Source organism: Eucyclogobius newberryi, unplaced genomic scaffold (genome assembly GCF_026437365.1).
Source record: "Eucyclogobius newberryi isolate DKJ021-1_F unplaced genomic scaffold, fEucNew1.0.hap1 SCAF_14, whole genome shotgun sequence".
Classification (NCBI taxonomy): domain Eukaryota; kingdom Metazoa; phylum Chordata; class Actinopteri; order Gobiiformes; family Gobiidae; genus Eucyclogobius; species Eucyclogobius newberryi.
In genome coordinates this window covers 18,931,730-19,061,729 of record NW_027315768.1, presented here as the reverse complement: position 1 = coordinate 19,061,729, position 130,000 = coordinate 18,931,730, and the positions used below count along the sequence as shown (strand labels likewise).

The 130,000-nt window shown below is 40.4% G+C and overlaps 11 protein-coding genes and 1 long non-coding RNA gene across 20 annotated transcripts in view; 8 read left to right on the top strand and 4 right to left on the bottom strand.

Moving 5' to 3' along the window:
* Positions 1-11,633, bottom strand: part of LOC140359182 (uncharacterized) — a 53,667-nt gene extending 42,034 nt beyond the window's left edge. The window contains exon 1 of the long non-coding RNA XR_011926838.1: positions 11,136-11,633. This is a non-coding gene — a long non-coding RNA (uncharacterized lncRNA). The remainder of the gene's footprint in view (positions 1-11,135) is intronic.
* A 20,162-nt stretch (positions 11,634-31,795) lies between these two features.
* arhgef7a (Rho guanine nucleotide exchange factor (GEF) 7a) lies at positions 31,796-53,854 on the bottom strand. 3 transcript variants are annotated; one of them, XM_072444755.1, is made up of 22 exons: positions 53,395-53,854; positions 48,246-48,329; positions 47,030-47,114; positions 45,891-46,024; positions 45,151-45,352; positions 44,966-45,054; positions 41,903-41,997; positions 41,723-41,818; positions 40,797-40,919; positions 39,804-39,942; positions 39,669-39,728; positions 39,461-39,604; positions 37,557-37,643; positions 37,392-37,470; positions 37,179-37,318; positions 36,238-36,459; positions 35,373-35,466; positions 35,202-35,291; positions 34,720-34,899; positions 32,321-32,420; positions 32,180-32,234; positions 31,796-31,973 (listed from the first exon to the last, which is right to left on the bottom strand). In XM_072444755.1, exons 1-22 carry the CDS (start codon positions 53,557-53,559, stop codon positions 31,851-31,853), a joined length of 2,586 nt encoding a protein of 861 aa, XP_072300856.1. In that variant the 5' UTR covers positions 53,560-53,854; the 3' UTR covers positions 31,796-31,850. The 3 variants fall into 3 exon arrangements, with proteins under 3 accessions (XP_072300856.1, XP_072300854.1, XP_072300855.1); XM_072444753.1 differs by lacking the exon at positions 34,720-34,899 and having other exon boundaries at positions 53,395-53,853; XM_072444754.1 differs by lacking the exons at positions 31,796-31,973; positions 32,180-32,234; positions 32,321-32,420 and having other exon boundaries at positions 34,130-34,899; positions 53,395-53,853.
* Positions 53,855-56,662: 2,808 nt separating this feature from the next.
* On the top strand, positions 56,663-71,830 carry aff3 (AF4/FMR2 family, member 3). Of its 3 annotated transcripts, none has more exons than XM_072444752.1 (20): positions 56,663-56,841; positions 62,719-62,757; positions 63,942-64,056; positions 64,469-64,543; positions 64,613-64,646; positions 64,724-64,784; positions 65,267-65,318; positions 65,493-65,524; positions 65,628-65,811; positions 67,498-69,210; positions 69,291-69,400; positions 69,487-69,628; positions 69,703-69,806; positions 69,894-69,957; positions 70,507-70,643; positions 70,721-70,792; positions 70,860-70,953; positions 71,027-71,076; positions 71,147-71,352; positions 71,450-71,830. In XM_072444752.1, the coding sequence occupies exons 4-20, from the start codon at positions 64,472-64,474 to the stop codon at positions 71,569-71,571; spliced, it is 3,249 nt and encodes a 1,082-aa protein (XP_072300853.1). In that variant the 5' UTR covers positions 56,663-56,841; positions 62,719-62,757; positions 63,942-64,056; positions 64,469-64,471; the 3' UTR covers positions 71,572-71,830. The 3 variants fall into 3 exon arrangements, 2 of the variants coding, with proteins under 2 accessions (XP_072300853.1, XP_072300852.1); XM_072444751.1 differs by having other exon boundaries at positions 64,721-64,784; XR_011926877.1 differs by lacking the exon at positions 71,450-71,830 and having other exon boundaries at positions 64,721-64,784; positions 70,847-70,953; positions 71,147-71,326.
* Positions 71,831-72,968: 1,138 nt separating this feature from the next.
* Positions 72,969-80,522, top strand: rev1 (REV1 DNA directed polymerase). The gene is given in 23 exon segments (XM_072444750.1): positions 72,969-73,235; positions 73,745-73,820; positions 73,924-74,056; positions 74,156-74,324; positions 74,402-74,595; positions 74,598-74,715; positions 74,809-75,482; positions 75,557-75,649; positions 75,736-75,852; positions 75,932-76,055; positions 76,178-76,306; positions 76,375-76,529; positions 76,618-76,737; positions 76,812-77,032; positions 77,100-77,272; positions 77,358-77,578; positions 77,650-77,810; positions 77,885-78,145; positions 78,221-78,317; positions 78,394-78,593; positions 78,665-78,797; positions 78,886-78,988; positions 79,053-80,522. Coding segments are annotated over 22 exon segments (3,774 nt in total). The 5' UTR covers positions 72,969-73,235; positions 73,745-73,754; the 3' UTR covers positions 79,165-80,522.
* Positions 80,523-83,343: 2,821 nt separating this feature from the next.
* Positions 83,344-86,619, top strand: txndc9 (thioredoxin domain containing 9). The gene is made up of 5 exons (XM_072444747.1): positions 83,344-83,416; positions 85,001-85,184; positions 85,332-85,450; positions 85,550-85,804; positions 85,879-86,619. The coding sequence occupies exons 2-5, from the start codon at positions 85,023-85,025 to the stop codon at positions 85,997-85,999; spliced, it is 657 nt and encodes a 218-aa protein (XP_072300848.1). The 5' UTR covers positions 83,344-83,416; positions 85,001-85,022; the 3' UTR covers positions 86,000-86,619.
* Positions 86,368-89,219, bottom strand: mrpl30 (mitochondrial ribosomal protein L30). The gene is made up of 5 exons (XM_072444749.1): positions 89,067-89,219; positions 88,905-88,982; positions 88,683-88,829; positions 86,702-86,775; positions 86,368-86,592 (listed from the first exon to the last, which is right to left on the bottom strand). Exons 1-5 carry the CDS (start codon positions 89,112-89,114, stop codon positions 86,460-86,462), a joined length of 480 nt encoding a protein of 159 aa, XP_072300850.1. The 5' UTR covers positions 89,115-89,219; the 3' UTR covers positions 86,368-86,459.
* A 297-nt stretch (positions 89,220-89,516) lies between these two features.
* mitd1 (MIT, microtubule interacting and transport, domain containing 1) lies at positions 89,517-92,007 on the top strand. 3 transcript variants are annotated; one of them, XM_072444744.1, is made up of 7 exons: positions 89,522-89,770; positions 90,035-90,139; positions 90,286-90,422; positions 90,510-90,596; positions 90,670-90,779; positions 91,434-91,494; positions 91,593-92,007. In XM_072444744.1, the coding sequence occupies exons 1-7, from the start codon at positions 89,632-89,634 to the stop codon at positions 91,686-91,688; spliced, it is 735 nt and encodes a 244-aa protein (XP_072300845.1). In that variant the 5' UTR covers positions 89,522-89,631; the 3' UTR covers positions 91,689-92,007. The 3 variants fall into 3 exon arrangements, with proteins under 3 accessions (XP_072300847.1, XP_072300845.1, XP_072300846.1); XM_072444745.1 differs by having other exon boundaries at positions 89,533-89,770; positions 90,038-90,139; positions 91,593-91,998; XM_072444746.1 differs by lacking the exons at positions 91,434-91,494; positions 91,593-92,007 and adding an exon at positions 90,850-90,955 and having other exon boundaries at positions 89,517-89,770.
* A 941-nt stretch (positions 92,008-92,948) lies between these two features.
* cracdla (cracd like a) lies at positions 92,949-98,560 on the top strand. The gene is made up of 9 exons (XM_072444743.1): positions 92,949-93,359; positions 94,378-94,433; positions 94,514-94,655; positions 94,738-94,873; positions 94,947-95,102; positions 95,544-95,759; positions 95,905-96,877; positions 97,088-97,885; positions 97,956-98,560. The coding sequence occupies exons 2-9, from the start codon at positions 94,385-94,387 to the stop codon at positions 98,144-98,146; spliced, it is 2,661 nt and encodes an 886-aa protein (XP_072300844.1). The 5' UTR covers positions 92,949-93,359; positions 94,378-94,384; the 3' UTR covers positions 98,147-98,560.
* A 695-nt stretch (positions 98,561-99,255) lies between these two features.
* creg2 (cellular repressor of E1A-stimulated genes 2) lies at positions 99,256-101,525 on the top strand. Its single transcript, XM_072444742.1, has 4 exons — positions 99,256-99,744; positions 100,737-100,906; positions 100,993-101,106; positions 101,225-101,525. The coding sequence occupies exons 1-4, from the start codon at positions 99,337-99,339 to the stop codon at positions 101,364-101,366; spliced, it is 834 nt and encodes a 277-aa protein (XP_072300843.1). The 5' UTR covers positions 99,256-99,336; the 3' UTR covers positions 101,367-101,525.
* Positions 101,526-106,493: 4,968 nt separating this feature from the next.
* mgat4a (alpha-1,3-mannosyl-glycoprotein 4-beta-N-acetylglucosaminyltransferase A) lies at positions 106,494-125,753 on the top strand. The gene is made up of 16 exons (XM_072444741.1): positions 106,494-106,761; positions 116,774-116,941; positions 117,027-117,167; positions 119,580-119,713; positions 119,800-119,846; positions 119,919-120,032; positions 120,872-120,947; positions 121,281-121,395; positions 121,685-121,815; positions 121,899-122,006; positions 122,103-122,177; positions 122,267-122,385; positions 122,918-122,996; positions 123,118-123,178; positions 123,705-123,817; positions 123,913-125,753. Exons 1-16 carry the CDS (start codon positions 106,668-106,670, stop codon positions 123,937-123,939), a joined length of 1,602 nt encoding a protein of 533 aa, XP_072300842.1. The 5' UTR covers positions 106,494-106,667; the 3' UTR covers positions 123,940-125,753.
* A 344-nt stretch (positions 125,754-126,097) lies between these two features.
* Positions 126,098-130,000, top strand: part of coa5 (cytochrome C oxidase assembly factor 5) — an 11,832-nt gene continuing 7,929 nt past the window's right edge. The window contains exons 1-5 of one of the 2 annotated variants that reach the window (XM_072444740.1): positions 126,098-126,368; positions 126,489-126,572; positions 127,029-127,191; positions 127,225-127,250; positions 127,361-127,486. In XM_072444740.1, the coding sequence (XP_072300841.1) occupies positions 126,267-126,368; positions 126,489-126,572; positions 127,029-127,070 (228 nt within the window). In that variant the 5' untranslated portion in view covers positions 126,098-126,266 and the 3' untranslated portion in view covers positions 127,071-127,191; positions 127,225-127,250; positions 127,361-127,486. Of the gene's footprint in view, positions 126,369-126,488; positions 126,573-127,028; positions 127,192-127,224; positions 127,251-127,360; positions 127,487-130,000 lie in introns of those variants that run through there. The other variant, XM_072444739.1, reaches the window with a different exon arrangement.
* Positions 127,249-130,000, bottom strand: part of LOC140359667 (inosine-uridine preferring nucleoside hydrolase-like) — a 9,346-nt gene continuing 6,594 nt past the window's right edge. The window contains exons 5-8 of one of the 2 annotated variants that reach the window (XM_072444735.1): positions 129,611-129,790; positions 129,435-129,546; positions 129,233-129,369; positions 127,249-127,608 (exon numbers count right to left, since the gene is read on the bottom strand). In XM_072444735.1, the coding sequence (XP_072300836.1) occupies positions 127,273-127,608; positions 129,233-129,369; positions 129,435-129,546; positions 129,611-129,790 (765 nt within the window). In that variant the 3' untranslated portion in view covers positions 127,249-127,272. The remainder of the gene's footprint in view (positions 127,609-129,232; positions 129,370-129,434; positions 129,547-129,610; positions 129,791-130,000) is intronic. The other variant, XM_072444737.1, reaches the window with a different exon arrangement.

Sequence of the window (130,000 nt, the reverse complement as noted above, 5' to 3'; positions counted from 1 at the left end):
TGCCTGTTGTTAAATCCAGTTGGAGAAAAGCACGGCTTCCACTGTTGTAACGCTTCAAGCTTCAAATATACGGCATGACGTTACGCCCCGACTGGTTTTGACTTTACAGATTGAAAAATATGTTGAATGAAGTTCTGCGTCTTTGAACAGGAAGTCAATGGCCCCCTTTTTAAAAATTGATGCATTTACAATGAACAACATGTTAAAAAATCTTCTCATATTATAGTTCAATACCAAGTAACTTAAATAAACCATATTATTTTTTAACATGAAATGTATCTTCCCACTGCTCGGATTAATATGGCCCGTTTCTGACTTTTCTGAACTTCAAAATGACAAAAAGTTATGAGCTGGACAAGGCACACAGGACACAGAAAATGAGCCTGTAGGTTGTGATAAAGGGTCCCAAACCTACGGAATCATTACAATTCTGACGGAAACTGAGGAGGGTGGGAAAAGGAAGAGGTGAAGGAGAGACACAAGGCAGAGGGGGTTAAAACATTTCACCCATTATGCTCCCACACTGAGAAATTAATCCGAGAAATTAGCAAAGCAATTACCACTTTTATAATTGGAATAATTCTTCTGGCCTTGTCACAGCTGCATCCGGAGGTTGACGGCGAACCCCTGCACATGTACACTTCGCTTTCACCATTTCACAAACTCTATTATTAATCGCACAAATTTCCGTAGACCTCTTTTAGCCTTTGACACCCAAGCTATCTAAGGGTGAACTGCTGTCAGCCTCAGATAGATTATTATCTGCTGTTAGGATCTCTCTGCCCTTATACAGCCACGCAGTGCATCTCTATCACTTCTCTTCTCCTATTCTTAAGGCAGGGAAACAATGGGACAGCCATTTGTGACAGGGGAAATGGTTGCAATTAACTAATGAGCTTTAATACTGCGAGCAAGATCTGAAGCTCCTTTTTTACATATTAGATTTAACCATGAGCATTTTAGTAGGGATTTCCATAGCTTTACACAGTATGTAGACTTAAAGTGTGAGAAATAGATCTTCTATAATTGATTTTCCAAAACAGGATAGTTCCTTGGCAAAATAACATTTTAGGCACCCATTTTAATGTTCATGTGTGGATTCCACCTACATGTTTTATTATTTTGAATTATACAAGTATCAATTGCATTCCGTGTTAGATCCACAGCCACATTTTTAGCCACATGATTGTAATGTAAATATAATCAAAGTATTGTATCTCCTTGCAGATTCTCCATTGTAAGACAGAAGATGTATTTCATCTGATTTAATTATGGTAACAAGACTTGTATATACTCCGCAGTCTCAAATACTGTTGCAACTGGTCCAACCTTAAAGATTCATTGATCATATTGATCCGTGTGTGTTTCACTGGTGAGGCAGTCAAACTGTATTTTCGCAGAGAGGAGAGAGACGGCAGCATCTGTTGACCCTGATAGCTTTGACTTATTTGACTTTTCCTGACACAGAAAGATGGGAGCCTGGGTTGAGGCCTTTCAGATACGTTTAGTTACAATACGTTAACACTGGTTTGTAGCAGTGATTCCCTCTGGGGCCACTCACAAGAATGTCCTGCCCTGATGGGCTGATGGGAATCAGAGCAGATCAATAAGCAATGATAGACTTCTGCTGTCCACTCAGCTAATCCTGTTAGTGATAGCTGTGGATTTAATCGAATGGTTGCACACACCACGGACACTCAGACAAGTGTATGGCAGCTCACACTCCAGAGTCACCCTCCAACATTCTTCTGGATAAGATCTGAGCACTCTTCTGTCATTTTGTTGAAACAAGCCACTCATGATCCCTTCTGCGGTTAGAGGAGATCCAGTCTTCGTAATGCTTATAGTCCAAGTTGGACCATTTTCATTGCAGCTAAAGAGACTTGATTTGTCCCTATAATCATTCGATAAAGAATCTCGTTTTTGATATGGAGATCAGTACAACGCAGAGCAGTGTATGGGAAGCCGAGCCGAAATGGACTTCCTTTGAAAGGCTCATCTCTCACATGGCGTATACATATCAAAGTGACATAAACCCTGATAACTACACTCAATACAGAAGCACACATATGTTGTGGAGTATGTCTGGGTTAATACTGTAACCCGCTCCTCCTATGAGTGAATAGATATTATAAAAGGCAGCCCCAGTGGCACATGTTTAAAGGTACATTAAGGGAGCACATCAATTGTAGATGACATAATCCCCAGCCCTCTTTTCAGTCGCTTTCTCACTTCCTTAATCTCTGCGTTCTTTAACCCTCATCTTCTAAGAGGCTGAAAGCTCCCTTCATCTTGTCCTCAAGCTAGCACAGAAACCGCGAGCTGCCTGGGGAGAGCACAAGAAGAGGTATTACTCAAGTCTGATTAAATTAACGCAGTGATGCCGTTTTTTCCCTTTTTTGTGTGCCTTTTACACTTTCTCCTCCTTATCCAACTGTGTGCAGTCTTTGAAAATTAGAGGAACTTGTTACACGAGGAAACTATATTTGCATTTGCATAAGATTTAATTAATTGGCAAAGCGTGTGGTGTTAACAGCGCCCGTGCGCGGAGATTCTTGAGGGTTGTTGATAAATAAATAATTGAAGATAGTTGATAAAAGACTAAAGTGTAACCTCTGTGTAACCCTGGACTGCTCACATTGAAGCACACAGAGGAACCATCCCCTGTAGAAGGCTGTAATTACCAGGTTCTACTTCCTAATAACAAGAGGTTTACATAACTCCCAACTAAACGTCCTATTATTCACAAACTATTCTCTCCATCTCGGTGTTCCCTTTAATGGCAGAATGTGAGCTAGCAAGTCCCACATTCATTCACTTAGGGAAAGTTCACTTTTAAAGCTAACGTTCTCTTTTAACTCATCATAAGGATCCCTGTACAGACGCTGATTGAGTTAAATCTATCTAAGCTAATTAATCATTTCCATGGTGCCTATTATTGTTGTATAAAAGGTGCTTAGTTGACACTAATTCATTCAGTGTAGCACCTCTCATTTTGTTCGATCAGTACAATATGCCAACATTAGCAAGACAGAGAATATAGCTCTTTAAAGAATATTAACTTCATTGAAATTGGACATTAACCAAGACATTGCCGTATATAAATGGTAGAACAGGAGCCAGATGAGAGCGACTCATTCAGTTTTCATGCAGCAGTTCTCTGGTCTTAAACCAGATCAGTTAAAGTTTAGAATCAGTCCAATCCACAAATACATGCACCCTGTTTCTGTCAGCTGCTTATATCACATTCGATTATAAAAATGACCACCATATGGAAATTGTGCAATTTTAATACTTTTAGCTATTCAGTAGCTGAACCATTGCCATTGTCCTGCCTCTTCTTCATTGACCCCATCCTGCCTCCTCCCATCTGCTCCAACAAGGTGATGTTTATCTGCAGCAGGAGGAAATTAAAGCCTTGCTTCATGAGCTGCAGATATGCAAATTTTACACTGTGCAAATAGATTGCAGAGCTCCTCAGCGGACACTGTATAAGGGACCACCCATTAAATTCCCCTGATTTGAAATCCAAATCATGACATGGAGAGCTACAGGACAACACTAAAGCTCAAAACCATAAAAGCAGAAAGATATAATTAAAAATAACCAGAAGTATACAAATAAATAATGCCTGTTATGTTTACTGCATGGAGAGCATCATGTGGTTTGATAAGACTTGTTTCAGTGGGGCGCATCTGTTGAACCACAGGTGAACGCTTATCTGTCCGACAAACAGTGTGAAAATAAGTTCTCTGTTATCACCTCGACATGGGGTGCACATTTTCTTGAACCCACAAAATTGGAAAGTAATAGTGGCCATGCAAAGCTGCTTGCATTTGTGGAGTATGTAATTTTGATATGCATTAGTGTTATTGTGGGCGCGGTGTATGGGATGTTTCTGGTGTGATTGCAGAGCTGACTTGTATTGTGAGAGAAAGGCAGACTGAGGGAGATAGTATTAAACCTGTCCTTGCCATTCCAATCTGTCTGCATGTTTCTCTTTATCATTCTGCAGTTTCTATCCACTTACGCTATAATTAAGTTTCCTGACCCCTGCCTTGCAGCCTTAACTAGACATTGGAAAATATACAGCCACTGCAGATCTGTTAGCCTGATGTGCTCACACCCTCCCGCCTCACTCTCTTGTCTCCTTCCCATTTGAGAAAATCTCTCTGCTGGTGTCCCTTTCTTTCACTGTCTCTATGGTGCTGTAATGAAATAAGAATTATTAATAGAGTAATTGTGTGGAACACATTAGTTTGCATTGAAATTCTCACTCTCATTTTCGATGGTTGATTATGTGGCTATTGGGCAGACGCCTCTGCCTCCCTTTTCCTCTCACACCTACCACAACACTCCAAGCACATGCCCACACAAGGCTCCATCTCACTCATCTAAACAGCGTAGTCTTTACCTCTGAGCGTGTTGTTAGCATCAGTCCAGATGATTGGACCCACAGTGGTGAGGGCATACTTTTCCCTTTACCTGTTTGATGAAAAGGCCTAGCAGACAGAAAGTAACCCCTAGCCTGCCTTTCAAAACACCAGGAACGCTATTCATCATGCAGAACACGCTTCAATCATAATTAGTCTAATTAATTTCAATCAGCATTGGATGTCTATCTAAATACAGTGACCACACAAAATGAACATCCAGCCCGGAGCACAGACCAGACCATATACGTTCCCATAGTGAAACACACCCTCGTAGGATTAGAGCGGAAGAATAGGGGGATTATTATTTCATGACCTTTCAATCCACTGCCTGTCAGGTTGAACTAAAGCCATATATGCTGCTGGAGGACTAATCTTCTCCTCCTTTTGTGTCCGCAAGGGATGTGTCATTTCTTTATCCCCTCTATCCAGATTTACTCCATAAAATAAACTTCCTAGAATGATCTGATAAGAAGCCATCTCCTTACCAGGATAAGGCAGCAGCGGAGCCTTGCCTCCCTGCTCCCCCCATAGCCGTATTTTTGAGGTGTCAGATAACTCAGACGAGGATGGGAACAGTCAGGAAATGCCACTTTGTCTGTCTGGAAGCAGGTGACAACAGAAAAACGACAGTGACTTGATTAGAAAACACCCTCCATACCCCTATTCAACACACTTTCTTTCTCCCTTTAAAAAAAAGTCACAGAATCACACATATTTTCAAAACTGGTCAGACAGTGTGGGAAACATCTGAACAAGCCAATGGACTAAACTTGTACCATGGGATTGTTGGCATCATATCCTAATTACTGGTAAGTCATCACTGATTTGGGATCATAACTGATGCATTCTGCTCCTGTTTGTCAATTTATTTTAATGAACAAACAGTATTTACAGGCTAAAGAGGAACAAGTAGGGATGTTAATAAAAACCTAAAACTATTAAATTCTCATTTTTATATAAAACAGTCTCCCGCTGGTGTTACCTAAATGTCGCAGTCTACAGGTGGCAGAAAGGAGATCAACAAAGCAGGAGTTTCCAAGCAAGAAGTAAAAAAAGAGTTGGGGGGAAACACAATTGATCTTTCACCTGAAAAGAAAAATAACATCCACAAAACGCCTGCCGCCACATGTGACCGCGTGATTTTGTGATGCAAACAACAACAAAATCGAAGTCACAAACAGGGGAGAGCCTGCCTAATTGCAGCCAGGGTCACTATTAGCCACACTCCACACTGCCTAGTATTCCAGCTCAAATGCTCTCGAGAATACAGTCAGACGCACGCACGTGGGCAAAAACATTAAATAAAATATCAGAGAAATGCTCGCAGACAAAGAGTGTCACGCTGTGAAACAATCAGCGCCAGAGTCATTTGGAGCAATTAAATGGGTATAAGGAAATGCAGGAAAAAACATGGAACTAAAGAGAGTGTAAAAATATATATTGTATTTCACAGTCTGAAAAGGCAATTGAAATGAAATGACGAGAGTAAAACCGACACCGACACCGACACCGACACCGACACACACACACACACACACACATACACACATACACAAAGAATACATATATAAATAAATAAAATAACTTGCTCAATATTTTACTATTACCATTTATTTATAGCTGGGAAAAAACACTACGCAGTTACGATCGGGCATTTGAAAGTGCTGCTTCTTTAAAATATTCAAGTTTATTTTCATATTGACGCGCATTTGTCCCGGTTTGAGGACGTTAGCGCGGCCCTTCTTCTGCTTCAAAGCGCGCACTGCTTTTCCTTCTGCGTCTTTGATTGGAGCCGCGTGTTTCCTCCTCGTGGCCTGCTCCGAACTCTCCGCGCTTTTCATTGCACTGAATGGCCCGACGCAACATTTGTCTCCACAACAGGCCCCTTCACAAACAGCGACGTCAGGCATTTTCCTCCCCCCCTCACCCCCTTCAGTCTTTTACCGTCTGCGACAATTGAGAGACAGGTGCATTTTCGGGGAAACGCGGGCTATTTACAACCACTGTGTCATCAATTTGTTTTAAAAAAAAATAAAAAAAAAAATAGCTGTGCAACACAATGTGATCGGGAAAGATATTTATCCTATTAAGGAAAAACGACATGCTCGCTCTCTCTCTCTATTTTTTTTTTTTTTTTTAAATGTCAGTGTAATGGCGATATGAATCTGAGGATGCAGGGAGGACTTGGGAGAGAACTGACTAATTACCCCGTGGACCGTCCTGATAGTGAAGAATAATTAGATTTACACAAAAGACCCGAACTTGCATCTGAATAACAAGAGCAACAATTTCAATAGAATGTTTAATTTGATTTCAGTTTATAAATAGAGACAAATGAAGAGGGGAAAATAACATACACCTGTTTTGAAAAAAAAAATAAGGAGGAAAAACTGCAGCAACTTAATGGTTTCGATTTGGCCTGCAGAAAAAAAGAGTTGTGAAATAAAAAGAAAAACACCACAAAGATAGTCAAAAGTCAAAGTCATATTAGCAGGTGAAATATATAGGCCCAGTTCATTATAATTCAAGCAAATTCATTTAGTCTTATCGAGTAGGCTGCAATATTAAATAAACTGTGAGATCAATAAAAAACTACAATAAACAGTAACATATGAAGCTTGTATTTAAATTATTGTGTTGACAGCGAAGCTCTTTAACATTAAAGCCATATTATAACATTAAAGCCATATTATAACATTAAAACCATATTATAAATGTTACAATATCTAGTTCTTCAATGAAATAACCAGTTCTGCAGGGAAAAAGTTAAGATGCGCTGCTGCTTATAGACGGGATATTCTGAGTATGTAGGACAGACTACATGCAAATACCCAGTGCTTTAGAAGATTAGGAGATAGACACAGAACCCATAGTGGGCTGAGAGGAGTGGGCTCTCCTCCAAGACTGTGTCCTATCTCCTCAGGACTGGAAAAAGCATCCTAATCCGTTACCTTTCATAGTGATCTAAAGCCGATTTAAAACTGTCACTAGCCTAGTTTGTGTTTATTTCATGTTCATCTCAGCTCAAGGCGATGCGCTGCACACCCACTTATGACATTTGTGAGAGCGGAAAACAGAGCACTTGGTTGAATAAAGGAGGAAGGGAAGAGGTGTTGACGCATCCGACTGACCATCACCGTGTTTCTGAGCTTATGAGAGGCCTGACAGTGATCACTACAATTGTCCTTGAATGTTTCAGTACACGGGCTCCGGTTTGGAGCGCACACCTCTTATTCGCGCATACTCCTCCCGAAGTACACGCTCCCATTCAAACCAACGGATGAGCAAACAGCCTCACCCCGACACTGAAACACACAAGCGCACACGCACAAGCAGACACTGACCGCTGAGCCAGCAGGCCTCTCTGCAAACCACCTTTCTCTCTTTTCCTTCTGCTTCTCAAGGCCTTACTGTATTATTCTGTAAGCAGCAAGAGCCCAGCATTGACAGAGCTAATCACTGGCGGCAAGGGCTCTCTCTCACACACATATACAGACACAGAATGATTGACACACAATGGCAGCAAATCTATGCAGTGCCCCCCTGTCTCGCTTTATGCTCTCTCTCGGGGCTGAAAAGACAAGGGGGGAGGTTGGTGTGTGCGTGCGCTGTATAAGTCCACATGGAGACTACGGGGGGTTATACCAAGAAGTGATGTCCAACAAATCGAGGCAGAGCAAGAAGTGGAGACAGTAAAGCTGAGCTTGTGACTAACGCTGTTGCTAACCCGTCTGCTAATCCCCCGCTCTGTCAGGTGCAGCAGCCAATCTGGAGAGCGTCGCAGACCCTCTCATTCGAATATGATCCCTTGGCTGGCTCTGGCCCAGACATCCACTGATCCTGTTATCATCTCGCTGAAGACACAGAGGAGAACGAGCGGCAAAGGCAGCCACAAACACACCATGTCAGCTCCTCAGTGCATTCCTCCAGAACCATAAGCCTGAGGGCCCGCAATAAGGTCAGTTATATCAATGCATCTGAATCCAGGTCATGGATCAGTCGCATGTAATTACAATAGTGTTTAACATCTCTCTAAACTAACATGCAAATCGTCTTTATTATAGATGGGCGTAAGCCATATTTCACTCATAAATAGAACTTGTGCAAACAATTTAATTCAAGAAGTAAAGTAAAAAGCTAAGGCAGAACATTTCAATGTAAGACAAACATAGGAATCGTGTCGAATTGCGTCCAAATTTGAATGTTGATTACTAAAATAGTCAAACTTATTTCCATCTCACGTACGTCATTTCTATTTCAGGCATTTAATAAACACTAGAAACCCATATTCAAACTTCCTACAACAGCGGTTTTCCTGGTGAGATGCGCTGGTTGCTTAGGGGACAAAAAGCCGTGTGGTTAATTAAAGAGTGGACAGCTTTCCAAAGTGCACTTACACACTCCTGGTATTGTCAGAAGCACCACTTTCCTGCAGCACAGCCCCTCAAGAGTCATTTTCCTGTGTTTCTTAGGACATGGGGCCAGGCCCAGAAGCACGCTCTTGTTGTTTGTGGACATGTGTAGATGCTGCATAGACTCATCCCGATAGCTCACAGATAACACTTTCAATTCACTTTGATGTTATCCTTTGGTCCTTTCTCAGAGAAATATGAACCTGTCACACAGGGCACGCAACAGATTTGTTACATAGTTCTACAGTAGATAAAAGCAACAATAGGAGCTGTGGCCTTGTGCTCTCTGTATGCAGAGTTAGCAGGACTGCCACACTAATCAGGAAGGAGCACATCTGGCCTGACAGCAGCTGCATCACTGTTTAGAGGAGCTGCCAGTGTGAGAAACACACAGGTCGATTTCCCTTTCTCCCAAGACAGAGTGGGTGTTTTTCTCATTCATTTCTTCTTTCTCTGGGCTTTTCTTTGAGCTAGCCAATTAACCTGGGAGCAGGGCACTAATGAGTTCCCTCTGGTGGCTCTGCACCTCTCAATGGACAAGAGGAAAGAAAAGCAAGGGCGGAGGAAGAGGAGCGGGTCAGGCCTGGATTGCAGTGGGCTGCAGGGGGGAGCAGGCCAGACATGGCAAAAGTAGAGCTAAGAGACTGTTGAGCGGGGTGAATGAGGAAAGAGGGGTGACGACACCAGGTTTGGGAGCACAGGAATATGGGACAGGTTGATGCAGGAGGAGAAGGGCCAGCTCAGTATCCAGCGGGCCACAACGGGCCTATCACCAAGACATTGTCAGCCAGACAATGGGCTTATCAGCCTCCTTTTCACACCAGTCTGATTAACTGGGAGGAATGGGAGGAAGAGGAGGGGAAGAATAAGGGCATGTCCTTGTACCAGCTCAGTAAATGTCAGGGAATGAGCGAGCCACTGGGAACAGCCACGTGAAATAAGCATACATCCTTGTGGGGCACTTTAAAGCCATACTTGCTCACTTTGTGTGCAACAGAAGGCGGATCAGCTGTAATAAATCTACAAGCAGTGTAAATGTATCTCACACACCAGATTAGCAGGGCTGCGATAAGCACCTTTAAGCATCATTACCTAAACCTGCGTGTCTCATCCGTCACATAACCACAACAAGGTGCAGAGCACAACCATTGTGACCCGACTCAAGATAAAGCAAATCAAGGCGACAGCGAATATTTACCTTGATATTGTATAATTAATCCAGGCTGTTAGTGTGTTCCTGAAAAAAAAGATTTGACTTATTGAAGCTATTAAATCCACAGTCTAAAGTGGTAAACGTTGTATAATCTCACATTTTGATCAGGGTGTTGAATTAATGCATTATCAACTTGCCTGAGAGGCTTCTGACAGTGTCTTTAGTGTGATCTTGCACTGCCATTTTGTGTGTGCCTCCCCACACACACTCATGAGAACAGTATCTAGATGTGATCTTTTAATACTGATACATTTGGCAATTCAAAGCTTGGCAAATGAAAGGACTTACAAATGACTAAGGGTCTTTAGCTAAAATGGTTCGTGTCATTCTCCAATTAGTCTCCCACATTGATCCTGGTATGTTTGTTTACATGCTCCCTGCATCCCACTTCTGCTGCCTTGACAGCCATCTGTCACACAGAGGCAGGAGGTGACTGTGCACAGACGGATGCACAATGTGTGCGTCGAGATAAAGGTGCATGGAAAACTTCCCATTAGTAACAAATAGGGCTAAAATTAGAAGCATAACATCTTTCATAATGTTGTGCTCAAAATATTAAAGGTTGAACCTTTTATAAAGAAGGAAAAAAGAATCCAATGGCGCTATGAAAGCATACATTCTTGTCACATTTTAAAGAGTGTTGTACAAAATTGCTCACAGCAACAAGAGGGTGTCCTCTTCTTGCTATTCATTTGCTCTCTTTTTTTCCTCCCAATTCTAGCAAAAAATGATTCAGTAATTAGAAGCTAGACCAGGTGGAAGTACACAGCTCAAGAGGCCAACACTAGCTCACCCTCTCATCCACAGGAAGATGTGATGAGGAGCAGAAGAGAATGGCTCAAGAGGAGAAAGGCCCAGAAGAATACTTGGAGGAAGAAATGGGGGACAGGGGGAGCAGGGCCAGGCTTGGGAGCATATTGGGTCAAAGAAAATAAAATGTGTCATTTAGCCAAAGAAAGAACATGAGAGCGGCATGCATGACGTGGGGAGGAGGGGGTTGAGGTGATGGAGAGGTAGAGGCTAGGTTAGCTGTTAAATAAGGAGCGGGTCAGGAGAGAGGGGGAGGATGCCCACCGTGATACAAATGAGGTCTGCGAGCAGGGGGGCCACCCTCAGGACAACTCGGCCAACAAAGCTGCTTCTGTCTTGGGCTCCCTCCTCCACAGACCTCCTTGAGTGGGCAGGATTCCATTAGCGGTCTGTAGAACCTGGGGTCTATTCAGAGCCCGGCCGGGCTGCACTGCTACTGTGGACACATAGACAGAGACAGGAAAGCACACACTCAAAAACACACATCACTCCTAATTAATCCTCAGATTACCCAGCCAATTACTACCACACTTGAACTAATGAGAAATTATTTAAAGCATTTCCCAATTAGGGTTTACATGCTCAGTTGGGCAAGAGTCTACTGGTGTAAAAATCCATAATCTCAAATCAGACATTTCAACCCTATTTTATACATATATTTATCTTCACAAACAATCTTTAGTCTAATCAGGTAGCGGGAGCCAGGCCCCCAGTTAGAACGAGGGGGGATGAAGACTGACAAGAGCAGGAAAGAAATAAAACCACAAAAGACATGCTCCTTCAGAGCCACAGCAGTACTGTAGGTCGCTCTTGTTAAGGCTGGGGACAGTGATTAGAACAGGCCACAATACAACCTGCCAGGAAACGCATGCCAATTAGGTTACCAGGAGAACCACAGGCCCTCATTGCTATGGGAAACCCGCTAACCCTAGTCCCGCACACATTCAAACAGGCGACATGTGTAGTATCCTCTGCTTACAAGCCCTTGATTATCACACAAGGGACAAGAAGTCAGATCAAGAATAGGGCAAAAGGTTATGGCAAAGGCTAATCAACCTAACTCTTGGATCAAAAGTTGGATGTTATGGTGGATTAACTTTAACTCTTGCTGTGGATTACAAGTGTGCCTAGTACTGGGCCTTTCAGAGACAATGACAGAGGGCGGGAGGCAGGAGCACAGACAGGCTGGGTAGGATAACAGAGGCGGGACTCAGGGGGGCATTATTAGTGCAGGGAATTACAAGCTCATCCATGGGTGACATGTAAGCCTGCGCAGCACACTCAAATGTTTACAACAGTGATATTTGCTCATCTCTGATCTTATCACACCTCTATGTAATACTCAAGCTTTTGTTCTGATTTGCAAGGGAACTCTCACCATGTATACAGATGCAATAACCCAGAGGCAGATAGCAGCAGCACAATGTTCCAGCCATGTTGTCCTGAGGAGCGGTGACACGACCCAGCCAGAGAGAATATTTGCCATGATGTGATGGCTACGATGTTGATTAATGTGCACGCTCTCTGTTATTAAATAAACAGGGTGAATACACAAAATATATTGAATAAATTAAAGCCATATCCTCTGCAACATCCAGCTCATTAGAATGCATGAGGAAATGATGTTCTGATTGCGACAAGAGTCACTCATTAAGCTGTGTTTGTCCCCTGCCAGAGCACCACTCCCCCCTCACTACCCCCCTATGCCCCAAAACACTTACCCAAATGCCTGCCACGCACTCCACACCAAGTCCCTCCCTTCTGCACTACTCTCCTGTTAAAAGCCCCCTGACTTAACATCACCCCTTCCCAGCGGGCACCACCAAAATGCCTAACACTCCTTTTCACCTTGCAGCCCCTTCTGAACACACATGCATCTCCCTTCCCTTCCTCTGCCTCCTCCTCCCTCTCCTCTACTGGGATCTGTGTCATCATTTTAATTAATTTCTAATCAGGCGAGAGTAAACTAATCAGGGGAGGCGTTAAACAATGACAGCGCTGGCTGCTCAGACTCACACTGGGGCCGCCAGGCTGTTATGCATACCGAGAGGAACTGCACATTGATAAACAAGACTGCGTGGACTGGGCTATCGCTGCCAATCTCCTCTGCCATACATGTTAATATGGCTTGTCGTGCCACGCATATGCATCCTATTTGCATCAGATTCTGCAAAACGGACATGAACCGGGTTGTTGATTTGGCTGAGATTAAGCCTCCATTTTATAAACACAGCTTACGTTATGTATGATCACTTATATTTGCATCTAAGGCATAAAACTATGCAGATTTGTGACGGAAAGAAGATCAGTGTTCAGGGTGGAGTGATGGAAATGCATGTAAATGATCAGAATGGACAAATAAATAACCCAAACCTCTGAATAGTACAGTATCTGTCTGGTTCGAATGGGCTACACAAAGACTGCAGTTATCTGTAGGCGGCCAGATCCCACCAAGGCTAACGCTTTGTGAAAAAACAGACAGACAGAAGAAGAGGGAGAGAGGGAAGGAGAGGGCACTTTTAGGCAATGTATTAGCTGAGACAATGCAACAAGGGAGCTCTGATTAACCTCTTCCAGACTGTGCCCAAAACAGCCAAAACCAACATGAGTGAACCATAATTGGCAAATTCCTACTATATGATTGCATGACAATGACGCTGATGACAGATGATGATGGAAAATGAGTTTTGACCGCCATTGTGGTGATTGGCAAAGTGAATTTTTAAAGGTAAATTGTATTAGGAGTTATGCAAAAAATACAGTGGATGTCTGCACACTGAGAACGACTTCACCATGGGCGGCGAGAAGACAGCTACAACTCTTCCTGTTAGTCTCAATGTTTGGAAGAAAAGGGCTTTCATGTCTGTCTCATCAAAGCTTTGTAAGTGGACCTGATGTCTTCTCCTGCCAGCGTCATAGCAACCAATGACCATCGTCTTGAGGCCCAAACAGTATTGGCATAGTAACTTGACAAGAAAACAGATGCATTCACACACACTTAGCCCTGGCACAATAACACACTTTGAAGTGCGATTTAGTGCTACCGAATATAAAAGATGTTATTGAAAGTACTTTATACTACAGACACATTAACCCTAAAGATTGATAATCCCAGTAAACCCTTTTCTAAATGTAAAATATCATTAAAGAACAAAATCATAAAAATAAAGAAATAGCGGAGTGAAACATTTAACTGTTTCTGGACCTGTAAAGAGTCATTGGACCGACTTATTCTACCCCACCTAAAGAAAAGTAAACACAATAAATATTGAGCCAGAAATTTTTTGTGACATCTATCATTTATTGAATGATAAATTGAGGCCTACACGGGGAGGTAAGATAAGGTGAAATACAGCCATATATCACAGAAATCCAAGCTGTCAGAAGTAAGTCAAGGCTTAAGTTTACACCCGATTTCTCACTAGAAATAAACATTATATCCGTGTAACAAAAAGTACAGAAGAAGTCTTAAATGTGTTTAAAATGACTTTCTTTTTAAAATACCATCCCCTCCGTCACCACCTCCCTCTTCTTGTCCTCTTTGCCAAGTATTAGATTCCCATGCCAAGCGCTTCCCTGGGATAGAATAAGGATTGCGGAGGTGGGACGCTGAAACCCTTCCATAACATGTCAAACTACGCTGGAATCCAAAATGCGAGAGGGAGAGGAAAAAGGGTTAGCGGCAGATTTTCTATGGGGAGAATGAAACTGTCACATCATCAGATTGGTTTTTCTAAGTGGCGGGATGTGGGCACGGGGGCGCGGGGAGCGGGGTGCGGTGGCAGAGGCTTGGGCTGGCAGGATCTGGCAGCCGCACACCATGGAGGTATTTCCACAAAAATATTCAGCCCCCAGGCAAGCGGAAGGGGGCGGGAGGGGGAGGTGGGCCGGGCGGTGGGGGGCAGTATCGCAGAGATGCACGGAGAGGTTAGGGATTGTAGGGGTGGGTGAGGGACAGGGAGGATATAGGGGAGGGAAATAGCACTAAGGAGAGAAAGAGAAATCTGGGAAGCCAACCAAGGAAATCCTGCTTCTCAGATATGCAGCTGTGGAATTAAAATTGGTATAAAAACAGCAGAACAAAAATATACTTCACACTTCAGAAGCCTATTGAAGGAATGGAAGGGGGGTGGGAGTGGAGCGATGTGCCACTCTATCCTGGCACTGATACCTCAAGCACTAAGAGGGGTAAACAGCTATTCTCCTCACTTTCGATGGGCTGGCTTAAAGGCGGGGGTGAGTCGGGCACCCACAGGGGTCTCATCGGGCTACAGGGCAAGCTCAAGATTGAAGACAAGAGAATCTGGAAAAAAGAGCAAAATGCCCCATGAAACAATTTGTACACTTTGTGTCCCCTTGAGCGCACCAGTGCGAAGAGCGCAGCATTGATTCATGATCAAACGAGCATGATCGTCACTCAAATTCAATAATAACAAGCTTCACAATCAAACAAGCTCCAAATATACAGTAGCTCCACTTAAGGCCAGGATTAGGCCTTTCTGTACACACATCTGTGGCGATGTGCTCCATTACTAAACAAAGACTTATCAGAAGCAAAAACAACCATGCAAACACAGATAAATCACAGACAAATCAATTAATTTAAATGAGGGAAAATTCAAACTGAATCAAGCCCATTATCAGACACATGGTTTGTGAAGGCAATGCAGACCATTTGCAAGAACACAATTTAAAATGTTCCAAACAATACATTGTTGTATTTCTATTATTAAAAATAATGTATTATTATTGATGAAATTCTTAAGACCCACATTTTTACTAATCAATTTGCCATGAGAAATGCATATATGCTACCATTAAAGTTCATGTTCTGCACTATATTGCAATTGCATTTATGCCTTAAAACAGTTATAAAAACATTTAACTGTATTATATTGGCATTCACACATTTCAAAGTTTCCACTTTCTACTTAATAATTAATGAAGTGCAGTTTGATAAGGGAAAACTTTTTTCAACTGGAAAAATGTCTCATGTTGACTTGGAAAGACCCTGCTTAACTAAATAATGATATGTACATTTTACAGAAACTAATAAGAAAACATTAGTTATGTGAGCTCTGAGGATCATATTCTCGAGCATAACCCAGTGGAGTGAAACACTCCTGGAATGCAATCATCAAATGAAATGAGTGAGTTCAGAAGTTTGGTGGTTGCAGCTGAGCATTGTGTCATTTCATCATTGCAGCGACGGATCTTAATACAAATCTCTATGTAATATTGGCCTATTCATGAAGTCTGCGTGTCCCACTAGTTTAATTATCACCATCCTCTTTCGGAAAGATATTCAATTAAAAGGGTTCTTCCTTTGGTTTTATCAAAAAAATACATTTGACAATGTACAATAGTTTTTGAAACTACATGCAGCACAAGCATACTCAATGACACTATTTTTTATGAGATAATAAACTTGCAAATTCAAAAAGAAAAGGTAGCCTATATTTGCTATTCATCATGTATTCGTTTGACTTAAAAATTAAGACAGACTACGACTCTCAATTACGAGATGATTGTCAAAGAGGAATGACAATTAAGTGGCCATGAAATCAGGGAGAAGAAAGGCAAAGCAGATCTGCCATATTCAACAAGAGCAGTTTTTGTTGAAGTATTCTCTACTGAGTTTGAAGCTTTCATTTCATTTCTCTGACATTCTCCGTCTGACCATCCAAGCCCTCTCCTGAGACAGTGGAGAGAAAGCGCAGTTCCAGAGAGAGCTATCAGGATTAGGATAATTAATATCATCTCATTTCACTGTGATCCTCTCTGCGGCCCACTGCACACACAAGGGCAGGATGGAGCGAATATTGTGGCATGACTATCCAAGCGCCTGTCAATCTCAGCTCATGGTCCCTCTCACACAAGCACGCACACACACACACACACACACACACACACACCCTCCTCAGTGGCTAAATTGCAGTTTGAGAGACGACAGGGGAGAGGCAGTGGTGGCCGCGGCGGTGGGGGGGTGCCGGGCCCGAGGGACGCCATACAATGGAGCGTGCGGCTGACCAGCGTTCAGGTGAAATTGAATTGGAAATCTTCCACGGCTGGTTAGCATAACAAAGGGCCTTGTGGCTTTAGACAAAGGCTGCTTCTCTAATGCACAAAATCAATCTCTCTACGGGCTCGGCGCATTGTTCCCTCCCGCCATACAGGTGTTCCTTCAATGGTCCTTAATCAAAAGTGTCAAAACAAAGTTAAGAGTTATCTCTGCTTCTCCCAGCTGCTTCTGCAGAGCAGGAGTGGAAAGAGAGCAGTGACTGAAGATAGCAGACAGCCGACAGACACGTTCACAAACAAGATGCTGTGGTCTATTTGTAAGACAGGCCACGGGGTCATCAAAAAGTCCATACGTTTGTCTCGATGTGAGCAACTTTTACACCTTCAACACTAAATCTTAGTTTATTTTCAAAAATGGCGTTTGTATATTTGTAGTGTATATTAAGAAACAGGGAGCCGATCTGTCAGTCTTTGCACTGATGGTCAGGTTGTTAATATTGGTGGCAGCAGGACAGTCTTTCTCCTTGAAGGTCGTTTTACAATAGTGACACAAATGCATCTCCCACATGTACTCCTGCCTACAGCATGTTCACCTCCTACACTTAAAGCATTGCTTCTATAGGGCTTTGTGGGCCCAGGACCTTGACTTCAGGCTGAATAGCATCAAGGAAATAGGAGTTAAAACACTAAGCAGTTTTTTGTGCGGTGTTTGAGTTAACCATATCTCAAAGTGTAAGAGTTGAGGCTGTAAACTGGGCAAAGCTTTTAAAAAAATGCAAAGCCACTAATTATTATAATCAAGACCATCACGATCATGGTAACTGTTTTGTTTATGGATTTCTAGTGTCCAGTAGCTCTAAATAAACCTTCCATTATTCAGCTCTTATTCCTGGGAGAACTCATACAGACTAGTTGATTAAAAATCACTTAGTGCACAACAAAAAAAGCTGTCAGTGGTTACCATTGGGATTTAAGTGGGGGTAAAAGGAGGGGGCAGTGGACAGAAGAGGAGATCAGAGGGGAGTGGAGGAGGCATAAATGTTTACATTATATTCAACCTGTAACTAGATTTCAAAATTATAAATGTATTTCAAATAAGTGTTATAATATCATAAGAAATAGTAGAATAGAAAAACAAGTCCATCCAAACACTGGTTTAAACAATGAATTAAAGAAAAACGTGTTGTGGTAAATGTTTTCTAGTTGAATACAAATTATTGGTTGTTTTCCCTATTGATTACACTGTTTTCTCATAAGACACATCCAAAAGGAAAATTCACAAATGTTGAAAATTATAATTTCTCTTAGTGACCATAGAATTTTCTATATCACAACAAATCTGCATTTCAACAATATCAATCTTTGCTGCCCTCATCTATATTAAATATTATTGGTCTATAAATGATTGTGATGTCATCTGTGTCAGACACTGTCTCCTCTCATGGCCTTGACCTGTAGAGCCAGATGCTTCTCAACGGTCTGTAGGAACGCTCTTTACTCTAGATGAACGGATCTTCATCTGCCTGGATGAACTGTCCTGCACCCGCTCTCCTCCTGAGTGGTTCTGGCCCCACACTCTATCTGCAAATGGAAGGGCCTCAGTCTGGACCATCTGCAGCCTGATGGTCACTGGGAGAAGGATCTCTCCATCACTGTGGTTCTCCCTGAGAAGGGTTTTGTAGTTTTTCCTCGCTGAGATGAAGAGACTAAGGACAGGGGATGCAGATACATTTATCCATTTGCTAATTTCCCGTGAATTAATCTGCTTCTCTATTTCACTGTCACCCTTCGAGGCAACTGCTGTTATAATTTCAGGCGTTACAATGATAATAATTGCCCAGGAGTGTTCCTTCGTAGAGATTGAGTCTGAGTTCTCGAGCTAGGTCCACAGATTGAAAATTACTTTTGGATGGAAATCGAAACATCTTGGTGGTGAAATGGTGTACACTTCTTTCTCTACTACATGTTGTGAGAGTACTTTATTTGTATAAGATAAGATAAACTAAAATGTACATTTATTCAGTTTTCACTAGGAATACACCTAAAACAGATTTATTACCGATATTTAATTTTGGTTTCTTATTTTGATTGCTATTACAATAAAAAAAATAATTCTTATTCCAGAATCTCAGAATAGAGTTAGCAGACAGAACTCTACAGGTCTATGAATTTGTCAGATTGGACATATTTTGATCTGGTTTATGGATTATCTCTGCAAGTACTTATTCTATCCACATGAACAAAAACTGGCACAAAGTCCAATGTCTTCTCTAGCAGCATAAATAAACCAAAATTATTATTATTGTTGTTTTCTTTTTCAATAGCTTCAGAAAGTGGTGTCAATAATCAGATGCAAAGACAGGACTGTTTTCAGTTGAAAGGACTTCAAACCATTAAATTAATCAGGCAAGTTTGTGGAACCAGTATCTAACAAATAATGATATATTGATGTGATACATTTCTTCCCTACTTACTGCATCTCCCATTGAGTTTTGCTCACGATATGGCTGCAAAGTAACAGTGAAATCACCTCAACATATGTCTAATCTGCTGCTCATGTCCAACCAGAAAGAACAATTATAAAAACCAAAACTGTCAAACTATTGATATGTGTGGATACAAATAATACTAAATACAATGTCACAGACAGATGTCATTAAGGACAATGACATCACCTTTGAAGACACCGGTTTAGAGGCTTACACCTTTTCAAATTTAAAGCAGCAAGATTCTAGCAAAAACAGGGCGACAATGCAATGCGGAAAAACTATATCAGAAGAGTAGAAATAATGCCATTGTCTTTAGATATTGTAAATATGGAAAATGTGTCAAAGGGAGTTCATGAACGTGATTGAATGTTGTTGTTGTCCACAGGAAAGTATGTTCTTAAAACTCTAAAGCTAAATGCAGTACATAGTTAGACACTGATCCAATAAGAGTGAATGCAGACCTGCTCAGATAGGGATGATATAGATGCTCACCGTTAAGGCCAGACCCACATTACACATTCAAACAGCTGCCACTGACAAGGCTCCTGCAGCAGCTCCAACGGCCCCAGCCTTCACCACCAGATGATAGATCCCACTGGTTTTCCGGACAAACAACTAATGCACACACAACTGCATTTCGTCCTCACACCTTCTATGTAAAATAAAGTACACTTTATATTGTTTCATTATGGCAACATAATCCAGAAACTTGAGATACACTGCTGTCCTTAAGCAAGAACGCCATGTGCAAACGTCCTCACACAAAATTTATCACAACAAAATATGACCTCTAGGACTAGTTGACATTAGTGAATGTAAATCGAAGCACTGAATGAATTGACAACAGAAGAGAGTAACACAAGGGAACAATGTCAACAGTGTTATATAAGTATCTTTGGCCAGGGATCAAGGTGAGGGATCCCATAGGAAGAAAGATGAAAGAGAACATAATAAAGAAAAGATGGACAAATTAAGTTTGAAAAGAAGGACGTAGCATTCTGTATTGGGGAAAGGATGGGTGTCTACAAAGTCACCCTATAAAAGGTACCCAGGGGTCTCCGTGGTCAATTGAACCATAATGTTTTTGTCCAGGCGTCTAAAGACGACATTAGTGTCACGGCAATTGTTAGTGACAGCAGATTATTCAAACAGGTATACTGCTGACTCTGTCCTGTGGGCCTGACCCTCTGCCTCTGTTGTGTGCCTCATCTTATTTTGCTGACCTGTGTGCAGAGCAGGCTGACAAAGGTGAGCACACAATCTCCTAACGCCCCAAACAGGGGGAATTGGATCACCCCGTGCTGACCTCCTCAGAGCTCTGTGCCACTGAAGGGGCCAGGCGCTGACCCTGTATGGCCCCTGCAACTGTGGCTACTCTGCTGCGGCTGCTGGCCAACATGACAACCTGTCAAAGACGATTGACAGGGCCCGCCCACAGAGACCAACACTGTCACCCGCCTCAGCAAATTACTCCAAAACCCAGACAGACCCTATATCTTAGCAACCAATTTGCTTCGTGTCCTTGTCCATATGTTTCACCTCAAATGGTTAGGGGTAATAACATTCAAACTGCATTTAAAAACAAATCAATAAATAGATATGTTTTTCCACAAAGATTTTGAAATGTTTTAGAACTGTTATATTTGTACATAATTGTATATGACAACTGACATGATTACACCAGACATTTTAAGGTACACCCTGAAGAGAGAAACAGATAAAAAAAAAAAAAACAGCAAATGTAGTTCACGTCTGTCTGGAATTGAAAGTGACAAAATTGTTATTATCTGTAATCCGTCTCATTTCTACATATCTTGTAATTGCACCAAATATGCACTGTAGCCATTACAGTTGGATTGCTCTGATGTGTGACAAAGTAAAGGGTAAATGAGCCAAGGACACAGGGCCCAACTAAAAAAGGTTACATATGAAAACACTTAAAGTTATTTAGTCACTTGTGCTTTTTCCATCCTATTGTGGTTGATTTTGTTACTGTAGCAAGGCAGTCTGATCACGCACTGCTATTTCACAAACACAATATTGTCCATGCTTTGCCTGAGCCGTGCAGGAGACTGGCGCACACAAACAAATCACAGGCGCACATACAGAAGCCCATATACACAAACACAAAAAGAGGAGCCCCGCTGTGCGAAAAAGAGCTACAGTACTCCCTACATCAACAGTGGCCTAGATAACACAATACGCACAAAAGAGTCACCCCATGGAAATAACCCTCCATCTAAGCATCACTGCACTTATCTACTCATAAACATAGGGATAAATCAATTCACTGAGAAACACATATTTTTTTCTCTCATTTGAAATTACAGCTGCGGTACCAGAGCTAGCATGATAGCATAGGTCAAATTCACTAACCTCTTATTTCCATGGCAACAGACTAATTTTTCAAAACCACAAAAAAATAAAAAAAAGGGTGTTGAAGTCTTTTTTTTCATGACCCGAGTGAGTATGAGTCATGTGTGTCTAGTGTGTTTTTATGAAAGGCTAAGACACGTACAGAATATGTATGTCTGCAAGTGTATATTATGTGTACGACCAACGTGTTATCAGGCAGTGGCTATTAGCATAGCAGCGCCTCACTGCTTTGTTTTACCCTGACCTGTATAATCAGTGTCACATTAGCAACACAACAAATCAAACGTTGTGAGTTTCCCTCCTGTAACCTCACGCATACGTGGCACGTCCCCTTTCAAACACCCAGCTGGCCACCATACTGAGTCAAACACATGCTAATTAATATGAGCAGAAGGTTTACAGCCAGGACCACTCGTTTTGTTTACTATAATAAAAACAATGCCAATAGATTATGGTGAATGACGAAGACCAGCAGACTAATAGTAAACTGTATATGTATATGTCACTATCTATAGATCCTTTAAAATTCAATATCTTCATAATTGGGTCAACAGAAGGCAAAAGTCAAATGCCATAAAACATTTTCAATTATGACCAATAGATCTAAATGTTAATGATGATGCCTTAAAAACAAAACAAATTCAACCATTTTGATTTCCAGGGTTGAAAAGTCTGATTTATTTGACTGTATTTGAGCTTCGCAATTAATATAAAAAAATATGTAGGCTAATATACCTGTAGATAAAATGAAAACATTTTTTAAAAAATCTTGATTTTGCCTTTATCAAAATGTGTCTATCACAATCCCATACAAAATAAAGTCATAATGTAAAATACAATTGTAAATTTCTTTACACCAGGCTGTTATCACGCACATGTTTCTGACTCGTTATCATTTTCATACCCCTGCGCCTTCATTTTTTCACATTATGAGACTGCGGTTAATGGCATTTTCTCCACTGTAATTGTTCATGTTCCACTACAGCTTCCATTCCAATTAGAATTTGTTTTATCCAAACTATATTGTATTGATGGGGTCCAGCTTCCTGATATGCAACATTTTGAGGTAATTTTCCCATTAAAACAATATAATATTTAGTTTGGAATTGTTAAACAATTGCACTTGTCTGTACAGCACTTTGGGCGTTCGAAGTTGTAAAGGTGCTTTAAAATTAAACTTTGACATTGACGCAATGGCAACGGTTTAATTTCTCATCATTCTCAAAGTCTATTTGACACAGTAGACTACACTTTTCAGTAAAACAAAGGGAATATTATTATATTTAAGATTTTACCATTTGAGCCTGTTTTTCTCAATTTGGACATTTTGGTGAGGTTTGTCACTACCTGGTTGTATATAGGCAGAAAATATGACATAGGTAGAGGTAATTCCATAACTGTTACCTAGCAACCAGATTGTAAACAAGGTCCATTTAAAGTCCAAAGTCCATTTAAATCATACAATAGTTATGATTTGACTAGTAATTACACCTGACAACACCTTTGTTTGTTAAATGACTACGTAAACTGTCATAAAAAGATGGAAGTTGCGAGCAAATTGAATGCAGCTTTTTGATGACATCACAGAGGTGGAGGTATTCTGTTGAAGAACTCAGCACTAGTTCCTGTCATTTTCAACTTTAATTGTCAAATTGCCTTCACAAACTGCAACTTGACTGCTGTTAAACTATGACAAATATTTACCACAGGGACTATTCCACCAAAAGAGAAACCAAAATACAGTCTATACTGGTTGATTTTTACCAGTAATGGACTTTCCTTTTATTGCTTAACTTAAATGTTGTAAGTGCAGTACATTCAATAGTTGTCTTGCATTGTGTTTAACCCATTCAATTGCATGGTAGTATTTCAGTGACTTGACAATGTAATTGTAAAAGTTTATCTCAACTTGAGCATTAAAAGCAGTGCACTGATAGATATTCTAGAAATTAAGTTCAATATGAGGGCAAGTATGTGTCTTCTGATCTCCTTCTACTGTAAACCCTGTACTTTTGAAGAGAAAGCCATAGAGAGGAAGGAAGGCAGTGAAGAAAGACAGAGGAAGGAAGGGATAGGAGTCAGACAGCGGCAGATGGGCCAAAAGACAAGTGCGGGAAACATGTGTGTGAGATCCAGCTGACATTAGCCGCTCACTTTATGAGATGTGATGATTAGCCAAATCCTGCTAATCAATGACACATTCACATGGGTTCCTGCTCTGTTGCTAAACACTAATTGGTCTATTCTGCCGCAAATAGGGAGATTCTGTTTCCCACTTCACAACAAGCAATGCAGGCTGACACAGGGCACGTACTATGGGCGCGCACGTGTCAATTGCACTTCCATGCACATACTGTACATCTGTAGCCTGGAGTATGCGGCAGATTCTGCTACATAAAAGGTCAAATTGAGCCTGATTCAATTTGAGAGTGGATGAGGGGCACAGGATCCCGGCTACTCGCTTCAACAATAAGGAGAGAATGGGATCCTAGAGCCAGTTCACCCGGCGGCAGGGGCGGGAGCTGGAAAAAGAGCCCTAAATTCAATTTCACTTTGTTGAGTATTTAGATAATGTCTCCTAATGTAATGCCGGATTGTGAGTGGATCCACTGTAAAACTCCAACGGTTTATTAATCACAGCGCAGCATCAGCGCCACCAAGGTCCAGGAAGGGGCACTGCCTCACCTGCCAGTCTCTGTGAGCAGACCTGGATCATACACGGGAATTAATGTGGACTTTTCACATGTCACATTTACAACTGGGCCGCTGTGTGCGCAATTAAAAAGCTCTTAACAAAAAGCAATTATCAGAGTGGCAGTAAATTCAAACTGACAATTGTTACTCTGCTTCTGATTCCACAGTAACATTTCTCACTTTCCAAAAATACTTTACACAGTATAAGTATAGAATGTAAAATTGATTTGCATTATTTATCAATGTTTTAAGTTATTGACTGTTTTTGCATATATATCAGCATTCCTGATTAAATATAAATAATTAGGCCTGGAAGTTTCCCTGCGTGTTTATTATATACTTGGATAAAATAATAATAACCCTTTGCTATAGAAAGCCTCACCTTGGAGGAGGGCATTGTCATAATATTTTCACATCTTTCACTCTCTGCCTCTCCATCTGTACACACTGCACACCCACAAAGGCAGCGCAGCGCGGTCAATGCGGGTGTGCTCCTCTCGTGGTTAACAGCGCTCGTGCTGAAGAGGAGCACAAGAGCTGGACTACCGGGCTGTCCCTCTGTCTGAGTGCAACGCGGTCTGTGTGTCTATGTATGGAGGTATGAATGTGTCAACGCAATTATGTGCACAGGAGAGGCTGTTTGGGCTAAATAGAGTTGCAATTATTCTTTTAACCTGTTCGATTGGCAGCCCCTCATATACGGGAGGAGACAAGGGGGTGCAGACAGACTAAATAGCATTTATTATGAGATTTATGATTTTTGTTTTGCGTTATATTTGATAAAAGACATGTTTGTTTTGAATTTAAATTGCAGTGTGTTTGGCTTCACATTGATTTAACTAGATAGGAGATTGGTTTGTAGGTGTTAGTTTTGCTGCCAGAAGTGACTGACTAATGTTTGTCAGGACATCATATCACAAAGTTGAATTAATTTGTTTTAAAGACTTCTCTTTGTCTTTTGACAGCTTGAGTGTAATGCTCCATCAGCAGCAAGTGGTGTAAACCATTCACAAGGCAAAGCTTCTACATAAGAGACAAGGAGCCACACTTTATTTTCTCTCAATACTTCCTAAATGGCCTCATAGCAGAAGCGATGATTACCTTTTAAATTATTACTTTCTGAGGAAAGAGTTTTTCTGAAAGGAAAAGTGGCATTTGTGCATAGGCGTTTCTTTTCAATTAGTTGTGTTCAATAAATATCACAAATAAACTTGTGTTAATGCAATATTTGACAACAATGGAGAGATGTTACAGATTGGTTAATATAATACTCTCAAAAATAAAACTGCGCTTTTCACACAAACACAAAACATGCCAATAACGTTATCGTCTCAGATCACCAGCTCAGCAGATCTGAAAGCACATGTCACCTGTGATAACTTAACGGCCGCACACTATCGTCCAAACAAACGCAGAGAGGCAGAGTTCTTGGCCCCTGTCAATAGGACGTAAAGGCTTTTGGCACTAATGACCAGCAGCGCGATAACAGAGAAGAGGTTAATGTGTTGCTGTGGGTGATCAAGATAAGACCGTCTCTTCAGTTCTGGGGACAATGACACAGTGAGAACGAGTTCACAGAATCCATGGGCACAGGAGCACATTTTCATACAGGTGTGCAACCTCTGGGCATTTTAATGTCTGATTTTCCTTATTCTACTAAAACATGTACCGTAATTAGACGGACTGAACAAACACTTTACCAGCCTTGAAAATGTTACCCAGTAGTTCACAATATTAAACTGCCCACACAGCACAGCATTTTAACAAGTATTCTAACAACTAATCCACTACATTGATTCTAAACAACTTTACAGTGCAGAGCTCCTGATCTACATATATATGGATATGTATAGGCACAAATATTCAAGTGACAATCCTTCCCCAGTGTGAATCAAAGTAACAGAAAAAGGCTGGCCCCCTATCTGTGTGGCCGGCTGGGTCGGCTGACATTTGGACACTTGTCAATCATCTCTTTCAATAGCTGAGCGGCAGGAAAAATGGAGTCGGGGGGTCAGCAACTCAGTGTATCGCCATGGCAACAACAGTACTGAAGTTCATAGCCTGCTGGGCCTGTCGTCCTAAGTGTGAGGTGTGTGTGTGAGAGAATGTCCATTTTTGTTCCAGGTCTGAGTGTGTGTCCAATTGTTCCCATCAGCCAGAGGCAAATACCCCTCCCATTTTAGCTCCTCCACCTCTCACCTTGCACCCTCACATGCAGCTTTAGCCTTTTCTCTCTACCTCCTGTTTCGGCCCCTTTTTTACCTCTCGCTTCAAACCAGCGGGTCAAGTAAGTGGGCCCTGCAGGAAGTGGCAAATCTAAAAAAATAAAACGTACTTAACCTTTCAGCACCTCAGCCTCTCCCTTATTTTGGGCTTCTGACTTTCACCATTTTATTCTTTCACATTGTGCCAATCACAACCAGCCAGTCCCCTTCTTAACTAATTATTTTTCCATCTTCCCCAACTCATACTGAGAGGAAATGCCTTTTCCTCTTTGTGACTGAGTTTAATAATGTTTAAAAAGCAAAAATGCATGTCTTATTCCCTACATAGATTAAATGTGCCAAATACAAGATTCTGCGCATACAAACTCAACAGTGTGCACCATTGGTGGTCTGTTGTTGGGATGAATACGGAGGATAATTTGTGTTCTCAACCAGGGAAAATAGCTCAGATTGAGCCTCAGAGGACAATCCACTGACCTGTTTACTAAACACTTATCACAGAGAGGTTCACCGGCACTATTCATCCCCCCAGGGCTCCAGCCGCCACACACTGGCACAAAACTAGTCCCCTCTGTTTACCTAGACGTTAATGACAGCACTATAACAGCAGCATCACAAACTACATTTAAAAGACAGTAACAACCGACATGAAAGTGGCTCTTAAGAATGATAATAAAGAATATTTATTTTATCAGATAAATGCATGTCATTTTTTAAAAGAGATATGTTTATTCGTTTGGCATTCAGAAAATTCAACAAAGACAAAAGAACACAGTTTAACAAACCAGTAAATTAGAAATATTGTTAATGAGAGCAGCGTTCTTTAAAAGTCTGTGGCAAATAGCTGTTTGATCTGGATTACCCATGCTCCATTACCCTGATGGAACAACACAGCCAAAATGAATGCAGACTGAAACACACAAAATACATGCTTCAAGACACAGAAACCAAGGCTGCGTCCAAATCTCCCCCCAACTACATGCACATACTCATGTCCCTGCTATGGTGCTACCCAGTCCCGCCAATGGACAAGGCCTGACTGGAATGGCATAATTCGGGGGGATAATTCATGGATAATTTTGGGATAATCTCCAGAAAACCATTCATGCAACTGCCACCCAGTTTGCCCACAGCCTGATTAGCTGTGGGCTCAGAATGCCAGACACTTGTAGTGACCAGCATCGCCAACAAGCACTTTGCTGCAAAACAAAACAAACCAGGATCTCCAGCAAGACACCCAGCTCTGCACATCTCCACTAAATAACACAGAGGACTAATGTTTAATTACTAACAGATTTAGACCCAATGGAGTCAAACCTTCGGAACAGAATAAGATAAAAACATGTTCCTGATAAAAACCCATGAAAAGCATTCAGATTGAGACCGCTCTAACACACTGCAGGGGCCGCTGATTGGCATACTATGATGTGTGATTGCCACCTTGTGGACAAATGGCAATATTTGATTAAAACCTTCACTGCAAAACGAGTTCTTGTAGGCTAGTTATAATATTTCAATCAACTGAGACCAAACCAGCAAAACTAAATTCCCATGCATCCATGGGTTTCAGAATTATGAGAAATTAGGACCACTGCCAACACAATATTATATTTTTGAATGGGAAAAAGTTCTAAATGTATTGCAAAGGAAACAATCTCTTTAATCCAAGCTATTTAATGAACCGTTTGTTTATTCTGTTATTAGCATATTAGTAAACAGTTTGGAATAGCCTATATTAATTTTCCACACCTTTTTTTATTAATCCATATGATTATTATTAATATTATTATTAATAATAGTATTATTATTATTATTACGATCATCATCGTAATTATATTATATTATATTTAAAATAAAACTTGTTGTCAAAACTAACAATGTATTGTTTAATTATGTTAATTGAGCAGAAATCTGCTCTAAGCCTATATATTATTATATACTGACATCTAGTGGCCAAACAATAAAACTGACAGTCAGCACGATATGCCTCATGGAAACCCATAATGCATTATGCGTTTATCAATATTTTAAATCTATGTACTCACAACATGCCACTTTAAACACTCTCTAATGCATTTTGACTATACCATAATGCTAGCTCAGAACTTACAGCCAACTACAGATGGTTGATAAGTACTGTAACATTCTAACATCACTTCTTGTACTTGTCACGTTTGATAATTAACAAACGTAGCGTTAACAAAAAAAAATGTTGTCGGACCACAGTAGTTCAAATAAGAATAAACTAAAGTTAGGATATTTCTACATTCAATTCATTGTATATATATTCATTTGTTGTCAATATAACAATGAACATTATCATTTAAAATATTAGCATGTAACAACATGTCAAAACAAGTAAAAAGAATAATAGGAAGAGTTAATACCTAAAAACAGTTTAGGTTATACTCACCATGTGCAACCATAACCATGAGGCAGCAACACTTAATGCACTTTTACTCTTCTCCAACCTGTCCCCTCTACTTCCGCTGTCAGAGTCCTCAAGTGTTTACTGTCATTAAAACAGATCAAAATTAGAAATAATCCACAGCAATGTTTTTGGTCCAAAAACATCCCCCAAGAGTTTGTCCCACATCATCTGTCCAAAGAGATGGAGATAAGCACGTCCTTTTGGTCAAGCAGCAAAGCCACTTACATCCAGCACTTTTTAGATCCTTTCCTTGAAACATCTAAAGGGCAGTGTCCTCTTAGAGACGTTACTTGAGGTGAAGATCAGCAGCACTGCACTCCTGAAAAACATAAGTGTAAGAGACAGCCCAGAGAGATGGATGCATCAAAGTGACATTAAAGCTCACCTGTTTCCTGGCGCCGGTGAAAGCCGGCTGTCAGCAGCTATGTCCTCTCTCTCACTCCCTCACTCTTACACTCACCGCTCTGCTCTCTTCACTTGACCAACCCACTTCACCAACTACAAAGTACACAGATCTTTGCACCGTGCAACCTATTCCATTTGATGGCACTCACCTCGTCTCCACTATTGCTGCCACAGCAGACAGCAGAAGGCTCAAGGCTCAAACTATTTCCCAATCTGACACTCTCCTGCCTCATTCTTATCTTGCCCATCTCTCCCATTCCCACCATTTTCACCTCTCTCACCTCTTCCCACTTTAAGTCCTTTCACTTGCTCTAATAAGTCCTCTGCCAGTACTCAACCATTACCAATTTTGTCTGACCCACTATTTGCCATTAGCCCCTTCCCCTTCCGCATCCACTCTCCATCCCTGTCGCTGCCTATCCGCCTTATATATCCTCAGCCTTCGTCTTGCTTTCTCCCCATCTCCAGCGGCATGAATATATTATTATCTACACAATGGGGCCCTGCTTATTGTTTATGAATTACCAGCCTTGCAGCCAAACAAAGCCTATTTTCATAAGAAACCTCCATTTCATTTCAGCTCCAATTAGATTGGGGGCTAAAGAATAGGAGTCCTCAGGCCTCAGCCCCTAAGGATGGCAGGTCCATTCAGCTTCATTCAATGGGGCCTTATTGCTTTCCCATACAAAAGAGCACGTGGACGGGCTTTCAGACTGAAACACCAACCAAAAATGACTGGGAGACAGTACTGTACAATAACAAATCTTTAAAGAAAGGACACAGAGTGCTTATCCTCCCATCCATCAATTCATCCCTCACTCTTGGCTTTCTTCTTCTCTTCTGTTAGTAAATTGTAAGACCTGGACATTAATGACAGACAGTTGAAAGAGAAAGGGAGTGAAAGAAAGAGGAGGAGAAGAAGAAGGCAGAGCAGCTCAGTTTTTCACAATACATGTCAAGTCTAAATGATCACTGCTGCTGAATAGACAGAGCAAAGTGTGTATGTATGTGTGTACAGCTGATTGATTCTCTGCTTTGAAAAGGACAAAAAATAGTGAACGAAGGGAAGAGAGGAAGACCTTGGTGCTTTTTCTGAGAGGCACAATAGTCTGTAGGTTTGAGCCTTATTGTGGTGCCACCACAGTGACAAGCCGTCACTGGCCCAGGCAGTCAGCGGATGGGCCAGATCACAGCCCAGATAATACATTGCTTTTTCAATTGACAAGTTTCTCACCCAATAGACACTTGACAGTGAGACGAAAGCCCTTCAGTCTTCTCAATATGAATATCAATCATGTAAAGTTTGAGCCAAACTTTTACCTCTTCCATTGGAGCAGTACAAGTCTGTAGAATCAACTAGATTTATAGAGACTGGATGACAAACAAGTGCCCAAATCAGGGCACCATCTTCCGGTTTGGTTCTGTTGGCAATGATGAGGCAACCAAGAATTTAGGACAGTGCAGAGCCAGATTAATGATAAAGCAGTTGCTATGGTCAGTCACTAACACAAATGAGTGGACATATTGAGCTCAACTAACTGGCAGGCTGACTATATTAGTCCAAACAACAGAAAGCAGCAAATTTAGACAATCTCTGAGCACTACACCAATGTTTCCTAAACCTTTAGCATCTCTGCAACCTGTCCAAGTGTTAAGCTTGTTCAAAGTCACTTTATACATTCTTAAAACAGTTCTGTGCACAAGAGGAAATATTGAAATAATAGCCAACATATTAATGAGAATGTAAATCAGTTCCACTCACTTTTTTGTAATGTTTTAAATGCAATTAGGCAGTTTGCAACTCTTATTTCTAAATGTTAGAAAACAGTGGACCTGACTTTGTGCAGTCTACCTCAGAGGCCATAGTTTAAGAACCACTGGAAATGGATGTGAAGTTATTGATACTGGCACATTTACCTTCAAAAATGAACAGCTTGCCTTTTTACACAGACTCCATAATTTCTTGGGATACTTTGACAGCTTATATGAAATGTTTTATTTAAAAAAAATGTCTTTCATCACTATTTACAACCAATGGCTAACACAGTGACAGCATCTGTACAATCCCCCTGGTGTACACTGCACAAATACAGCTATGAGTTCCAAACTTCAGCTGAGTTACATTTAAATAAACTAGACATTATGTCATAGGTCAAGTACAACTGGAGAACATGTTGTATACATCAAGAACAAACATCAAGACAAAGTTGACCATCAATGCATATTTATGTTTTTTTTTTAAATAAATAACAGACATCAAGTCACAGTGAGTATTTTTCCATGCGATATTAAAAAACAAAAAACTCTAAATAAGTCCATACTTTTGGCTAAACCGGTTTCACAGGTTGGTCTCATCCCATGTTGGGTCATTAATGCTCTTCAAAACTCTCCTTACAACCTTCTCAATGTCCTTTCGAGCTTTCTGCTCTTCCTCCAGTGACCTTTTCATCTTCTTGGTATCCTGTAAGCAAATAGAGTTACATAGGTTAGACATGATATTTAAAAATACTTTTTTACTTTGACTACTTTTAATAAACCAATTTGGCAGATTAGAAACACTACACCAGAGCTGAAAACCCACTTCAAGATTCATTCCCTTGTGACACTGGCCACACATCGATCCCTTCAGCTGATGATGATCCAACTAAATAATGAATGGGTAATTACCTGTTTTAATTCTTGAACTTCATCTCTTAAGGCATAGACAATGTCTACCAAATTCCTTTAAAATTAAGAGTAACATTTAAATTATCCAGTATTTAAAAATCATTCCATTCACAGATGGCTTTAGAAACTTATGCATCTTACTTTTCCTCCAATCTACTTTGTCCATTGCGACTGGGATCATCTATTAGCACCTTATCTTCAGCGGAGACGATCACGCGTCCTGTTCCAAAACAAAAGCGCACTCATCGATCCAGACAACTGCTCATAGCTAGAGGTGTGTGAACCACATCAGCCTGTACTGGCAAAGTACCAAAATATGTTAGTCATGCAAAGATACAACAGATGAGAAGGAACGGGAAAGAAAAAAGAAGCCATTGACGTAAAGCTCAAGTAAACACCAGCACAATGCCGCCATTAACGAAAAGACAGATTTATTCAAAACTCATAATACATTGGGACTTGAACACTTCAGCCGTGTTGAACAGGACACCGGCGATGTTAGCAGAAGACAGTCACATGTGTCACTTTAATACAGACCACACAAAGGACAATCCTCATATTTTCACCCACCCAAATTTACTATATATTTTTACTACTGAATACACCTGCCACAAAATATAGCACATAGCATAAGGACCATATTATTCTGAGCTCAAATACTAATATAGGAACATACTTTGTTTCAAGACAACTATTATTTACAGAGGGACACAATGTGCTCTTTATATTTCAAGTCCACCGACAGTATTCTGAGGTTGAATGAGTAGTTTACATAAAAGCATCATACACTCTTTAACTCCTCAGTGCTAAAACACTCGAGGAGAAAATTTACTCTATAAATGAGCTTAAACTTTACAGAAACACTAATTACTACCTTTAGAACTAGATCATTCACACTCTATTAGGCAGACGACAAAAAATACTATATAACAGATTCTACCCCGCCCCCGATGGCCCGTTACATGATTGTGCAAAATAATTTAAAAACACTTTTTTTTCCTGTGTAAACCTTTGAAACATATCAACATGTAAAAACAAGCAAATGTTCCAGAGATCCATTTGTAAACACTGGTATATACTAAAATAATAATGAAATGATACAATCTGTAAACTATTTTACTCTAAATCTAAATTTGTAACATGGGTATTGCTTATTGTAGTGTTATATTTGTGAATCCCAACATGTGCTTTCTGTACCATTCCTGTAAAAATAGCTCTTCATAAAAATAGTAATTGATGCAAGAATCAAGAAATTATATATTATAAATTGGAAAATGATGGCATGCTATAGGTACAATGCTAACAAAGGTGTACCAATTATTCTGTGTTGATTCATTTAGGATTGCACTAGGTTTACTTTGAGGACTGAATGAGATGAACTGTAGGATTGAGATGTAAACAAACGTATTTGGGTTTTACAAAACAATGCAAATTAGATGTTGGCATAAAACAAACAGGTGAATCTGACATCCTACTATAAATACAATTACTATATCAGACTGTAATGAATAAATTAAAATAAACAAATTAAATTAAATTGAAAGCCTTTTTCAAAATATTGTTTGGATTAACGTTTCTTTTATATTTGCCAATCTCTTATACATAATCAAATGATTAAAAAAACAAACCCCCCAAAAAAAAACACAACAATCAAGTATATCTAGTATGATGAACACAATTCTCAGCAATGGGTTGTTTGAATAAAATGTGCTGATATTGTGCTCCAAGGATTATCCAGTGCATTGGAGCATTACTAGTGTGTTTAAACAAGCTATTTTAAATGATTAATAAATAAATAATAATAATAATAATAATAATAATAATAATAATAATAATAATAATAATAATAATAATAATAATGTATGCTTGTATGTAGCATCTCAAAAAACCTTATATTTGGGTTTCAAGGAATGGTTTGGTTCAATCAATGCATTTTAAGTAATGTGTATATTTTAGAAAAGTGCTTTACTAAAACTGAAGTCTTTGACCTGCACCTTTGTCCTTTGCTTCAATCAATACATACACTAGCTGTGATCAGTACATTTGTGCACATATATGTGACACCTGTGCCGTGAAGCATTCATGTACAATAAAGTACATGCTGAGTAAAATTTACTAATTCCTGAAGTTCATCTGAATATCAGATAGAAAAAAATTCAGTCCCTAACTTTCTCTCCCCTACATTTTCACCCCTACATCCATGTTCTCTCAATTTGGCGAGACAACGCATCTATAATCAAGGGGAGTGGTCACATTCAAGAAAAAACATGAAGAAATACTAAACACTTACTGTATGACTACAGAAAGACGAGGCACATAAAAGGGAAAGTGGAGAAGGCAACAGGGAGATGCTAATCTTACTTTGTAAAATAAATTAACAAAATAAATAAACAAAAATGAACAGATATAACAGAAAATAAATATACAAATTAAAAAATCTAGTTTCTTTCAATACATTACATAAAAGAGGCGAGCTTGCTGTATATTACACTACAGCATCCTGTACGATCTTCAGTTCTGGTGAGAGATGCAGCTTTTGCGGGGCACTGATCCCATCCTGTAACTGTGAGTGGTCCAGATGGAGTCATAGTCCGAGTCCTCAGAAAGGTCAGAGGACAGCTCTGGCCGTGACACGCTGCTACGGCGACCCGGCGAGTCCACACAGGACCGGTCCACGTCAGCCAACACGTGGTTGTGCATCAGGTCTGTGCCCTGCCAGGCTGCTCAGGCAGCAGCAGGGTGTCAGTGTTGGGCCAATGAAAGAGTGGGAAAAGGAAAGGAGATGTAGATGCAAAAGGAGCAAACATATCGAACACAAAGGACAAATGGCAACAGCACAATACCATGGAGTGGAGAGAAAACGCAAAAAACAAAACAAAAAATGATACCGTAACCAACGTAAATGAGTGAGGGATGAAGGAGACAGAAGAAGAAAGAGGTTAGATAAGATCAGATCCAGGATACCGGTGTTAAAAGACTAGACAAGAAAAGTTATATTCCTGGGATTGTGTAAAAGTCTTACTGGAGTTGAGAGTCTGTCTTGTTTTGGCACTGGTGCAGTATGCTTCAATAACTTTCAAGATCTGGGCATCTTCTTCCAAAGCAGCTGTGCCTTCATAGCATGAAAATCATACAAGTCAGTGTCAAATATCACAGTTGTAGCAAGCTAATCCAAATAAGAAATGATACTTACTTTTCCTCAGAGAAAACTCCTCCTCAGACTGTTTCCTCTCAGGTTTACGCTTTGGAAGAAGCTTCTTCACGCTCTTGGGACTTTTACTTAAATCCTGCTCAAATGAAGAGGATTTTTATTTAAAGAAGTCAAAATTTGCTAACAGAAAAAATAACAAAAAAACATTAGCAGCAGGGCAGCAAGATAAATTTGAATGTGTGCAATTAGCAAATAGCAAAGGCTGCAATAAATAGGGGAATTTGTTGCTTGCAGAGGACAGGCAACAAAAACAATTTAATAAATGAAAAATCATGTAGTTGTTTGACCATGTGCAAATACTCTATTTTGGTTGATTCAAAACAATTCAAAAACAGAGACGATGCTTGCAACCCACTGAAAATGGTCCTGCATGCTACTTTTGGGTCCAACCAATCAGTTGAGAACATAAATCCTCCCAGAGTTTAAAGGAAGTCCATGTAAGATTTAGATTTTAAATATCTGTGTCCCCAGATGGGAGCCAGACATGTTCAACTCAAATATTGCTTTTACTGATAACAATTGTAATGTGGATCTATTCGAAATTATAACAACATTTGGACAATTTGTTAATGTTATAATTTGGCGTTTTGATCTCAAGACGATTATCCAATCAGATGGCACAATGTGGGTTGCCAGTTTCAATATTGAAATCCAATTGGTTTATAGTTTGTTTTTTCTGCTTTGAATGGCCTCAACCTAAATGCGAGCACCTGCATTTAACGGTGCAAGTGCAGCCTCTGCAGTTGTGACTAATTTATAACTGTAAATGGCTAAACTCAGAATCCTGATTTCAAAATATCACTCAAAAGAACAAAAATAGCATTTCCCCCCAAATCATGCAGCTCACCTCCTTGTAACAAAGTGCTGCAGAGGGTCGTAGTGGTGGGGCAGGCCTCAGGCAGCTCAGGCTCCAGGGCTTTGGAGTGTTGGGGGGCTCGAGTGGACCCCACATCATAGTGCTGTGGGTTGACCCATGGGACGAGGGGTGTGGCAGGGTGTGGTAGGTGGGGGCGACAGTCATTGCTCGTCCCTCAGCATGTCGGGATGGAGTGAGGGGGTGGGATGGGAGCTAAGGATGAACAAAACATTTTTATAATGTACTTCTTGTACAGGTTTACATTTTGAGGATTCCATCTTTAATTGCTGAAGATTTAGATACGGCCCTCTGCAGATGGCGAGGCAGATGTGACTTTGGGAAGCAGTCAATACCTCCAAATACTGGCTTGTAATTAAAGGTTGAATGGACGATTTTTCGGTGATTTGAGAACTCAGGTGGAAGTGCGCATGCGCACTCCCCCGTGCGGACTGATACAACACACACGTGCGTTTGTTTATTAGACGGATCGCATCGCATCTCTCGTCTCCCGTAGATTTCCGTCTTCTTCTGCGTCAGCTCGAACTGTCTTTCTCCGTCTTCATTTTGTCCCGTATACTGAGGGAACTATATTATTATAGATCAATGCGCTTAGACACACGGAAACGTGCTGCTCTCGTGGGGACGAGCCGCTCGCGGCTGCAGGTGAGCGGTAGGTGCGTTTTATGATTGATACGTGGCAGGACCAATCGGCAGTCCACGCCAGGAGGAAATAAGACTCGTCCATTCAAAAAAATCGTCCATTCAACCTTTAACATTACAAAAACAACAATGGCAACAAAATCAAAAACTGTAGTTCTTTCTCACAATTTTAGAAGTTGCCCTTTTTACCATTAACATGTGAACTGATATTGAATAGAAGTAATGTATCTAGTTCATTAAATGAATTAGAGACACACAATGAAAAAACTCACCGTATGACACGGAACAGTGAGTGGCTTGTGACTGGGCGCAGTAGCTGCATTGTGTTTAATTTGTCTAGTGAGGTGTTCAATCCAGTCCTGAAGATCCTGCTGGTTCAAGCACACCACTAGAAGACGGTCAAACAGTGTACCTGTACAAGATAATTCATGTTTATAATGGAACAAACAGGAATAAAATAGTAAAGTATGTTAAATTACGTTTACCATTTAGCTCAAATGCATGTTTAAAGGCTTCACAGTTTTCCAATTTACTTACGATCATGCCTGCTAGAGGCAATTTCCCCTGAAAAAAACATACAGTTTAAAGTCAGTAATGAGAAATAACACTTGTTTTAAATAATCCAAGATAACAAATAAGCAATTCCTGACCTGAAATATGAACCCACTCATCCTGGGGCTGGCGGACAACAGCAGGAGCACATGGGGGAAAAGCATGAGGTAACGCTCACTCTTCTCCTGATAAAAGACAAAAAGACATTTTGTGATGAATGAATGATGGATATTTTCAAGCACTAAGCACAACTGATACCAATAACATGATTTCTGATAGTGGACCTGTATTAAGTTGAAGCAAACTCAGCAACTAGCTTGACTAGTTGCTAAAATATAAAATTGCCTGGGTGAGTCTGAACAGTTTTAATGCAGCAGCTTTAAGTGTGTAATTACAGTGTTAACTGAGTGAGTGAGGTATTATGTCTTAATGATAATGGAGGAAATGTCAAGAGAAGATGTGGCATTAAAGAGTTTTTTAAAGAGGGGTACTCTCCAGTCAGACAAGGGCTGATTCATAACATGTTATCATCATTATCACATAATGCACTCGTGTCGTTGAGGCTTTGCTAAAAAAAATCAACTTGCTAGTGCTTTTTGGTACTTGAGATGCCACAATCAAGTGATCATTCCGAGAGGAAAAAAACCAACACACATGAATAAAAAAGTGATACGCACAGAAACTGCCATATTTCAGACTCTTCGTAGGATTTGTTCTTCCACAAGAACATTTTCAGTTAAGACGTCAAAGCGAAAAACATTCCCATGAAGACCGTAAGTACCAAATGAGGCCCATTGTTCACACATAATTTTGATCAGGCATTGTGATGGACAGGATAAATTCCCAGCACATTTAATAATAACAACATTCACTCTCACTATAATGTCATAGTTGTTCCATCCATCCATTCATCTTCTTCCGCTTATCCGGGGCCGGGTCGCGGGGGCAGCATTCTAGCCAAGACTCCCAGACTTCCTTCATTTCCGAGGTGTTCCCAGGCCAGCCGAGAGACATAGTACCTCCAGCGTGTTCATGCCCGAAACACCTCCCTGGGAGGCACCCAGGAGGCATCCGGAACAGAGCCCGAGCCACCTCAGCTAGCTCCACTCGACGTGGAAGAGCAGCGGCTCTACTCCGAGCTCCTACCGTGTGATTGAGCTCCTCCCCCTCATCACTAAGGGAGCGCTCTGTCACCCGGCAGAGGAAACTCATTTCAACCGCTTGTATCCACGATCTTGTCCTTTCGGTCATTACCCAAAGCTCATGACCATAGGTGAGGGCAGGAACGTAGATTGACTGGTAAATCGAGAGCTTTGTCTTTCGACTCAGCTCCTTCTTCACCACAACAGTCCACTGCAGCCGCTGCACCGATCCGCCTGTCAATCTCACGTTCCATCCTTCCCTCACTCATTACCCCGTTACCAGCTCCGTTACCAGCTCCTGCCATACAGGGACCAGACAGCCCTGAGCAAAGGGCCCAGGACCCCGTACTCCCGGAGCACCCCAAAGGACATCATGAGGGACACGGTCGAAAGCCTTCTCCAGATCCACAAAGCACATGTGGACTGGTTGGGCAAACTCCCATGAACACTTGAGCACCCGATGGAGGGTATAGAGCTGGTCCAGTGTTCCTTGTTACAGATGTAAAATAGGAGTTTATTTGTATTTCATCACTTTAAACAAGGCAGTAAAACAGGACAATATTCAGCATTTTTGAGCAATTACGCTTGCTTCTCTGTAGCATGCCCGTCTGGCAGGAAACGCGTTTAGATCATAAACATGGACAGTGTTGTGCGTGCTCATGTGCACCTGGTCAGAACCACCGCGGCACTGAAAGGCTGAGAGGGTAAAAAAGAGAAGCCATGTAGTGGCTGCAGAGGCGGGGCCGCTTTTAGTTCAGGCTTGGGCCAATACTTCCAAGAAGACAGCGGTAAAAGTTGTAATTTTACACTACATTATTTGAAGTTGGTTCAAGTGGATATCCTATGTAAAACAGCATTACCTCAGATCCGCCCTGAATCAGGACTTGACTCATGTAGAGCACAGAGCCAAGAGTCTTGATGTCATCTCCCTCCCACAGTCGGATGCTCTCTGTCAGGATCTGCAGCTCCAGTTCTTTTCTCTTCCTCACCTCCTGGCAATGGCTCTACAACAACAAAACTGCCATTATGGAATGTTTTGAATAGGTTAGTAAAAGGATTATAACTTACAGATAGATTTTTGAACGCCATCATGGCCTTCTGTATGTCTGTCCTATCAGGATGACCTTCCTAAAAGAAAAATGATTAGAGAAAATTGTATTCAAATTTTTTACTAATAAAATCTATATTTCCATTCCAACACACCTCCATGTGCCTTTCCAGCTCTTTGAGTAAGGTTGGGTATTTGTCCAGTCTCATAAAAGGTTTACTGAGGCCTGTGGTAAGAGTGAGAGTGCCAGGGTTGACCGCTCCGTGACCCTCCATAAATTCACCCAAATATTCACTGGGAAAAAAGCAGGAATTAAAACTTAAGAGATTTAACAAAAGCAATGTCTATTCATTAGGTTAGTACTAGTGTTGCCAATCGATTTCAAAAGTGTGTTTAATCTGATGGACATTTGACATGAGATCACCATTATGGCAAGCTTTTTAATATGTAATAATTAAATAGTCCATTTTGAAGTTTTTACATATTTCAATTAAATAAAATGTAATAACTACATTATTTCACAAATCTAAATAAATGATTTAAAAGCTTAACTGCAATTAGTCTAGACATTGTCTTTCAAGTTGAATTTGTGTGGTCACTGATACTCGGGAAAATGCACATGACCAGTCAAAGGCCCTTTAATGCCACTTGCTGGTATAACTCTGATTGTGACAGATGTGAACTTCTGGTGTTCAGTTGTAGTTTGGTGAAATATTTGGCCAAATTCACTAGTTTTAGAGAGTTTAGAGTTTAGAGAGCAGTATTGCGGGGCGGGCCGAGGACGTAGTGCAGATCTGGAATTGAGCAACTGCACTCCGCAACAAAAACAAAACCTGCATCCGTGGTCACACTGATGGATTTTGTCATGTGTAAATATAATCCTGTGACATCAGCTCTACTCCTATTCCTTCCTCCTCCGGTGAACATCACAGCCTAATCTAAGAGCATGTTTGGTCAAATCTGTGCGATTAATATGCCTCAATTTTCTATGAGTAATTGCAGGAGTTAACGCGTTAACTTTGACAGCACTAGTTATGAGAACATCCAAAACTGCATCTTCACAGCGTCCCATAAAAACAGCTACATTAACATGCCAAATATTTTGACTGCTATTGAGTGTTTATATCACCCACTGCATGGTGACTTACCTGTGTTGTGTGAGCACATTAACAGCTGAGGGATGGTTGGAGCAGTAGGCCACATAAAGTGCTTTCATCTGTGGCATGAGGTTCAGAAAAAAGGCACCTACCCTTTGTTGGCTTTCAGGAAGTCTAAAAACAAAAGATACATTTAGACATTGTGCTCAATTATATAGACTGTATGGCAGCAGTGTTAAATGTCCTTGTACTCATATTAAACAGAAACAACAGTGCAATGATACCTTAACTTCTTCAGGGACCAATTGATTTCCATTCTGATTCACTAAAAGAACATCAACAAGTGTACTCAAAATGCACTTTTAGTGAATGAGGCTGAAATGTCATTGGACCCGGAAGTAGACAAAGTAGTTATCTAAATACCATCACTTAACAGTCCCACATAAATATCCCAGAGGTTGCGTTCATGGCTTTCTAGAATTCATAATTTTGGAGGCAGGAGCCTTTGGAACTCTGTAGGTGATTCACTGTTTTTTAAATCCAACTCAGGGCAGTATATATTCTTGCTTCTCAGTTTAGGTCCCTCAGATTGAAAATTATGGTCCAGATGACTACCTCTGAAACCTTTTCGACTAAGGACCACTCCTGGACGAATGAGGGATTACATTGACTTGTGGATTTTCTCTCAGGATATTTCTTTCAACAAACATGTTGAAGCTTGACATTATTTGTTAAGAATTGGGTTCATAAGTCAGCAAAGATTTTCTTATTAATTAAATACCTTTTAACAGACAGTTATTATGTTGCCTGTGTGTTTGAATGGTTCATGTTTGGTTATACTTCATCACATTTGTTTTCATGTCTAGAGTTCCAGTACAGAGTTACCAGGTCAAAACATTTTCAGAGGTAAAAGACAAATGTTTCCACCTACATTTTAAACTATATAGAGTATTATGATGTATTTGGGAAATACTAACTTTGTACTCTCCTCCAGTGATTGCACAAGCATCTGTTGGAACGTGCAAATCTCTTCCAGGTTTCCAAGAATTAAAGCCACATCTGAGCAGCTCAACCTAAATAATAAAAATGATTAGTTCAAAATTGCTCGATAAAACAGGAGAGTTACACAACATTTTAGCCAAACATTTCTTTCTTACCCGTCAGTGGTTTGCAGTGGTCGTAGATAGTTTGTGAGAAGACTCTGAAGGTCCTTGGAATATTCTGTTTCCGTTTCTAAAATGTTTTGCAACACCTAAATAAAAGTGAAAGTTTTGATATCAATTATTAAAATAAACAGCATGTCACAACAGTTATTCATTTGTCATAAGTTAATGTAAACTTTGATTAACTAAACGGGTCAGTTTAAAAATATTTTGTTTTATTTTAGTATACGTAAAATGCAGCTCCTATATTAATATTTAATGACTTTCATTTAGCCTGGAAAGCCCCACAGAGATATAGAATATCTCTTTTAGGGGAGCCTATTGTACATGTTTTAAATGGGACGAGAAACAGGAGCACCCGTAGGAAACCAGCACAAACACAGCACAGGGAGAACATGCAAACTCGTGTGAGGAATACAGGTTAGACTAGAGTCAACTCTTGAGAGTTAGTGCAAAAGCAGAATTCTCTTTCACACAGCCGATGACAGCTTTATATACTGCTTCAAATTGACATTAAAAAAGCAATACAATATTCCAAAACATTTTACAATATAATTAATTACTATTGTAAAAAACTGTTTATTAAAGCTCAAAAGTTCATTAAACGGTTGCGCTGATCTTTAATTTTATTTTTTAGAGATTACATTACATTTTTAGAGATTATTATGCATTAGCAGTATCATGCTCAATAATATCATTTATTGATTTTTGTTCAGTTTACCCTTTTGAGATATAAATTACGAGTCAAAGTGTTTTGTGTGGTTGAAAGTAGTTTTTCTGGGCAGTTAGCGCTTGCTTGAAGTTGGTGTACATTTTATGGCAGGTCTGGAGGTACAAATTGTGCGCACCGTGCCCTCACGTTGATATTGGTAAATCACAAAGAGAGCTTTGTTTTGGTCATATCACAGATATATGCACCAAATGGAAGCTTGTTAAATAATGGGTTTGAATGTATTATTTACTCCTGTAAATCAGGGACTGCAGATGGAAATTAGCTACTTAGCTATAATCTGGTGCAGAACATCTTTGTTTTTGTTTTTTTACAAGCTTAATGTCTCTATACATTGTCCCTTCAAATAAAGACTAAACTAGACTTCATCATTCAACTAAATAAAAGCGTTATATGGTATTACGTTTTTTGTTGAATCAAAACTATAGTGTAATTTATTTGGATTCTGTCCCTTGTTTACAATATGGTTGCTAGGTAACATCCAGGAAAATGGCCAAACTGGGGACAACCAGGCAAAATGTAAAATCTGAAATAGAATTGTATGCACTACATTTTAGTGAAATGTGTAGTCTAACCTGTCATATACGGTCATTTTAGAGCGCTCCTGAATAAATGCTGCAACAAAATTTACAAAGAAAAACGAAAAGCAAGTGCCCATGTTGTAACGTGAGATATTTACACAAAGATGGTCCACGATAGTGAGTTCTCATTTCAGTGCGGGGCGGTTTATAAAATGCAGACCGCTGTATCATATGTCTGCACCTCCAAATTCAGTTCATTAGACATATTTCTCAGTGAATATCAGAATCAGAAAAGGTTTATTGCCATTGTCAATGAACAGAATTCACAAACATGGTGATTCAGTGCAGCATAAAACAATGGACAATGATAAAACAACTTATATCAAATCAAAAAGGGCATGTATTAAAAGAAAAACAATTTAAATCTGCTATTGGATAAAAATAGGCTTACTATTTATTCAAAGTATGAGTTGGATTGTAATAAAACACACAGAATTTGGACGTTTAACATACAGAGAACGAGTCTGTCCCCTCGGTCCTTGATTACCCTCGGAGCTGCTTTACCTGTGTCTGTCTTCACATCTGGTTCATCTGCTCCTGAGCTTGTACTTATCGAGCGAGTGTTGTAGCATGAGATATTTACACAGAAATATGGTCCACAGTAGTGATGCACATGTTGTCTTGACCTGCGGGTCAGATCTGACCAAGAAAGTCTCAGACCGCCGTATATCGCAAGTCTGTGCTTCACATGTGTCTTTGCGTTCAGCTGCGTCTAAATTCACTTCCTCATTCAACTAATTCCTCCATAAATATGAATCTGATTGTAATAAAACACACAGCATTTTGAAGCTTAACATATAGAAAACACGACGTGTCCCCTGGACAGTGACGCCTGTCCACTGACGTCTTCTTCTACAGTGTGTCAAATGCTTGTGCTTCCTGCTAGCCAGTAAAAATCTATAAATTAGACGCACCGTTGTAGGGTTCAATGCGTGCGGAAAAAGTAGCAGCTTAAAGACAGAAAACTACGCTAGACTTAAATCATATTTTCCTTTTTGTAACACAAGATTACAATGACCCAAACAACAGGCGTAATGTTGAAGTCATCGTCTTTTCTATTGATACCACCAGGCTGCCATAAAAGTCATCTTGTAAATTGCTACTTTTTTCTCACGCTTTTCACAGATTATTACGGGCTAACGACCTCTAGGGGCGCTTTAGCAGGAAACACTTCAGAAGCAGATGTGGCGGAAGAGACACTGGTAAAGCAGATCACAACAGGGGACAGTAGGGTCAGATATGTTCTCAGTATCTTAAGCTAAGCTGCATGTTTTATTATAATCCGACTCATATTCACTGAGAAATTAGGACTGAATTTGGACGCATCTAAACACAAAGATACACATGGAACGCGGACATGCAATAATAACCTGCCCCGCAATGAAATTAGATTTTTGGCCCGTCCTTACACATGGATAACCTGTGAGATAACCCGCGCATTACTGTGTACAATCGTTATGTGTAAATATCTCATGTTACAACGTAGATACCTGAGGCTTATAGACAGGTGTGGCATTTATAGGTAAAAAAAAAGTTTTTTTTTTTTGTAAATTCTGTGAATACGGCTTGTATTCATGAGCACTCAATAGTCCAACTTTTAGGGTATATGGTTTTGCTTTTCGTCATTCAGACTCGTTTAAAAAGATAAAATATTTTGTATGGACTTTAGTCTAATAAATTCAATTGTCATTCATAGCACAGCATACGCCATAGAAAGAGTCAAAAGTATAAACTTTCTATAATTACCAGGTTGTAGTAAGTTTTGCTGATAGTAGATGTGTCAAAGCCTTTGGGTGGGCTCTTGAGTGTGCCTGACTTGGGAGACACTTGTTTGTCTGCAACCAGAGTGACATAATGAAATAATGGACTCATAATAAAAATGATTCCAAATACATCAGTAGGTGTCATCGCTGTCCAGAGATTCTACTCACCAGAGCCTTTGATCTCCCGTACATAGTTACTGGGAAACCAGCCAGTCTTTCCATTTAGAGAGCCCTCCCACCAGCCGCCCTCCTCCTGGCGGGTCACGTTGATGATGTCACCCTTATTAAAGGTGAGCTCATCCTCATTATTTTGCTGGAAGTTAAACCGTGCCTTGACCAGCAGTTGTTGTCCACTGTTTTCTGACATGTCCTGTCAAAAAACACACAAAACTCTATTGAAGCGATGCAGTGATAGTTGCGCATCTTCGTGGAGATGCAAGATTGATCCAGTGAAAAGTAATCTTTTGTACATCCCAGAACACACGGAGAATAAATGAACATTTGTTATGCTTGCTCGAATTATATAAATCTTTTGAGGAATTTAATTCATCAAATAACTTCCAATTTATTCATAGCATGCTGTTAATTTCCATTCCATTGTCATTTTGATGCTAAATATTTATTGTGTGATTAAATCAGATTCATGGTGTTGTCAGTCAGGTTTGTTATAAATACTGTGCGGAGCGAAAAAAATATCTAAAAGCCAATATTTTGTAAGGTGCCATTTCGATTTGTTTCATCCATCATCCAACAGTTCCAGAGTCACTCTAATAACGAGCACCTGACACAGCGCTAAGTGGTCTGTTCTACAGGTCTGAAAACAGTGACAACCTGTAGAAAAGACCAGGTTCACTGTTTGCAGTGTTGATTGTGCTTGTGAAGTACTGGCATACAAATATTGGACTTACCAGACTACGAAACTGGTTTTGAATCAGCTTGGAGGAGCGGCCCAGTAAAGCTTGAGAGGAAAGCGACTCGAATGATTTAATGCGGTGAGCTGAGGAGTAACGAGCACAGACTGAATCACTGCCGACTCCAATATCTGTGCAGAGAGATACATCTTAATACAATGCAACGGCCCAGTTTCACAAAGAAGGCTTAACAAATCCTGAGTTTATTTCTTAACACAGAGTGATCCTACTCTACTCGACATAACTGGGTTTCCCCGTTTCAGAAATAAGGTTTGGAGTTTACAACCCTTAAGTGTAGCGGAGAAATAAAGCCATAATTACTGAAGCTGAGATTAGGAGAGGAAAAATACTTCACATGACTCTTTATAGTTCCAGCCATGTAACAATTAAAAATGTGAGGAAGGAGGCCAGTGGTTCCGAACCTGGGGGGCAGAACCCCCTGTGACATTTACAGTCAAATTCAAATGAAAAACAAAAAGGCAGAGATGGCCCGATCCGGCCTTTTCAGTTACAGTCCCAATACACTGACTGGCAATCAACCAGTAGAGACTGAAAATTATGATGAAACTGATCAAATAAAAATTTAAGTTCAAATATTATGAGATAGTCCGAATATTCTTCTTGAATTTATAAGCTGAAACAGGATACTGGAACAGAAACCCAATGCTGCAAAGCAAATACAGACTCTATGTAGTTTTATTTTTCAATTTAAGATGTTAAATCTTAGTTTAATTTTTTGAGTTAATCTAATTATTTTTACAATTATTTAGAGAGAATTTTAAAAATATGTAGAAAGAAGAAAATTTCAAAAAAAAAATAACAATTGGTGCATCCCTATACAAAAGAGCAGAAATATCACATTATAACTGTTTTAATATTACGCTGCAAGTTTTAATTTCTATTTTTAAGCAGCACTTTTATGCAGCCTTTATATATACAAAACAAATCAATTTAAAATATAAAAACAATAACTGTAACATTAGCAATAGCATACTTTTTTCAATACGTCTCCCACCTTTCTTACTGTAGCACATTAGTGTAACCTTTCTATTTTGTTCTTGTTCTTACATTCATACAAGTTAATAATGCGAACCTCCTTCTTGAAACAGAGCTAGAGTGTCCACTGTTTTACTCACCTGCAGTTACTTTATTCAGGGCCACTAGAGTAGTTAAAACCTTGGAAAAATGTTGCCCCAGGAGAAGGTCATTGGTCTCAAATAGCTATATGGAAAGAAAAAAAGAAATACATTATACATAAATGTAATAAGTGTTCACGTTAAGGCATTATCAGGATGTCCCATTGGGTCTGTGTTATACTGTGCTCATTTGGTGTCGTTTGAAAAGCATGTGACTGACAGAATAGTGCCACTTTTATTCTTAAGGCAGTGAGTTGTCTGAATGTGACCGTCGCTAGATTGTTGATCGAGCGTGAATGGCAGCGATTGTATTTGCGCTGGTGAATGCACTGGTCCCCTCTTCTTGAGATTAGGATAATTTGGTAGATGCTCATTCCTTTTACTGTAGTGTTTATGAACCGACTGCAGATGCACAGAGTGATACAGATGTGTGTGAACATCAGAGAAGAAGTGAGAAAGAGGAAGGCTGCCATTTTAATACTATGGTAATCCTGCTCTTTCTAGTTCAAAAGTCTTAATGCACCACAGCTCAGTTTTGTCTTTGAAAACCAAACAAGTTTATTGCCAGGGGACAAACAGAATACTGTATGGCAAATAACAATCTATTTCTCTATCAGAAGATGCAGAAACGCAGAGGCTAGTGAGACTTGTACTTGGAGCAAACAAAGCACTGCTGTATTGTTGGGTGATGGCTCAATGGGGCCACTATGCAAAGACATCTCCTTAAACGGCACGCTGTTCTTGTATGCGTTTTATAGGCTGTAATAGGCAGGAAGAAGTGATGTTTATTTGGGTCACTGTGTGGGGCGAATCGGCAGTAAATATAATCGAATGGCAATAAAGAGAAAGCAAAAGAAATAAAACGATTGTGTGGATGTTGAAGGGTCAGAACTGGCACATCAGCGCGCAAATTAAACATTCACAAGACAAAGTCGCCTACTGTCGTCGCGTGTTGACAGGTATGCGAATAGAAAGTCCACTCGCAGGACAACGATGAGATGGTGATTGTTCTCTGCTCTTCGATCACTCCTCCTCCTCCTCCTCCTCCTCCTCCTCCTCCTCCTCCTCCTCCTCCTCCTCCTCTAGACTGTCAACTTGCCTTTAGCCCATTGTGTTTTGCGCAACAACTTCTTCAAGATTTTTCCCATCTAAAAGACCTCTCTGGTAGAACCCCCCTGTTTCAACAGAAAACAAGCAGAAACATGAACTGGTTTACCTCGATGCGAAATGATAAGCAGCCCTTGAGAAACTCCTTTATGTTGCTCTGGCACTCTCCGTCGTTCTTCGGCTCGTGGTAAATCTGCAAAAAACGGATCAAAAACAAACAGAACTGCGGGTGAGACGCGCCTCCTCCGGGTCGAGTTCGCACCGAGAGTGTCGGGTGTTTGAGGGTTACACGGCGGCTCGCATCTGACACACCCGCCCTGAGAAAGAAGCTCGGTGCTCGGTGTGCATTTTCACTGGGCCTGGCGCAACCTCGGGGCTCAACACAAACCGCGCAGCGCAGCGGGGGGCGGAGCGGTCGGGCGGCGGAAGTGACGTCGACAAACACGCGCACGGATTGTTGTCACTGCTCTGTTTCCGCCATGGATGCGTTATATTATCGTTTTCCACACAACGCTACAAATGAGCTTTAAAGAAGACAAGCGTTTTTTCCCTGGTACTTTTGATAATAATATATTCTGTATCCTGATTGTAATCAATGTTAACCGCAATAGCCTATCGATCTGAAACGACACAGGCCTCATTAAAGAACTGGGACCGTTGACTTCCTGTTCAAAACTGCAGCACTGAAAGGCTCTTCCGACTGGCGTTTCAAATTAGAAGTGCATTTTCATTTGCGTGTTTTTATTTTTAAAGAAAGGATGCGCAACATTTTTGAACACTGTGTAAGAGGAAGGGTCAGAATCTTTTGAATAATCAAGTGGCCAGTGGGCAGGGATAGTGTGTAGGTGAAAACTGACATTTTCTGAGCACTAGATGAAAGCCTTGAATGCAAGACAATAGTACTCAAACATGCATCAATCAAAAATACAACTTAAAATATGTTTATGATGAGGGAAAACCATTTGCCTGCTTAAAAGCCCACTTAATGCATGATCTGCATAACATCTTTGTATCATATGTCTCTTGGAAAAGAGATTCTGAATCTCGATGGGACCTCCTGCTGAGACATAGCTGTCATCATTGCTATCGGAAGACACCACCCTCATCGGGCTCATCTCGAACGGGGATGAGTCTGTCTACAGGAGGGAGGTGGACCGGCTGGTGGTCCTGATGCAGCGGTAACAACCTGGAGTTCAACGCCCAGAAGACAGTGGAGATGATCGAAAGCCAAGCTGCCAGCTACGGTCCATCCAGACACGAACCTCCCGCCACAAGAATAGTTTCTTTCCCTCTGACTCATGAACACTTCTTAAACACTGTCACTTCAATGATAATTTAATCACTCACTGCACTGTTCACTTTCTGCATCACATCTGTAAATCTGTAATTAAGCCTATTTTTTATTCTTATTATTTCTTTTTTATCTGATAGCTTATTGTTATGACTTATTAATTGTTCATCGTTTTATTGTTTTGTGTTGCATCGATCTCCAAGACAAGTTCTCATGTTTGTGAATTGTGTTCATTGACAATGGCAATAAACCTATTCTGATTCTGATTCTGAACTATATTTTGATAATGTAGCCTACTGTGCCTTGACAGTTCATGTTGTTTTTTTTATTTTATGTGTAACAAAAAATTAATTCTTCACATTAAACCATTCAAGTCCTTTTCCTAACCTTAACCATAACAGATTTGTGCCTAATCTTGCAGACACAGGTTCTACAGCAACACACATGGATAAACTAAATGTTTATCATTCCATGTGCTATATTGTATTTACATCATGTCTTGTTTGTGAAAACTTTTGAATTATGTATTTGAAGTGCTTTGCTCTAATAATGTAACCTTGCTTATACATGACTTCTTTTTCGGTGGCCGAGTGGATAGCGGATATGCCAGATTTCATGTGCAGTCAGTCGCAGTGTTGTGAGTTTGATACCACCTGTGGTTAGATATCATTTTTCTTTTTCCTTAAATAGCTTTTAACGATCAGTGGACTAAAGCAACAGATGATAAAAAAAAAAAAAAGTGTTGCTAAATACATCTTAATTTATAATTGTGTGTGAGTGCAGTTTGGGTCAGATGCATTTTAATAATTGTTATTGTTATCTGATCTATACATATTAAATCAAAATCTCAGATCATCAGCAAAACATTTTCTATAGCTAGAAAACTTCAGTCACCATATTTCATCCTTTTTTTGGTTTAAAATGTATTCAAATGTGTGAACTGGTTTCACTGTGGGGTTTTCACTCTATTTAAAATAAACCAAAAAACAAAGAGAGATAAAATCCTGTGAAAGAAAGATCTTTAATCTTTCATAAATGTCTAGTGTAAATATGTAAATGTTTTTATGATTGTGTGTGCCAATGTTCACTATGCCCATGTCACCCTTGAAAAAGAGGTTTCATTCAATATCAAGTGTTTTTTTTTTTACCTGGTTAAATAACAGTTGATAATGAATAAATAAATAAATAAAAAGCCTCAAAGTACAAAATAAATATTCATTTGACTAGTTGACTAATCAAAAAAATAACTGCTGACTAGTCGATTCTGCAATAATCAAGGGCATCAGCCCTATTTAATAGTTTTGTGAGCTTGGGACATGCCTACTTTAGTCACCAATTGAATGCACATTTGAGTGTGTCTTTAGTCGACCAAATATCTCTTCAGCAGACTACTACAGCCCAGCAAAATGTTCAAGCTGAGAACAGAAACAAACTAGCAATAAAAACCCTGGATGTAACGACCGGAGCATCTACAGACATAGTTTCGACTGCAATATCATATCCCCTTTCCTTTTTTATTTAGGTAAATCAATTTATTTTCCCTTTCAAATGTATACATTTTATTCCAGTCTCTATATCTCTGGAACTGAAAAGAATTGGAAAATAAAAGCATCTAGCCTATATTGAAGTGTGGCCATGCATAGGCCTTTTTATGTTGACAGCGTATTATAGATTTATGATCAACGATAAGTGTATTTACAAACAAATTTCATAGAAATTATGATGATTAGTCAGAACTGCTCTTTTATCTGACCCAAAAAGCCATCTTTAGGTGCCTCAAGGGCTCACACTGTTTACTTTTTGACTCTTAACTGACTAACTGAGTGGCTAGAAGATTGTATCTAGGCCTTTCCATGCAGCATTTGCATGTTTCTCCCCACATCTGGGTGGGTTTCCCCCATCAACCCGAAACATAAAAATCCTCCAGCTAAGGTCCTTATCAAGACTTCTCAAAATCTAGAAATGGGTCCCCAAGTGTTGAATGGCAGCAGCCCACTGCTCATGACAGTTGCCCCAACGGCATTGAAGGATGGGTCAAATCCTCAGTAATCTCTAAATTCTATTAAATTAATGTTATGTTTTGTTTTACAGATGGGCTATATGTGTCAACCTGCCTCATTATTGATATTTAAATTTAACATTTAATGATGTGGACACCCTTTTACCCATAGTGTGAGTTTCATTTGTTGGTCTTGATGGGAGCTTGAAAGTGTCTGGTCAGAAATTGTTTAATCTCTGAATTCAAGTAGGTCTAAGCATTTTAAAAATAAATATTATATTATATGTATTATAATGTTATGTACAGATGTTATTATTATATACATTTGAATAAAGTTTTTTAATGTTTCCTTTTTTTTGTTTTGGTTCTCAAACCAATCCTCCAAATAGAGGCTGAATGAGGGATTTAACACGGCTGAATTTGGGTTGGTGGGTTAACCACAGCTGTTGTCCCATGACCAAAGCTTATGACTAACCTTTCAGATCAAAGAAATATGTAGGCCAAGTACACTGCCTGTACCACTTGGATTCAACTATAAAAATACATGTAGAGCCTTCTACTGGATAACTGCTGGGTGATTATCTTTCAACTGCAACACAGTATTCAAACCCAACTGATGCAGTGAGCGGCTTCTCAATTCTGAAACAACCATGTGGAAAGACAAATCCCATGGTCATGGAAAATATGTCAGTATGTTTGAGAAGGGACATCAAACAATCAAGCAGAGAAAACATCTAAGGAGAAGCATTTACTACACATCTGAAACCCAGTGAGAGTGTTTGACGAGCTGGAGAAGGTTTGGTGCAGTGGTCACTCTCACTTCATCAACACAATACAATAATCCACTGGTGAAAAATAATGCAACATTGAAGTTTTTCAATATTTATCAAATCTGTGCTGTAATCAAAGCTAAAGGTGGTCTATATACTAACTAACTTCTGAATTTTTAGAATGAAATTTCTGTAAATTGTCTGGTGATTGATTATTGAATGTCTGCGTTGTTAATAAAATTAGCAATAGGCAATAGAAAGATTATAATTTTGCATTTCTATATTTTATTGGTATCCATTTATTTTTGCAATTAACACCAGGCTGGCAATAAAAAATACCATTAAAATTACTTTTGAAAACAAGATACATACAAAAATAACTTTCTTACATTAGTAATAGTCCTAGAAACACAATAGGCTTGTTGCAAAAGGCCCTGATGCCAGATAGTTATCTTTTTTGTTTATTCTGTAATGTGTGACCAAACCAATCAAATACAACAACCTCAGAATCCCCCAAACTGGCAACAGATTCATGTTAAGTGGACCAAGCATGGGTCAAAGAACGGATGCAACCAAAGATTGGCTTTTAGGCTATGTTTATATTGTGCAGTAGACTAAGCTTATTGTCAATGTGTATGATGGGATTGGGCTACAGAGTAAGCCAAATGTGACATAGCATAATCAATTAACCTGTCAACACCAGTTCAACAGCGTTATTTGAAACATGTCAGTGCGCCTAGTCCACAGTGACGCGCTTTGCTCTGCATACAGTGAAGAGATCCATCCTGGATGATCAGTGTTAAGACTATTGAATTACACTGACATGTAATGACATGACAAGTCCTTGGATTGTGAGAGGTTAGGCTGTAGACCCAGAGATGTTTATAAATGTAGACCCAACGGAAATTAATTACGATGAATTGTTAGCAGTGTTTTTGTTGTTTTGCAGTAGCAAAGGATCATTGGCAGAAGAAGCGGCCTCCCTACTTCTATTTCACATGCCTATGCGGAGCTTATAGAGCTGATGTAGACAATAACACAGGCTGCAGTGACCTACAAATGAAATCGCCTCATGGACCAGTGGACAGCAGGATGTCAGTTTATGGATGTGAGAGCGCACAGACTGGCCGTCAGGGCGGGCTTGTGTGGAGGAAAGCGGGGGTGTATAGGCTCTAGCCTGGTGAAATATATCTCTTACTTTGTCCACGGAGCCCGGGCTGAGACGCTCCAGCAGTCTGCATAAGACCACCCCATCCTTCAATGAAGTCTGCAGGAAGCCCTCGGGGTCCGAAATGGTTTTCTTCGGTGATTCCAGTACCCCAAGCGTGATCAGCCATGTCACCGTCTGCTCTGCCGAATTCATGTTCAGTCACAGTATAGGCCTGGGCCACACGCTTCACTGAGCGCTGGGGTTTGACTGCAGCCTGGTAACTGTATTACCTACTGTGCGTTACAACGGAGACATGGCGGAAAAATGATGCTTGCGATGAAAAAAAAGCCGTCTGCCTCAGTGGCGCTTCGTCTGATGCGGCTCAGAGCCGAGCAGGTTTGCTTCCCTCCACGCGCTATATTTGCGTTGCCTCTCTTTAAACCTGGCAAGCTGTCAAGTGCAGCTCACTGTGATGCGCTGAGGCAGAGGCTGCAAACGAGCGCATCCCTGCCGCCCGCCACCCTGATGACATCACAGCTCGCAGCCAGTGCAGCCTTTGCTCACTTACCATTAGCCCTATGGGTAATTCATATCGGCTATTGCATTTCCACAAACATTTGTTTAACTCCTGAACAGCTCTGCTGAGATAATGAAAGGTCTGTATTTCACAAGAGCTATGTAGGCTATATATAGGCTATATTTGTTTAAAAAAAAATCAAAATAAACTAGTTATCAAACTATTTAACTGTTTTTGTAATAGTCTATGAACAAAAATCTTAATAGACAAAACATCAATAGGCCTATTTTATGACAACTTTATTACTATGGCTAAATATGCGTTTGCCTAATTAGAAGGCTTACCCAAATGATTTCACAATTTATTAATCTTCCAGATCACCATATTATTGACACCGATATGTCAATCCATCAATTGATCATTTTTTGTCAATTAAAGGAGTTAACGCCCTGCAGTGCGGCTTTTGAATCATGTCACTCTTTTACCACTGAGTGGCGCTCTGCCCAAAGGAAACATCTAATCCACCAAAGCGATAAGCAATTCAAAATATAACAGTATATCTTTTGAAAGGGCTCTAAAGGACGTCCTCAAAATGGCGTCTGTAAACAAGAAACTAAAACCAATGAATAGTTTGCTGCATTGTCTTCAAATGTAGTCGTTTAAGACATAATCCTTCGTTTTCACATACTTAATTTAGGCTTTAGAATGTTGTATGCTTACAGAGCATATTACTGGCTGATCTACACATTTCACTCAAATGTAATGAACACGATTAGATTAAGATTTTACTAAAAAGTTTGACTGTTTTCCCCCGTTCGATAATTTTGGTAATTGGTTACTTCCTGTTTGGACATGAGCGGCAGATGTACAGGTACTTAAACCTAGCAACCATCATGTAAACAAGGGTCAAAATCCATAAACATTACACAAATGTTATGATTTGACAAATAATACTATACCTTATTTTGTTAAATAAGATCTTTGTTTAAAATGTCCCTGCATTTTTGATTGAATGTTGTTTACATTGGCATAAGGCTTCGCTATTAGACATTTCATCAATTCATTTTCAGAATTTCTTCATAAACTGACTGATGTAAAACCAGAAAATATTTATATATATATGGCATTTATTTATTCAAGTTTATAATTGTACTTCCTGGTTGGACATAGGTAGGAGGAATTCCACAACAGTTACCTAGCAACCACACGGAAAACAACAGCCCAAATCCATATAAATTACAACATTTTTATGATTTGACAAACAATAATACCATATAACACCTTTATTTTGTTGAATGATCATTTAAACTGTCAGAAAAGTGTGTCAGTTAAGTGTAAATTGTCTGTGTTTTCAATGGCACATTGCATATTGATGACATCACAGAGGGATTCTGTTTTAGACCTCAGCACTAAAAACTATTTACCACAGGTGCTATCCTACCAAACTAAGTCATAATTAGAACAGGAGAAACTGTCATATAGACTTTAATGAGGTATTACACAGACTGAGAGTAATTATATTTTAAAATAATATCGCTCAAGAAGAAGTAGCCTACAAAGTAGTGGTTGAAGAAATTGGCGAAACTACTACTCAAGGAAGATGAACTGGAGGGACTGATGAACTTAACATTCGCTTTCTAATTTTAAGTTATGTAACTGGAGGGACAAAATATTAGTGAAAAACATATCTATGAACCAACTCCTGTATTGTCTTGTAGACCTACATTGAGAAGAGTAACCAAATGTTTGGCTCAAGACAGAACTATGCCTATTACACAGTAAAATTGGTTTGTATTATTCATGGAGTCAAAGTATTGTACCTTGAGCAGCTCAGAGAAGTGCAACTGTTTTAATTTAACTGAGTACCCACTATGTCAAAGTTAAGGACTTTCAACTCAATTAACAGTTATCGTGATGCTAGGTTCCTGTTGGTTCTGTTGTCCATAAAACTGCCACTGGCTGTGTTGTCCATGGGACTGGACATTACGGTTCCAGAAACATAGCCTAATGTTCAGTGTTAATGTGTTGACCTAAAGTAGAGTATTATGTCATGCTTTATTAAGCTGGCATAATTTAAAGTCAACATTTCAGTCATGTTTCTTGCACCACCCGTACAGGGGTTGTAGAGTGTATATTCGTCTTATAACATGAGGAAATCTTGAAAGATTCTTTGAATTGCAGGGAAGGCGTGTTAAAAGTTATTTACACATCTCATGCACCTTGTTTTGCGTGCAATATTGTGTTGTCAGGAAGGCCGACTCCTGGGGCCAGCTGTGTCTGTAGCGCACAGCACCAGGGGATGTGGCTGTGCCTTTGAGGTCCTGTCACCATGGGTTTGTATCTATGCATGTTGTTGACTGCATGGCCCCAGGCATGTCATTGTTTTATTTGTTTCCACTTCCAATTTCTCTGTGAAAGGCAAAATATGTATTTTTTTTTTTAAAGAAGCACGTAGCTATTTGGCTTTTTTAATATACATTTTGCAAACGGTTTTGTTAGGAATAGCTCATTTTATTTGGTCAACATATATTTATTTGGATTATATTTATTTGAAGAATAAAGATGACCCTCATCTTTTGACACATAACATGAATTTTCATTAAACTAACATCAAACTAATAATTTCAGAAGATCATGAAATATAATGTTTAGTAGCCACCCCGCAATGATGAATGCGTTTATTTAACACATCCATGCTTTATTGGCACTCCGTGCATCACGTTGTGATGCACGTAAAATCCTGCGTGTCATGAGTGACGTTAGCGCGCTTCACACGTCGCTCTCTCTCCCTCCCTCAGTGACAGAGGGCCCCTTCCCGGTGGTTCAGTCAGACGTGCACGACGCTGTTCTCAACGGGAGTGAAGGCAGCGTTGGAATGGGGACGGAACTGGACCACTGACCACCGCCGTGAAAACATGCCTGCTGTCCTCTTCGACACAAGGAAACTTTCTGATGCCCGCCGATGCGCCTTTTATTCGGTGAGCTACGATCTAAAACCACTTTGGATTCTTTGTCAGGTTTGCTGTTGGTTATTGTTCATTTGCAAGGACACACACCATCTTGACTTGTTAACGCACACACACACACACTAACGCACGCACGCAGGCACGCGCGCGCGCACCCAAACCCACACACACACACACACACACACACACACGCACACACACACACACACACATATATATATTTATATATATGTATATATATATATATATATATATATATATATATATATATATATATATATATATTAAGAAACTGTATACACATATATATATATATATATATATATATATATATATATATATATATATATATATATATATCATTTTAATAATCTTAATAAATTCCATCCCAAATTGAAAAGTTTATGTTGGTAGTAGGCCTATTATGGTTTGACCAGGTGGAAGCAGCATAACTTCAGTGTTTGATACTTTAAAAATGTAACAGGTGGTACCGTATAGTTGCTGCATGCTGCTTTTTGCAGGTGCTATGGTTGTGGTTTGGTTTGCCCCTGAGGGAGTTTATTCATTAGGGAATGTATTGCATTGCACCAGGACTGTTAATAGTGTGAATCACATGGTGAATGATATAATTTGGCCTATAGTGTTTAACTTGACATTGATATACTTCTTATTAACCTGTAATGAGGTTGTTCAGGGGCCAACTATCTATCCATGGAAAAAATAGTGATAGAAATGAGTTGTAGTAGGCCTACTGCATCTATGATTGCTACAAACCATATATGCAGGAATGAGCTAACTTATTTTATACATACAAAAGGCTGCCAATACGCATTTTGGGATGTAATAATGACACTATTTAGTCTTCAATCATTTTATTCAATCAAATTCAGTCTATTAAATGCACTGGGGGAAACATGTGCAATGACCAATAAACTTACATACGTATATATAACCAAAAATGATGTAATGCATTCATGTATAACAAATGTGCCAGATGTACATGAACTGAAATCTGAAAATGACAACTGACATTAAAAAAACAAACTAACCAAATCGTACTATTCATCATACAGAGGCAAACACAAGAGGGGAGTTGCATTATTGATTTTAAACTGAACAGCTTTTGAACAAAGATTTTAATGTAAAAACAAGAAGGCAGCTATGTACCAGTTAAATAAACTATTAATGGAAAGGTTTTTACTCTATTGAATGTGTATGCTAGCTGAAATCTTTGCATCCAACCTACATTAGATGTGGATAGCTCAAGAGGCACTGGAGGAACAATAAATATGAAGTTGCTACTTAATGAATGATATCTGGAGGGAGATGAACCCTGGTGCCTGCACTATGCACTATACACTGCATTTTTCTAATCCACATACAATCTATTCCAGAATAGACTAGTTCTTTCTCTTCAATAAAGACAGATCCAAATCCCAGAGGCAGATATGGGCACAGTAGACTTAAGTGGCTATGCTTCTATCTACATTACTGTAGACCTGGAGGAAAGACAAAATAACACACTTTGGAGGTTGATTGACCCTTTGTTTATGGAAAAAATGTCAAATGACATTAAGACTTATCTAGAAGAAAATTATACTAGGGAAACTTCCCCTCCCATTTCTGGGATGCTTCTAAAGCAGTTTTGAGAGGAGAAATTATTACCATAGTCTCAGCAAAAAAAGAAACAAAGAGAGAAAAAGCTAAATGATCTGCAAGAAAATCTAATATTGCTGGAGGAAAATCATGCCATGAAGGGAAGTCCTCAAACGCTACAGGAAATTGAAAAGATAAGAGGAGAAATTAATGACCTGACCTCACAGGAAATAATTAAGAAAATGCCCTTTACCAAATAAAGATATTATGAGACTGGATTCACATTTTCTAAATTATTATCCTGGAAACTTAGAAAACACTGACAGAACGATCTTTAAAATATGGGCGAGGAAAAGTTATTGAATTTTAACCAAACAAGACCAATCAGCTTTTGAACCCTTTTATAAAAAAATAAATAAAAATCTCTAAAATGTCAGGAGATAAAGAGGATGCTATATATATACAATAACACTGTTGGAAATACAAGGTGCAATCAAAAGATTGAAGAACAATAAATCTCCGGGGAGGGATGGGTTCACCTCAGAGTGGTTTAAAGCTTTCAACGTTTAACTGGGCACTTTAAAAAACTTAGACTCCTCCTAGCTGGAAAGAAGCCATCATATATCTACTACCTAAAGCAAGGAACCGACTTAATTGTGCCTCTTATAGACCCATTTTTATTCTTAATGTGGATCATATATACACCTCAATAATGTCCAAAATAATGGAACAAATACACCCATATTTAATCCACAATGATCAGACAGGATTTATTATCAGACGACAGACACAAGACATAATGAACCATATACAAAAACAACAAAACAAAGCTGTGATCATTCGTATGGATGCTGTGAAAGCTTTTGATTTATTTAGTGCTAACCACATTTTAAATAGACTTGACTGTAAACAGATATTGAGGCTCTTTATGATGGTCCAACATCAATAATTAAAACCAATGGTCACCTGGCAGATCCACTGACTCTGGAAAGAGGGATGAGACAGGGCTGTGCCAAGTACCCCCTCTTGTTTGCGCTGTATCTGGAACCACAAGCCCAACATGTTAGACATTCAAAAACAATTCATGGTGTTACAATCAATGGGATGGAGCATAAAACTGCCTGCTATGCAGATGATGTTCTATTACGGTACATTTTACCAAACCCAAAATGTCCATCCCTAATGGTGATGCAATTTTTTTCAAAAATGTCTGGTCCAATGTCTGGATACAAACTAAATATACAAAAAACTGAAATTCTCTATTTTGGGGACCCCCTTTGCCATTTAAAAAGACCTTTCCATTTAAGTGGCAAAAGTCACTATTATTGGGGTGTGGTCCTACATAAAAATCTGTCAACAATTATGGAGAAAATTGATATCCCTCTTTTTACTCATATAAAAAAGACCTTGAAAAATGGACTCTTATCCCATACATCAGGCTGTTTGACGAGTGGAATAAAACAATCTCAAGATTTGTAAGGCAAGGTCTGAAAAATTACTTTATTTCAGCTCAAATCAGAGCAATGCTGTGCCGTGTGATCCAGAAAATGAAGCTCATTCAAAAAATATTGAAAATATCGTTGTGAAAATCAATGAAACGTGAAACGTTTTAATATGTTGAAGGAATTCTTTGGCTTGGATAAACAAATGATATTGAATAAAGCAACAATCACCATAATCCTTTTATTAAATTATTTGTTAAAGCTTATACATCTGAGCTTTCAAGGGGAATAATCCATCCATCCATCTTCTACCGCTTTATCCGGGGCCGGGTCGCGGGGGCAGCAGTCTGAGCAGGGACTCCCAGACCTCCTTCTCCCCAGACACTTCCTCCAACTCCTCCGAGGGGATCCCGAGGCGTTCCCAGGCCAGCCGAGAGACATAGTCTCTCCAGCGTGTCCTGGGTCTTCCCCGGGGCCTCTTCCCAGTGGGACATGCCTGAAACACCTCCCGAGGGAGGCGCCCAGGAGGCATCCGGAACAGATGCCCGAGCCACCTCAGCTGGCTCCTCTCGACGTGGAGGAGCAGCGGCTCTACTCCGAGCTCCCCCCGTGTGGCCGAGCTCCTCACCTTATCTCTAAGGGAGCGCCCAGCCACACGGCGGAGGAAACTCATTTCGACCGCTTGTATCCGCGATCTTGTTCTTTCGGTCACTACCCAAAGCTCATGACCATAGGTGAGGGCAGGAACGTAGACCGACCGGTAAATAGAGAGCTTTGCCTTTCGGCTCAGCTCCCTCTTTACCACAACGGTCCGATGCAGCAACTGCATCACTGCAGCCGCTGCACCGATCCGCCTGTCGATCTCACGCTCCATCCTTCCCTCACTCGTGAACAAGACCCCGAGATACTTGAACTCCTCCACTTGGGGCAAGGACACCCCAAGCCACCTTTTTCCGGTCGAGAACCATGGCCTCAGATTTGGAGGTGCTGATTCTCATCCCAGCCGCTTCACACTCTGCTGCAAACCGTCCCAGTGCATGTTGCAGGTCCGGGTTTGATGGAGCCATCAGGACAACATCGTCTGCAAACAGCAGAGATGAGATCCTGTGGTCCCCAAACCGGACACCCTCCGACCCCTGACTGCGCCTAGAAATTCTGTCCATAAAAATTATGAACAGAACTGGTGACAAAGGGCAGCCCTGGCGGAGTCCAACATGCACTGGGAACAGGTCTGACTTACTGCCGGCAATGCGAACACAGCTCCTGCTCCGGTCATACAGGGACCGGACAGCCCTGAGCAAAGGGCCCTGGACCCCGTACTCCCGGAGCACCCCCCAAAGGACACCCCGAGGGACACGGTCGAAAGCCTTCTCCAGATCCACAAAGCACATGTGGACTGGTTGGGCAAACTCCCATGAACCCTCGAGCACCCGATGGAGGGTATAGAACTGGTCCAGTGTTCCACGACCGGGACGAAAACCACTCTGCTCCTCCTGAATCCGAGGTTCGACTATCGGTCGGATTCTCCTCTCCAGTACATTGGAATAGACCTTACCCGGGAGGCTGAGGAGTGTGATCCCTCTGTAGTTGGAACACACCCTCCGGTCCCCCTTCTTGAACAGAGGGACCACCACCCCGGTCTGCCAGTCCAGAGGCACGGTCCCCGAACGCCACGCGATGTTGCAGAGACGTGTCAACCAAGACAGTCCTACAACATCCAGATACTTTAGGTACTCAGGGCGGATCTCATCCACCCCCGGAGCCCTGCCACCGAGGAGTTTGCGAACAACCTCAGTGACTTCAGCTTGGGTGATGGATGAGCCAGCCTCCGAGTCCCCGGTCTCTACTTCCTCTTCGGAAGACGTGACTGAGGGATTAAGGAGATCCTCAAAGTATTCCTTCCACCGTCCGACGACATCCCCAGTCGAGGTCAGGGGAAGGATAAGGGGAATAATATCAACATTATATAAATGTATTGAGGATTCAGGCAGCCACTCTACTAATTATATTACAAATAAATGGGAAAGGTAGGGTCCTTTTAATTTGACTGCTGAAGAAAGGGAAAATATATGTACTTTTGAGAAACACAAAATCACATGTTTGGAGGAATTCTGTTGGAAAAGTGTATCACGTTTTTTTCATAACACAATCAAAAGGCCCATTACTCACAGGAAAATGCTCACTGTTGGAGAAAATGTGGTGGCAATGAGGCAAACCCCTATCACATGTTTTGGGACTGTCACTCAAAAATATTGGACTGAAATTAACAATGCACTGCAGACTGTTTTTGACATTGCCATCCCTCTCAACTTTAGAACTATGTATTTGGGCCTCAAAATTTCAGCCATGGACACAATCAACGAATACCTTTGGAATGTACTTTAGGAAGCAGGAAAAAAGGCCATAACAAAGGAAGTGGATGACACAAACCTCACCAACTTTAAAGGACTGGACTGACATTGTTTGTCTGATGTCTGTGACAAAAGAAAACAAAATATTTAGACTTAATTTGGAAATGTACAAATTCGACATTTCTTTTTTTTCTGTTGATGTTTGTTTGTCTGCTTGTGCTTGTGTCATGATCAGTGTTCTGTGTTTATTCACATTCAACATTAAATATAAAAAGAAAAAAAAGAAAATTACAACTGAAAGTCCCTGGCATCTGATAGACCAACTTACTCTATTTTAACTCTATTTTACAAGCCTGAAACCATTAATAAGTCTCTTAATTAATCCGTGTTTTTCAGGGGAATCTCTGAAGAACCTGTTTATAACAACTTAACAACGCATATGCCAAAGCTAATTTCATGTTACTACAATTTGACAACCCTCTGTTGCTTTTTTTTGATAGAAAACAAGAAGTCAGCTCAATTCCAAAGAGACTCGGGAGGTAAGAGAATAACTGACCCATTGATCATCTTCAACCATCTCCCTATAGGAGTATCAAGTGACACGAGCGCCAGTAACTATAGGCTTTTGGTGGGGTGCTGTAACTAGTTGCAGGGCAAAGGTGTAGATTTTAAATGTTTAATGAAACTTGTAGAAACATGTGTGGCAGTGAATGAGCAAATACTTGAAAACATATAATTGTTTTAGTTGGCAAAATGACCATATGACAGCTTGAAAATAATGCATCACAGGTCTGTGGAAAAAAGATACTTCAGTTAAAGCAATAAAAGTACCAGTAAAAGAAAAAAGGGGAAAAAAGGAAAGAATGAAAGAGAAAAAGTACACTACAATTTTATATGTGCATGTTGTATTACAAGGCCTACTGCTACAAATGTGCTTATTCATATTGTATTACAAACTAGATGATAATGAATGTTTTAGATAGTATATGTAGTACATTGGCTTTCCTATTGTAACATACTTGTTTGCCTGAGTAAATGTATCTAGTCCATCGTTTCCCTTTAAAGGGTGACCTCGGAGTCAAATTTCTTCTTGTATTATGATAAACATACAACCATATAAGTTGTTACTATGCCCCTTCTTAAAATGGCTGCCTGTTTAAGAAGGTAATAGGAAACAGTAATAAGAATAGTAACACATAAAAGGTCTGTCCAAGCAGCTTCGGGTCCAGACTAAACAGGGTTCACTAGAGTTTCTATGTGTCATTATTTAACCGGCCTAAAACGAGGGAGGAAACATTAAATGAGTTTGCAATGCACTCTTTAGCACCCCTGTAGACCCGGGCCTGCGTCTGGGAGACCTTGATGGTAGATGGTACAGCTGTGTCCTTGGTGACTGTGAGAGTTAATGCAAAGCAGAGAGAGGAAACACTCCCCCTTGGGACTTCAGACAGTGGTGAGGGGGAGAGACTGGTCTGACACTGCCTTCTTTCCATTAGTACCTCCTTTGTACAGCTTGGCACTTCTTGTACATGACACTGCACTACTTTACGCAGCACAGGTGTCCAGTTTTGTCTTTGTGATGAGCCAAACACAGAAATGTATTTGAACGCTGAGGGTTGCCACAAATAGTCAACAGCCAATAGTCATCCAGAGCAAAGAATTAGGGTGAAGCAACAAGTTGACTTTAATATATTTAATGTTTTTGTTATGTTTTTGTTTTGACAGTTTCTACTTAGACAGGAAATGAGAAACAAAAAGAGGCAGTGACATGGAGCTAATGGGCTCGAGCTGGGAACCGTTCTTCCTCTACTCAAAATACACAGCACAAGCTTCACCAGGTGAGCAATCTGTCTATAGTCTGTACAATAACATTGTTTTCAATGTTAATAAGTTTTGTGTTTTTTGTGTATTGGTCTATAGAATGAGAAATGAAAAAGATACAAGTTAGATACATGTCTATTTTTTATAGTTAATTATCTTAATTTTTGATTGCACACTTCTATTCTTCTGCTTTTCCTGAAGTGTGCTTTGTGTTGTGGGTCAAATAAAGGTTATATTATCTTATCTTACAGTTTCTTAATCGTGTTCAGGTTAAAGTCTTCCCTCTGGTGGAATAGAGAGGGACATGCAGGTCCTGTAGGAATGTATGTAAATTGGTAAACTGATCAAATAGAAGAACTTTTATTTGTCCCACAATTGTGAAATGTCATAGACAAAATCGCTTCAATAATGTTTTCACGTTTCATACAGGATATGACTCAGTCCTGGGTCTCCAAACAAACTTTGGGGGGTGACAATACACAGAGAATCCTCTATAAACCTAAGGTAACATAAGGTAACTGTATTTACAACGCCTTTCATTTCAGTAATTTATCTTTTTGTCCTTTGTTAAAGGATGTAACACAGCCAACCATACATCCAAGGCAATGTGAGTACTGATATAGGATTATAGCTACACCAGTTTAATTCATAAAAATGTCTTATTATTTATGTTTTTGTCAGCAGGTCATCAGGGGGATGCCCAGCTGCGAATGAGCAGACACCCACACGTGGCCCCTCACAAATCGTAAGTGAAGGATGAAGAAACATGATCCATCAGGAGTCATCAAATCTTAAACCAGCAGCCCAGGACCATAAGTCAACCATAAACTAGCATTCTTAGCCATAAAATAAGATATCCACATGTGTACAGCTTTGAGAAAAAGGGCTCAACCAAGGGAAAAAGGAAATTAGGGTGCTTGAGGCTACAGAGCACAGGGCAGGTCAAAGGTCAGTGAACATTCTTGAGAGCTGTCAGTGGGAAGTAATGTATCCCAGTACCGTAAGTCTTTCTGTTTTTTTATCCAAAAAACATGTTCTTTTATTTACTAATGTAATGTAAATAAGAAATAATTCACTTGTAGCAGTTGTCTTTCAGTATGAAGATACTGTACTAACACAGCTACAAGAATGGAACATTTGAACAAAAACTTACCTATTGGATCAACTGTACTGTTTCACATTCAGGCCCAATTTTGTACTGTAACATAAAGTTTATTTGCATTACAGCATGCTTGCAGATGATCTGAAACTGAGCAGTGATGAAGAGGATTCCCAAATTGTAAGTTTATTTTTTAGTACTAGTTTTGAATGTTTTGTACTTAAATGTGTCTGTTATGATTGACAATAAATCAGCTATCGAAAGTGGTGCAACAATTACTTAAAGAACTCAAAATTCACTCACATAAAACTAGACACAAAAAATGAGAAGCATTTATGCATTTTTGTTTTGTAGGTCAACCATGATCCAGTATGGGACGGCCACAGGTACATACATTTTACTCATGCACATAGATTATGTTTCCTCATACAACAGGATTTTCAGTGGTGTTGGCCAACTCATATTGCTTCTGTTTGTGTTAAATGACAGCCGATCGGCCCAGCGAGTGCGCTCAAATGGCAGAAGGGTGCGACATTCCAGCTCGGACTCCTCTGACACAAACTCCAGCGCCGAGTCAAGCGCCAGTAGTCATCGCTCCCAGAGCTGTAGCCCAAAAGCTTGCCCCAAAAATGTGTCACCCATCATTGCACAAGGTCCCTGCAGCAGCAAAGAGGTACAAAACACACCACTAATTTATTATATTAGACGAAGGAATTAAAATTGAATCGGTATAAAGGACATTTTGGTTTGAATACAGTTTGTTTTGCCAAAGCTTGTACAAGCTTGTACAGTATGTTTTGCCCATTACTTGAAAGTAACCATTGATAGTTACAAACCAAATACAACATAAATATTATACTATAATTAGGGCTGTCAAATTTGCATTAATATATATTAATCACACGTCTGTTTAGACCCAACACTCTTTTAGACTGCGCAGCGAGGCGTACCTGAGCGAAGGTGAAGCAGAGCTGATATCACGTGGGCAAATTTACACACAAAAATCCTATCAGTCTGACAACCGGTACACAAGTTTTATCAGCCACTGAATGACCGGCAGAGATCTGGCGTTGAACAGTGTACGTTCCATGACAAAAATAAAACGTGTGAAAGTGAAATGGACAAAACAATTCACCAAACTACAGCACACCTGTAGGCCAACACCAACAGCTACATTATTTGGTCATGTGCATGTAATTGTAACATGGAAACATGTGACCACACATGTGAAATAATGACATGATTTATAATAAATAACATTTAATGATTAATTACATTTCAAAAGTGAGATTAATCAGAATACCTTTTCGATTGGCAGCACTAACAATAATGTTTACAAAGATAATATCAAACATAATGTGTGTGTTCATCTGCATGAGCATTTATGTAACAAGATACAATTAAATAACAATGTATGGGTGTCATATATCAACAATTTGTGGAAGTGTCTTGAATAAATACACATTTGACAATGACTCACTCAAGTCATAATGACTATATTTATTACCATGTTAGAACATAGTTAGTTTGTAATAAGTGATTTTTGTATTAGGCTTTGAAAGAGACATTGTAGGTATGTTACTTATTGTGGGAGTTGGCCTCAGATATGAGGGCAATGGAAAGGAAACCTCAATGAATAGAAAGCCCTGTACATAGTGGACTGTGAGACCAAATGCAAACTACGCTGGGCCCCTGGAGGTGGGAGTACGTGTTGGAAGGGTGGGGTGTGTAGCATGTGTTTTTCATTTGCGTTTGAGTGTCTCTGAAGAAGGAGTTGGGGGTTGGAGTTTTTGAAGACTGCATATACAGAATTCCAGGTAGCAAGCGAAAGAGGGAGGGACAGATGAGAAGCAGTCTCGATGGTACAAGAGATGCAGTGTCCTCTTAGGAAAGAGAGAAATCAATGTGGGACTTTCTGTTTGACTTGGGAAGTGGAGGTTCAAATTAGCTCTGGTGAGAGGAAAATACATTCAAGACAGAGGCAGTGGAGTAAAACTTTAGGACGTGAGTATTGTACTTTTCTTGTTTTATTTCTTTAGTCGCTGTAGAATGTTAAGTCAACATTACATGAGTCATTTGACTTAATTGGATGGGGGTTGCACAGATGTGAGAGTATGAGTGTGTAACTACGGAATCCTGTCTGGTAAGCTAAAACTAGAAAACACCAGTATTTTTTTATTACACATCCAATTACAGATTATCTCAAATAACTGACAGGAAGAGAGCATTTGACACATACATATATGTGACATTAACATGTGAGTTAAGATGACAACAAAGCAACTTGAATAATCAGAAAAACATAAATTCACAACAGACTTACATGTGTCAGTAATATTCGTTTTGCGTTGTTTTAAAGATTGGTCAACCTTCAGTGGCCCATTGGCAGTTGGATAAGTGGTGGAGGAATGCCAGGAAGAAATCATCCAGCGGTGAACAGGATCCTACTGAGAACATTCCTGGATACCCGCCCTCTCCATACGCCCAACGATCCCCATCGTCAGCCAGGTCCTGGGATAGCAACCAAGAAAACAGCCCGTGCCAAAGTCCTATTTCTATCCCCCACTTCAATTATAGACTAACCAGCAGTCCTCCTGTGCCAAGCCCTGGATTCCCCAGTCCAGTCCCCAATACCAGCCCCGGTTCCAGTCCAAGACAGAGTCCAGTCCCCAGCCCAGTTTTAAGTGTTTGTCCGAGTCCATGTGGAAGTCCTAGTGCTAGTCCTAGTAAACACCTTTATCCACTGCCAAGAGACCCTCCACGGAGCCCCAGTCCTACTTTACCCTCTACACGTCATGAACAACATCCTGGCGGTCATAGCCATCTGCGACCAGCAACTCAGGTGAAAAAAAGTAGAAGTAGAACATGGAATGAACATTTGTCTAATACTGAAAATAAGATCATAAATACAACTAGTAGCACTGAAAAATCTAGGTTAAAATCTAGACACACTCAAGAACAAAACCATAGCAGATCAAAGACTGATACAAATTCAAGCCAGAATCACAAAACTAAGCCTAATTATTTTCCTAACTCAAAAAAGGTTTCTGAAATTCCAAAATCCAAGCAAACCACAATCCACAGTAGCAAAAGTAGCAAAAGTTACCAGCCTTCATTTCAGCATAACATTCATATCAACTTTGACGCTAAGCACTCAGGTTGTGAGCCCAATAACACGACTGGTCACAGCTCCCACAGCAAGAATTTAAACTCCAAACCAAGGCCAACATCTACTCCCACTTTTGTACATGGTTTAAAAAGTTCTTTGAAGATACTAGAGTCCAAGGAGCAGTACAATGAACATGTAGAAATTGAGGGTAGACAACACGAAAGAAACAAGCATAGCGTTGAAGAAAATCCACAGGGCAAAAGGGAAAAAAGAGAAAGCAGGAGGCTGGCGGAGGAGCAGCTTAGACGTCCCTGGATCCAGAGCTCAGAGGAAGACTACGAAGAGGAACCGACAGAGCGAAGGACGAGAAAAGAGAAGGAACATCGCAAGAGGGACCAGCACCAAAAACACGGATGGCACATAACTCCAAACAACCCAAAACCACCCACCAGTCATCATCATCCGGAGAAAACGGACAAGACCAAGAAGGGACAGACCACCATATCGCCACGTGATTCCCCAACACCCCCTAGTCCATCCCCCTCCTCCATCTGGTCCTCGAGTGCAGACTCTGAGTACCAGGCTCCCATCACAAAGGTCCCTGCAGACTCAACCTCCCAAAAACCAGTCCGTGGAAGGGCTCGAGACCCAAGCCACTCGGATGCCAGCAGGTCAAAGTCAGCACCCCTCCAAATAGGTATCCCGTGTGAGAAACAGGGTGAATGCAGACAAAAACTCTATACTTTGGTCCCGTTTGGACGCGGCGAGAAAAGTGCAGCATTCTCTCAGCGTGGACTGGGAAACCTGGTGGTGCACATTGATCTCTGTCTCCTCAAAAGAGTCCCAGACAGCACTATTCCTACTGCCAAAAAGCCTCTGTTGCACGTCGCCTCCGCTACAAAGGACAATCAACGCGAGGCTATGAGACACCTGTATGTCTCTGACGCCAAGAGAAAACGCAAGGTACTCATCATCCATTTCCATATGTACTGTCTGAAGAGATGGTAGTGTTATACTTCTATACACATTCCTTCTGTGATCAGATGGAGAATGGTGTCTCACACAAAGAAAGCAAGAGAGGTATACCCTATGCAAATGAATGTTCAGGTCCTGCAGATGACAATCACATTTTGACTGAAACTACACACAGTGGGTAAGAAAATGAAACAGACACTTGTAAAATGTATATCTATTGTATACTGTAACTATGTTTTCTTTTTTGGAAATGTGTACTCACAGGCCCATAGATGAGTATTTGGACAGTAAAAGGCCATTGTCCCCAGTATCACCCATAGCTGACAGTCCAGAGTTCATTAAGCCTGGCTCTCAAATCAAGACATCTGAGAAGAACAGAGAGAAGAACAGAGATGCTGCTGTCAAAGTAAAACTATTTGCAAGTAGTTGCATGATACAAAAGGGAAGTAGAGCTTAATAATGTCCTTCTTGTGAAATTAGCCAAAGGTGGAGGTGGAATCACACAAATGTTCTCAAAGCACTAAACCAACTGTTGAATCGTGGGGCCCATCAGGACACAGAGGGACTGTCACTCTTCCTGACACGTGAGAGACAAATTCATTACAAATTCAACAAATGTCTTATGTATATGCCTTTGTTAGCCATTGATATTATTCATTTCTGTTCTGCAGACAACACCATGCAGAGTACTATTTACATGAAGCCAAAAGGATGAAGCACCGGGCTGATGCAATGGTTAGTACCTGTAATGTTTGATTGGGATATATTTTATTACAAACATACACGGGTCACATTTTCTCAAATCTTCAGATCTCACAATTAAATATTCAAATCTGGCTCCTGCAAAAGGGTTACGAGAAGCTTGTCAAAACAAAACGTGTAGGACATCTTATGGACAAACAACCTTATCTCGACATCACAACAGCAGCCGCTTTAGGGACTTTACAAAAAGGAAAAGAAAATCAAACAGTACAACAGTCATTGATCAATATAGGACAGTAGATTGCCCAAAATTCACAGAAAATGAGAAAAGACAAAATTGTCCCAGACCCTCTTCTACAACAAAAAACTGTGTCAAAAAAATAAAATTGAGAAGAAGCACAGTGAAGGAGAGATCACTTCTGTGGACGGTAGATCCACGCCATGTCATGTCCAGGACCTGTGAAGTAAACTAAACTATCCATAATTAAACTGCAAATAATTTCAGACATAAAGATGAATGCATAAATAATACAAATTAATTATTAACTATGAGTTTAATAATAGTTATGTCTTCTTTTTCAGGTCGACAAACTTGGAAAGGCAGTGAATTATGTTGATGCCGCATTGTCTTTTATGGAATGCGGAAAGGCAATGGAGCAAGGTCCTCTTGAGGCAAAGTCTCCTTATACAATGTACACAGAGACTGTTGAACTCATAAGGTGAATTTCCCACCATTTTCCCTTCCATGGCACTACAAGATAACATATGTAACAAGGTGTCTTCTTCTTGGTTAAAGGTATGCAATGAGACTGAAGAGCCATTCAGGTCCTGGAGCGAGACAAGAAGACAAACAACTGGCAGTGCTGTGGTGTGTATGTCTACACTGATGCTGTCAAACCAATTATGCATCTCATTTACCTAGTGTGTGCCTGCAGTTTCCGATGCCTTGCCCTTCTGTACTGGCAGATGTTTCGCTTAAAAAAGGACCATGCACTGAAATATTCCAAAGTTCTGCTTGACTATTTTAAGGTATGAATTAAATTAAATTACATATTTGTATAGATTGATAGTTTCCTGAAACATACTGTTGTGGTTCTGGTAGACCTCTTCTAAAGTGCCTGCAAGTGCCCCTTGTTGGAATGGCTCTGGAAAGTAGGTGAACTAAATGTTTTGATTGGGTAATGCAAAGCTACCTTTACATTACAATGTTTTGTTGTCTCAGGAGTCCAGGAGGACACCCAACGTCCCTCTCGCCTAATGCCAAAAACCGCAGCTGGAGTTCACATGGGGGCAACACGTCCTCCTCCTTCATCAACATTCCCCATAGAATCCATCAGATGGCAGCAAACCACTTAAACATTACCAATAGTGTATTGTACAGTTATGAGTACTGGGAGGTAGCAGACAACCTTGCAAAGGAGAATATAGGTATACACTGGACATTTAAATAAATGAAATATGGGGGAATATATCCACCATGTTATTGAAAAGATTGACTTTACATCTACTGTGTTGTTCATTTCAGAGTTCTTCAACTACTTGAACACCTTATCTGGCCCACTGACACTCCACAGCAGCATTGCTCATGCTGTGCAGTACACCAGGCAAGCTCTTCAATGGATACGCATTAGTGCCAAACTGAACTGAAAACGGGAGGATTTGCCACACTCTTTGCTTGATTCTTGGCTCACTTCAAAAAGACACTTCTATGATATATTTCTATGTCAGATAAGTGAGGTGCTGCTGTGCTGTTCAGAGTCAATTGCCTGTCATCCTCATAGGATGTTAGTGTGCTTTGTGCACATGTCATGACTGAACAACTCAAAGACTGAGTTTAATTTTAATTTATCTTTCTTAGCAGCATTTTTTTCTGCATCGAATTCATTTGGTAGATAAAAAATAAATTTAAAAATGTTTTACTTTCATTTTGTCTGTTTTTCCCATTTCATCTTGAAATAATCTTCCTATATCTTTTTATATCACTTGTGGTAAGCTATAGTCTTGAACTTAGTGATTTTATTTATTGCTGTTTTGGATCTGTTAATGGCTATAGACTAATAATTATAAACATATAGATCATATAAATATGTACACATCATTTAAATAATACAAAGACTATAGACATAACTGTGGCTTCATAATAGTATGCTCAAAACCTGGTAAACGTGTCCATTTTTAAATGTATTTTTTGTATCCCTGTAAGCCCCAATTCTTTTGTGATTCTGGATCCTCTTCCTCCTGCATCACCAAAGAGGAAAAAGCTGGAATTGAACACCAGCATCCCACCGTCTGGTACCATAGCAACAGGGAACAACCTGGAGATCTTCGGAATCTGACAAACAAAGGTTCAAACATCTCACGGATGGAGTTGAGCAGGTGGGACTGCCTCACGTCACTCGTGTAACGGGCTGTGGGGGTAATCAAGGATAACTTAAGATAAGATAAGATTCAAGCCTAACTCTGATGCTCGCTGCTTATTGCTCACCACGTGCATGTGCGTCACGGCCCGTGTGCCAGGCCGTCTGAGGACACGTCCAGACAAGAGTCAGACTGTGGATGTGGTTCAGACCATTGACTGTGGTCCGCGCCAGTCGATCAAGGCAAGACGAGGCGCACCCGCCTTTGCGTTGCACACAACTAGCACGTTAGCTGAGCCAGTTCCACACAAAGAGAAACCGTGATAATGGAGAAAAGAAAAGTCATGCCCTGATCCGAAATGACCGTGTCAGTTGAGGCGACGTGCACTTGCTCACCGCATAGTGGCAGCAAACCGAGGGAAACCAGCGGTCCGGAAAGCTCAAGTCAAGCTAAAGGTACACCATGACCGGAAGTACAACTGTTACTACACAATAAGTGTCTCATATGTATGGTCTTTGTTTTTTATAAAATCAATAATATGGACATGCAACAGTGGCGACAGTATCGAAAACAACAACCCGTAGAAACAGTAGTTATAGTGCCTTTATTGATGAACATGTACATTTTATAATCTGATGGAGAGTGTTTTATTTAGAAAATGTCGGAAGTGTTTGGGTTGTGTGCGTTACTTGTGTAGAAAAGGAAAGCAGCAGAACAGGCGGCAGAGCTAAAGGACTGGAAGGTGGACGATAATACTGACATGGCGTTGCAGCGTGACAAAATAAGGGCACTTCGGTTCACTGGAAGTTGTTTTGTTGTAACCAAAACGAGGATTGGGGGATCGAGTTAACAGTGTGGAGGGCTCACGTTGTTTTATCACCGCGCACTTGGATTGTACCTGTGTCTGCAGAAAGAAATCTGTGGCTAACAAGCTGTGATTCACATAATAAAAGGTAAGGTTAGAACAAGTCATTTATGTGACCGAGCTTCTCAACGTGGGGGTTGTTCTGCCTGCTCTCAGCACAAGTGAAGAGTCAGAGTTGAGACCGATGTGTGGCACGTTTGCATTTTGTAACCAGTCAATGCAGCACGCTACAATTGGTATTCCGCCTGCTTCAAGTGACTTGATGTTATTGCAGTGGGGTCGTGGTGGCAGGGGACATGCGGGACATGCGGGACATGGGGGACACGCATGACTCGCCAAGCATCAAGTACTCGGTCTATCAGGCTGATGTTAGCATTTAGCGTTTGTGGTCAAACTAAACTCCTCGTTTATTTGCCCGGGAATGTCTTTGGCTTCAGCTGCTCACATCGTTTATGTCACAACACATCCACAGTAAACATCGCATCATCTAAACTTTGAGATCTCAACTTTGAGTTGGTCTTTTTAAATGTTTTAGAGACATCTGACTATTCACTTATGTCAAAAGTTTCATCGTTGAATCGAGTTTGACTCTTTCAGGAAGCTCATTATGAGTCGAGATGGATGGATGAAAAAGAAGTCTAAAGCAGGTGATGATAATGGCTGGGCTGCGAGGGTGAGTGATCTATTCATGACAATTCTTCAAAGAAGATCATTTACATGCAGTTACTTTTTCCACAATGATGTGCTCATACTTGTGTTTGCTCCTTCACTTGCAGGGTGGCTATATGGCTGCCAAAGTGTCCAAGCTGGATGAACAGTTTAAACTGGCTGCCCCCAGAGAAAAGCAGAAGGAAGGCACTTCTTCAACTATTTTCAGTGGAATTGCAATCTATGTTAATGGTTACACGGGTATACAATTTTAATTTGTATTTAGTCACTCTCTGAATTGCTTTATTTAACTAAATCTGTGGATTTTCACATATGAATGTACTTTTTTTTTAATGACAGATCCGAGTGCAGATGAGTTGCGCAGACTGATGATGCTACATGGTGGTCAATTCCATGTTTACTTCAGTCGCTCCAAAACCACTCATATTATTGCAAATAATTTACCCAACAGCAAGATTCAGGATCTTAAAGGGGAAAAAGTTATCCGGCCAGAGTGGATCACTGACAGGTGTGCTCAGTTTTAGTAATGGGGATATTATAGTATTCTTTTTTTTTAACAAATACTGTATGTTTTTATATTTTCAGTCTCAAGGCTGGGCGACTACTTCCATATCTACAATACCAACTGTATGCTAAAAGCAAAGGTGTTCTTTTCACAGGGATAAATGTTTGTCAAGATGCAAATGTTGTTGATCCCTTCCAAACCCTACCTCAACCAAACGTCAGTCAAAATCATTTTCTGCCACAGTCATTAAATACTTGCCACAAAAATGTTATACCTAAAACTGTGCTTGTTTACAACTGCAGTTTAGTTCCAGTGAACCTCAGGACAAGAGACTTGGTCACCCACAACCTCAGATGAACTCACTCAGATGTCAGAATGGTGTGGAAGCTAAAATGTAAGTTTTTTAATTTGATATTTGCTTTTGCACAATGAGTGAATTCAGTCATTAAATATTAATAGGATTTTTGTCATTGTTTATGAATTGCAGAAATGGACATGACGTTTCTTCACTGTTGAGGGAAGTCCCTCTGACAAATGGACACATTAGCCTCAATAACGGTGCCTTAAGACAGGAGGACCTCTCCCCTGTAACTGAGCCCTCTGACTTGTACTTGTTTGAAAGCAAGACCAGAAGCCCAGGCTACAAACATCATCTAACTTCAATAGGTCCCCATACAAAATTGGATCCTTATGATTTTCCTCATAGTCCTGAAAGTCCTTCTGAAAAGGACTTTAAATCACAGGATCAGCATTGTGTTGATGCTGTAAATAAGAAGGAACCCAAAGCTATAAAAATTACATCTTCATCTTCACAAGACCCTGAGAAAAGTGTCAATGGTGATTCTTGTCAAGAAAATGCATGTGTGCCTCGATTGAATGGGAGTCACCAAAATGTACCTGGCCGGTCTTCAGTTAAGAAAAAACATTCCTTTACTGAGAACACATTGTCAAAGTGCTCCTCTCAGTTGCAGGCTCAAACAGATAATTTGATTTCTGAGTTCTACTCGCGTTCACGTTTACATCAGATCTCAACCTGGAGGACTGCATTTTCTGAATATGTCAATGAGCTTCATTGTAAAAGGAGAACATCAGGTACGCCTTCATTTCCTGCGACGGATCGGCTAAGAAAAATAAAAAGCCAAGGCACTTGTGCCAGCCAAGGTATACACTAATTATTTCATCACTATGTTGTTGTATATTCTTATCACATAAAGATATATTGTATTCATTTTCAGGTTCACCTATAACTGTTAAGTCATGTATATTTCATGTTGACATGGATTGCTTTTTTGTATCGGTTGGCATCCGGCATCGTCCGGAACTAAAAGGCAAGTTCCTCAGAATAAACTAAAGAATACCTATAATTATTATTTTATGTTTTAACAAAAGTAGTGCTGCTATTTTCTTCTTGTAGGCAAGCCAGTAGCTGTGACCAGTAATCTGGGACAGGGCAGAGTGCCCCTGAGGCCTGGCACCAACCCTCAGCTGGAAAAGAAATACTATGAAGGCAAACATAATCACATTCAACACAGTGAGTTGTCCAGAATGTGTTTTATGCCCAACATTCATTACGTGTGTGCCTAAAATAAAGTTTGTTTTTTCTGTCTTAGGAGAGGAAGATGGGGATCTACACAGAACTCCTTCTCTAGAGATGCCTGACAGGCTTACTAATGTTGAACAGGATGCCACTGCTCTCTCTATGGCAGAGATTGCATCCTGTAGTTATGAGGCAAGGTAAACTTCTTTTTTTTTTTTTTTTTTTTTTTTTTAAATTGCAAATACAGCATATATATTTATAAATGCATTCAATTTAAAATGTATATATATATATTTTTTTTGTCTGCTGTGTATAATAGGCAGGCAGGTGTAAAGAACGGGATGTTTTTTGGCAAAGCTAAACAGTTGTGTCCATTATTACAATCTGTTCCTTATGACTTTGATGCCTATAAAGAAGTGGCTCTCACAATGTATGAGACTTTAGCAAGGTAAGAATAAATACAATATTTTTATTGGGGGGGTTAATATATTGGATCAACCTGTTCTTGTTCTCCAGTTATACTCATGACATAGAGGCTTTGAGCTGTGATGAGGTCTTGATAGATGCCACTTCAGTGATTAAAGAGCTGGAACTAAGCCCCCATGATCTTGCCAGTGCCATGAGGGCTGATATCAAGGAGAAAACTGGATGTTGCGCCTCAGTTGGAATGGGTAAGGGTTCACTATTGGAGCAAAATGTTGTTTGTTGTTTTAGTTGGAGCAAAATTTTTATTAATGCAGTCTTTTTGCTTTGTGCAAGGTTCCAACATTCTGCTGGCAAGGTTGTCAACACGTAGAGCCAAGCCTAATGGGCAATATTTTCTGAAACCTGAAGAAGTAGATGATTTCATCAGAGATTTAGCAGTAACTAGCTTACCAGGTATAACTATTTATTTCTATTTTAATGTCCATATACTAGACTTGTTCCAAAAAGGTAAACACATTTTTCTCTAGGTGTTGGGCCTGCTTTGAGCAGGAAACTTGCTGCAATAGGGATCCGGTCTTGTGGAGATCTTCAACAGGTGTCTCTGTCTATACTTCAAAAGAAGTTTGGACCAAGAACAGGCCAAACACTTTTCCGTTTTTGCCGAGGCTTGGATGATAGACCTGTTCGTTTTGAAAAGGAACGCAAGTCAGTCTCTGCTGAAATGAACTACAACATACGCTTCACCAGGGTAAGTCTCCTGCTGTATTATCACCTTAAGCCTAAACATGAATGTTTTCCTTTCATTGTTACTGCAGATTGATGAGGCCGAGTGCTTTCTAACAAATTTATCCATGGAAGTTGAAAAAAGATTGAAGGTAGCTGGGCTACGGGGCCGTAAAATAACTCTTAAAGTCATGATTCGCAAAGTGGGAGCTCCAATGGAGCCTGCTAAATATGGAGGTCATGGCATTTGTGACAATATAGCCAGGCAAGTCTCCACCAGTTAATTGCAAGGATTTTGTCTCCTTGTAGCAATGAAATCAAATGGTTATGCATTTTCTGTTATCTAATAGGAGTGTATTGCTGGCTCAGTCTACTGATAAGGGTCAACTTATTGCAACGGCTATCATTAAGCTTTTCCACGCAATGAAGCTGCAGGTCCAAGATCTGAGAGGAGTTGGAATCCAGGTCCAGCTGCTTGAAGGAAATAACTCTGTGACTCCAGATTATCACACACGCTCCATCAAAGACTTGTTCACACGACAGGGACTCGAAGCACACTGTCCCAAAGCAGGTCTGTTCCATTTGGGAGGCTTTACTATCTGTTTGTATGTAACAAGATACAGTTTGTTATAATTGTTCTAGATGCAGCAGCTACATGTGAAAACACCACGATAATGCCTCAAGAGACATCCTCAGCTCCTGTCTCTTCTGTCGAGCCAGTTCCTGAAACAAGCAAAGGGCAAGCTCTAAATGATCCTCAATCACACCTTAGATTAAGCATTGAAGTTCCCTCTCCTTCTCAAGTAGGCATTCTTCTAGAAATATTCCGACACACAAATTGCCTTTTACTACTTATATTTTCTGTATACTACCCCAGGTGGATCGTTCTGTATTAGAAGCGTTGCCCGCAGAACTTCGTGAACAAGTGGAACAATCTTGGACTTTTCGAGAAGGGAAATTAAATGGTGACATTTCCACAAATAAACAGCCTACTTTTCCAAAGCCCCTTTTCCCTTCTCCTCATAATCCGCCATCTGACCCGGCAAAGTCTTCCCTACCTGCAGGCAAACTAATACTACAAATACCAAATCACCCAGAAAACACGGGCATTGTTTTAGAACTGCCCAACTTCTCACAGGTGGGCAGGTCTTTTCAAAATAATATGTCTTTAACTGAAGTCTTTTTGACAATTACCCTTATATTATCTCTATAGATCGACCCGGAGGTCTTTGAGGCTCTACCCAAGGAGCTGCAGGATGAGATAAAGTCTGCCTATAGCCAAACGACAACCAATCAAAACGATCATGCATGTAAGTTAATAAAAATGTGTTTAATAGGTGTTTGTTAGGTCGTCTTGTTGAGCACATGCCTCTGTGATTTCTGCAGCAGAGGTAAGAAATCCATTGTTGCAGCTGAAGCGGACAGGAGTCGGTCCTGTTCGCGTTAAGAGGCAATACAAGAGGAAGAACAACATAAGTCCAATCAAAAATGGCCCATCTCCCCTTAAGAAGCAGCCTTTGATCATCAGTCCAGCTAAAGTCCTTCCAGCTCCACTTAAGTTGGGGGAACCAGTTGACAGGCTTAAGGTGATTTCATAGAACAGTTGATTTTAATGAACATTGTAGTTTACAGGCTTAAACTCGTGTTGTTCCCTTAGACTGAAAAATGTTCGTCGAAGCAAAACATCACAGAGACTACGGGTGTGTCTCGTGCTCCTCCGACACTGGCTGGAGCCTTTGAATGGACAGACATTAAAACCCTTATGCGGGAATGGGTCACTACAATCACGGGTAAGAAAAAAAAAACGACAACAAAAAACCTGTGGACATTATACCCTGGCAAATGGCATTTCTAATAGTACTTTTGCACGTTTAATAGAACCCATGGAGGAGGACATACTTCAAGTTGTGAAATACTGTACTGATCTAATTGAGGACAAGGATCTGGAGAAGTTGGATTTGGTCATAAAATACATGAAAAGGTATGTACTTTCCACAGAATTGTTCAGTGGTTTTCTCCGTTGATTTAATTGTGACAATTTTCAGGCTCATGAAACTGTCGGTGGAGTCCGTCTGGAGCATGGCTTTTGACTTTATCGTAGACAACGTTCAGGTTGTTCTGCAGCAAACATACGGAAGCACGCTCAAGGTTGTGTAAAAAAAAAGAAGTGGCGGTGAAGCCCACTGGCACCGTATGGACATCCACAGTGCCAGACTGACTTTGGTAAAGTACATTTTGCTCAAAGAGGTGTGCTGCCAGTTTGAGTTACGGGTTCTCCTATTGGCCAACTGCTCATAAACCGAAAACCAGTGATCAAGAAACAAGTGTAAAAGAATAAATGCTGCCAAAGTTAATGATTGTATGGCAACGTTTCCTCCTGCTAAGAATGACAAATGCTGGCAATTCATCTATCAAAATTCTTTTTTTACAGCGTTATACAGATTTAGCACTTTGTAAAATAATGTATCAATTTTCTAAAATATATGAAGTTTTATATGTGCAATCTCTCCCCAAAAGATTTTTACTCTTTTAGTACTCTCCATGACATGCCATTGTTTCTATATTGTTTTTGGCAATTTTGTACTGTGAGGGGTTTTACATTTGTTTGTGTGTTGACTTCTGAAAATTGTAATGCACAGTATTTTAAAATGTATCTCTTTTAATTGGTTTAGTCACTCCATCACTTAGTATGAATAATAAGTGATGTTTTACTACTCTGACAAAAAATAAAAGTAACAAGCCTACAGCTGCTTTAGCAAGTTATTTTTTTTTTTTTTATGAAGTGCCAAACTGTGTGTAAATAGTGTAAAAACTTGTAAATGTTTTAAGTCCTGTATTTCTTTACGTGTAAAGTTGGTAACTTAGTAACAATCTTCTAAAATTGTAAATCTTTTTAATTAAGTTTCTGAATGTTTCCTCTTCTTTCTGTGGAAGTCAGACATTGGCCAAAGCGCTTCATTCACTAAGGTCAAGTAGTCATTTATTAGAACTGTTGAGCTAAAACTGTTTTTTTTCAGGTGCTATGGCAATCAATAATTAGCCTATGCATTTTATTTCAGCAAATAATTAAGATGTCCTTTCAAGACCTATACCGTTTCCTACAGCGTTTATATTGGAGTACATTTTATAAACTTAATATGGAATATATGCCAGATTTACACTACGTTTCCATCTGTATCTCACCTGTGTATAGCACATGTAGAAAGAAATCTTGACTATTTCCTTGTATTTCAACCAAGTTAAAATTGGAGAGGTGATTATTTTTCTTTTGATCAGGTGACAATTCTGTAACAACACTAATGAAACAAATGCTGATCAAATGTTATGCCCGATAAATAATTATGAATGTAATTCAAAGATATTTACTTTCTCTGTTACAATTCTAAAGGGAATGGCCAAAATTAATAGATCTGTGTGTTTCCATTTCCTTACTGGCTGGTGCCTAAAGACCTTAAGCTGTGAACGTTTGTAAGTTTTTAAAGTTTTTGTAAATAAACTGTCAACTGTGTTATCGATTGCATTGTCTAAGTCATTATTATCTATGATGCGGAGAGCACCTTTTTTGTCCTAAACAAAATCAGGTTGTCCTTCCTGTCTACCTGTTCACCTGCACACCCTAGTCTTCTTAGCCATTTCCTATTGTCTCAAGTACTCAAGTAACACTCAAAGTGGGTGTGCCTGTTTGGGGGGACATTAGGCATGGCAGACATTTTGAGCAACAATAAAATGCCCAGTGCCAACACTGGGTTAATCTCTGCCTCTGTGTCCCTCACACAAGTTTGCCCCAGATTTAAAACGAGTCAAGGCTTTGGCTCCTCTATGTGCAATATGTCCTCTGTCCCTCCTCTGTCTCTTTCTGTCTCTCCTCTGTTCATTCTCTGTCTCTCCTCTGTTCCTTCTCTGTCTCTCCTCTGTTCCTTCTCTGTCTCTCCTCTGTTCCTTCTCTGTCTCTCCTCTGTCTCTCCTCTGTTCCTTCTCTGTCTCTCCTCTGTTCCTTCTCTGTCTCTCCTCTGTTCCTTCTCTGTCTCTCCTCTGTTCCTTCTCTGTCTCTCCTCTGTCTCTCCTCTGTTCCTTCTCTGTCTCTCCTCTGTTCCTTCTCTGTCTCTCCTCTGTTCCTTCTCTGTCTCTCCTCTGTCTCTCCTCTGTTCCTTCTCTGTCTCTCCTCTGTTCCTTCTCTGTCTCTCCTCTGTTCCTTCTCTGCTTGGCTTTCCTCAGCTGCCGCAGGAAGTACATCCTCTGCTGGGCCTTCTTGATGAGGGAGCTGATGGTGGGCTCCCACTTGAGGTCCTGGGTGATGGTGGTGCTGAGGAAGCGGAGGGAGTCCACAGTGGTGTTGGCAGAGTCAGTCAGAGTGAGGGGGGGCTGGGAACTGTGATTTCCCTGAAGTCCACGATCATCTCCACTGTCTTCTGGGCGTTGAACTCCAGGTTGTTACCGCTGCACCAGGACACCGGCCGGTCCACCTCCCCCTTGTAGACAGACTCATCCCCGTCCGAGAGGAGCCCGATGAGGGTGGTGTCGTCCGCAAACTTGATCAGTTTTAAAGAGTCATGGCTGGAGGTGCAGCAGTTTGTGTACATGGAGAAGAGCAGAGGAGAAAGTACATAGCCCTGTGGAACTCCTGTGGAGTATCTGAGAAATTCTTCCCTAACCGCACCACTGCCTCCGATCTGTCAGGAAGTCAGTAAGCCACTTGCAGGTGGAGTCAGGCACATTGTCCTAGAGCAGAGCAGCCATTGAGTTCAACTATTGTATTGCTTGCATGTCTTCAGCTGAAAGTAAATTGATGTAGTACAAGCCCGAGCCTTACATAGGCCTTACAGGGCTTTTGACTTCCCCTGTCTCTGCAATGCTGGTTGAAAAGGGAGAAATGCAACTACAGTTCAGGAGGTTAAAGTTTATGTTAGCTTTACTGGGTAAATGTACAGGGACATACGGGCACATATCCAGTGAAGAGAATTCTTAAAGAATGTTGGGAACACAATAAGACTGACTTTCATTGTTTTTGCTAGGTAGGAAATGCAATTGCTCAATTGAGTGATTTTAACTCAAACCCTTCGGTGGGTTTGCCAACCATAGTTCCTTAAAAGTTTATTCCGGCTCCTATTGATATTAGTTTACATCACAAACTTAAATGAAAAACTAAAAAGGCACTGCACTCTGAGGATGTGTTTATTTATACCGATGGATCTAAAGATCCTGAGAGTGACCGAACAGGTGCTGCTTTTTTCATACCTGACCTTGAAATAGCGGTTAAGAAGAGGCTAACGGATCATCTTTCTGTCTTCACCACAGAACTCATAGCAATACAATTAGCAATGGAATGGGCTGAATCTTCTTTGCAGTGTCACAACATTGGCTTCTGACAGCCTCTCTGCGGCAAAGCATATTATCTGGAACATCTGATTAGGGGGATAGTCTATATAGCATCTTCTATTTGATACTCTCTCTGTCCAGGGAAGGTGTGAAGGTCTCCTTCTTTTGGGCCAATTCCTGGCAATTCCTGCCAATTGCTCCTCTTGCGACACAAACCAATACCATCGATCGAAATTGTGCTACAACTGTCAAGCACCACCTAAGTCATGCCAACTGATCTTCCCATGATGATTCACTGCAATATAAAAGGAGGAGAATGTTTTGAAAATGTACTTCACTGAAATGCTGAAAAACACCATTTGTCACCCTAAAGTACTGAAGATTTGTAATCCAATACAACAAATTAACAAACTGATTAAGTTAAGTATGTTTTTAGCGTCCCCAATATTGCTTGTCTAGTTGAGGAATCTACTCCCGGGAGGTCCAAGTCGGCCGTCGGGTCATAAATATTTGCATGGCCTCATTCAAAATGCTTGTTGCTTGCCTAACTGAATGAAATTATACAGGTTGCAACATTTTTTGTGAAAATACATGCCCAGAAAGTTCAGATGTAAGACTGTTACCTCCTTAATTAATACATTTATAACTTGGAATATCAACATTTAATGAAACCCCTTCAATAACGTTTTGACATATAAGACAGAAAATAATATGCTGTGGTTCCCTGCATGTATCCAGTAACACTGTCTCCATGGTGTTCGCACACACACGTGACCCCTGCCACAGCAGCAGTACTGACCACTGCCAGCAGGGGTCAGCGGTCGCAGCTTTTTGGTTGAAATGTGAGGACACATTAAAACCTGAATATCTCCCTTGTTTTTGGGGATAATTGAATTATTATAAAAGTATTACACTCTGGTTACCATGACCTTTCTGACTGTGTAAATCAATTGTATATCTGACCCTTTTGAAAAAAAACGAAATACAAAATTCTCATGTACCTAGCTGTGGCGCATCTTCCGTGTTCGGTCCCCATAGTTCGGTCCCATCGTCGTTGGGCCATTTCCTCACGGATCCGAAGAGTAGCGCACAGGTATGTATCATTTGTTCCCTTGCTTTTGATGAATATTAGTACATATTAGCACTGTTGAATAAAATACATGTCATCGCGCTTTGCGGAAAACTGAACACATTACTCTGTGCTCGAAGCTTTCTGTTTGCTAGCGGTCCAGTAGAAAATGATAGCTAACAGCAAGCTAACCTAGCTAGTGCTAGCAAATGCAGTGACAGGTTAATCAAATATTACCAACAGCCAAATATTATAAAAGTAATATGTCAAGCTAGAATGAAGAATATAGAGACAAGTCTGAATTTATGGCGTTTAGAACGATTCAATATAAGAAGTAGCAGTGTAAGTTAGCATGCTAGGCTAACTGCTTGTCCCGGGGCTTTGTCTGGATATGAAAGGCCTGTGACAGCAGCAGGCTCGTCACTGTCCATAGTAATGACAGGATTTTACCTGCACTCTTCTGTTAAAGTCTATGTTGTAATGATTATTTATGTTTTTATTTGTTTGTATTGGGATTTATTTAATCATTTTCTGTTATGTGAAGCAATTGAACTTGGTGGCTTACTCAGCTGTTCAGTTATAACACTATTGTACTGTAAACTTTTCAGCTCATATTGGTTGATTTGAGAGTTATCTAGTGTCCAATAAATTAATCCCTAGACACACACATAAGATCATTGATTGAGCTTTATGAATAGCCTTTCCAGAAAGTGCCATATTCATAAGAAGTTTACCAAAGAATCTTAGTGTTTTTGCTGACCTCAGTATTTGGGTAAAGCTGAGGTGGACCACCCAAGCCAACCATTAGGAGCAATGCATTCAGCTCTTACTTTCTGTTTAATACTTAATTACTTATTATACAAGGATCACAATGGAAATAAGTGCTTGCGCTTTTTTGTGTTCTCCTGGCTTTTTAAATTGTATTTCCATGTGATATATCTATATATATATATATATATATATATATATATATAGATATATATCGATATATAGATATATATCGATATATATATATATCGATATATATATATCGATATATAGATATCGATATATATATATATATATATATATCGATATATCTATATATATATATATATATCGATATATATATCTATATATATATATATATATAGATATATATATAGATATATATATCGAGATATATATATCGATATATCGATATATATATATCGATATATCGATATATATATCGAGATATCTATATCGATATATCGATATAGATATATCGATATATCGATATATATATCGATATATCTATATCTATATCTATATCGATATATCTATATCTATATCTATATCTATATCTATATATCTATATCTATATCTATATATATATATATATATATATATATATATATATATATCGATATATCGATATATGTGTTTACAACCATTTGTTTATGTTATGTTCATGCACTTTATGGCAAATAAATCAAATCAAATACTAGTCATGCTGCAGTCCTGCTTTCACTATATACCATTTGAGGGAAAATGCAACATTTACTAATTTACATTAAAAAAAAAACTCAGGTACCCCATGTACAGTAATTGACCCAATCTCTCTCCCTTGTGACCTTTTCCTTTCAGATTATATTGAAATCATCCAGCCATGGCCAATCAACCTATCGATGTTATAACAAAAGTTTTGGAAAAAGTAGAGTTGCAAGTAGATGCAGAGCTGAGCAAACTGAATGACTTAGAGGAAGATGAATTAGAAAGGCTTAAAGAAAAACGGCTGGAGACTCTGAAAAAAGCCCAGAAACAAAAGCAGGTGAGTGTCTTAAAGCAATTCTACATGAACAGCAGAAATAAGGACTTTTGACTTTGACGACTGGAATTTTTAAGAAGAAAAAAACCCAATTAGGATGTCATGACTTAACAACCCTATAATCATATTATTATTTCTTTCTATTTTAAGGAATGGTTGTCAAAAGGTCATGGGGAATACAGAGAAATCCCAAGTGAAAGAGACTTTTTCAGTGAGGTTAAAGAAAGTAAAAAAGTTGTCTGCCATTTCTATAGAGACTCTACTTTCAGGTAGGTATTACACATACATGCATATACCTTACTTCATTGTGTTGGTTTGGTATTAAATTGTCTATTACTGAACAACTAAATTCCCTTTTTGAAATACAGATGCAAGATCCTTGACAAACACCTGTCCATCTTGGCTAAGAAGCACATTGAGACCAAATTCCTTAAACTAAATGTGGAGAAGGCGCCGTTTCTGACAGAGAGACTTCGTATCAAGGTCATTCCCTCGTTGGCTCTCCTGATAGATGGAAAAACGAAGGACTATGTGGTTGGTTTTTCTGATCTGGGTAATACAGATGAGTTTCCCACAGAGATGCTTGAGTGGAGACTTGGCTGTGCTGATGTCATCAATTACAGGTAGGATTTGAGTTTGTTTTAGATTTATTAATAAAAGATAATTTTACATTATTGAATTTTTGTTTTTTTAACAGTGGCAACTTGATGGAGCCTCCTACACAGACTAAAAAGTCAGCCACTAAATTTACAAAAGTGGAAAAGAAGACTATCAGAGGACAACAATATGGCTCTGATTCAGACTCTGAAGATGACTAAAGATCTCCCCCTGGTTTGTCTCAAGGCTACCTTATTTAACATTCAAAACATGTAGACTGTTATCCTTCATGTCCCTGACATTTTCTATCATTACACTAAATTGTTTAATGTCCATCTTTAAAAAAATTTTCAATGGATTTTTCCACCCGTAGGCTTTATTAGAGCGTGAAAAAGAATGGAGGACATGGAGTAAATTGTCAGATTAGCTGTGTCGTTTGCCTTTTCTGTACAAATACATAAATGACAACTCCACAGCCTTGTCTCTTATTTAGCAAATCATTTTGAGCTGTTGAATTTGTCAGAACTCCTAGAATACAATTATGGTGTATAGAGCTTCAAAAAACACATTGCTTGCTCCTTTACTCAAAAGTCATGGCACCTTGAAATACAATCCAGTTTATTAATAGCTGATAGCAATCTTTGTCTAAGCATTTACAATTACAGAACAAATTAAAATGTGCTAGGAATCAATAGCTTTGGGCTCCACTGGCTGCAACAGACGCTTCACGATCAGTTCTCCGTTACAGTTGATGTATGTGTCAGCCATGTCTTGCTCAGCAGGAAGTCCAAAAGGGGTCTTCAGTGGTTGTATCCTTCATGAGGATGTTCAATGAAATGTTTGTGTTAGTTTTATAAAGTTCAAATACAACTCCAAACATTTTAAAATTACATTTCAGTTACTCTCCAGTGACAGAATCTTACCTTATAAGGTGCTTGATGTATTTCAACTGGCTATTGACTGCAGGGGTATTTTTATGAATTACCGGGGCATGCATCTACAAGTGAACAAACAGTGAAAATGGAAATAAGTTTGTACAGCTGGAACAAACAACGCAAAATTACAGCAAGAAACATTTTGAAGGGAAGGAGCCAAAAAACAAAGCTGGCCGTGACTTATGGCTCCGTCTTTGTGCTAATGCCATAGCTCAGATTTGGGGCAGGTAGTTTCTAGCCAGACCAGGAACTTTTTAATACAAGGTGCATGTTACACTTATTATTCATCCTCAGACAAACTTTAAAGAATCACAAGATACATTTGACACATTAGTTAAAATTGTGAGTAATAGGTAGTAGTTTTGCACAATTTACAGTGTTAAATAGAGGCTGGTTGAAATATTTAAAAGGAACTGTGTGTACTCTGGGCAATTACGGTTTTAAAAATGGTACTACAATCACAACTGAACCTGCATATTGAAGCTATTCATGTTGTTTTTATCATTAGTATATAGAATAAAACGTTAAATGGTCACATTGATTTAGCGCTTTTCTACCGTCAAGGCACTCGCTATACCTCAAAGAACCAGTCACACACACAATTACACACTCGTTGTTCGCAGACACTGGGGGCGAGTCGGGTTAAGCGTCTTGCCCAAGGACACTGACAGTATTCCATTGAGGCTGCTTTGATCGCACCGCCAACCTGTGGGCCAGTGGATCTGACCGCTCTACAGGAGAGAGCTGACCATAGGATCAGAAGACGCGCACTCTACCACTGAGCTACTTCAGAGACAGGCCAAGCCTCGTGTCAAATCTTCAGAATTCCTTCACTGAGCTACAGCGACTGGGCTTTAGTGAAGTTCAGATCACGTTTAAACAAACTGCATTTCAGTATTGAAACTGGCAACCAAAATGAGACTCCTGTAAAGCTCATTCTGCTTTCTGATTGGATAAATGTCTTGAACCAAAACACATAACTTGACATTAGGCACGTGTTTAGCTGTGCCTTGTCTGGATGAATGACAAGAGTAGAATTTTCCAAGGAGCATAGAAAATACTATGAAGGTTATTTTTTAGTTTTTATTTCCAAAGCTTTTATTTAACTCTGAACTTATGTAAATAAATGTTTTGCATTTTAATTATGTGAACTGAATTTCTTAAACATCCAATCAAGTTAAAAATATGAAACTCTATGGAACATAGTACAATGATTCAATATTAAGTTTGTACTATGTTCCAGTGTTTAAAATTCAGTGTATGAAAATATAGTTGAGTTTTTTTAATTCGGTGCAAAATGTTTCGGCGTAAAGCGTCCTGCAAGTTCTTAACTTCTGCTTTGCTTTTAAAATTAGGAAAATAGAAAATCATATTGAGTATATAGTTCATATTTTTTATTTATATATTCATAATACGTAATGTATGTATGCTGAATGTTTAATTCAAAAGCCGATAGAAGGAGTTATGGTATGCTTTATCCTAGAGCGTACTCTTGTGTCTTTAGAGTTGTCAGGCTGTCAATATGTGACATTTAAACTTCACTCATCACCAACAAGTGACAAGACCGAGAGCATAGACCATCTTACATTTAGTTACACTATTTTATGATAATGGCAGCGGCAGAATTACCTGCTGGCAGATGCTTTTCGAGGCTAAAATTTATTTATTTTTGGTTCTTACAATATTGAGACCTGAATAATCACGGTTTTTGATTAACCTAATAGTCTTGGCATCCCTAATCTGGACTACTACATGCTGGTTTGAACCATCCTGCATGCGCTACTGATCTAAATCACAGGATTATTTGGGGAGTGAATGGAAAGTGTAAAAGGGGATCAGCACAGTACACAAGTATGTTTTTAATTTATGAATTTTGGTCAAGCTTAACCTCAGCTGCTGTACTTCCCCTTCTGTTTAAATTTGAAAAAATATGTATTTATTTATTTTTCTTTTAGTAGAGTTTAAATACCTTGTGCAGTCCAAAACTTTTGACCAGTTCTTTTTCCCAATATGGCCTCCGAATAGCACTTTTGACGCGAGTAACAATATGCAATTTATGAGGTTGTTCTGGGTCACCTCCATATTTTTCGTGTTCTTTAGATCTCTCATCAAAAATCTAGAAGGAGGAAAAGAAAAGTACATTAACTGTATTCTTCTATATTTTGTAGTGAAATTGTAACATCAACATTACATCTTGAGGTATTCTTGATCTGGTGAAATTCCCTCGGGCCAGCACTATACATGGCAACTGAGTGGTACCAGCAACGATCTGAAAACATTAGCGGCCAACAAAAATGTATTCGAACATCTTACTTACATCAATAATACAAAATATGTCCAAAATGATCCTTACCTTTTTGGACATGGACCGTAAACATTGAGAAACCCCAGCCATCGCCATGGCGCAGTTACAGGAAGGTGCCCCAAGGTTATGGCAAACGGAATAAAATAAGATTAGAAGGTATTATAAGACTTCATCTAGAGCAAAATAGCAAAAATACATTTAATCGTGCAACAAACTTAGGCGAAAATAAACGCTTATTTATTCAGTAAGATTACTATTCAATTCCATGTCAGAGGCATGGCTCTATTATATTATCGGAGGAAGTAACGGTGTGTAACACTGAAACAGTACCGATGTGAAGCGTAGACCACAATTAAGTATTCCTATTCGTATATTTCGTATTAAAGTCCTGTTATGTTACTTATACGTGACTAAGATTGTATTATGTTTAATTGACTAAAATTGCCGCATGCATATCTCCCATGACAGTGAGTGTAGGCTACACCTTTTACTTTCCCGGAGTTATTTTTATGTGACACTCCCATTTACTTTGGGAGGAAAGTGTCGGTTGGCCACTTCAGGATGTACGATTTTACAGTTTTATAAAGAGTAATTAAATAAGAATCGATCGAAAATGACGCATGTGTCAGGTATGGAGGCATCTGCTGCGTCTGTTCTGAAACGAGCCGTGGAGCTGGACCAGGGTGGGCGCTTTCAGGAGTCTCTGGTGTGCTACCAGGAAGGAATCCAGCTGCTCATGGACACGTTAAAAGGTAGTCACGAAATCAGAATCAAAATCAGAAAAGGTTTTATTGCCATTTGTCGTTGAACAAAAATTCACAAACATAGGAGCTTGTACTGGTGGTTCGGTGCTACACAGACAACAAACATTGAACACTTTACACAAAAACGGCATGATATGTACATAATAAAGTAAAATATAAAATGATGTAGTGCAATGAGTGCAAGGTAAGGGCAAAACAGTGTACAGCTAAAGTTCTAAAGTGTGTTTTTACTTACATATGTGTCTTTGTCAGCAGCAGTGAGAGAAGACTCAAAAAGGGGACAATACAGAGAGAAAATAAAGGGTTACATGGACAGAGCAGAGCAAATCAAATGTCACGTCAACAAGCTGAAAGAAGGTGAGCATTAACAGTTAAACACATGTCTATTATCACTTTATTTTATGTCTTGGTGCTACATAAATTCAGCAAGATGTTTTAATGACATGACTGAATCTCAAATATACAGCATTTAACTTAATAAGTTTGTTTTATTCTCATTTCAGATGGAAAATATCATGAGCAGATAAAGATAGCAGAAGATGCCACTGGTTACAGCTATGAGACACTTTTCAAACCGTATGTCAGTAGTGCACTAACAGAAGTGTGGGTAGAAGACCCATATATAAGGCACGTACACCAGGTAACACCATGCCATTTCCTTTCAATCAGTTACTTAGAATTATAACATATATTTGTTTGCGTATTTCATTTGTTTTTTTTCCCACAGCTGTATAATTTCCTGAGATTCTGTGAAATGCTCCTTAAAGGGTTGAACAAAGTGAAAAGAATCCACCTCCTCACGTCACAAGATGAAGTAAGGTTATGGATTTTATTTAATGACAATAATGGTAGATTTGTATACACATTTGTATACCCTTTATTTGTAGGCCGATAACCAACAGACAAGTGCCTTGGCTGAAATCAAAGAAAGTCTCATGACTCAAGGAGTCACTCTGGATGTGGAGTTTTCTCCTACCATACATGACAGAGAGATCAGGTAAGTTTATGTTATATGGAAGGATATACGTTTAGTTGAATTAGTCTTATTGACCCTTTTCATTAAACAGACCGGCTAGTTCCAGTTGCCTTAAAAGTGCGGAGCTCCACTTCCTGCTCCATTCATTTCTTATAGGGAATTAGCTGAGTCTCGCTAAAATAAATAAATAATTAACACAAAGTGGAGAACGAGTTATGGAGTGGCTAGCATTCTTGCCTCAATGTTTCTCTCCATGTCTGGGTGGGTTTCCCCCATGAACTCAAAACATGCCCCAGGTAAAATCCTCCAGCGAAAGTCATCCTGACCTGCACGCAGCGACCACTGCTCTAACGCAGAGGTCAAATTTCCCTATGGGGACAATACAGTGTACTTAACCATAACAATGTAAATACTTAACCTGAAATATCATCTATGTTTTTGAAAGTTAGTGGTTTTGTCTCTAAACTAATGTAAACATACAATAAATGTACCGTAATATTGAAATAACACACAAACTAAAGTAACCTGTTTACAAAGAAATACACGTCCGTTTTATATATATATATAACAATCAGCTAATTCCCATAATATCCACACTTTTATGACAACCATAACTAGCCCGGTGCTATTGTGAATTATTTTCTAGATGTGAATTTATTTTAAATACATTTTCAGATTTGACAATGGATGGATCATTAAAATAGGAAGAGGCCTGGATTACTTTAAGAGACCAAAAGTAAGATTAATCGGAGAAGTTATTTTTTTTAATTATTGTTATTTTTTACTGTCTGTTTGTATTGGTATGATTGTAATTTGGCTCTTCTCCTCCTTCAGGGCAGATTTTCCATTGGTTATTGTGACTACGATCTCAGACAATGCCATGAGACCACTGTAGATGTTTTTCACACAAAACACACTAAAACATTATAAAAGTAACAGCGGAATAGGAACAATAACTATGTAATTAATGATTGTTAATCATTGACTGAGGTTCAGGAGGTGAACCTCAGTCAAGGAACCTCCTCCACTCTTCTAATTACCCAGAAGCCCTATTTATACAGGCCTATCCCAGCATCCCTTATTGTCTTGGCTCTCTCGACCCCCCCGTCCCACCCCATGTCTATATCATCTTCACCTTAATGCATCACTTTCTGAAGGAAGGGGGGGGTTCTGAATCAGCTGGGCTGATCACCCGAGACAGAGCCCTCATCCTGATTCTCTACCCAGCCAACTCTAATCGATCTATCATCGATCATCACTATTATCAATAAATATTCTCTCATATTCCATTATTGTGGCGTGGTCCTTGCTACTGACTTGTTATCCATCAAATATCCATAAGGATATTTTAAATGCAACACTTTGTGACAAAATGAGACCGCTGCATGCTGTCTATCGAATAATAAAGATTTTTTATGTTTCTTCAACCTGAAAATAAGAGTTGAAAGCAGTGCGATGATTGACTCATACTTAACATTGTTTTATTACAATAAATATTTACAATGCTGTATTACAACCAGTTATGTATTTGGTGCTCTCAACTCTTCAGTGGTTAAATGGGGGGTATGTTATGTATCGAAATACATAACATTATCACAATGGGTAAAGGATTTTATGCTGAGTTTTAAGAACTACATTGCATATAATCCTGATGTTAGTGGCTGGGTTTAATATTAGGATTTGTGTGATGAGAAGCATGTATATACTCTATATACCCCCCTTCTCCTCCCACCTCTGATTGAGACTGTTGCCCGGTGGCCTAGATTGTGCTTCCATCTCTGGATGCTCCTGTGGGGGGCTTCCTCAGTGACCTGACAGACAATATAATAATGATTTTATATATATATATATATATATATATATATATATGATATATATATATATGATATATATATATGATATATATATATATATATATATATATGATATATATGATATATATATATATATATGATATATATATATATGATATATATGATATATATGATATATATATATATATATATATATATATGATATATATGATATATATATATATATATGATATATATATGATATATATATATCATATATATATATATGATATATATATATATATATCATATATATATATAAATATGATATATATAATCATATATATATATAATATATATGCTCTAAATGTACTTGTAAAATGTAAGTGTATAATTTGTCATTCCTGTATACATCTGTCCCCATTCCAGAGCTTTTTTCCCCTTTCATTTCTGGGACTAAAAATCAGGTTAGCGTTTTATAAGGAGCTTAGCGCAGAGGGCCACAGTGTGCCACTAATGTAATAGAAAATCTCTCTCCCCCTCTCTCTCTCTTCATTCTGTCCTCTTTTCTCTTTGTGCATTTGCTTACTCTTATCATAGAGTGACCTCCCTCTCTTTCCTTCTCAGTGCATGTCTTTCATTCTCCTTGGACGTCCCCTTCTTTGGACTGCTCTGCCTTCGTAGATCAAATGTTGGCCTGAGGTTTCCACATCAGGACTGGGACAGTTTGTGAACAGGACAAACCAGGCATCTATGAAAAGCAGAGGACAAGGACAAGGAGAGGCAGCGCTGCTGCCACAGACACACGGTGAGTTTAAATGCACCATACCTGTGTAAATGTGTATGTTGCCTAAAAGACTATAACTTTCCTTGTGACTTTCAAATAAAGGTAGGCGCTTTTGTGGCTTTTGGAGCCTGTGATCTAGCAGATACTGTGGATTATTGTGCAGTGAAATCTTATGAGGATCTCTCAGCAATGTTAATAATCCACCAGCTTATCCTGTGTTGCTGTTAGGCCTATAGTCTGCCTCTCTAAATTAGATCAAAAATCACACTAAAGCCAGTTTACTGTTTGAATATCAATGTTAAATTTAAAATGACAATGTCATTTGTTAGGCTTACATTTAATAGTTTGAACAAGATGTGCACTCATGGTTAAATACAGTGCATGGTTGTGAAAATGTGGACTTTGCATGTTTATTCATCATCTGACACTACTCTTATCAAGCGACATGCTCCAGATGATATTGTGCTCTGCTGACACCAGTTTCTAGGCTACAGGAAAGTTATACAACTTTCGAGTTAGCCAGCAATGAAGAATGAGCACTTTTTGCTCTTTCAAAGGAACCAAACGTTTGTATTGTTTTGAACATTTGTGTATAAACTGCTTACAATACAAATTCTAATCATGGTTTATTTTGATGATATTATATATCAAAGACATTTCCCCCCCATGTACTGTAGTTGCAGCATATACAAACATTGTATATTACTATACAATGTAAAACAACTGTAATAATTTAACTTTATTATAACTTTTTTCATACCCTACACTCATTGGAGAACACAACACTTCTACATAAAACAATGTATTAATGCTTTTCAAAGTGGGTACAGTAAATGTACTCCTTGTATCAACACTCCCAGCTATAGGCTTCTAACGGCGCTGATAACACCAATAAACCTTTGAGCTCAACCTCAAGCTATCACTCCAGGCTACTTCTACACCAGCGGGCAGGAGTTTGTGCTGCAGCCTTGAACTGACTGTATTTGCTGATCGCACTTGGGAAATTTCTTAGACTTTTTCTCTGTATTTATTGCAGAAGAAGACACATGGAGACCTTTTTGGGCGACACAGAAGAGAGCACTGAGGACTCTTCGGGTGAGATGAATTGTTTACAGGACATTATGTTGTGTGTGTATGAAGATGATCCAAATATACACGTTTTTCCCCATCTTTAGGACGCAAAAGATCCAAGCTAAAGTCATTAAAACTACGTCTCTTTGGTAAAAGCAAGAAAGAGGGGGAAACAAATAGAAAACTGAGCCAGTCTGCCAGTGATATCACAGCTGCAGAGGCACTTGGATCAGATGAAGATCTAGTGTAATAATTTGCTTTTATCAGTTGTTGTTTTGAGAATATTTTTTTTACTTTTACAGCAATGTTTTACCCCTCATATCTCTAGGTGTAATCCAGGAGCCATGAGCTCGCGAGCATGGTCTCATGACAGCATATTTTTGGCTGACCAGGTCTTGACAGAGGCTGAACCAACTAGAGTTTTATCCCAGGAGAATATCTCCATCAATATCAAAGCACTGCAGGTATGAATTTGGGATTAATTGAAATCTGTTTCTTTTATTACTTTTCATAAACACATTTGATATTGACTTTTAGGAGAAGTTACAACAACAAAAGTTTCATTTGGGGCCACCACCTACAATTCTTCTCAGCAAACCTTCAGAAGATCAATCTTGTCTCTCAGATATAAAACACGTCTGTAGACAATCGGTGATGACAGAGAGGCACATAGCACAGGAAAACCCTATTAAGGTACTTATTCAACTAAATCTATAGGTTTAGTACAAGTATTTTCTGTTTTCCTTGTCAATAAAGTTTTGCTTGAGATGCAAGTCCTGCACTGTTCACGTGTGTGTGTACTCTTCTCAACAAGTTAATGTTTTAACAGATTATATTTATGTCATAAAGTAAAGATTAAGGTACCATAACCACCTTTTCAGATTCCACTCAGATTACGTAAATCTTCTTCTAGATGTAGGAAAAGTCTGTTCATGTTTTGTAGGTTTTAAATAAGATCAATTAAATACTGTATCTATGTGGCGGGAGCCTGTCAGTGGAATTTGGGTGTGGGAAAGAAAGAAATATACTTAAAATAATAAAAAATATTAACATGTTTCAGACTTACCAGAATTCTCAAATATACAAATGCCAATGTAAATGTAACACTAGTTGTTTTTATTTGATCTTTTTCAGGCCTTATCCCAAATGTCCACTAATCCCATACTGCCCACTCCTAAACCAGTACCAACTAAACCTCCTCCAAAAGCAATGTCTCCCACTGAGGCGGCTCCACTAGACTTCAGCTCTCCTGCTCAGTTCACCTCTTGCTTAGACACCTCAGCTGCCCGTCACCGCTTGTCTGTTAAACCCCGAAACCAGAGGGCCAGCTCCAAGAAGAAGCCCTCCACTGTAAGTATTTCTTACAATAATAAATCACACAACACTTTACATTTGATCATAGTCTTGGTTTTCTGAACATACATTTTGACATATTAAGTTTGATAAGAAAACAAAGCGCTGTTATTATTATTTAGTTTTATTCTTGTTTGTGCAGGTTGCCTCCACAGCACTGACATCTGACCTAAACAACTCAGAAATCCTTAATGAGGAGAAGGAGCCGCCTGATGTCCAAAAAGAGCCAGAAAGTGAAACTGTGAATGCAAAAATAACTGAAACTACATCAGTGCTATCAGAAACCGCAATGCCTGAGACATCATCCAATTCATCTAGTATGGTTTTGCCCCAAAAAGACATTTCTATTCTTGGGGAAATGCCCACAATGTCTACTCAGATTCTTCGGCCAAAAGGTCAAAGACCTGCAGATGTAAGGCCCCGGCCACACTCATTTTTTATTCCATCAGAAGCAAAGGGAAAGTGTGACAACTCTGGAAATGTTGATGTACAATTTTTCCAAGAAACACAAAACAAGACTTGGGCTGCTAATATGAAGTCTCAAATCATGCCCGCTGAGCAGGCATCTGTGAGGCCAGGAATAGCGTTACAGCCTAAAGTTGAGATAGACAGGACATTAGCAATTAAAAGACCACTCTCAGGCTCTGGTTCCTTTCATTTGTCTGCTTCTAAAAGGAAGGAAGATGAGGAAAGACCACGTTCAGGCAGTTTCACTGGGCTTCGTGAAAATACTTGGATAAAGGCAGGGGAAAAACGACTGGACACCTCTCCAAGCATCAGCCCAAAAGTGGATTTTAAACCTGGAAACCTTGTTATGGGAAGGGAAGAGACATGGATGATAAAGGACAGTCTCAGAAAGGTGGAATCAGTGAGACAGACTCAAAACAAAGTCACAGATGCGGGTGATCATTCTGATTCAGCGAAGGAGGCTGAGGAAGAAGAAGCGAAGACAACATTTGGTGTTAAACTGCGATCCACATCTCTGTCAATGAGGCTGAGGCTGGAAACTGCTTCAGATGAATGTTTAATGCCTGAGGAAAAAAATCATAAACAAGACACAAGTAATAATACTGAACCTCCGTCTACAAAAGCATTAACTGCAGAAACCAAAACAAGTGAGTTTCAGAGGCATTTTTTCTATGCTAGACGTCCTATAGAGCCATTTATTATACAAAGAATATTTTTGCACTGGTAATGTATATTACAGTTTTTCACATGGTTAATAATCACAGAGCAATAACTGACAACAGACCTTTGCACTCGTTAGCATACCTCTGAAGCGCTGTGCTCTCGGGCATGTCTAACAGAGTTTTGTCTCTCCACAGATGTATCTACAGCCTCATGTGCAGCCAAACACACTGCCCCAGCCCCTGTTAACAGCCCACTTGTTTTTGCAGAGGCCCAGCCCTCCCAAGTGAAAGGTCTCCCCCAGGGACCTCAGGGGCCCCAGCCACATGCCACCTCAACAGAAGTGTCCTGGATGAGTATGGCCATGGAAAAGACTAGAAGTATTCAAAATATTTTCACATGTAAATTTCCTAAAGTGCAGGGCAGGCCAGTTTGCTCACACAAAATGCAAGTTGAAAAAACAAATCCAGCACAAATACTGGATGCAAAAAGTATAAATCACCCATTAACCAATGCTGCCAAAACTGAGGCACCAACTGTTGTACTGCCTACAGTACAACAGAACACCTCAGTATGTCCGTTTAGAGAAGCCCAAACAACAAAACCAGCAGTGTCACAGCCAACGCCAGCAGACCCAGTTACCCACTCTGTGCCACAAAGCAATATATGGACCAGCCAGTCTCCTCTGCGCTCTGTTCGACAGGTAGAAAGCACATCACAGAGTGGCACAGGCCTTTCGAGTCCACACAGCACGCCTCTCTGGAGTGCTCGGAGTCTACGCTCCACAGGTCTAGCTGTTACTCAGGATACCACTGCTGATAGTGAAACCAGCACAGCTGATCTGGAGGAGATGGAGGGTCACTCAGTTTGGGGCACATCAATGAGTAAGAAGGTTGCTTTTTTGGAGAAAAAAGCAGAGTGGATATCTGCGACGGTGGAAATGAAAAGTGAGACATTAGTCAGCAAAGAGGCAAAAGAAGAGTTTACGCATACAGGTAAGTTGTGTTAAAGTTGCTGTATATGATGACAAAAGAGCCAATAATAACAACAACAAAAATGTTTCAGTGTCAAATCCTAAAAAGATGCCAGAGAGGCCTAAAGAAGAAATTCGAAAAACTGCTGATCCTTCCTCTTTTCCATCACCTTCTCCTACTCAGCCCTCTGCCCTACAGTCCATGTCTGACTGTGGAGAACTTTCCTGGATAGAGCTTGCAAAAAGGAAATCAATGGCCTGGAGTGATAAGACTATGGATTAATGACACATAAACTAACAGGGATGTTTAGAAGTAACGATATCTTGTTTAATAAAGATTTTAATATATATATATTTTATGACAGGAACATTTTCAAGAGAAAGGGACAAATGTAAGAAACAACTACTTGTGTTTTGTAATGTTGCTATTGTTGTGTCCTATGTACAGTATAATGGAATGATGAAGCTCTACATAATCAGAGCAGAACACCACATTCTGGGCCTGGGTACATTGCATGTTTTCTATATGAAAATGCACATAACAGACTTTGTGAGGGACCCTCCCTGAACTGGGTCCCCCAGTCTGATGCCCCTGAATCACAGCTCCTCCTCATCCCTACACATTACATAATGGTTTTATTTAAATGTAACAACTGTGTTTTTTTTCATATGATGGTGGAAAATAAATGAACTTTAATGTCATTAAACTACTTAATTAGTAAGCCCAATCTATGGATACATTTTGTGGGATTTCGTTTTCATTCATATTGTACTTTTGTTGAATGTACTGTGCATTACTCGTTATCAAAAGTAAAATAAGTCTGAAATGTCTGTAGTTTAATATTGTCTATTTGTTTGACTATTCCAGGGGGTTTATACAGACTCTATCGACATTTCTCTACATTTCTTTTCGTCCACCATCTGATAAAAAATGTAAAAAGAAATTCTGGGAAGAACTACTTTGGTACATTTATAGGCCTTATATGGGAATTCCGCCTAAATGTTTTTACTTTAACCCAAAAAATGTCCAGTCTATTGTGTGTCAGTCCAGACCTTTAACAGCAGCTTTACTCCTTATATGCTGTATTGACCCAAGAAAATCAAGACGGGATTTCAAATCTGGTTTTCCTCTATGCAGTTTGTTTCTACGAACTTAGACCTAGAGTAAATCAGACTGCACAGAATCAACTGAAGCCAAAACTAGTCTCAGCTTCACAAAAAGTCCAATTGTTTATTCTCCAAAGACTTCAGTTTGAATTGGGAGAAGTTTTAGTCAGGCGTTTTAGAGAAAATCAGCCAGAATGATAAGGGCGTTGCATTACTTTAATTCCAGTCCTGTTGTTGTCTTGTCTCTTCCCCGCCAGCAGGGGTCGCTGTCGTGAACTCGCTCACTAAATCTACTTGCGTAACAGACGCTGGCACATGTGAGCATGTAAACAACAGAGTACACACAACGGCCGTCCTGTTCCCTCCATGAAGTCCTCTTACATTTCCCTGGCATTCATTGCCGCTGCGCTGTACGTGTGCCGGGGCTACACCCTGAGGAGCTCGGTGTCCTGGGTGGTCTCTAACGACGTGGTGGAGGCGGAGGACGCGGACTTGTCTGAGGAGGTGGCCCCGCTGCTGGTGGACTCGACAGGGCTGTGGAAGAAGCAGGCTGTGGCTCCTGGAGAGATGGTAAAGTCCAAGGTCGACACTGTTGTCCAGCAATCATCTCGTCTTTTTTCGTATCCCGTTGAAAAGGCGACGATCAGCAGCAGCAGCAGTAGTAGCCCTCCTTCACCTCCTCCTCCTCCTCACCAGGAGACTGCCAGGACCGCCAGATACATTGCTCACAACAGTGACTGGGGGGTGCTGTCCACCATTTCAACTCAAGAGAGGGTAAGAGCGCAACTGGGGCATCCCGTTCATAACATGTTTATTATACATTTATAGACTGGAGCATATCCATTATTGTGGCCTATTTGCTGAAAGACTATTTTGACTCAATTAGATTACTTGATTTGATATAATATATATTTATTGTCTCATTACTAAAACACCTCTGAATGGCCTATTATGGACCTACACCATAATACTGACCAGCCTTTGTCCATCAACAATGTTTAAGGCACTACTCCTGAATAGGAAAAAAATACTTTAGATATAAATGTCAAACTTCCCCCGATTTACCATAAGCATATGAATGTAGGAAGACATTGTATTACTGGTTACTAATTGGTTGGTTTTCATATAGAAATAATCTATTTGGGACATATCCATACCATATATATACATATGGGATATCTGAAAAAGGTCGAGAGGGGATTTTGGGAATATCTTATTAAGTTTTTGAGTAAACTAGATCAGACTAAAATTGGCCTTGAATTTAAATTTTGGCCCAATTTTTAGACATAAAACTTGAATAAATCAGGCTTGGAATTCGATATCAACAAATCCTTCTGTACGTTCTGTCAAAATCTTGTTGAGTACAAGTTTGTAAAGCTTTGTGTGTGTAGGTGCTACTTTAAGGTCTGATCTTTATATCCCTATGGGATTAAAATGCATTATAAGAAAACGACCTTTGAAGTTTCACTGTCTCATGTATGAATGCAAGTTGATTAAATTAAATCAATTTTTAAAAAGTAGGAGCAGATTGGACAATTGTGTTGTTTCCGCATGAAAATGTTGAGAGGGAAAACTGACCAAACGGCCTGTAGTGTCTTGCTTTATTTAATCGGCCTGTAGTGTCTTACTTTATTTCATCTAATTACCATGCCTTTTGCTGTGTATTCTTTTTTTAACTAATGGTTTATATTTGAAGTATGGTTGGATTAGTGATTTAATTCTACATCTGTGAACTTAATAGTTTTTCTGTCATTACTTGTCTCCAGATCAAAGGAATCCCCTTTGGAAATATTTTCTCTGTCAGTGATGGCCCACTGGACAATAGCACTGGCATCATTTACTTCTATATGACTCCTATGGACAACTCTGTCTCGGACTTGAAGATAAACCCATATGCATCTTTGACTTTCTCAGAGGCTGAAGGCGACTTTTGTCGGTGAGCTATTTCAGTGTTGGATTGTATAGAAAAATATTCTGTACAGTTTTAATTAAAGCCTATATAAATCTATATTTGTATTTTAGACAAATGATGTATGATCCTGAAGATCCGAGATGTGCTCGACTGACTCTTACGGGAAAGTTGATGGACGTTCCCCCTGAAGATTTATTGTTTGCGCAGGAAGCAATGTTTTCCAGGTATGTATATTGAAAGCTGATACAAACTTATGTGTAGGCCTAGACTATGTCAAATCTAAAATAAGATGAAAACATACTTACTAAATTAACCATTATTGTTTTAAATGTACTATTACAGACATCCTGTCATGGCCAAGTGGCCAATAGGCCACAAGTGGTTTTTCATGAGGCTGGAACTGATCCAAGTATGGCTGCAGGACTGGATTGGAGGGATATCACTAATACCTTTGGAAGAATACTTTAAAGCTACACCTTTCTGATGTTATTTTCTGTGTTGCTTTATCACATATCAGTACAATCCCACCCCCCAGAACTTGGAAACATTAAGATTGTATGTACTGATCATGTTGATCTACTGTATTATTAGAGAATGTGCAAAACCACCGCATGTGTCCCAAATAAAATGAATCTATAAAGCCTGTGGCGTACGTCATATTAATAGATCCATGGTGGCGCCCAGGACGGTGGAAAAAAAACACTAGATGGTGCACTGACCATGTACTACAAGGTTTATTTCGTTTTGGCCGTTGTCATTCCAATTAATTCCACTGTAATTTTATTACGTGATCTGTTTAGTTGAGAAGTTTGTTTATAATTTAAAGGTTTAGGTTTAGTAGCCGTCCAAATGCAAAACATCATGACAAAATACCAAATGATTGCATTAAAAATAAGCATACTCCATATATACTCCATGCCGAGCGATTTGTGTATTTCATGATTTCTTTTGATAGACCCATTGTTCCGGTTCTCGGAGTGATTATATTCTGTGATTTGTTGTTGTTGTTGTTGTTTTATGGCGGTTGGCATCCAAGTGTTGCATTACCGCCAGACTTTATTCCTTGCGCGTCTCAGACTTTAGACTTTCATTCTGTGATTTGTAAACAAATTTTGCGCCACCATCAGGCCGCAAAAGGCACGTGCATGTCAGGCTCATGGATCTATTGTGACTGACGTGATGTTTTCTTTAGCAGATTCGACAAGAACAAAGCTGACGCGATAAAGATAAATAGGCTCGCAATTTAAAACTGTGAGGAGACCTTGCTCAACACCCGGTCTGGAGAGACGGGAGATGGCGGAGGAGAGTGGATCGGGGATGGAAGACATTCTGGACGGCGTGGAGGAGCAGCCTTTTCTGCCTGCACGTGCCCGGAAACGTAAAAAGTCCCTTAGCTCGTCCGAGGGTTCTGGGAATGAGCAGCAGGATGAGGCTGAAGCTATTGATATCCGGGGTGAGAGCAGAGACTGTAAGGTGATCATAAAGCTTGCACAGGATAGTGCATCCTTTAAGGAGTGGAATTCAGTGGCATTGTCAAAGAGCCTAACTGTAGCTGTGGGAGTGATCAAGAGTGCGAGTGTCCTTAGAGATGGCTCGCTGCTGGTCGTGTGCAAGTACGCGGCTCAGCAACGGAAGGCGATTGGAACTAAACGTCTGGGTGGAAAGGACATTCTTGTGTCTGATGCTGAAAGAAACACGGTCAGAGGAGTTATCGTAGGTGTCCCTACGGCGACGTCTGTGGATGAAGTTAAGGAGAATTTGACTGGAGTTACGGTGGTGGACGCTAGGCGTTTGAAGGTGACCCGGTTTGGGGTAAGATGTGACAGCTTGTCGGTAATGGTAACACTTGAAGGGAGGTGCCTGCCTAGTAAGGTGTTCATTGGGTTCATGTGCCATGACGTTAGGCCATATGTTCCGCCGCCCCTGCGTTGCTTTAAGTGCCAGCGCTTTGGGCATATTGCAGCGGTCTGTAGAGGGAAGCAAAGATGTGGTAAATGTGCAGGAGATCATGAGTATGGGAAGTGTGACGTGGGTGCAAAACTGAAGTGCTGTAACTGTGGGGAAGAACATAGCTCTGCCTACGGGGGATGCAGGTTTAGCAAAAGAGCTGCTGAGGTGCAGAAAATAAAGGTCTCTCAAGATATATCCTATGCAGATGCAGTCAAGAAAGTTTCAAGTAACGAGTTTAGAGTAAATACAGAGAGAGGAGCCAGCGCTGCTCCCAGCCAGGGCGAAATGAGAAAGGCCAGCGTGGCTCCCAAGAAGTGTGAAGGTTTCAAGAGTGGAGGTCCCAAGTGTGCAGGTTCCAGAATTAATGAGAATACCCTGGTTGTGGATAGAGAGGATTTTGTACTCTTTATGGTGGATGTTGTAAACTGTGCTGCTCAGACTCAAAGCAGAACTGAAAGGATCAGGATCATTGCTAAAGCTGCAGGGAGATTCCTTGGAACAAAGGAGCTTGATTGGGCAGATATAGAAAACAGGCTAAAGGCGCTAAATGGGAGTCGGAGTGATGGGGGTCTGCTTTTGGGGAGTCAGAGTGATCAGAGTGACGAGATGGGGGTGGGGGTGGTCTCCTGTCCTCGTCCAGTCTCGTAGACGCACGGCTACCAAACAGCGACATCAGTGGAAATATTAAAGCCGGTGGAAGCACCGAACGTCAAAGAAGGAGAGGAAGATGAAGAAGAGTCTCCCTGGAATAAAGCCGGTTGTTGTCTGAAACAACAACAACTATTCTAGTCACAAAGACATATCATGACCTCATGGGCTTTGTAACACCAAAGCAATGGAAGGAGTACTTTTACGGACTACGACAGAGTCTGAGGACTACGACAAAGTCTGAGGAATAAAGTCTGGCGGTAATGCAACACTTGGATGCCAACTGCCATAAAACAACAACAACAACAACAACTAAAGTAATGATGGGATAAAATTGCACACATGAGTTGTGTCGTTTAATATGACAACACTTTAGACAGGTTAGCCAAAAGAATCCGTGGGTGTAGAACATGTAGAAGCGTGCCGTGCACGTTATTAAAAGTAGCTCGTGTGTGTGAACAAATTTGCTGATGATTATCAATAATGTCACTAAAAAATACATTTGTTGAGTGACACAGCGACATGTGGTCAACTGTGCACGCTGACCATGTTTACATCAGGTGTCACCTCGAGACATGGAAGTGAATTGTTTGTCCAGGTTTGCGCTGTAACTAGGCTGCAGCTATCGATTATTTTTAGTAATCGAATAATCCATATATTCTTTTCTTCGATTAATCGAGTTATCAGTTAATTTTTTGGCCGTGTAGCCCAGCAGTTTCAGCCTACACCACTTCCGTGCTCTTTACGATTACCGTAATTAGCAAACAAATGCACAACAGCTTTCTCGTGCGGGCCACTTTGGTGAAGAAAGGCTGGCCTGGTGAGATAGATTGTGGACGGGAAGGCCCTTTAAAGGGTAGTACCTGCTCTTCGTACGAAGAAGTGTATTTTGTGCAGTTTTGAAAAGTATTAAGATTTTACATTGTAATAAAAAGCTAAATACAAACGTGTGACAAAAGATTTGAAGAATTCCCTGATGGGATCTTAGGGAAGGTAATACAATAACAGAAAACTACCGTAACAACAGCGAAAAGAACCAACCAGAAGAATTAAAACACTTGAAAAATGGCAAACAATAATAGCAAATGAATGCGTTTTTGGAGATCTTGGGGGGTCCGCCAACAAAACAACCCAGATGGTAAATCAACGTTCCTTCCTGCTGCTGTCAGACTTTATAACAAAAACTGTTAGTACTAAACACTCGCAATACTGACCTAACCTAATACTGATGTGCAACTCTGTCATATGTGCAATTGCTGTTGGAATTCATGTGCAATTCATGTGAAATTCATGTGCAATCTATGTGCTGTCGTGACACATATTCATGTGCAATTACTGTCGTGATCACATGCAATGGTATTTATGTATTTATTTATTTATTTATTTGTCTATGGGAGTTTTTATTTATTTATAGGAGATCTTCTACTGAAAGTGTTTTTCAGACTTCCTATAAGTGATCTGTTCTTCTGTATCTATCTCTGTATCTACCTGCGTTGCACCAATGAAATTTCCCCATGTGGGACAATAAAGGAATATCTTATCTTATCTTGATGTTCTGTCAGGCTTTTCTGTTGAATCAACGCACATGTTGCTCGTGCTGATCAGCTTTGAAATGGCGTTGATAACAATATGGCACCACGATGCGCACTGCACACAGCAGGTGGCGCAGGCGGGCCGCAGCATAGCTTCACGCTGACGTCATCATCCTTCATCCTTCCACTTCACCTACTAACGCGCACCGCCATTGTGCGAGGGGAAAACAACATCTTGACTACCGAGTGTCATCCAAGGCTTGCCCAGCGTTGCTTACTAACCACGATGTCTGTGATACGGTTACACAGAGCATTTGGAGCCATCAGAGAAGCATCGTTATGAGCTGAAGATATGACACGCTAAAATGTTGTCCTTAATACCAAGGTTTGTGGGCAAACGATGCTGCAAGCTGGCCAAATCTGTATAGACCTCCTAATCTAGTTTGATAATAAACAATATTATTCTAACTAGGCCTATATGAACTAACCGTTTATAAAATGACGACTGCAATCGTAGGCCCACTTTGATTTTGGGCTCCATGTCTTGCCATCTTCGACTTGTTTGAGCGCTTGTAGCCACTGAGTTTGTTTTTACTTTTTACTGTTGGTATCCTGTAGAAGGAAATATTTTCTTCTTGCCAAGCGTGATTTGAACATCCAAAACGGAGAAACGTTTTGGCATCAATACTAATTTAGTGTCCGAGATCGATCAGAATGACAGCTAGTTTACTTGGTAGTCAAGGTGTTGTTTCCCCCTCGCAAATGGCGACGCGCGTTACAAGCTCAAGTGACCCGGATGTTGTGACGTCACGTGAATTTATGCGGTAGCAGCAGCCGGTGAGCTTCTTCTTCTTCGGTGTTTTATGGCGGCTGGTACCCCAAGTGTTATATTACCGCCAGACTTTGTCCTTTAGACTTTATTCTTTGGACTTCATTTAGACCGCCTATTCTTCAGACTTTATTCTTCAGACGTTATTATTTCAGTGGTTGGTTTTTACAAGTTGGTTTTGTTTAAACATCCATGGAATCGCGCCCTCTGCTACTTAATGTAACGTTAGCGTTGTTGCTAACTTGGTTGCTAAGTTAAATGAGCTAGTTTGCGGCAGGACCATGGGCAGGACCGATAATAGAATAGATCCAGGGGCAGGACCAGTCAGCTGACGTGTGTATTGACAAAGAGAGGCTCATCTGTTGCCTGCTTGGGCTGAATCTTTAGTAATTCGGGGCGTTGCTTTTGAACGTCGTCAGAGATCGTCCAGCCTATCCCGTGAATCTGTCCGTCACAAACTCAAATTCCATATTTTTGTAACTTGTAGCTCACGTCTGCTTTGAACATTTCATCTTTGATCTGCGCGAGTCTGTTTTTTTCCTTCTCCGTTTATGACGTGGAGCCCTCTTTTGAGAAACCCTCTTAACTCGTGACCCACCGCTGTATGGTCGACGCACGGACTTTCACTATAAAGAAACGTGCCGTCATAACCCGCGTGAGGACCGAGGACTCTGCCGTCGGCCCGTCCGCGTCTTCGTCCTTCCCCTCGGGCACTGGCATGGCTCTGTCTACGCCCATTTGAAGAGCCACAGAAGAAGCGACAGGCGGAGGGCGGCAGCGGCACCAGAGAGAGGCATCGTAGAGGCATCGCTGACATGAAAATGAGATGAGGCTCAGAAATGGTACTGTGGCCACGGCTATTATCTTCTTCACATCCTTCCTCAGCCTGTCCTGGTACACAGCCTGGCAGAATGGCAAAGGTAAGTCTGCTGCACGCGTTATCCTAACCACTTTGGGCCTTTTCTAATGACCAGCTTTAAGCATGTAGCCTAATAGCCTCACAGCCTCACAGCAGGTGCGCTGCACATCACCGTGTTACAGATCCAGTGTGTCATCCTCTGTTTTTGATAAACAGACACTCCTTTATTTCATAATGTTCATAATACCGTGGACTAATTTGGCATGTTATTGGTAAATCTGACGCTCTGCCATCCTGCATAACACAAGAATCACTATTTTGATGACTTTTCTACCTGACTTGATCAGATGGACTGCCACTTGGGACGCAATGCGAGTGACTCGGGACTTGAAACAGTCAATTGATGCTTCCCAAAAAAATAAATGTTGACTGGACGTTTGCTGGTCCCAACTCTGATTAATACTTGGATAATTGCATCATTCCATTCCCAAGTGCTCAGTCATGAAACCTACTTTTACCAAAAATAAAAGGACATTTTCTCATTCAAAAGGATCTTAAATGGAGCCTTAAACCGTTGAGTGCCTGTTTGTAGTACGCACCTCAACATAATGGGAAATAATAACTTAATAACTTGGGAAATGTATGATTTATTGCAGGATTAGTACTGCCATCTTTATGACTGCAAAAGTTCAAACTTTCTGTACACTTGACTTTCAGTTCACTTTTCAAGAAAACAAAAGGCCAAAATCTATTGTCATAATTTCTACACCATATGTGGAGTATTTGTTTTCCATCTTGTTTCCTTTTGCTGGGAAATGTTGCTGAGGGCCTACTTAGTTATCATTATCAAGTGTAAATATAATTGCTGCCATTTGATAAATTCCAAGCCAAAGCTTCATGTTGTTCTGTGTTTCTTATCAGTTTGATTAAATAGTGCCAACCAGTGCCTCAACACGTAATTGAAAGGCACATTGAAAAGTTGGAAGAAAAGAACGCTTATGAATATCAAACTCAAATTGCAGAAAGCTTTTGAAGATTATAATGAAAAACATGCACACTTTTAGTGTGCATATATACAATTCTTATACATTAGAGTGTATAAGAATTTTATAAAATTTAGTCATTTTAAAAATATACTATATTTAAATGTAATTAGAATCTGACATGCCAGATCTATTTTTACACAAAAAATAAAAATGCAATGGCATGCTAGCTGTAGACTCCAGTGTATATTTATATTTTAGTACCCCTTGTGGAAAATGTTACTAAAACATGTGACTTAAAATGTAATTTGAAAAACATTAATGCTGGTAAATGTTTTATTATTGAAAATATAAAACATTTGAAATGACAAAACAATTATAAGCATCTGCTTGGTGGTCAAAATACATTGTTGATAAATTTCACAGAAACTTCAAACTTTTATCCTGTGTCTATGAGTCTCACTGTTTTACCGTACATTATGACAAATCAATTTTTCCGTTTGACACTTTCATTTCATTGGAAACTGGCATAAACTTATCAACTCACCTGTAAACAGCTTTGAGCAATTTATCCATCCATCCATCCATCTTCTGCCGCTTTATCCGGGGCCGGGTCGCGGGGGCAGCAGTCTGAGCAGGGACTCCCAGACTTCCTTCTCCCCAGACACTTCCTCTAACTCCTCCGAGGGGATCCCGAGGCGTTCCCAGGCCAGCCGAGAGACATAGTCTCTCCAGCGTGTCCTGGGTCTTCCCCGGGACCTCTTCCCGGTGGGACATGCCTGAAACACCTCCCGAGGGAGGCGCCCAGGAGGCATCCGGAACAGATGCCCGAGCCACCTCAGCTGGCTCCTCTCGACGTGGAGGAGCAGCGGCTCTACTCCAAGCTCCTCACCTTATCTCTAAGGGAGCGCCCATCCACACGGCGGAGGAAACTCATTTCGACCGCTTGTATCCGCGATCTTGTTCTTTCGGTCACTACCCAAAGCTCATGACCATAGGTGAGGGTAGGAATGTAGACCGACCGGTAAATAGAGAGCTTTGCCTTTCGGCTCAGCTCCCTCTTTACCACAACAGTCCGGTGCAGCGACTGCATCACTGCAGCCGCTGCGCCGATCCGCCTGTCGATCTCACGCTCCATCCTTCCCTCACTCGTGAACAAGACCCCGAGATACTTGAACTCCTCCACTTGGGGCAAGGACACCCCACCCACCTGGAGAGGGCAAGCCACCTTTTTCCGGTCGAGAACCATGGCCTCGGATTTGGAGGTGCTGATTCTCATCCCAGCCGCTTCACACTCGGCTGCAAACCGTCCCAGTGCATGTTGCAGGTCCGGGTTTGATGGAGCCATCAGGACAACATCGTCTGCAAACAGCAGAGATGTAATCCTGTGGTCCCCAAACCGGACACCCCCCGACCCCTGACTGCGCCTAGAAATTCTGTCCATAAAAATTATGAACAGAACCGGTGACAAAGGGCAGCCCTGGTGGAGTCCAACATGCACTGGGAACAGGTCTGACTTACTGCCGGCAATGCGAACACAGCTCCTGCTCTGGTCATACAGGGACCGGACAGCCCTGAGCAAAGGGCCCCGGACCCCGTACTCCCGGAGCACCCCCCAAAGGACACCCCGAGGGACACGGTCGAAAGCCTTCTCCAGATCCACAAAGCACATGTGGACTGGTTGGGCAAACTCCCATGAACCCTCGAGCACCCGATGGAGGGTTTAGAGCTGGTCCAGTGTTCCACGACCGGGACGAAAACCACTCTGCTCCTCCTGAATCCGAGGTTCGACTATCGGTCGGATTCTCCTCTCCAGTACCTTGGAATAGACCTTACCCGGGAGGCTGAGGAGTGTGATCCCTCTGGAGTTGGAACACACCCTCTGGTCCCCCTTCTTGAACAGAGGGACCACCACCCCGGTCTGCCAGTCCAGAGGCACGGTCCCCGAACACCACGCGATGTTGCAGAGACATGTCAATCAAGACAGTCCTACAACATCCAGATACTTTAGGTACTCAGGGCGTATCTCATCCACCCCCGGAGCCCTGCCACCAAGGAGTTTGCGAACAACCTCAGTGACTTCAGCTTGGGTGATGGATGAGCCAGCCTCAGAGTCCCCGGTCTCTACTTCCTCTTCGGAAGACGTGACTGAGGGATTAAGGAGATCCTCAAAGTATTCCTTCCACCGTCCGACGACATCCCCAGTCGAGGTCAGCAGGCCTCCACCCGCACCGTAAACGGTGTTGGTGAGACACTGCTTCCCCCTCCTGAGGCGCAGGACGGTTTGCCAGAATTTCTTTGGTGCCGACCGATAGTCCTCCTCCATGGCCTCCCCGAACTCCTCCCAGGCCCGGGTTTTTGCCTCTGCGACAGCACAAGCTGCGGCTCGCTTGTCCTGCCGATACCCGTCGATGACCTCCGGAGACCTACAAGCCAGAGTGGCCTGTTAGGCCTCCTTCTTCAGTCTGACGGCATCCCTTACTTCCGTTGTCCACCACCGGGTTCTTGGGTTGCCGCCACGACAGGCACCGGAGACCTTGCGACCACAGCTCCGAGCAGCCGCATCAACAATGGAGGTGGAGAACATGGTCCACTCGGACTCAATGTCCCCAGCCTCCCCCGGGACATGGGAGAAGCTCTCCCGGAGGTGCGAGTTGAAAACCCTACTGACAGAGGGCTCCACTAGACGTTCCCAACAGACCCTCACAATGCGCTTGGGTCTGCCAAGTCTGTCCGGCTTCCTCCTCCGCCAGCGGATCCAACTCACCACCAGGTGGTGATCGGTTGACAACTCTGCCCCTCTCTTCACCCGAGTGTCCAAGACACGCGGCCGGAGGTCTGATGACACGACAACAAAGTCGATCATTGACCTCCGGCCTAGGGTGTCCTGGTGCCATGTGCACTGATGGACACCCTTGTGCTTGAACATGGTGTCCGTTATGGACAATCCGTGGCTAGCACAGAAGTCCAATAACTGAACACCGCTCGGGTTCAGATCGGGGAAGCCGTTCTTCCCGATCACCCCTCTCCAGGTGTCACTGTCATTGCCCACGTGGGCGTTGAAATCCCCCAGTAGAATAACGGAGTCCCCGGTCGGTGCACTGTCCAGTACCCCTCCCAAGGACTCCAAGAAGGCCGGGTACTCTGCACTGCTGTTCGGCCCGTAGGCCGCCACAACAGTGAGAGACATGTCCCCCACCCGAAGGCGGAGGGACGCAAGCTCAGGCTCTTTCCCCCCCAGCGAGGTGACATTCCATGTCCCCAGAGTTAGTCTCTGTGTCTGGAGATCTGGTCGCCGAGGCCCCTGCCGTCGACTGCCGCCCAGATCTTTCTGCACCGGCCCCTTATGGATCCTCCTGCGGGTGGTGGGCCCACGGGAGGGCGGCCCCACGTCGCTCTTTCGGGCTGTGTCCGGCCGGGTCCCGTGGGGTAAGACCCGGCCACCAGGCGCTCGCCATGGAGCACCCATCCCAGGCCTGGCTCCAGGATGGGGCCCCGGTGACGCCGATCCGGGCGACGTAAACTGCCTTGTTCGTGTTGTCATCATAGAGGGCTTCTGAACCGATCTTTGTCTGACCCGTCACCTAGGACCTGTTTGCCTTCGGAGACCCTACCAGGGGCATGAAGCCCCCGTCAACATAGCTCCCGGGATCATTCGGGCACTCAAACCCCTCCACCACATTAAGGTGTCGGTTCAAGGAGAGGGCAATTTATCCACTCAGGGAAATATGTTGAGTTTCTGTTAATCTTGATTACGCAATTTCAATTGAGCAATATTCATAATTGAAATTTGATGGAAGTGAACAGTCTTTCTTTGTACTTCTCTTGTAGAAGTGTCACCAACTAATATTGAGACATTAAATATGAAAGTGGAGAGTGTCCTCCATCACGTGGCACATGAGGGGACATGGCACATGAGGGGACATGGCACATGAGGGGACATGGCACATGAGGGGACATGGCACATGAGGGGACATGGCACATGAGGGGACATGGCACATGAGGGGACATGGCACATGAGGGGACATGGCACATGAGGAAGACTTGAGATTATGCTTCCATTATTGTCATTTCATTTTGTTTTGCTAATATATATTACCACAAAATAAATTACATTTTATATTATAAAACGTGTGTCCTGTATACATGCACCTTTTTCATATACCGGTACATAATACTGGGTAGTTTGTGGGAAAATCAGTGGCTAGATAGAAAATCAGTATTGGAAAAAACGGGTTTGGCATGTCAGACCTCCTTTTAAAAACCAGAAATCGGCCAAGAATTTTGCAATCTCTAGTTCTGCGCTTGCGTCATTTTTAGCAGTTCTAGAATTGTGGCTTCCTTCTTTCATGTGGGTGTCTAAAACGTACCAACATGAAGTCTTTCCGTGTGTGAGTCATGCTGAATGAATGAATGCACATGACTTTACTGAGGATATTGTGCTGTTCTTTAAGCGGTGAAATAATTGAGTTGTATTTTTGCTGTAAATTTCCTGTCCATTTCTGGTCACTTGACTGCTGCAAACAAGAGCTGTGCCTGTCAGCTGTCTAAACACTCCCTCGATGTGCACTTCTGTCAGAGAGGAGCTCCGTGCTGTCTGGCTTTATGGTCCATGAGATCGAGGCTGATGCAAAGAAAAGTTTTGGCATAAGACATTTGCCTTACTGAGCTAATGAAGAAGGATTGTTCAGTATGGTTTTATTTTTTCCGACGATGAAGACATCCAATATTCTTGTTACTGTGGCTGATGATGATGTATATGAAAACTGCAATCTCTATTATTGATATTAGCAGCGATGTATTGGTCGGCCGATGTATTGGGACAATAATTGCACTTTTGAACTTATCGACCTTCAGTCACGAGCATAAGCCAATCGTTTTTGGGGGCTGACCACCTGTTCAAACAAAATAAATAATTGTTTGTTTGAACACTAAAACCGGGTTGTAGACGTCTAAAAACATTTCCATGGATTATTTGTCCTTATTGTACTATTTTTATGTCGAGCAGTACAATGTATAGTAATTTAGTCTTTTTTAATCCTAATTTCTATTTGATTACAATTAACTAAATGAAATCATTTCTAATAACAATTGTGATTACATTTATTTTTTTTGCATATAAAGAAATATTTTTGCCTTTATATTTCCTGCATGTGTGTCATTTGTGAGATCTTTGGAAATGGTTGACTCCAGAGGAACCATTGGTAGGTTCAACAATACACTTTGGTTCAGCTGGAATGATCCAGGCATGTGACTTCCTGTCTGCCTTCCCTGAACGGCCGAACCCATGAGTTGTGTTTCCTTATTGTTTAAGGTTTGGGTGTCTTCCATCATCAAATCATCTCTAAAACAACAATCTAAAAATAGTCAAGTGGCCACTCAGAGCAGTAACTGTAAGCAGGAACTCCGGATGGATCTGGACCAGATTAATCTGTCTGATCTGTTTAGGTGTAGCATGCTATACATTTTTCACGTGTGCACCCAGGCAAAATAAAATTAAAACATGCAATCCAACATGCATTTATTCAACAAAAAAATACATCATACAAAAGTACAGCTGCATTTTAAAACGTAAATGTGTCTTTGTTGCATCCAGTTATGCAGAAAATGCTGGAAAATAATTGAACTGAAATATGGCCTGTAAGTGTCTGAAACTTTCCCTGTGTGTCATATTGATGTCTCACTAAATATCAATTACATTTGATTTTTGACTTACTTTTAACTGATAGTTAAAAGTCAGTGTAAATAAAAAGTTGTTATTCAAAAGCCCTGTGAGACATTAGTTGGTAAAAAAACATCACATTTTAAGGCGGCATTTGTTAACCAATTTTGCTTTTATTATAAGGCAAATTACAAAAAGTAACACTCGTTCTCATAGAAACAATATGTCTACAACTGGCCACAATATAAAATGTCATTCAATAGTGATGATTTGAATATAAACAGACTTTTAATTTGTGCCAAGTGATTTAAAAGGTTCAGAGTTCTGCTCCAAACATGCTTTTGCAGACAGAGAAATAGCTGTAGAGCTCAAAATTGTTTAAAAAGCCCCTAGTCCATAATTGACTCTTATAAAATATCTACTCCATCAATATTTAATACAAAGCACAACAAACCTGTGTTTTAAAGATAAATTTGACATTCTAAACAGAGAATGAGGCGTCTTGACTGGGGATAAATGACAGAAAATAGGAAATAGTGTGCATTTTTGTGATTTGGACAGCATTGAGGGAGTATCAGTCACACACTGAAGGATTATGTTTGCATTTCTTTCAGAACTATACCCCAAAAAATCAATACTACTACTCGGCACCTTGTGCATGATCGTTGTGTGAGTGTGTCCTTCCCAGGCTTTACTTTATGATTCTGTTAAAACTGCTACGCTCCTAAAGTGCATAACTCCCAACACTTTCATAGGATGTCCTTTCCCTCTGCACATCTCCAGTTAAAAAGACACTGTCTGTCCTGGCTACTGAAATATAGGTATGAATGGCTAGTTTTTACTAGACCAAGGGTTGGCAACCTTTACCACTCACAGAGCCTTTTGGACCTATTTTCACACAGTAAAGGACACAGCGAGAGCCACTAAATCCTTTTAAGTTAAATAAAACCGCATATAAATGTTTTTGATGAGCTAAACTGTGTTGCATTTATTAAAATCATATTGATTTAATAATTAAATCAATGAACGACTGCAGAGGAAACAAAATAGCATTTCTGCATCCAATAAAAATATTTTTTGACTCTGAAAAAAACATGTTGGGTTGAAGGTTACTTTCAAGTAAAATTCTCTATTTGAGTCCTTCGTGTATGTCTGAAAAAAAAAGAATGCAGAAATGAATGTATCTACCGGCAGCAAACCAAAAAGAAAACTGCATACAGCTGTCATCCTGAAAAATGGACCATCTCACTGAACAATGATAAAATATGAAATATATATATACAAAATAATAAGCAACTAAAATATTTATCGTACTTGTTTAATGTGATTTCTGCTCCAGAATATCAGCGCACAACGTCTGCACATCAGGGCTGTATAATGTGACCTTCATCTTTACACGGGATCGTAAAGCTGTCATCCGTGAGGCGTGTGCGATGTGTGTTTTTAATAAAGTCCAGTTTACATACATATGTCATATGTACTACAAACGCATACCTCTTCATGTTCACATAAACATTATGGATAGTTTTTTTTCATGTTTTTAAAAAAAAAAAATTAATACACATAAAAAAAGCACAAAACAGGACCCGAGAGAAAATAGACAAAAGAAAATCAAACCAAGACATCAAAATTAAAACTAAAGCACACAAACTCCAAAGCAAAGTCGATTCAATTTGTCCAATTTTACAGTGTGGGAGTGTGGGAGTGTGGGAGTGTGGGAGTGTGGGAGTGTGGGAGTGTGGGAGTGTGGGAGTGTGGGAGTGTGGGAGTGTGGGAGTGTGGGAGTGTGGGAGTGTGGGAGTACTTGCTGTAACAGAGGACAGAGCAGGTGGAGACAAGAGGAGGAGAGCATCGCGTCAGGTGGATGTATTATCACAAGACACGTTGACCATGTGAGTAGAAACTTTATCCATGATGCAGAGCGAAATGCGGGAAGCGTGACCTCGGTGTGGTCTGTGAACGAGCTTTTTGTTGTCAAACTTTTCTCTCTCTAAACAATTTCAGTGGGATTTGTTCAGTTCAGTGTATTTACTTCTAGACAGTCCCGTGCAGGTCTCAAGCTCAGATCTTCGCGTACTTTCTCATTGCAGTAATATGATCGGGACCGGGCCATAGCACTCAAATACTATTTGAAGCTGTGCTCTGTGTTCTGTATGTTAAAGTTGGTTTGAAGCCGTGGTTCTCAAACAGAGTAGGCTATAGGCCCACAGAACATTAGGCTCCTCGGTTGAAATTAGGCATTTTTGATTTGACGTTTGATGTTTAAAAGTGCACTGTAAGTTTTCTAGTTGAGGATCCTTCATCTTATTTTCTCATAATAGTGTTCTTGCTTTGCCTGGAAGGTTCCACTGTATGATACATACATGCTGTACTAAAGAATGGATGCTGTGTGCTGACCATGAAATTAATACAAAAATCTAAATAAACCAATATTCAATATTTGCTCTGTTTACATAACAAACCTATTGAATCAAGCTGACATTATATAGTATATCATACAACTCTGGAGTCTATAAAATGTTTTTTTTTTACCCCTATTTTTATTTTTTAAATTTTCCTGTGGGACACTACATGTTTCTAAGCACAGAACAGGTGCCTGTGTTGGGTGAATTGGAGCAGCTTTGGCCACCCTTCCCCCATACAGCTTCTGCTGTAGAGGAATCATGAGATTGTATAGATAATGCAGGCCTGGAGACATGAGTGCTACATGTTATGCAGTGATCCAGACACTTTCAACCAGCAGCACATGTTAAATGTTAAGTGCTTGTTAGGGATACTTGTTTGTGTCGTTTTCTGCTGAGCTCCATAGAAAAGCAATGGGAAACTTTAGCCAATCACATTCCGAGAAGACTTTTAAATAATATTTTTAAGTGCCTCAGCTTCTTTCAAATTTGTATGCCGTTTTGGCTTTTTTTTTTACGCATAATTGTATAACATCAGTCATGTCTTCGTGTTGTCTGCGCTGAAATGGAGCAGATTCCCACTGTTTTAGCTGCTGCTGCTGAAATATAATTAATATTCAAGCAAAGGAGCTTGTAATGCGATTTATTGCGACAGCCCACGATATTGTGAGACGTTTGACAATAATGGAAATCCCCTTGTGTCTCATTTTCAAGGGGCCAAGAGCATGTGACATATAAATAGTTATATCGGAGAAGCCACAGGATGCTCGATGCACGTTATATTTTGTGCCTCAGCCCACCAACTGTCCCCAGCACCTCCTTTTCACAGAAATGAACGGTGCTCTTCAGCTCAGACCTAACTGCCTCCTGATAAGAGTTCACTAAGAAGTAAACTTCTACTGCTACTACTACCCTCATATCAATTGTAGCTGCCTCATGGACATTCTGCATACTCTTATTGTAATTACAAAACTACTAAACCTGTTTCAGAATGAAGGTGCTAATTAGCCGTTTCTGTTTTTATAGAAAAGCTGATAGCATATCAGAGGGAGTTTCATGCCTTGAAAGAGCGCCTTCGTGTGGCCGAGCACAGGACACTGCAGCGCTCGTCTGAACTCAATAGCATCCTGGAGCAGTTCAGACGAGCCATAGCTGAGACCAACAACAGCAAAGATGCCTTCAACAACTTCTCTGGTAGAACTGGAGGCTATGTCTGGTGCATGTCATGCTTTAGCTCTTTTGTGTCCAGTTCATGCTCATTCTGTTTTTCTCCCATTAGATGAAACCCAGAAACTACTGAAGGAACTTGCAAATCGAAAACCATTGCAAGTCCCAAATATTTACCATCATCTGCCTCATCTCCTGGACAATGAAGGCAGCTTGCACCCTGCAGTGCAGGTTGGTCTTGGACGCACTGGAGGTGAGTTCATGATTGATAAAGGAAACATCACTGGGACTGGTCACTGGTAACTATTGATGTATTACAAAGTAAACTCTTCCTGATTTTGGACATCAAATCACATACCACAATGTTTTGGCCTAAAAACACCTTTTCCCTCTTCGAGGGGCCCCAGAAATGTACAGAAATTGTGTTGGTTGCTTGATACCATTGAATTAGGTAAACACAAAAGCATTTGCATAACGCAAAGTATTAAGTTTACAAAACTAGGTTTCGATGAAATATATTCTAAGGCCCAAAGTCACAGGGATAGGCTCCAGTCACCCGCGACCCCGAAAGGGAACAAGCGGTAGAAAGTGAATGAATGAATATTCTAATCTTGCACTTGTTCTTTGTTATATAAAATAGCATCTTGTGTGCTGATCTGATCTGAGTCATTTCATAAACTGCATTTTAGGGATGGAATATCAGATAGCAAGATATCATTATCGGTGAGATATTTAAAATGTATCTGACACTGATCTTATATATTTCTTTCATTTCATGTCTATATGACTGTATGTTGGTACAATCATGCAGCAGATGATTTTATCGAAAAGAAAGAAAAAAAAATATTTTTGCAAAAGTGAAAAGTTAATTTGTGAAATTTACTATAACCCAGTGGCGTGCGGTCAGGGCAATCAAGGCAAGCGGTGATTGACCAATCATCTCAAATTACCGTGTGTCACAACTATAAACTATAAATTCCAGTGTTGCAGCACAGATTATGCACAGAAGTATAATAATAACATCCGATAACTTAGAAAAACCTGTTATAATCTTAATAATAATAACACTCGTATTTACAGCTGTTTTATGGACAAACAATATTGCACCAGGGATGATTGACATTATGTCACAGTATTGCACATGAGTATAACAGTATTGCACATGATTATGAAAGCCTGAGTGTTAACAAGGGTCTGGTGTTGTAGATATAATGTTTGGTTTACATGTGACACATGTTCAGGACAAACGGTGGGAAGTTTGATTCTGCTTTTGCCACAGCAGCTCAGTCTGTAGCCGTGTTCAAAGCCCGTTCATGCTCCGCTCTCTAACATGAGCTTTTAGAACCAGAGCGGACAGCAGCTTCTTTTAGAGGCCTGCACATGCTCTCTGTTTGCAGTTTCAACAAACTGGCTTAAAAAGGATCTTTTTAGAGACAAGTCTGTTTGTAGCTAAGGCTCTGTTCACGTTTCCAATGATTGGACATTAGTTAGAAATAGAGGAATATGTTGTCATTCGACAACATAGTGCTAATTTTTGTAATGAATTGGTCAGGGTAGTGAGTTTGCCCTTCATGTGCCCTTTTCCCCCCCCTTTTTGTGTTGCGCTGTAAATATTGGAACACCCCAAGTTTGCTTGCCCATCCATAAAAGTTACCGCACACTACTGCATGCTTAAACATTTGTTTCTATTAATATCGTAGAAGATGTCAAATGTCAGATATCTGCTTTTTTTTAAAATCCATATGTGACCATCCCTGCTCTATATTTTGTTGTTGGAAATGACTTCCCTGCAAGGGTTTCAGTTGTGAGTCGAAGACAAAACTGAATAGTCCAGCAGTTCTGCTCCACTCATGCGCTTTAGGCCTTCACTCTGAGGGTGCCAATGCCTCTCTCTCTCTCTCTCTGATGTTGCCTTTCTGTCTCCTTTCTTTCCTCCCACTTTCTCCTTTCATCCTCGACCTACTTTTTGCGCTGATGGTGGCTGCGGCTGTACGCCTCAGCGTAAAAAACACAAAGCAAAAGTGGGACAGATTTTCCACGCCACACAGATCACCCACTCTCCTGTCCACTGAACTCCTCCCTTGGTCTGGACCATGCGTTTTACAATCAGAGCTTTACAATCAATAAAAGTTTCCTTTTTAAAAAGTACATCCACTATGACGGGCTCAGTATTAATCATGCTTGGCCATTTCCGTAAAGCTAATAGTGTCTAAATCCTGAGGAAAAGAATATTTTTACTGCTGATATTTAAAACTATTGATTTACTATCAGTAGCAGCTTTGATGTCTTATTTGTAGACATTTTACACCCAGAAGGCTTGACTGTGTGTGTGTCAAGTCTCTCATTTCTCCCCTCAGACAGTAAAGACTTAATGAAAGTGATCTTTGTATGTCTGTAATTGAAATGGAGCTTTATTGTATCTAAAGCAGTGTGGTGTTTCTTAGTCTGGTGTTCTGTTCCCCTCTAAAGACTGGTCTGTTCAGGCCTCTGAGGCCTGGACATTCACCGCCTGCACAGATGACAAGAGCGCTCTCTTCTCTTATCATTGCACATCTCCACTTCTCACTTCATCAGTTGACCTTAAGTGTGTAGGGCTTGTTTTCAGCTTGGAAAGATTTATTTTAAACTGTATGTTGTAATTGTCTTATGTTGTGCTTTTTCCTAGTTACCATGGTAATGGGAATCCCTACAGTTAAAAGGAAAGTAAAATCGTATCTGTCAGAGACACTGCGTTCCCTTATAGACAAGTTGTCCCCAGAAGAGAAACTTGACTGTGTCATAATTGTGTACGTTGGTGAGGTGAGTGCTTGTAATTATGTAATTGTGTATGGTAAACCTTAAAATCTAAATTATTTGGTTAAACAAATGTGTTTATACTCTTGCAGACTGATGTTGATTGTGTTAACAGCGTTGTTGCTGGCCTTGAGAAAGAGTAAGTGAAGTCTTGAAACACAGTTTGATTCAAAGTAATTTCTTTGTTAGAACTTAATTGTTCTTTTAACAGGTTTTCTACAGAGTTGAGTTCAGGTTTGCTGGAGGTGATTTCTCCTCCAGCTGCCTATTACCCTGACCTCACTAACGTCAAAGAAACCTTTGGAGACTCCAAAGAGCGCGTCAAGTAAGACAAGGCATGATATCTGTATGTTTCGGAACCGTGATAAAGCAGACTTTGCAGCTTAAATCACGTTATCATTATGATTAGAGGCATGTGGAAATGTGATGAGTGATGAGGCTGCAGAAGAGGTACAGACATGACTCGGGCAGGGAAACAAGCTTTTAGGGAGACTGCCTGAGTACTTAGTATTCGCCTGGCATTTCTCAAAGTCACACCAAGGTCATTAGCTGCTGAACTCTTTCTACAGTTGTGCGGTGAATACTATGTATGTTTATAATAGACATACTCTACTATAGATTGTCGGTGTAATCCCTCATTCGTCCAGGCGTGTTCCATAGTAGAAAAAGCTTCAGTTGTAGTCATCTGGACTCAGTTTGAAAAATTAAATTAAATTAATTTTTCAAACTGAGTCCAGATGACTACAACTGAAGCTTTTTCTTCTACTATAGATTCAGAACCTGGCGAGAGTTTAAATGCACAAGTCATGGGTCTATTTAAATATTAAGGCTTTGTTGTTGTTTTTTGGACCTATATACAAATCCATTCTGTCCAATTCAAATCTGTCCAAATAATATGTTGCTTTAAAGATTTAAATAGTCCGAGAGGATGTTGACTTTGTGGTATGTGCTTGCTCTAAATTTGATAAATGTCTTTGCCTTGAATATAATCAGTTCTCACCTCATCCCCCTCTTTTCTATGTGCTAATTTAACAGCAGTGAGTCACTATCTCCAGTATATGCTATCTCGAGTGCTTTCCTTCGTTTGAATGCAATGGTAAAACGGTGTGTATTTATGTAACGCTGTTTTAGAATTTCATGCAACATTATTGGTGTTTGGAGCAGATGGAGAACCAAGCAGAATCTGGACTATTCTTTCCTTATGATGTATGCTGTGAGCAAAGGAGTTTACTATGTCCAGGTATGTCTAATCGGTGTTCTTCATCTCTATAAAATAAGAGTTTTTCTTGATGTATAGTCTAAAGTGCTTCAATAACATTATGAAAAAAGAACCGTTCATTCATTATCTATTGTTCTGCCTGATTCATTGTGTGTCCTTGTTTCTATTCTCTGTTTTCACGTGGAGGGAAGAGGTATTTTCTACTTGTAGCAGTTTAGCAGAGCCACTCATAGCTGTGTCCCTCTGTAAACATAGGCTTCTTCCTTTCATTCCTTACATGCTTCCTCTGCACTTTTCACACGCATGCTTCAGCGGCGCACATTGTTCACCTCACTATTTTTCTATTCCTTTCAGTTGGAGGATGACATCGTGGCCAAGCCTAACTATTTTGCCACAATGAAGAACTTTGCCCTTCAGCTCTCGTCTGAAGACTGGATGATTCTGGAGTTCTCCCAGCTCGGCTTCATTGGTACGGCCCGTTAAGTGCTCGATCAATACTCCACAAACCACCAGGGGTTCATCTCTTGAAGCCAGTTGCGCACTGTCGGCTTATGTCAAAAGGCAGCCATGACATGTGTGGGCTCTTCACATGTTAAGCACCTTTTAGCATTTGCAGTTAATTCATTTTATCCATCCAGCTAATATACAAACTAATCATTTCTATATTACTTATTACACTGTCCATTCTTACGTGTGGCTTGCAGACAGATGTAATATGCATTCTGGTCATTTCTTCATTCTTTTTCTTTTTACTACAGGGAAAATGTTCCAGGCTCCAGATCTAAACCTTATAGTGGAATTTATTTTCATGTTTTACAAAGAAAAGCCTATAGACTGGTTGCTCGACCACATTCTTTGGGTCAAAGTCTGCAATCCAGAGAAAGATGCGGTATGCTCAGTTGTTTATGTGCAATTTTATATGTGTCATTGTTTTGAGTCTCAGAAGTTATTAAAGTTGTTTTCCTTTTATAGAAACACTGTGAAAGACAAAAGTCCAGCCTTCGGATAAGATTTAGACCCTCGCTATTCCAACATGTAGGACTTCATTCCTCTCTTGCAGGAAAAATCCAGAAGCTCACAGTATGTTTTTTTCGTCTTCTATTAATTCTATAAAGTTACTGCTGATCTAAAACAAGACTCAAACTGCTATCGTTTGCTCTCTCTCCCCCTCTACAGGACAAGGATTTCTTAAAACCTTTGCTTCACAAGATGCACATCAACCCCCCTGCTGAGGTTTCCACTTCAATGAAGGTATCACATTCAGAACGAAACCATTTGATTTCCTCTGAAAGGACGTGAAAGAGTTTAGTGAAACTAAAACAGCTCTGTATCAAATGCAGGTATATCAAGGTCATACCCTGGAGAAAACCTACTTGGGAGAAGACTTTTTCTGGGCCATTACTCCTAAAGCAGGAGATTACATTCTGCTCAAATTTGACCGGCCTGTTAGCATAGAGAGGTATGTTTAACGTTTTCACAATTGCATTCTTATCTATTGTATTTGAGAATAGAACTTGATAATGGTGATAATCTAACTGGAGAAGTGGGACATTTTTGCCCCAGAATCTTTCTTTTTTGCTGGGACCTCGAGAGAATCTGGTTTGGCTCCACCGTGTGCACGTCTCCATGGGGATCAGTGTAGGCTAATGAGAGCACTCTAAAACAAGCATTCTTAGGCCTCCTGCTCTCTGTGGATCCCGGAGGACGAAACGTACAAGTTGTAATATAACCAACTAGATCTGCTCAATCCAACCTAATTTTAAGTATTCATTTCTTACAATGTCAGTGTGTCAAATGTATTTTTGTTCAACACATTTACCACTTGAGCAGCCCAAAGTGCCCGTCGAGAAGCAAAGTCATGAATTACAAAAAGAAAAATACACATTGCCATAAAAAAAGTAATAAGGTACATGTATTCTGTGCAACTTGTGATTCATGCCTTTGAGGAAGGTCTGTATTTAGGTGCTCAGATTGATTTGCTTTGTTGGCAGGTTCCTGTTTCGTGGTGGAAACCAGGAGCACCCTGGAGACAAGATTGAAAACACAACAGTGGAAATACTACCTGTTTCGGTATGAAAACTCACTTGTGTCCATCATCCATTTGGGTGTGTGATGTGCCAATCAATACATGTTTGCAATGTGCTCTTATTCACATCCGGGAAAAGTGAATCTCATGGCTTATGTTTGTTAGGAGGCTGGACTACAGGCGAAAGAAAAGTATAAACGTACTGAAGATCGCTTTTACAGGATTGGTAAGTTGGTGCATGGAAATTGGACTATAGACTTTTCAAATAGTTGGATCGACAAGGGAAATTATTTTATTTTTTATATTGTAATGTGTTCGCTACTGTCAAAGAGTAAAAAATAAATGATAAAAAAATATCAAAAAAAGCAAAAAGACTCAGAGTAAAACATAAATGTTTCCGAGTTTTTAAATTGAAAAAGAACTAAGTAATAAATATGTAATAAATATGATCCTGTGCTGTATGATTGGAAAAATAGTTTTGTCTTATACTTACAATACTATAATTGTATTGTATAAAAGTTGACACACTTATACACGGCCACACCCACCACTTTGCATTATTGGCTATGTACGTCAGCAAATGTTTATTTTGGATTAAATATATTTTCAGGTTCTGTTAGTTCTGGTTAGTGTTTGTAAAGGATAATTTGATAAAGGCTAGGGCTTTGGGGCAGGCAGAAGTGTGTTGACATTCCCTGCATAGAACAAATAAATGGTGTCTGTTGTAACTGCTGTGTCTTATTGCGCCACAGGTCAGTTTGAAAAAGGTGTTGCCGAAGGAGCGGTAGATTCATCACTCAATCCTGTTTTGGCCCTTCGGCTTTCGGTTCTCAAAGACTCAGCTGTGTGGGCAATCCTTAGTGAAGTAAGAGTTTTGCATACAGAACCTGTTTTGCATTTCATGTGTACTTTACTTTCAGTCAAGTATTTGCCTTTGTTTTTTCCCCCTTTTCCATGCAGATCCATATTAAGAGGATAGCAGTCTGACTGATGCTGGCCATGAGACAGCTGACTCATGGCCCCCAGAGGACCAAACTCTAGACTGCTTTTGTAGAGCCAGCGGTGAACTCACCAGAGCCCACTTCAGTCACTCATCATGGAACCTATATTCTCTGGCTTTGCTCGTCTGCGTGCCACTTTTCATTCTACTATACATCTATTTGTTTCCCTTTTTGATCTCATCTACTTCCTTATGACTGTGTCGGTGCGAGAGATTGTGAATACTACTGCAGCAAAGTAAAGACAGCAGCTCTGTCTTTTTCAGCTACTTTGGATGTAACACAAATCTGAAGAATAAGGACAATCTTCACATCATGGGAAAACCAGTCAGCTGATCACTGGTTCAGATGCTGCCAAATCCTTCTTTTACTTGAGGCTGCCACCTGTAGGCAAACTGGGGTATTGCACTGTTGGAACAATGATTTGTGAAATGTTATGATCAAGAATGTCATCACTGATGGCCAGTTGTTATCTCATCTTTAAAGTATTTGATAAACACCAGCTCAAATAAAACACTTTCATTATTATTTTTATTTCCAGTTTTTGTTACCACATTTAACAAAAACTGGAAATAAAAATAATAATGAAAATGTTTTATACATGAAAAGTTGTATATACTGTCCGTGCCGACAATATATACAACTTTTTATGTCTGAGGCCAGTGGTGTGAAAACTGAACAAAGTTTGTCATTATTTTCACTTTATTCTATGACACTTAATGTTATTTGACTCCATCCATCTCACAACTTCAGAATTTGTAACCAATCAGCCATTGCCTTGACATTACTGTCTTTAAGGAACATTGTTTTACATATTACAGCTATGACGATCTATGAAGGTGAATTAATTTATTTGAAATAAATCTTTAATTTGTACAAGATGTCAAATATATTTTTATTATAGTAGATGTTTATGGTATTGGTATTTGCAACCTAAATTGTTTATCTGCTAATGTGCATTTATTTTTAACTTAATATAGCTGCTGCTCATTTTGTTATGCATATGTAGGTCTAGCTGTAGGCTACTATTCTCTAAAGATTTCGTGGCTACATTACAAACTTTGAATGCTATATTGAATGGTAGTTTTAGCAGTGAATGTGCCTTATTCATGATCCACTATAAGTAACTAATCACTGGCTGTCATGTTCTGTAAATTACTGGCCAAACAATTTCTGTTTTTACTCTGGTTTCAATAGTACCATACCATATAATCAACTGTTCTACATGTTTTTTAACGCACCTAATAATTTATTTTTAACATTTTAAAATAGACTTATTGACTACTGATGACTGTGCTACTTTGTATTTCTTGTAAAACTTGCCTGAAAAGTTTACTTCAGTAGAAATTGTAAACATTGTAATATATGAACACCTTTTATTCTTGCTCTGCTTCACTTGTACATGCCGCGTGTGTGTTTTGACTTGGGGGGTCATTGTGCATTCTCCTTTTAGCAACCAGTGTTTCTAGGGAGATGTGAAGTGCCTTTTTACTGAATAGTTTGGTCTGCTTGTGGTTAGGGCACAACAGATTTCCATGATTTCTTGTAAAGTTGGTATAAGATCAAAGTTATTTTTGACTTTGTCCACTTGTACAAGTTACATGCATGACATCACTGAAAAAACTACTCCAGCTCTGTACTCGGCTCTGTACATTTCATTGTGGCTAAAATGACAAATTCTTCCTTTGCCTAACACAGCCATTGGTTCACGTGCCTTCATATACATGTGTCTGTCTTCCTTTGGAGCTTTGCCATCTCTTCATTTTCATCTTTGAAATAAACAAAATGGTTTGTTACAATTCATTTTCGGTCATTTCAGTTTTTTTCTTTAGGCATTGTCGTGTCATTTGCATTGTTTGTGTGTGTAAGTGGCCAACAAAACAATTGGGTGAAGGTTATTGCAGGAACTGATCATGGATCAACTGATTCCCAAATTCAACAGCACAAAACATTTGTTTTAAACATGGGCACGTTTCCAGTCCATGTTTCCTCCCTCATCCTCTGCACTAGTCACTTCAGTGGCCGCTACTGAGGGTTTAAAAGCCTCTCACACTCAAGCCAATGGACTCAAGAGTGATTTACTGTGGCGCAGCGAGTGGGGAGGGGGCGAGGGACCGGAAGTAAACAGGAGTGGGAAATGGCCTACAAGTCCCACTTTGCACCGCGGTCAAACACTTCCGGTTTACCATCAGCCTGCTTACCAAACATGTCTGCAAGTGTAGATGACCGCGCCAATATCACAGAGGCTCTGTTAAAGTTATATATCCAGACTATGTAAGGCACGTTCCTTTCAAAGGTAGAATATCGGTGGCAAACATGCCGAAGTACTACGAGGACAAAGAGGAAGACACCCGCGCCTGTGCAGGAGTCAGAGAGGACTTCAAGGCTTGTCTCCTTCAGCACGACTGTGTTGTGAAGGTAAATCAAGGGACAAGGGGCTAGCTCAGCTTAAATCTAGAACCTGTAAACCGGACACACTTGTGTGATGTGTGCCTGACATGTCATGTGCAGAGTAACTTACTTTCCTTATTTCCAAAGGAAGGAAAACCACCAAGTGAGTGTCTGAAGGAGGGCCACTGCAAAGCCCTTCAGACTTCATTTTTTGAGTGCAAAAGATCACTGGTAAGGATAAAATAACCTTTCCAACGTGATCAAAGGCCTGTTGTCAGAAGTTCAGGAATACCATCTGAGTTCATAAAGCCAAATCAATGGAAACACAATCTTTAGGTACATGTGTTGCTTGAAGCTGGATTTTTAACTTTGTCGACTGACACTAACCGACTGAAGCTGCTGCTGCAGCATGGATCAGAAAGGCTGTGTCAGGACACGTGATGACAGCAGCAGAAAGAAGAAAAATAGTAGCCGTTTATTTCTTTCATTTTTTTTTATTAAGGTCACTCAAATAAACGATTTAAAAACAAATGGAAATTTCTAAACTGCTGGTACCACAGCCCCAGTTTAGAGGTGAACAGTAATCAAAGAGTCTTCTTGCAACAGGCCTCATCACCAATTAGATTGCAGTATGAGCAAATACACCTTACTATCCGTGCACTAAATCTTTGTGTTTTTTATTGACAGCTGGATAATAGATCAAGATTTAGAGGAAGAAAAGGATATTAAGGTTTGGAAAAAAAACCTTAAGTCATTCACATCTGCAATGAAAGGACACACGTTCTGCCCCATGATTATGCTGGACAATAATGACAAGCTTGTCAATGTCAAATGGACTAGTTTTTCTCCTGTGCTAATGATTGTGAATCTCAAACAAAATGAGCGTACATTTTATTATGCAAGTAAAAAGTAGCCTATATAGTAGTTGTATTTACTTAAGGGCAGCCATCATCATCTGCTTAAACTTCTCTAAGTTCACTTTCTTCATTATAAATGCTTTTTGTGTCTTGTTCATGAAGCCCACAGTGTCTACGACCATCATGCCTCTGGTGTGTGTTCCGGTGAGTTCCACACTAACGGGGAACTGGTCTGTTTCCAAAATAAAAGCTTCATCCACGGCAGCTGCCACGGCGTAAGAGTCACAAGAGATGAGTCCTGTGTCGTCAATAACTTCTTCAGTCTTTGACAGGTCCAGGCTGTGTTTGAAGATGCGTGCCATGAATCTGGCTTTTTCAGAGTCCTGAGCCAACCACTGGTCACAAAACTCCTGCCAAAATAAAAGTAATTTATCGGTTAAAGTTGTCTTAGGGAAGTATATGGAGTGAATTAGCTGAAGATTTAAGTGAAGAATGAATTTAATCTAACTTGTATATCCCTAACATAAACACACACCGTGTACCTTTCTGTGTAGTTGTAGTCTTTTGAGTGCAGATTGGGTTAGCTACATGGAGATAATAATAACTTTTATTTATATAGCGCTTTTCAGTGACCCAAAGACGCTGAACATATATAAAAAAAGGGGTATTTACAGACAGGGGGGAACAGCACGTACAATACACATTAATATACAAATAAAATGAACAAGACAGAAGAAGTAGAGATAAAAAGATGGGGATGTAACAGGGGGTAGAAGAGTAGGCAATGGGGTAGAGGAGGCTAGGGGTAGGGGAGGTCATAGGCCTGGGTGAAGAGGTATGTTTTTAGGCGGGATTTAAATGTTGTGAGTGAGGGAGAGTGGCGGACAGGTTGGGGGAGGGAGTTCCAGAGTCTGGGTGCTGTTCGGGAGAATGCTCTGTTGCCAAAAGTTTTGAGTCGGGATGTTGGTGCAGTCAGGGTGAGAGAGGAGGAGGATCGGAGAGCTCGGGAGGGGCGGTGGGGGATGAGGAGGTCAGACAGGTAGGGGGGGGCAAGGTGGTGAAGAGCTTTGAAGGTGAGGAGGAGTATTTTAAAGTTTATGCGCTGCTTGATGGGGAGCCAATGGAGAGAGGGGAGAACGGGAGTGATGTGTTCACGGGACCGGGTGTGGGTGAGGAGGCGGGCAGCGGAGTTTTGGACCATTTGGAGTCTATGGAGGGAATGGGAGGAGATGCCAGTGAGGAGGGAGTTGCAGTAGTCAAGGCGGGAGGAGATGAAGGCATGGATGAGGGATTCAGCAGCGGGGAGGGTGAGGCAGTGTCGGATTTTGGCGATGCGGCGGAGGTGGAAGTATGAGGTCTTAACAATGTGGCTGACATGGGGAGTGAAGGAGAGGGTGGGGTACATGATGACACCGAGATTGCGTACCAGGGTAGAGGGGGTGATGGTCGAGGTGTCGATGCTGAGTGAAAAGGGACCAGTTTTATTGAGAGTGGATTTGGTGCCAATGAGGAGGAGCTCTGTTTTGTCACTGTTCAGTTTGAGGAAGTTGAGAGTGAGCCATGATTTTATTGTAGAGATGCAGGTTTCGATGTGGCTGAGGGGAGGGTTTTGGGTGGATTTGGTGGTGAGGTATATCTGGGTGTCGTCAGCGTAGCAGTGGAAGTCCAGGTTGAGTTGGCGGAGGATGTAACCAAGGGGGAAGATGTAGCAGATGAAGAGGAGGGGGCCGAGGACTGAGCCCTGGGGGACCCCTGCGTTACTGGGGAGAGGGTGGATGAGTGACCGGAGAGGGAAATGAACTCTTGCCTGTTGGTGAGGTAGGATGTGAGCCAGTCAAGTGCAGAGCCCTTAACACCCAGTTGGCGCAGCTTTTGTAGGAGATAATCCATAGTTTTCATACATTTTGCCTCGTTTTGCCACACCCTTTTACTCAACTAATTGTTTTTGTTCATACAACTTTAATTGTTCATAGTCTTAAACCACCCAAGTGAAGAAGTTGATGGTTTACGTATTAAAAAAAAAAAAACATTTACCCAAGACAACTTGTTGTAGCAGGTGAACTCCCAACATGCCAGGTAGATGGGACACTGGTAGTCATTCAGAACGATATAGGCTGCTTCGGGATCGGCAGCAAAATTAAACTCTCCACATACAGTAGTGTTTCCTCGGGCTGGACGACATGAACATCACGTAAACAGGATAATATCCTAACTTTAAACTTAAAACAATACTTACACTCTGTATTGCCTCCCATGATGTATAGACCTTTGAGTTTGCTTGGAAAGGAGGGTTCCATCCTGACTGCAAAAGCCAAGTTTGTGAGTGGTGCGGTGGCAACTAGAGACACCTAGAAAGGAAAGCGTTTAGTCCTCTATTCTTTATGGGAAACACAAATCTGCTACATGTCTTACCTCTCCTGGATGTTCATTTATAATTCTGATCATTGCAGACACAGCCCCTTCCTTCTGAATCATATCAACACTGGGTGCGTTAGGATCCGGGGAGTCTCCAAGGCCGTCCAGCCCGTGAAAATGTCCCACTTCTATTTGATTTCCAAGGATAGGCTTGGACGCACCTTTAAACACCGGGATCTGACATAAAGAAGAGTGAACATTGCCAGAATAATTATTCAATTATTTTATTTATATTGATGATTATTCAGACCAAAATTAAGGAAGTTGACCAAAGCCAGTGTGTCCAATAGCCTATTCACTCAGGTTTGTAAGGCCCATCACAGATGATTTGGTGAGGTCATGTGTTGTGTGGCTCTTGTCCAGGTCATTTCAATGGGAGCGTTTTAC

What these genes read in the sequence shown, in the direction of transcription:
- arhgef7a (XM_072444755.1), bottom strand. Translation starts at nt 53,559, where the DNA reads ATGAATTCGGCAGAGCAGACGGTGACATGGCTGATCACGCTTGGGGTA. An exon ending in GCTTATCATTTCGCATCGAG is followed by an intron (nt 47,115 to 48,245) that starts GTAAACCAGTTC and finishes CTTTCCATATAG; the next exon opens with CTATTTGAGACCAATGACCT. An exon ending in GGAGTTTTCTCTGAGGAAAA is followed by an intron (nt 35,292 to 35,372) that starts GTAAGTATCATT and finishes CATGCTATGAAG; the next exon opens with GCACAGCTGCTTTGGAAGAA.
- aff3 (XM_072444751.1), top strand. Translation starts at nt 64,472, where the DNA reads ATGACTCAGTCCTGGGTCTCCAAACAAACTTTGGGGGGTGACAATACA. An exon ending in CCAGTATGGGACGGCCACAG is followed by an intron (nt 65,525 to 65,627) that starts GTACATACATTT and finishes GTTAAATGACAG; the next exon opens with CCGATCGGCCCAGCGAGTGC. An exon ending in TGTTGGAATGGCTCTGGAAA is followed by an intron (nt 71,077 to 71,146) that starts GTAGGTGAACTA and finishes TTGTTGTCTCAG; the next exon opens with GAGTCCAGGAGGACACCCAA.
- txndc9 (XM_072444747.1), top strand. Translation starts at nt 85,023, where the DNA reads ATGGCCAATCAACCTATCGATGTTATAACAAAAGTTTTGGAAAAAGTA. An exon ending in AAGCCCAGAAACAAAAGCAG is followed by an intron (nt 85,185 to 85,331) that starts GTGAGTGTCTTA and finishes TTCTATTTTAAG; the next exon opens with GAATGGTTGTCAAAAGGTCA. An exon ending in TATAGAGACTCTACTTTCAG is followed by an intron (nt 85,451 to 85,549) that starts GTAGGTATTACA and finishes TTTGAAATACAG; the next exon opens with ATGCAAGATCCTTGACAAAC.
- mrpl30 (XM_072444749.1), bottom strand. Translation starts at nt 89,114, where the DNA reads ATGGCGATGGCTGGGGTTTCTCAATGTTTACGGTCCATGTCCAAAAAG. An exon ending in GATCAAGAATACCTCAAGAT is followed by an intron (nt 88,830 to 88,904) that starts GTAATGTTGATG and finishes TCCTCCTTCTAG; the next exon opens with ATTTTTGATGAGAGATCTAA. An exon ending in AAAGTTTTGGACTGCACAAG is followed by an intron (nt 86,776 to 88,682) that starts GTATTTAAACTC and finishes GTTCACTTGTAG; the next exon opens with ATGCATGCCCCGGTAATTCA.
- mitd1 (XM_072444744.1), top strand. Translation starts at nt 89,632, where the DNA reads ATGACGCATGTGTCAGGTATGGAGGCATCTGCTGCGTCTGTTCTGAAA. An exon ending in CGTCAACAAGCTGAAAGAAG is followed by an intron (nt 90,140 to 90,285) that starts GTGAGCATTAAC and finishes TTCTCATTTCAG; the next exon opens with ATGGAAAATATCATGAGCAG. An exon ending in ATTACTTTAAGAGACCAAAA is followed by an intron (nt 91,495 to 91,592) that starts GTAAGATTAATC and finishes CTCCTCCTTCAG; the next exon opens with GGCAGATTTTCCATTGGTTA.
- cracdla (XM_072444743.1), top strand. Translation starts at nt 94,385, where the DNA reads ATGGAGACCTTTTTGGGCGACACAGAAGAGAGCACTGAGGACTCTTCG. An exon ending in TCAATATCAAAGCACTGCAG is followed by an intron (nt 94,874 to 94,946) that starts GTATGAATTTGG and finishes ATTGACTTTTAG; the next exon opens with GAGAAGTTACAACAACAAAA. An exon ending in AACTGCAGAAACCAAAACAA is followed by an intron (nt 96,878 to 97,087) that starts GTGAGTTTCAGA and finishes GTCTCTCCACAG; the next exon opens with ATGTATCTACAGCCTCATGT.
- creg2 (XM_072444742.1), top strand. Translation starts at nt 99,337, where the DNA reads ATGAAGTCCTCTTACATTTCCCTGGCATTCATTGCCGCTGCGCTGTAC. An exon ending in CCATTTCAACTCAAGAGAGG is followed by an intron (nt 99,745 to 100,736) that starts GTAAGAGCGCAA and finishes ACTTGTCTCCAG; the next exon opens with ATCAAAGGAATCCCCTTTGG. An exon ending in CAGGAAGCAATGTTTTCCAG is followed by an intron (nt 101,107 to 101,224) that starts GTATGTATATTG and finishes GTACTATTACAG; the next exon opens with ACATCCTGTCATGGCCAAGT.
- mgat4a (XM_072444741.1), top strand. Translation starts at nt 106,668, where the DNA reads ATGAGGCTCAGAAATGGTACTGTGGCCACGGCTATTATCTTCTTCACA. An exon ending in GCAATCCAGAGAAAGATGCG is followed by an intron (nt 121,816 to 121,898) that starts GTATGCTCAGTT and finishes TTCCTTTTATAG; the next exon opens with AAACACTGTGAAAGACAAAA. An exon ending in TGGAAATACTACCTGTTTCG is followed by an intron (nt 122,997 to 123,117) that starts GTATGAAAACTC and finishes TATGTTTGTTAG; the next exon opens with GAGGCTGGACTACAGGCGAA.